Genomic DNA, 144,179 nt, shown 5'->3' with positions numbered 1-144,179 from the left:
CTTTCACTCTTCATCATACTAATGGAAAGACATTATCTTTGGACAAACGGTTTTATTTAAAACTAACAATTGTTATTGAAATAATTGTGGGCTTAAGGTAGACTGTTTCGAAGAAAAAAATCTTAATAAGCCACTTTAGAACCTGAACGTTTTTATCTATATACGATGCACGCAAGAGCATAGTAAGAGAACATCGAACCGATAATTACAATCATCATCACCGCACATGAAAATGGCGCGAAAAGCACAATAAATCATTACCTTCACAAAAAACACTGACACACAACACTGAAAAAACACCAGTCTAGCCTACGAACGAGATGAATACACCCATCACATTATTATCGTTAAAGAAAAAATGCACACACACACAAAAAAGTGCCGGTATTTTTTTGCGTCGCTTTTTGCAACGTTAGGAGCGACAACCCCGCGCGCTGTCTTTACAACAACTAAAAACTCTGCACTGAAAACGCGTAGGCGTTGTGCATTAAAATGAGACGCAGATATGCGTTGCAACGCGTGGGAGGGAGTCGGCAGATCGAGGTATGGGCGTGTCGAAGTGGGAGGGGCCTAAGTTTGCATAAGGCTATAATGGTATAGGTTATATTTTATGCGTCGTTTTTGCGGCGGGTGCATTGTCTTATGGGTTTTTTCAAGGGGTTCGGAATTGTAAGGATCCGCGAGTCTGTGATTGCAACAATGTTACCCATGCTAAATGCGATCTATAATTATTGTAATTATATCGATGGTCGAGGAATGCATGAGATCTTAATACACGTGAGAAGTATTAATCCGAAATACTTGCGCATACGCCATAACCCAATGCGTAAACATCTTAAAACGTGAAAAAATAGTTACGACGTTTCTGCTAACAACCTGAAGATTTGTTTACATTTTTTCATCAAGGCCTTTATAAGGCCTAATAAATATGCCTTGTTCTTGATTCTCAAATTTAATTTACCTCCATTTCACAGTTAACCTGGCGTGTGCCTGGTAGAAAAAGAATGAACAACAATTGCATGTTGGGTCATAATTACCCGAATTTGAATACGTTGTTAATTTTTACCATTTCAACGATATTTAAAACAAATTTATTTTTAACTTAAAGAATAGGTCTTAGTTTTATAATATTTTGAAGAGACACAATTAAAATAAGTAATATAATTATTGTTTTTCCTATTTAAAAAGACAGTGTAAAATTTACCACTAAAAGAATTAACATCTCGAAATTGACTAATAAATGAACAAAAAGTGACTAATCCACACTTTGTATTTTACTTTTTAGAATGACAAACGCATAATAGACATAACTACGTTACGTACATAAAAATGATAAAGGTTTAGTCACTATGAGCGCTGTCATCCACGCAACTGCGACAGAAAAAAAATGCCATGTTTAGGGCAGATGAAATTTTTGCATCTTGAGAGGTATGGGTAGAATTTCTATCTATTTTAGTGGGAATTATTATCTGGCATCGTTTACAAAAACCAAAAACTTTGACCAGGTGCTCTTCTGATGTTTCTTCTGTAAAGAACCTTATTCCTTTGCAAATATCGCTTATAGATGAACTACATCCATGTACGAGCCCCCAAGTGGTTATTTATAAGAAAGCTTTTTTAAGCCCTTTTGTATGTTTGGCCACGTTTATCTTCCAGTCTAGACGCACACCGTTTAAGTTGACATAAGAAACAAGGGGGGCAGGGCTCTAACTCCAGCTACTGAGAAGCGTGGCAATGTTCCACTATTATTTTCTTAAATACACGCATTTAAAAATATCACAGGTCATTATGACCCAACCTGGCAGTTGCCGGGTTAAATTCCTCGACCTCAATATAAATTATGTACGTTATTTAGCTAACTCTACGAAAGCAACCGATATAAATTTCTAAGCGACTACAGGTCAATGACCGAAGAATTATCCGTAAATAAAGTAAGCCGAAGTTTAAAGAATAAAATAATTGCAAATTTTACAAAGTATGTATTTAAAAAAACACAGATAAGAAAAGTTCACCGCATCTCTCGCAAAAAATTCTTGAAGCTCTCCAACGCGATCTCTAGGAAATTTTTGTACAGTTGGAATTTGGAATTTATCATTTTTTTCATGGAGAACTAAAATGGCCACCTTGAAAGTTTCATTAATGTTTCAGAATCTTTTTCATTTCAGGTCGTAACACAACCACCATGTCATGATGAAATATAATACATTAAATTGAGCAGTTTATCTGCTGTAATGACAAAAATCTTCGTGTAATGTTAGAAGTTACTGCAAAAGAACTTCTACATAAGTATAAAACACCCAAAGTAATCATTTGCGACCAGCCCAATATTTGACATAAATAACAAAAATCTACCTTTTTGTTTGAAAAACTTTTCTATCTTTACACTTGAGTTTTGTAGGTCTTGATATTCATCACAGGACGTCGACAACAAAACTTTATAATAAAATATAATCATTTTTTAATGAATTTTGTAAATGTAAATTTGTAGAATGTGGTTACGGTCATCGTAGCAAATAAAACAATTTGAAAACCATCTGGATTCAGGGCCTAACTTTCTCCCTGATCAATTCTTAAATCTGGTTTGTTAAAAGATGCAATTTCTAGCCTTTAGGTTCTATTTATGCATGTATAAGAGTGAGTCATTCGTCCATTGACGTACTGTTACAAGGAAAATGCAGTCATGAAACTATTATTTAAGTCGAATATTAGTTTTCGCACGGGAACCGTATATTTTTTCAGGATAAAAGTATCCTATGTCCTTTACCGGGACTCAAAGTATCTCCATACCAAATTTCAGCAAAATCTGTTGAGCGGCCTGGGCGTAAAGAATGCACCTGACCCTAACTTGACTACATACTTAACCTAGATCTCAAAATCTGTAAAGTTTAGAAAACTGTTTTTTTACACAAGTAACTTCAGTTCATGAATATTATAATATGCTTAAGACGAAAACATGATTACTGAAAAAATGCTCGATAGTTTCTTTTTTACAAAAAAACTTGTTTTAGACACATTTTTGCTTGGATCTCCGAAGTTTGCTGTCTTTAATATTTTTTAATATCTAATAAGGTATTGATAAAACCTAAATTTGCTCAAAATCCTTTTTTCATAATCATTATTATAGTTCGTCTTTTATTCATAGTAAAACTAACTTGGCGATGATTCCGCGTCGTCCTTTTTCACCTGGCTTATGAAAGACGGGCGTGAGTGTGAAGAGAGAAGGACGATGTTTGATTTTTTTTTGGGTCAGTAGCCCTCTTAAGGTGACAGACAGAAGGAGAGGCACATTTTTGCATTTATAATATTAGTATGGAAGTATTCAGAAAATGCCTATTGCCTAGTTCCAGTGGGTTAGATCTAAACTCTTGATTGAAGGATTCTATTCCTGCGCTGGTACAACAGAAATGATAACTTGGAGAATACTGTGCTATCTTAAGGTTTCTCTTCATTAAAACTCAGCTCCTATCTACGATGGTCAGATCCATAGCACACCACCACTAATAAGCACCCTATGGGAACACTGTATTATTTATATTTTTTTATTCCAGTCGGGAAATCAACAGGTTCAAAAATATTTAAAAGTAACAATGAAACCAATGATAGGCTTATATTTTTTATCGACATTTTTCGCAAAATTAAAGCAAGTACCACATGAAGAGTCGAATACATTCAGAATGAAAAGTAACCAAAGTCCTCGTGAGTCGTGTTCATTACTGAATGAAATTTTGTTACTTATTTATATAAAAGTTACTGAACTTTGATTTGAATACCTAAGTATCAAAAATTCTCATTTATTATAAGCAGGACTAGCATGCGACATCTATAAGATGGTACGTCAATGTATAAAGTTAATGTAGAGCTAGTTTTAGTATAAATTAAAAGTAATTAGTGTGACTCATACTGTATTAGAATAACGCAAGCTACACATTTAACCAACTCTAACGGCCGTACTTACTAACATATATAATCAATACTTAACTTATACTTAATGATGAGGAGTTTGACAGAAAATGTCAAAATCTTCATTAAATTAAATTAGTTTAAATCTTTGCGGCGGTGAATATCAGCTTGCTTCGGCATGTCGATATTTACTGGATTATCGAATTAGGCAAGAATAGTCCGTCCCAAGTCCCGACACGATCAATTCCACAGCCTTATAAAAAATCGGTGCAAAACAATTCTAAAATAAAATTAGAAAATGCGCGCCGCGTCTCCACTCGCGTAACAACACTGTCTCGCGGTTATCGTATTTTTCTTATTTCATGTCCTTCCCCGTGGTCTACTCTATTTTGGAGGGTTGTATGGGAGCCCCCCATACAATAAACGTTATTGGGGTGTAAATAAGGTCTCCCACAATTAATATCCTCTAAAAAATCTATGTCCACTAAGGTCCGTATAAATAGTCAGTACTCAAGATGCATATCGGTCTCAAGACGCGGTTCGGCTCTATGATTGGTCCAAATTTTGACAGCCTGAACCGTGTCTTGAGAGCGAGATACATCTTGAGTACCTACTGACTATTTATACCGACCTAAGTAAGGCAGTTAATACTCCACGCTTGATTCGTTTTGGCCGTTAACTACCACGACCGGGCCTCACAAAATACTGGCATAAAACGTTTGATGATGGTTAGCAGATTCTGTGAGGTATCTCAATTATAAGGCCTTTAAACGCTCCTCTATTTTACTAACAATTTGGGCTATAGTAGCTCTCAAAAAAGAATTTATATGTCAGGGGCCAGGGCGAACGAAGCGATCCCTAGTATGTCCCATAACCTGAGCACTTTTGTGGTACACTTCACGTAAAAACTATCACGCCTATTGACTTTGCTTTAACATAGTAATTTTTATTTATTCTGTTGAACTCCAATAAACAAATAATTTGCAATAAGCGTATGTTTTATTATTAATGTGATATAATATGTTATTATTTTTTCCGTACAATAAAGGTCTACATTGCTATAAAATCGTTATTTTAAGTCAAAAAAAAAATCCAAAAAATTTACATAGGTGTAACATAGCCCATGAAACGAAAAATCAAAAAAAATTTTTTTTTGGGTAAGAGCTCTTGCACGTTTATTCGTTGGGGCCATCGATATAACCTCCTCCTTTTTTGAAGTCGATTAATAACCCCATCACATTGCGAATATGTAAGTTTAAGGAAAATATTTTTTTTTATATCTGCCTATACCTTCCCATCAGGAGATCTATCTGCTCGTTCACTGGTTACTTTCTTGAAAAAACTCTTCACTATGTTTTCAATGATTATTTATTTATTATATTTTCTTATTTATTTTAATAAAATATATTATGTGCAACTTGATGCTTGTTGTCTTAAACGAGAACAAAATCAAAATTACATAGAGGCTTTTTAAATTTTTGTGTAAAATTAAATTATTAAATATCTATTAAATTTTGAAGCATTTTTAACTACCCACTGAAAGAATATTATGAACTTTCATGAGCCTGCTCCGTAAACTAAAGATGTAGGTTTTTGATGATGTTGATGCTGATTATGATTGTCAAATAATGATAATAAAAATATAAGCAATTCACCAGGTATACTAAAGTATACTCGGCGAATCGAGACGGTAGCAGTCATTGCCCTTTTCAGTCTAGGCGCTAAATAAAAAATGATCGCACTGTTTTTAGAAAATTTAAGAATAAAATTGACCTCTTATAAAGACACAGTTTTTTTTTGTAAAATACTAAGGGGGCAAACGAGCAAACGGGTCCCCTGATGGAAAGCAACTACCGTCGCCCATGGACACTCGCAACATCAGAAGAGCTGCAGGTGCGTTGCCGGCCTTTTAAGAGGGAATACGCTCTCTTCTTGAAGGTTTGCAGGTCGTTTAGGTCCGGAAAAACTGCTGGTGACAGTTCGTTCCAGAGTTTTACAGTGTGCGGCAGAAAGGTACGCGAGAGACGCACCGTGGAAGACTGCCACTCATCAAGGTGATGAGGATGGTATATTTTTTGCGTAGGACGATGGCGAAAAATTGCAGGTGGTATGATTCCGAACAATTTCTCAGAGCACTCCCCGTGATACAACCGATAGAGGATGCAGAGTGAAGCTACATCTCGGCGTAATTCCAGGGGGGCCAAGCTGTCTGAAACACTATGGCAGTCAACAATTCGTGCGGCCCTTCGTTGGATACGATCCAGAGGGATCAGTTGGTATTTTGGTGCCCCTGCCCAGAGATGAGAACAATATTCCATATGAATATTGTTCTGCAGGCAGCTGCCCCCCCCTGGATCATGTTGACGTCCCTACTAAGTATATTATCTAGTATTTTCATCTATAAAAATTAAAAATAATAAAACGATTTTTTGCCATTTCTTTGCAATACAATATTTTTACAAGTAAAAATTATTAATTTTTTATTCTTTATAAACACCTAGCTTATAAAAAATGTGTTTCCCCCCCCCCCCCCTGGCCCAGAATCTGCGTATTTGCCCCCCCCCTGGCCCAGAAACTGGGTAATTTGCCCCCCCTTGGCCCAGAACCTGAGGACGCCCATGGTTGTAGGCGTTGGTCCGGACTGAAGTACTGTTTCGCTTGATTTGAGATTGTTATAGATTCAACGGAAAACCTCTTGATAACTATAATTAGAATGATAATCTCCTACTTTTTATGAGTTCGAAGTGATATGCTTCATATTCATTTCACATTGAGTATGCAAAGTAAGATTTCATAATAAAACACTCTAGGTGGTCCTACTCTTTGCTTATTATTATTTTAATTAAATGCAAACAATTGACAATTTATATGAAAAAGGGATTAATTTATTATGGTAAAATACCTGTCATTAGAATTTTTCAGTAGTGGAACACTTTATACTTTGATCGGAAAAATAAAAGTTTGTGGTTTTTATACGACGTTAATAATAATGGAATTAATATTGAGGCGCATTCACGTTACAATAAAAATTGAGTATTTTTTATCAGGTTGCGGCGTAACCAAAATAATATAACATCTTTTTGTCGCCATGACCATCGCGTGCGCCTTGGTTTTGCAAATGAAAAGAAAAATTAAGAAACATGCAAAAGTTTTTAATATTATTTTTTATGATACACATTGTGTATGTTATTATAAACTTGTTATTGTATAAATAACAATTTATTACGTATGTTTTGTACATTTTTAATAACATTTTATCTCATTTAAAAGTTTTTTAGCCTGTCCAATAACTGGTGTGTAAAAATGCTGAAAAACAGTTATTGGACAAGTTTTTAGATTAAATAATAATTACCTATTTGACAATTATATTCGAAAGATGACAGTATTCATTACAAAAGTTAATTTGCAGCTGACTTGTATCTTCTGAATACTTACTTCAAGAACCTACTTGTTGCTGTTAGTTGTATGGAATGAACAAGGGAACGTAACGCTATTTGGGGGTCTTGTAAAATGCTACGGTGCGTTGCACAAGGGCTGATATTTAAACAACTCGTTAAGTTTTCATAAAGGCATTAGAATTTTCAAAATCAGCTACCCTTTTCACGTTTTATAAGGAAATCTAGGTTACTATTATTTTTGTTTCCGAAGTAGGCAAAAGGCAAGCCTTTAGTCCGTCGACTTTCTGTATAATGATTTAAATTAAACAAATGCCATACAATTTTTCTACCCATCAGTATAACTCAAGAAAATGTGCAACATGTGAGATCTATTTCACATCCTAAAAGATATTGTTAGCGCACAATAGTTACGTGCATGGCAATTGGCAAGACAAGCCCAACTCCCTCCTGAAAGTAGAGTATGGCCACAGTGATAGGCAAATGAGCGGCTCTTCATTGTGCCCAACATGAAATATTGTCTGAGTATGCCGATTGGCTCGATGAAGACAATCTGAAATCTCGAAATATTTGAGTTACGTTATACCTGAACAAGGTAATATACAGACATACAGATAAAGAAACAGACGGACTCCCTTTCACATCTATAATAATAGCTCCCACACCAGTTTCGGTGACGGTGGCCGGTTTCATTGAAACCAGGCCAGCTACGCAGGAGTAATTTTATAGTGCCCAAGTGTGTGCGAAGTACACAAGAGCACTCTCTATTCCTTTACTCTCATAACCCAGTGGGACGGAAGACCGACACGACCGGTGAGAGATCAGGCGCAGGACCGACTTTTTACATGCCCATCCGACGCATGGATCATCTTACTTGTCAGACAATCAGGTGATCAGCCTGCATTGTCCTAACCAAACTTGGAAATAACATGTTTCCAACGCGGGAATCGAACCCACGACCTCCGAGTCAAGAGCCGCGCTCTATACCACTAGACCACGGAGGCGAATTTTTTTTCACATCTATAATATTAATAGATGACAGCTGTAACGCCATTGCGTCAGAGACCGTTTATCGAGTGGATACCGTACATTTTCCCGAGATAAAAAGTACTATTTTTCCTTTAACAGGACTCAAAGTGTCTCGGATGTCCAACTACTGAAATTCTGTCCCATGACTGTGCTTTACCTACCATTCAGTTTTTACCAAAAAATCTATATAAACTGAAAAACCATCGTATTTTTATGTTTGCTTATTAATCTTAATGACTAGTGCTTTTACGGTATAATAGTTATATGATAAATTATTAGCAGCCTTATAAATATTCTTATTAAAAAACATAAACGTTGAAATTTTAAAAGGAATTTTATGCTAAATTTAAAATTTCAAAGATCGAACGTTTCAAGTTCCAATTTTCAAATTTGAACTTGGAACGTCCAGTTTGGATGACGAACAAAAACTGACCACGCGATGCCAGCCGTCATCTGCGCGGCACAGATAATGAGGTGGAGTAGACTAATAGTTGTTTTTTCTTTTTTTGGTAAATTATACTAAAAGTACTTACTATTTTGGAGTCGCAGCCTAGCTAGGGAACCATTTTCGTATATGGCAATTTAAAAAAAGTCATAATATAATTAGTATTATACTTTGGCAAGTGTTAAGCTTCATAATTCATATTGCAACGTATACCAGACGATACGAATTACGATGCGTTCCATGCTTAGATGAGTCACTCGAAATTGAAAATATATTAGCCGCTCGAAATTGAAATAAGCAGACGAATACGACAGGCGGAAAGTTTGTCAATTGACAATCTTCTTGTGTCGTAGAAGTTCAGTTTTGAATTGCTCATTTATAAAAATTCGTTGCATCACAATATTATCATGACGTTGAAATGTTACAGATTAATGTGGATGGAAGGTGAATTATTACAAATTTTAGTTGTGTAATAGTTGGGACTGCTTGGTGATGGTGACTAACAATTACATGCGTCTTGAGAAACGAACGATTCTACAAGCAGTCTCCACATGTTTTCCTGTCCCGGAGAAATATGCCGCCTAGCCGCGCAGACTATGCGCAAAAAGGGCGTCCTCACCATCACATACGTTCCGAGAGCGAGCGGGATGGCGACACCGGCCAAGGCTGACCCCCCACCGCCCCGGGCGCGGGAAAATCAATGACTGACCAGTGTTACCAGGTAATGGAGCTTCAGCCGTTTGGTGGGCAGTTTGTGGATTGAAAAGGGAAAATGTAACTTTTAAAAGATATAATCGAACCATATGAGTTTTGGTTGAAGCCAAAGTCGAGGCTGAAAAGCTTAGGCTATAATATTATATAATCCTAAAAATAAAAACCCGGAAATGTGGCCGTGGCCAGTGAGCGAGCTAATGATAAATTAAAGCTAAAACACTATTGATCATGTCAGCTTTCAAACGAAAAATTCAATTAAAATCCACCCACCCGTTTTTTTAGTACGTCAATACTACAAAAACCACAGATATAGATCAAGATAGATACCGCATGTCGCTCCATTTGTATGAAAACGAGCGTGCCACTTTTTCATAGCTACTGTGTCGTACCGATGATAAGAAAAAAGAAATCTAGGCCAACGTTTCTATTTGAATTTCTACAGCTCAATACGGCACTTTTAGGCATTTAGGCATTTTTAAAATTCCGATTGACGTCCGATTCCGATAGCAGACTAAAGAACAGACTTTCGAAAGACGAGCATTGCTCGTCGTTTGGGAGCGCGATGTGGCACGCGATATGATAGACAGACTGTCAAGCAGACTGAAATTTATAACAACCTTCTGTTCTTGCGGAACTTTCGGCTAACCGTCGTTCCGAATTCGGGCACTGAAACTGATGTTTTTAGCCAAAGCTTAAGCCAAAATTAACCCATCAATCCCTAAGCGGCACCCGGCTGTCGCATAGCAATTGAAAATCTATAGTGTCTGCGATTCCCACGATCGAGGTATTAACACTTATTTCGTTTACCATGGTCATTATTAAAAACATTATAATAACAGTCAATTAAAATCTTGTCATAGCTTAAAGCAATACGGTGTAACAAACATAGTTATCAGAGTTATCAGACTTTGCCCAATGTCCATTTTTTTTTAATTTTGCTCATTACAAAAACATTTCCAGGAATAAGGTCAGTGATCGTTTTTCTGAAAAGAAAAAAATACCCATTAGTTACTTATATTTTTGAACAAATATGTTTAACCTTAGTTTGACCTTTAATGGCGTTAAATTAGCAATAAATTCGACTAACATTATGTTTCGAACTTTTGGTAAGCTTCTCGTATTAGCTTTCACATAATGAGAACATGCATTTGACGAACCAGCCATTATAAATAAGAATGAAAGGAAATTTAAAACACTACAGAGGTCAATTAGCCGCCGATGATGACGTCAGAGCGAAACTTTAAAAATTTATTGAGAAAAAACTAGCCAATGAATTTCAAAATTATTTAATTTGTATTCTTAAAATACCCTATTTTAACGAAAAAAAATATAAAAAGTACATGTGATTTTTTTTGGACAATGCCCATTGCTAAAAAGAACTGGCAACTCCGCCTGGAAATTGAAACCATCGAGCTCAATTTATATTGGTACAGGTATAAAGGATTGAAAACTGTTTTTGTCTTTGTTTATTACCACGGGGTGCGAAAGAGACAGCATATGGCTAATGACAATTTTATGCACAGCGTTTCTGGACGGTCGCGATTGCTGATAGCTCCTCTCGTGTTTTGAATTTCGAATCGCAAATATCAATGGAATTATTTAAGTAGATAATAAAAATAATTATAATGGATGGGAAATGTACGGCTCTGCTTTCAAAGGACAGCGAAAATTGTAGTAATTTTAAATTTAGTATAGTGTCTCGAAATAACATTTTTTTAAAGCGGACATTGGCCCACTATGCATTTCCACTACTGCAACTCCTGCATCTTATCTTGCTACAGGTAATCAACAGCCGCATGACAGAACATACTGCGCAATACCTCTGTGGCTCAGTTGATGGGCTGTTGGTAGCTCAAGCCGGGGGTCACGGGTTTGAATCCCCCGACGGAACAAAAAGTTTTCTAAGTTCCTGGGTCATGGATGTGTATTAAATATGTGTATCATATAATTAAAATCTTAAATATATGTATAGTATATAAGTATTAAATATATTTCCGTTGTCTGGTACCCGTAACACAAGTCCTTCAGGTACTTAGCTCGGGGCCAGACTGGCGTGGTGTGAAGCGTCCATAGATATCTTATATCTTTAAACGAGCAATTCTTATATATATAATCGGCTCCAACGATTTTCATGAAATTTAGTATATAGGGGGTTTCGGGGGCGATAAATCGATCTAGCTAGGAATCATTTTTAGAAAATGTCATTTTATTTGTGTTTTATCGAATACCGAGCAAAGCTCGGTCAAATAGCTAGTTATTATTATATTACTAGCTGTCCTGGCAAACTTCGCTTTGCCATTATATTATAAAGAATTTCGTCCATATTATTTTATTGAAGTGACTAAATAAGTGTATTACCATGACAACGTCCATCGCTATCCCGTCGCACATCGCTATCCGATCGCCGTCAGTCTCGAGTTGTAATAATTTACTATTATTTATTCAACAAATGTACTAATCAATATAAAAAGTACCCAGTAGCCGATTCTCAGACCCACTGAATATGCATATAAAATTTGGTTAAAATCAGTAAAGCCGTTTCGGAGGAGTACGCGGCCTAACATTGTGACACGAGAATTTTATATAAGTATAAGATAATAATTATTAAGTATATTATATCTGGTGTCTCTCAAAAATGTTGTTATATACTTACCTGTTTGTTATGTTGTGCTATATCTGATATGATGCTAAACGTTAAAAAGGGTAAATTAACATGATTGAAACTAATACATAACTGTCTCGTTTCTGACAAGCTAGTTCTGCAAGTTTTAACAGAAGTGTACAGGACATAATAATATTATGATTGGTAACGTGATACTTCCTGTATTATTCTTTGACTTTTTCATCATTACAGTTCTTTCTCCCGCCTTTGCTTTTTCTCCTGAAAGTATTATGGTAAGGTCGTTGTTGGTAACCATCTGCTGTTGCTCCTTGCTTGTGGCTTGTGAGCCAGGATCAACAGAAGAATTACTGGAGTTGCAGATTTAATGTGGTGGACTGAATAAAAAATCGTACCTAGATAATAGACATGCGCAGATTGGGCCTTTCAGTTTGTAGTGATAATGATGATGAATGTTAATTATCAGAAATCTATTATATAAAGTCCTAGGCGATTGTGTCGGCGAAAGTCTGTGAATCGATGGTTTTTGCCTGGGCATTGTGCTCGTGCGAAATAGGCCGGTTGCGTATCGGCTTTCCCAATAGATGTTCGAACACCTGATGGTAAGTGATGACTGAAAAAAAACAAATCTAAGGCGTTTTGCAGGTTACTAAAAACGACACTAAGTTATTTCTAACTTGTGCCCTGTAACCTTGGTCTATGTCTGTGCCTGTAACTGTGTTATATAAAAATGTACAGTACTCGCACAATAAACTATTAAATATTATATTTCCGTTGTCTGGTACCCGTAACAAAAGTCCTTCAGGTACTTAGCACGGGGCCAGACTGACGTGGTGTGAAGCGTCCATAGATATTATAATTATATTAGGCCTCGTTCAGACGTGCGCGTGTTCTGCGCGTGTTCTACTATAGCGTATGGGAAAACACGCGCGCGGCACGCGCTGAGCCCGCGCAGAACCTGCGCGCAGGCCGCGCGCGTGTTTTTCTATACGCTATAGTAGAACACGCGCACGTTTAAACGCGCCCTTTTATTAAAAGTACGAAAGGACACCCTTTCAATAATTACTTCCATACTAATCTATACTTACTAATATTATAAATGCGAATGTGTGCCTCTCTGTCTGTCTGTTACCTCTTCACGCTCAAACCTCAGAACCAATTTTGCTGGGTGTGGAGACTTTGAGTCCCGGGAAACGACGTAGGATATTTTTATATCCCGAAAAAGTCACACAGTTTCCGCGTGATACACGAATTTTTGCCGCAACTCCATTGCGGGCGACGATATCTAGTTTTATATAAATACTTTATGGTTAAATAGTTTTTAATAAAATGAAAATTAAAAATCAAAATGGCAGTTGTATTTTGAAACTCGGACGCTCGTCTTGCTTTGCAAAAAAAATTGCAAAGTCTTCTATTAATCCCATATTTTTCTTGGTCTTGCAACTTCAGCTTCCAAAAGAGTTCCCGTATCAAACAGCACCGCCTTTAATTCTTCTTTGAGTACTTCTTGCAATTGCAAGCTCGTTTGTTGATGTTCCGCCGTACTCGCTGGTTGACAAAAAAACAATCGCTGGTTGACAGCTACTACTGAATTTACTAAATAGAGCCACTAAGTAGGCCACTAAATAAGAATTGGACACTACTTGCACTACATACCTGCGCTCCACTGCCTCAATTACTAGTCACTTGCACTTGCACTAATGAAAGTGAATACAGGCCATAACCCTGAATACAAATTGTGCTTGACATAACCCGACCGAATAACGTAAGTCTGCAAGTGTCACCCTAGAAATTAATTTCTCTAATTTTTTTAAACTATTAACGACACTAATGCCCGTTGCACCAACCGCCTCCTAACGCTAAGTATTTCCATTGGCCATTATGGGCACAAATTCTTTTTTACTAATTTACTATTTTTATTTGTGTGTCACCTACGTCCTTCTGGGGCCTAACAAGTAATGAACCTTCAAGCCCCAAGCGGCCACATCCGGCCGCGATAACAATAGATAAGCTATTGTGTCCCGTTTTTCCACGATCGAAGGGAAGTGAAACATAAGACGTGTTGTCAAAAACTTGTATGTTTTAAGAGATATATGACCCTTAGGAGACCGCTAGGGGGTAGTTAGCAGTAGGAGGATGGTTAGTGAAAACAGGGATTAGTGTCCTTACTACTTTTAAAATGTACTATTAGAGAAATGGATTCGTAAGATGATGCGGGACCGACATAACCGACCGGAGGCCCAATCCCCTACCCTTTTCCCTTCCCTACCCTCCCATATTCTCTCTTAAAAGGCCGGCAACGCCCCTGCAGCTCTGATGCTGCGAGTGTCCATGGGCGACGGAAGTTGCTTTCCATCAGGTGACCCGTTTGCTCGTTTGCCCCCTTATTTTAAAAAAATCGCTCGCGTTAAATGTGGAGTAAAATCTGTCTGCTGTGTTACTGTGTTTGGGCAGTTATAAATAAAAGAATTAGCGAAAACGGTTAAGCCGTTCTCGAGATTTGCGCTTAAACACATCTAGGTATAAGTATGTTATTTATAAGCGATCCTTGTCAAATTAAATATGTACTTATCTTGTCAAATTTCGCACTAAATTAGCAGTGACAACTTATAGACTCAGCTAAAAACCAACAAGTAATAGGTAATAAATACTTTTATAATCTAAGTTATCTTAATCAGTTACATAAACATAACTTTCATATCGGTTTAGGAATGTCGCCCGCCATGTTAGAGCTCTATGCTAAGTTGGCGGTTTCCGGCAATATCGCCATATCCAATTGAGATGTCCGCTTTACATTTTAGTACAACATTACGTTAAGGTATTTGCGTTAGTGTCGTTTTTAGTTTATATCGCCTGCTGCGGAAAAAAGCTGTAAATTTTATTGCAATAAAATTTACTAGTTTTTTCTAAGCTAGTTAATATTATGATCAATAAAAAAAAAATCGATTTCGCATTGAAAGAGTTTATGGAAGTTACATAGTAGCTATTTAGTATTTAGTAATCTGTGGAAGAAAAGAATTAGGTACCCATTTTTGCATATTTTCAACCACCATTTAAAAACAAAAGAAGAGGGAGGTATAAAGAGTTTATGGAAGTTACATAGTAGCTATTTAGTATTTAGTAATCTGTGGAAGAAAAGAATTAGGTACCCATTTTTGCATATTTTCAACCACCATTTAAAAACAAAAGAAGAGGGAAGTATCACTGTAAAAACTTAATAAGTGAAGAGCAAAGGACTGGTTTCCAGCTCCCAATAAAAAAAAAATAAGTGAAATACTATATTAATTAAAAGGACAGGACTGGGCACCAAATCACACAAATTATATTTTTATCTTTTAAGGAAGATTGGGCCCTTTTTGTCGTTTGAGCTTTAGTCTTATTTGAACTATAATATTATGTAAATAGTCAGGTCTTGCGCCGTATCAGTCAGCCCCGTATGATACCAAGAGTACCCCTGTATTGCACACACATTTCGACACTATAAAAACTCTACGCCTGCACGATCATCGAAATCGGTGTTAGGCATTCCCTAGGGACTAGATAACGCTAGATTCTAGTCTATCGAAGGAGTATAATAGCCAGGGCCAGTGCATGGCTCAGGTCGTCAGCTTCTGACCTTTAAAGGCACCTGTTTTTTTCACCACAACGGCACTAACTGCATGCTTCTTACACAAATGTCAAAGTTTCCGTTCGCGAGCGCGCGATAACAGCGGTGGCGTGGAGCTGTGACTATTCTTAGCCGCCATATTATTTAATTAATGTTTCATGATTATAAAAATAAAATATGATATTTTTATTTAAAACTAGCTGTCCCGGTGAACTTCGTGTCACTTTAAAACCTTCCCTGGACTTTTACGAATATTTTAAGACTAAAATTAGCCAAATCCGTTCAGCCGTTTTCAAGTTTTAGCATTATTAATGCAATTGAAAATCCATTTTTGTATAATATCTACATTCATAAAATAATACAGTGTTATATATACAATGGAATGGAATGGATATATCATAAGTGAGAGACTGGTATAGAAAATATCGGTGATCTAACTAAATCAGTCCGTTTCGGAAAGACACTAGGTTAAATTAATCTATATATTTATATACAGAAACTGTTGGACTAATGTAAAATTCTACATCGAATTTCCTATTTACACGATAATGTATTGCATGTAGCTTGCTAAAAATAAGTTTAATTATAATCAAAACTTAGCTCCTACTATGTACGTTTGGTTCAAGAGCCATTAAAATATTTAAATAGCACTGAATTCACATGAAAAAAAGACAGATAAATTTTTTTAAGTCTAAGCTAGATGAGTAAAAAAAAAATACAAAAGATCTACCCAATGCGAGCAAAAAATAGAGCAAAATAAAACTCAGCTCTACGCCTTCTCCTGTGCTGGTATGATCTAGTGGTGCTCACGGTTCACAGCGCGTTACGTCGCGCTGCGCACGCCAGCGATAATTAAATCTACTGGGGTAGGTTATAGAACTAGCAACACCTAGGTAAGCCTAGAACTAGCTTTACCTAGGTAAGCCCGGCCGCACATTGTCCGAATTCTGATCAGAAACATTTGAATTTCGCCGGACCGCCACCCCGCACACTATCCGAAATATCCTTCCGGCGAGTCCGTGCTCACTCGGCTCAGTACAAAATGTAAGAGACAGCGCGGACGTTCAACTGTTTCGTATCAGAAATTTCGTACAATGTGCGGCCGGGCTAAACCTAGAACTAACTTTACCTAGGTAAGCTAAATACCAACCCAAGTACTCGTTAGACTCTATATGAAAACATAATTTGACTTAACTTATTTTTAACAGAGTAGACAGAATGATAGAGTATACCGACTTAGAACTGATGTTGAGATTTTTAAATTTGACGTATTATGACGAAAATCGTCGCTAGGGTTGTTAACACACATCATGGTGTCACCTACGAATTTAAAACTATGACATATTCGATGGACGTGTTCCTCTTTGGTCGTATTGTTGTTTGTGTTTTGGCACATGCGATTAAAATTGTCAGAATCCAATTTTGAAATCTTTATTTTAAATATTTAAAAATAAATTATGTCAGCCAGCAAGAGGCACATTCCGTTCATAATCCTAGTGAAACCCGACGAATTTGACAGATATTGAAACCTGTCCGTCTCTTTGCAGTCGAACTACTGGTCGTTATGTCTATTGTGTTTTTAACGTTTCCAGAAATGACGTTTTGTGTTCGCTCCGATTTTATAAAATCTTGAAAAGTTGAGAAGATAATGTAGTATTTAAAGAATAAAATAGCTAAATAAAATATATATTTATTTATTTAATAAAATTACATTAGACTACGTACAAAAGCGTTTAATTAATAAAACGATACAAGAAATCCAAAAATGTAGAGATCCTACAAGTTCATGTATTTATGGTAGAGCTATAGTATTATTAATAATTAATAATAATAATATCTATAGACGCTTCACACCACTTCAGTCTGGCCCCGTGGTAAGTACCTGAAGGACTTGTGTTACGGGTACCAGACAACGGAAATATATTTAATACTTTTATATATACATAATATATAATATTTAAGATTTTTATTTTATACACATATTTAATAGACATCCATGACCCAGGAACTTTGGAAACTTTTTGTTTCGTCAGCGGGATTCGAACCCGCGACCCCCGGCTTGAGCTACCAACTCGCCCACCATCTGAGCCACAGAGGTCGTCAATAGTTCCACTAGTTTGTAATTGAGAAATGCAACAAATGAATATAGGAGGATTTGACATCTACTATCCAAAACGGTTTACGATAAGGACTAACGGACCAATACGACCAGCAAACCTTTAAAAAGAGAGCGTTTATTCCCTCCCAAGGGCCGCGCTACATCGGAATGGCATAGGTGAGGTGATCACTTTTAGTGTCATATGATTTTAAACTTTATCTTCATTATTGTAATACATAGTATCGCTTGAGAAATCGCGGCCACGAGCGGCCACGAGCGGCCACGGGCGGCCGTAGATTTTCAAACGATATTATGTATTACAATAATGAAGATAAAGTTTAAAATCATATGACACTAAAAGTGCTCGCCTCACCTCTGCCATTCCGGTGTAGCACGGCCCTAAAACGCACCTGTAACTCTGTTGATGTAGCGAATGCCCATGGGCGACGGTAGCTGCTTTTCAACAGGTTACTTCTGTGGATGACGACCTCTGTGGCTCAGTGGTGAGCGCGTCGGTAGCTCAAGCCGAGGGTCGCGGGTTCGAATCCCGCCGACGGAACAAAAAGTTTTCAATGTTCCCGGGTCTGGATGTGTATTAAATATGTGTACGATATAATAAAAATCTTAAATATATGTATAGTATAAAAGTATTAAATATATTTCCGTTGTCTGGCACCTGTAACTCAAGTCTTTCAGGTACTTAGCACGGGGCCAGACTGACGTGGTGTGAAGCGTCCATAGATATTATTATTATGTCCATAGATATTACTTCTTTGCTGGTTTGCCCCCACAGAACACATTAATGTATTCTGTGTTTGCCCCCATATTTTATAAAAAAAAGAAATGTTTTATGAAAGATGTAAATTAAATGAACCCGAAAAGATCAAAAAAGAAAATATGGTTGTGACACGGACAAAAAAAAATATTAAGTAAGTTTTCTTTTCTAACGAATTTTTGCTGTATTGTTTTAAAAGCTTTTATTTAGCTCTATGTAAATATTTTCCCTCAAACAATTACCTATACATGGAGGTACAATAGTATAGCATTATAGAGAAAATGTATGGGAATATTGCTTTCTAAGAAATAATAATATAATTACTGGCGTTAGTCGTTTTTCATTAGTCGTTAAGTGTATGTGGTATGTACCTCTTTAGTAGAGATATTGCGTATTTATATTTCTATCTGATATATTTTAAACGACTACGGAGGAACCAAAAAAAAGTAATTTTTCGGCGATTTATGCATTTTTATTTCTTATTTAGCCTAAGCTTCTGACGTGTGTGACTGTCAATTGACTCATAATCTATACATCTATATATATCTATTCATCAGTGTTTTCATCTGAATTCAACACTGGATTTCTACTTAAACAGTCTGCCTCTAAATTATTTTTTCCAGGAGTGTGTTAAAAAATATGTGGGATAATGACGTGGCGGCCAAAGGAAGATCTTCCGTCCGAGCGAGGTGGTATGCCCGGTCAGGCCGAAGCCTACGTGATACATCGCAGCTGTCGTGTATATACCGACGCGCTCAGAAAACTTCGATAGCGCGATGCAGGAATGTTAGGCGAATTGTGGGTACCGCCACATCACTCCCCCCCGAAGACCGGAGGTCGAATCTTGAAGTCTTGTCGCTTGAGTTGCCAGTGCCAGTGAGTTCCAGTGAGTCGGAACTGTTGCAGTGAGTCCCATTGAGTCGGAACTGTAAGCTGCCGCACGGGATCCAGTGAGTCGGATAGCTGCCGTGCGGGGCCGATGCTACGTGCTGACCAGGAGAGATTAGCTCTGCTTCGGCTGGTCGGTGTAGTGAGAAAGCGCAATGATGCCGATGCGGAGTCGCCCAGGCCGCGGTACGTTGCGGCTAGTGGACGAAGTACCCCATGAGGCGATATGCTGGCTGGCGCGGTGCGGAGGGGCGGGGAGTGATGATGATGAAGGAGGCGTGTTCTGTCGAGGGTCACCAATGTGGGATACGCGTGGCCACCACAAAGGAAGATTTCCGACCGAGCGAGGTGTTATGCTCGGTCAGGCCGGATGGATAAATGACAAAAAAATTGCTTTGGATAATTCAAAAAAATCTCATGATTACAACAAGAAATTATTTGACAAGAATCGGAAGCATTGTAATTTTAATGTGGGAGATCTAGTTTATGTGGAGAATGGAAATAGACTTAATAGATGTAAGTTATATGAAGTTTATATTGGACCATTTAGGATTGTAGAGAAAGTGTCGAGTTCTATATATGAAATAGATACAGGTCATAGAAAAGCTGAGTTTTCTATGACCTGTATCTATTTAGTCACATGAAACCTATTTCATGTGACTAAAATGATTCCTGTACCTATGTTAGACTTAAATTAGACTTGTGTAGGCCTTTAGATTTAGTGATGTAAAAAAATGGATTTTTTTTTCTCCTTAAGGGGGGAGATGTAAGTTTACCTCTTAGGTGTTTCTTGTTATAGAGTAGGCTGGTATAAGTTCCAAAGAGAAAGTATGGTTTATTTGATTTTGAAGTAAGTTAACAATTTTATTTAATGAAAAAAATGTTTTAAGAGAAACGATCTGTGTTAAAAATATTTTAATATTCTATCGGAGGAATAACAATAAACGTAATTGTCGTTTCTTTTATGTTACAGGTATGATATTTTTATATTATTGTTGTATTTAGTTTGTTTATAATTTTACTTTTAGTGATTAAACTTTTATTTTACAGAGAAACAAAATTGTTTACTTGTTTTCCTCCATACATCAAAATAATCTTATATATATATAATATTTATAAAATAAAGTCGCTTTTTTCCCTCATGTCTTTTGTTCCCTTTAATCTTTAAAACTACGCAACGGATTTTGATGATTCTTTCAGTTTTAGAATAAAGCTCATTTATCGAGGAAGGCTATAGGCTATATTTTATCACGCTAAAACTAATAAGAGAATGTGGAAAAAATGGGGGAAATTATTTGAAAGGGCTTATCTCGCGAACTACTGGAGCAATTTTTATGTTATTTGGCTCAGATAAGAAGTAGACCACGTGAAGGATCATAGGCTATCGATTTTAATATTTTTTTCAGTAGCTATATATTTTATACACGTGCGATGCCGGGGCGGGTCGCTAGTACTAAATATTTTGTTGTTTCTACAGTGACATTATTTTATAGTTGATCTTAAAATGGTTTAATTATTATTGATGAACACAAATTCTTTTAATATTAACCACCTTTACTAATAAAAATATTTGAACAATTTAGCTTTAATGTCTTGTCCTTGTATGTTACACAAAAGGCGCTTGAATACTCATAAAGAACAAGGTCAAAACAAAATTAAAACATGATTCTTGCAAAAAACATTTTTTTTTATCTTATTAAAAACTTTCTTATCTTGAAACTTCACAGCAAAGTAACATGATATCAGCCAACAAATCTATAAAACTTATTCCCACACACACACACTCACACAATAATATTCAGTTCATTTATTATACTCAGCCAAGCGACAGGTAAATTATAAATAAACCAATTTATAGCGCACAGTCACGTAAACAATGAACTTCCATACTGATATTATAAATGCGATAGTTTGTCTGTTTGTCTCTTCTCGCTCAACTTTCCAACAGATTTGTATAAAATTTGGTGTAGAGGTACTTTGGGTCTTGGGCAAGGAGTAAGGACATTGGATAGATTTTTGTTCAGAAGAATTACGCAGTTCCCGCCGATAAACGGATTTGGGGGCAACGTATTTGCGGGCAACGTCTAGTTTATAATTATAATCCTGTGTTCAAATCCTCAACCTCTTTTAGCGCTGCCACTTTCATAGTGTTATAGCGGCAAGGAACTCTCTCTCTACAAGGAACACGTACACGCCCTAAAGTACTATCAATTAGTTTGGTTACGTTTAGTGCATTAATAAGGAGCTTTCTAGCGTTATTCTCACTAGCTATTTGACCGAGCTTAGCTCGGTATTCGATAAAACACGAATAAAATGACATTTTCCTAAAAATGATTCCTAGCTAGATCGATTTATCGCTGTATAATCGTTGGAGCCGATTCCGAGATTCCAATTATTTATATATATACAAGAATTCCTCGTTTTAAGATATAAGATAGCATATAATATTATGCCCTGGTAGGTCAAGCGCAGGATCACCTTCATAAATTCCAATCAGAATCAATTTTTGTAAGACAATCAAGTAATTTTCTTTGTCCTGACCAAATAAAAGCTCGTAACCAATTTTAACCAAAGCTTTAACAAGATATTTGAATAAAGCTCGAACACCGGACCGCTAGTTCTAGTTAAAATTATAAACACTAGGTGAACAACACGATACCTCACGAGATTTACTTTAGGTTAATGTTTAAAAATATATTTTCAGAACACATTTACATAAACTCTAGTCTAAGCTAAAACAATTCGTCTCTCTTAAGAGTCCAGGTGCCATCGAAATTCTCGTACAAATGTAATAGGTACCAAGATCATTTCCCACGAGAATATTTACCATATTTGAGTTATGATTCAGGCTTAAGATAGTAATTACCTAGGTTCCTGTACAAATATTCACTGCAAAATATTAACATACCAAAAAATATGAACGATTACAATTTTACATACCAAATTTAATACAATACCAAATTTAATAAAGAATAGTCTCAAAAACCAGGCAAAGTAATTTACGACTGTGCCAAACTTCTTTTGGTGACTCATTTTGGTTTGTTTAAAGAGAGTATGTTACATATACAAGAATATTGTATATTTTGCAATTGTTTGGCTCACCCTGCAGCCAGAACGGCTTGATGGATTTCAGCTTGAGAGGTGTTTTTAGATATACGTGTTTACTATGTAAAAGCGAGAGCAGCCATGAGCTCTTATATCAGTTATATTACTTTAATTAATATAACTTTCAGAATTGGCGCAAACAAAAAACATGGTTTTGTTGTATTTGTAAATAGAGATCATGTTTGCTTATACCGAAATCCAAAAGTAATATTAAAGTAAGACTGCTATAAAAGCTCAATGGCTGGTGTAACAAAATGTTTTTTTAGCCGACTTCCAAAAAGGAGGAGGTTATATTATGTTCGGATGTGGATATATTTTTTTAGTTTTTTAATACTAAGGGCGGATTCGACCAAACTGGAGTAAATTTTTACTCGAGTATAACTGTTTCCTAATCTAAGAGTAAGCTGGTTTTGCGTTTTTTCAACTTGTAATCCAAGAATAAGGTTATTACACGGGAGTAAATATTTACACGGACTATTTTGGTGGAGTAAATATTAAACTGAGAATAGTTGCACAACAGGGTGTCAACTGTCACGGACGGTGTCATTGTGAACTATAATTGACATTTTATTTCATACTCTTCGAGTCAAATTGGAAGTTTACGGTAGCAACGCGTTGCCACTTCGAAGATGCCTGCAGGCATATCTCACATACATAATGACATAACGAATATATGACTTGACATTGTCTTTTGAACAAAAAAGTGGTTACGCATTTCTGAGCATCTTTTGTAAGACATTGCTACTCTAGTATTTTAGAAACTCATTGCTTCGAGTAACTTGGTAAAACGAAGTCAAGTTTGGTCGAATCGGGCCTAAGTATATTATAATTTACGAAAAGGTAGTTTCTTCTTGTTTTCCTGCATAATGAATACATCAAAAAGGGCATGATTTAATGAGAGAAGGAAATGTGTCAGGCAGCGCGTAAAATGTACAATTAAGTCAAGTACCGTGTAAGTTAAGAATTAAACGGCTCGGTGTGCAGTTATTGTGATGATAACTGAAGTTTCTGTTATTGTTATGTATGCGGCGAATGGGTGTGAAGTTTTGTTGAAACGTAAACGTCTACTTTAAAGGCGATTGTACTTTTGAGATGAGTAGAAGATTGATGCGTCAGTAGCCCTAGCACGGCCACCAGTAGAAATGCGGAAGTATGGACAAACTGTGGACATAAACTTAAGGTAGCGTTCCGATCTTTTTTCGTTTACAAAAATTAAATTAAAATGCCACTTCATGACAGACTATAGTCCTAAAAATTCAAATAATATCCTACTCTATGATATATACTATAGTCTGTCATAAAGTGACATTTTGTCGGTCGCGATTGGCCGCGCTAAATATTGGAACGGCACCTTTAGTTTATGTCCACAGTTTGTCTATACTTTCGCATTTCTACTGGTGGCCGTGCTAGGGCTACAGGTCACGTGATCTTATGAAAAATCCGTAAGATGTAGGAGAATAGACAGCCGGCGCGGCGTAGGAGATAGAGCTGATATCCTATCTTTCCACCATCCAACGAAAATGTATGCTTTGCTGTTTCGTGTTTAGTTCTGCGGTCACTCTCGGTGTCATGAGTACCGGGATTTCATTTTTATGAGACAAGGGCAAACGAGTAAACGGATCACCTGATGGAAAACGACTTTCGCCCAGGGGGCAGGGACATCCATAACATCAAAGAAGTTTAAAAACGAAATCTTATTACTCAATGATTATTTTTTATGATCACAAAATCTCCAAAACTTTAAAACCTACAAACTTGAAATTTGACAGGTTGGTTCTTAATAGGATATAGACTTGATTTAAAATAAGGACGTAAAATTCCTATTAGCAAATTTTGAAAAATGAGACTTTTAATTTCGCGGACCTTTAGGAATCAAAATTTGTACTCCAAGAATAATTTTTAACGTTTTTTTTTTATGAAATAAGGGAGCAAACGAGCAAACGGGTCACCTGATGGAAAGCAACTTCCGTCGCCCATGGACACTCGCAGCATCAGAAGAGCTACAGGTGCGTTGCCGGCCTTTTAAGAGGGAATAGGGTAATAGGGGAGGGTAGGGATGGGAAGGGAATAGGGGAGGGAAGGGAAGGGAATAGGGTAGGTGATTGGGCCTCCGGTAAACTCACTCACTCGGCGAAACGCCAGTTTTCTGTGAGAACGTGGTATATCTCCGAGCCGGCCCATTCGTGCCGAAGCATGGCTCTCCCACGTCTAAAATAGAGACGTCTAAAACGTCGACAAAGCTACAAGATAAAGCCAATATATTATTTTATTATAGCTTAGGATTTTCACTACGACACTGTTATAATATGTACGAGCTTATGCTCGCGGCTTCGCTCGCGTTAAGAAGTATTATTATATACAAACTTTCATCCTCTATTTTAACCCCTTGGGGTTGGAATTTATCAAAATCCTTTTTTAGCGGATGCCTTCGTCATAACATCTACCTGCATGCAATATTGCAGCCCGATCCGTCCAGTGGTTTGGGCTGTGCGTGGATAGATCACCATGTCAGTCAGTCACCTTTGAGTTTTATATATATAGATATGTATAATACGTACACACACATACTAGGATCTTTACGAAATAATAAATATACTTACCACGTTAGTTTATAATAACCCTGACCATCACTAGGAAGATGTAATTACCGGCAACAATCAGCGAGCGGTGATCCGTGCTGACCACGGTCCATTTAGTTTTTATATCGTACTGTAAACGTGGTCACTGAGGCGTGGATGTTACCCTGGACTAGGACCGTATTTACCGCTCTATACTCCTACTTACCACAATGATATCAATAGACAATGATACCATTATTAAGAGCATAATATTAATATACTCGTAGGTATGATCTTAATATAGTATATAAAATATTAAAGACTTAGTTTGATATGATGATATTAAGAATGCAACAGGGCTTGTACCACGAAACCGTTTTGAGACTCAAACAATCGAATGAGAATGCCGCATCCTACTCCAACAAACGTGAAATGACGTTGTTAGAGCTGCTAAAATGGTCACATTTAGAAATTCCTCTCAATCAATTCAGCAAATGAATTGTCAAAACTGTCAAACTGACAAATGTCAAATCAGTACAAATTACGAGACATGAATTGCAAGCAGAGTTGCATTTTGCTATTTAAAAAAAATGAATCATAATATTATGACTCAAATCATGATTCTCCAAACCGACCATTTTAGCCCTGCGGAATACGGCATTCTCGTCCGATTGTTTGAGTCTCAAAACGGTTTCGTGGTAGGCCTACTGACCCTAACTTGACTACGTACTTAAATCTAGATCTCAAAATCTGTAAGGTCTAGAAAACAGTTTTTTAAACAAATAGTAACTTCAGCTCATGAAGATTAAATGGTCAAGGTGAAAACACGATTAAGTACTGAAAAAATGCTCGATAGTTTCTTTTTTACAAAAATCTCGTTTAAGACACATTTTTGCTTGGATCTTCGAAGTTTGCTGTCTTTTCCTTAATATTTTTTAATATTAAGGAAAAAAAAGGCATTGATAAAACCTAAATTTGCTCAAAATACTTTTTTCATAATCATTATAGTTCGACTTTTATTCAAGTAAAACTAACTTGGCGATGTTTCCGCTTCGTCCTTTTTCACCTAGCATATGAAAGACAGTGTGTGAGTGTGTAGTAGTGTATGTAATGAAGTGAGTGTGAAGAGAGAAAGACGATGTTTGATTTTTTGGGTCAATAGCCCTCTTAACTCAAGTTTGACCACACCAATACATGCCCGTTTTTCTTGCAATTCATTAAAAACCGCTCTAACAGGCGCGGTCCGAAGGGGAAGGAAATTTCTAGCTATCACCTCACCACCACTGCGTCCGACCTTAGACAGCTGTCAACCCAGAACCGTCCGAGAGCGCAGATAAAAAAATATATGCGCCTGCGCTCTAATAATATTCTTACTCAATACAATAGTCTTAAGTGAAAACAGAACGTCAGGAGATGATGTGGTTTATTTTTTTAATGAAAATAAGGGGGCAAACGAGCTAACGGGTCACCTGATGCAAAGCAACTTTCGTCGCCCATGGACACTCGCAGCATCAGAAGAGCTGCAGGTGCGTTGCCGGACTTTTAAGAGGAATTAGGGTAATAGGGGAGGGTAAGGAAGAGAAGGGAATAGCAAAAGATAGGGAAGGGAATAGGGTATGGTATTGGGCCTCCGGTAAACTCACTCATTCGGCGAAACACAGCGCAAGCGCTGTTTCACGCCGGTTTTCTGTGAGAACGTGGTATTTCTCCGGTCGAGCCGGCCCATTCGTGCCGAAGCATGGCTCTCCCATAAGCAGGTAACTTAGTCTTTATTAATTATTAGCTTGGTATCAAGAGTATGTAACAATTAAGTCAATATTTAATGACTCTTTAGGCCTATGTATGAACTTCGTCTCTTACTAAATATTTAATACTAGCATCGCTCTCCTATCTTGGCTTTTAATATCAAGAGTGTGCACTCAAGTCGAGGTTTCACCACAACTTGTTTGCTATCCTTTTATGTTGAATTGTATTTGCAATATTTTAAAGTTTAATGATATAATTTAGACGCACCGTACACGGTCGCACACACTACACATTCAAACTCATTCACAGATACGACAACCATCTGATAGTACTGATACGCATAATACTCTTACGCACGCAAACCGCTCCAAATATCAACCTTTTTTGTAAGAGTTTTTACTTTTTTATTGATTTTTTTATTATAAAATAAGGGGCAAACGAACAAAAGGGTCACCTGATGGTAAGCAACTGCCGTCGCCCATGGACACTCGCAACATTAGAAGAGCTGCAGGTGCGTTGACGGCCTTAGAGGGAATACGCTCTCTTCTTGAAGGTTTGCAAGTGTTTTTTTTAATTATTGAATCTACTCAGAAAGAACTTATCTGTATAATATTATTATGGAATATGGTAGGCATAGGTATTTATGCATAATACAGGGTGTAACAAAAATAAATGATAATACTTTAGAGTGTGTACGTGTTCCTTGTAGAGAGTTCACTGTAAAAGTAGCAGAGCTGAAATACCAATTTTTTTTTTACTTTTGTATGGGGAAACTCGTGACGCTCGGGCCCTTGCCCATACAAAAGTGAAAAAAATCATCTTTCAGCGCTGCTACTTTCACAGTGAACTCTCTACAAGGAACACGTACACACTCTAAAGTATTATCCCTTATTTTTGTTACACACTGTAATGGTTTTAGAGAGATAAGGAGTAGTAAATAAAGAGTGAGGTACTTAAGGAAAAAATCACACGTGAAAACTAAAATGGCATGACCAGCAGGTCTAAAATGGCTACTCTTTTGGTTTATTTTGAAAAAATATATCCACACTTAACTAACAATTTTGATCTATTTTACGTTTCAGCAGAATTACATTATAATAATATAGAAAGCTGTGCAATTTGAGTTTCCTAATATTATTACTTCATCTAACATAAATACTAGGTATGTAATATGTAGCTATTGACGACTGAAAATATATGATACAGATTATGAAAAGACCCGCTGAATCGTTTAATATCATCAACAACACTTTCGAAAATTGTGAAAGTTTGTATGTATTTATGTTACTTCTTTACACCACAACCGCTGATTCGATTTCTCTGAAATTTGGTATGGACATGCTTTAAGTTCAGAGGGGCTAAAATGGTCGCTTTGGAATGAATCATAATATGATTCTTTTTTTTTTTAATCGCAAAATGCAAGTCTGCTTTCAATTTATGTTAAGTAATTCGTACTAATTTGACATTTGTCAGTTTGACAGTTTTGACAATTTACTTGCTGAATTTGATTGAGAGGAATTGCTAAATGTGACCATTTTAGCCCCGCTGGAAAAAGTACGGTTCCGATAAAAAAGTACGACAAACCAATTTTGGCGAAGTGCCGGGCGTCTGCTAGTTAATAAATGAACGTTAATTTCTTACCTTAATTACAAAATCTACAAAACTAAAGATTTTCAAGCAAATGTATGGTAGGTTCTTATCCGAATTCTGAACTAGGAGATTAATTCTGTGCCCTCTCCAACCTACCACGCTCCACCACATCACTACTGTTTATGCTTATTCACTTACAAGTTATAAGTTACGACATTATGTAATTTACAATGGTTTTTTTAATGAAATAAGGGGGCAAACGAGCAAACGGGTCACCTGATGGAAAGCAACTTCCGTCGCCCATGGACTCTAGCTGCAGCCTGTCGGATTTGGTCGGATCATAAAGTCAATATACGTAGCGGAATAGAGCAACAATCTCGAGCTGTCAAACGATACCAAAACTAGTTTCATCTGTGTGAAAAATATGTGTACGTATACACTTACACAAGTATGATTGAACATGAATTCTATGAGATTAAACTGTCAACGTGCGGCACGTGCCGACTGGACGTCAAAAAAAGAGTGCTGTTGTCATGTATCACACGTCTCTTGTTACCACGCAGTATTACTGATAGTGACATCTCTCTTGCTCAGGCCTTTGTTTCTCTATTCCGCTAGGTATATTAACTTTATGGGTCGGATTGTTTAGTGGCGCCATCTACTCTGACCTTTGAGTAATATTCCTTATTTTATTTTAGTTGGACTAATAAATTGTATTAAGGTGACGCCGCGTTAAAGTAAAAAACCGTTGTCGCGTAATTTAAAAACCATTAATACATTTCATATAAGCTATGGGCAAATTAAAGTGTATGCTTGAAACAATCTATGTACAAATTTTGGAAGCTTAAATCACTCTCCTCTGTTGGCAAAATTAGAATCCCGTTTTTTACCGAGGTCTTTTTGATTGATTATTCTGTGTTATAAAAGTTGACCAATCGTGTTATGCTATGGGTAATTCAAAGACAAAGACATGATGAATACTGACAATGAACTTTAATTTCTTAGCTTTAGTCATTGCTGAGAAAAATCGATGTCGCTGCAGAAAAATTAATATTTCTTGCAAAAAAATTGATAACTTGATGTACATTGTCTATTTATTATTCTAACGATTAAGGATTAAACTCATACATAATATAAAAATAAATAATTTCATTAGTATACGAGTCATGTCTACTACAAATTGATTTCGAACTCTATTTTCCAATCTTAGGGTTTATTTTTGTACATCAAGAGATAGTGTGGGGTTAGTCTTTTCATTTAATAATCGTTTGGAGCTAATAATAGACGGCAATAGACTTATTTGTTAGAAAACCATCAACCGTGGACGTCTGGACATCCACAAAAAGCAGAAGTAGACAACATTTTGTATTAAGTACCTACTATCCCACTGTCGTGTAGGACATTGACAGACAGATTGATAATTAATATTGTCAAAATATTTTGTCACTATACTATCGAACTATGAATTTTTTAAGAAAAAACCTTATTAGCGGTGTCGTAATTTTTTTTGGGACAGGTAAATGTTAAACTCGCGTCAGGAAACGTGATAGAAAATTCGTCAGACATAAGACGAGCGTAGACCACCATGAGTGCGGCGTAGCGAAGAAAGTAATATCTCTTTTTGGGAAGATTATTGCAATGAAAAATATTTGTATTTGTGTAGGCTGGTATCATTTGCATATTATTGTGTTCAGTGTTTTACAGCAACAATCTGTCTTAGACTGTCGTGTAAAGTGAGCGGAAGCCCTAAATCATAAAAACAGCCGAAAACAAAAAGAGCCAACGGTTGACGAGCGCTGCGTGGTGAAAAAGCGGCGAATCGGAATGAAAATTGCAAATGGCGATGTGAAAAAACGCAAAAAGTTGAGTAAATTATGATAAGACGCACGCGATACTTCCCGCGCTGATAGCGGGGTCACTCACCTGCGCCGCCGCGGAAATACCGCGGTTAACGAGTGACAAGACCCTACTATCTGTAGTAGACACTATCCTGTAAAACTCACAGTATCTTTACTACGTGTAGAAGCTAAAGAAGACTCTACACCATAGCGGGTTAAATTGTTGTAAGCTGCCCCCTAGACAAGTGGCAAAACGCTAACGCTAACGCTAGCGATAACGCTACAAAATGTAGATATGCGATTTGACATAAGTCATCGCTTCGCTAGCGAATACTAATGTGAAATCCACACATTTTGTAGCTTTAGCGTTAGCGTTTTGCCACTTGTCTAGGGGGGCAGCCTCCGTAGACAAGTGGCAAGTGGGTGACGTAATCATGCGGAATTTCCGCCGCGGAAATTCGGCATAGTGTGTTTAGACAAACGACATAGTGTGCTCGGGGGGCAGGCAGGCAAAATTTTCGACCGGGATTAGTCCCGCAAAATGCATGTGGGATCCCGGTATTCAATTACCTAGTATGTATGTAATTGTATACAATATAATATTTTGTATGTTTTTATGTTTGTGTTCGCATATCCCTGGAACTACCATTCTAATGCAAGTATGTCTGGTCTCTGGTATGTAACAACACATGTTTACAATACTTTTATAATTATTGTTGTGATTACTGATTATGAATAATCACAATTATATTTTACACCTCCAGTGACATCTATCTTTCAAAATAATAATAATATAACAAATACGCTGAACACGGAACACCATCGGGGCTAAAATGGTCGCTTTGAAGAATCATGATATGATTCATTTTTCTAAAATCGCAAAATGCAACTCTGCTTGCAATTCATTTCTGTACTTTTGTACTGATTTGACATTTGTCACTTTGACAGTTTTGACAATTCATTTGCTGAATTGATTGAGAGGAATTGCTAAATGTGACCATTTTAGCCCCGCATCTCAGGTATGAAAATTTAAAACTAATTTTTGGTAGAGCGCCATCTATTGCAAGCTAATGTAACTTCTTGGAGTGATGACGAAGAGAGACAAGTCTCTGTAGTGTTACTAAAATACAAGAGATGGTGCTGCGTCAGAAAATCAATACAAAAATATTAAGCGCGATCTTTTGACCCAAAGGGCCGCGCCAAACCGCCATTCGGCAGCGGCGAGGCGAGCACTTTCAGTGTCATAATAATATTATGATTTTAAACTTTATCTTCATTATTGTTACATCGCTTAAGAGGAGTCCACACCGCCCTTTTTTCCATACAAACGTTGTCCCCTGTTTCCTCCCTGGATAATGCTAGTAGAGTTATAATTTTTTTCCTGAATATCTAAGGCCACTAATACAATGTCCCTATGTTTTCTTTTTTTTCATAATTTAATTATTAAATAAGATATGAACGTTCTAAAACCCAAAAAAATGGCCAGATTTTCCGCTGTGTTCAAACGTCCAGAAAACAGATTTGGCTAGATTTTACAAAAAAAGCAAAACATAGGAACACAGCTCAAGCCTTTTTTTAATCTTTAATGAAAAAAGTACTTAAATCAGTTAAGTTTTGGAGAAGGAATCAGGGGACAACGAATCGTTGATTTTCTGGATTTTCTGCAGTTGTCTCTATCGCGTTCTGCGGTATAGGCTTGAGGTAAAGGAGACAGCTATAGATATTACACGTGCTTTTTTTTCATTTCTCTAGCCCCTGGTGTATCCTCTTAAGAAGTCTACCGCGGCCGCCCGTGGCCGCTCGTGGCCACTCGTGGCCCCTGGCGGCCGCCGGCGGCCGCGATTTCTCAAGCGATACTATCATATAGGTCTTACGTATATTATAATATGATTTTAAACTTTATCTTCATTTTTGTAATACATAGTATCGCTTGAGAAACCGCGGCCGCCGGCGCCCGCGCTACACCGGAATGGCAGCGGCGAGGCGAGCATTTTCAGCGTCATATTATGATTTTAAACTTTATCTTCATTATTGTAATGCATGTATATCGCTTGAGAAGTCTACGGCCGCCCGTGGCCGTCGCTAGTGGCCGCCGGCGGCCGCGATTTCTCAAGCGATACCAAAGAGCAGGGGTTCCCAAACTGTGCGCCGCGGCGACCTGGTGCGCCGTGGAAAGGCAAGAGGGGTGCCGCGCCGTGAGTCGATTCTGATGGCCGAGTGAGTCGATAATGATGGACATTATCCAAAACCACAGTTATAAAAAAACTAGCTGTTACCCGCAACTTCGTCCGCGTGGACATTGTTCCCGTAGATCGATTGAGTCGTTTACGCGCAAATCAGAAAAGTATATTGTGTGGGAACTGCACATTTTTCCGGGACAAAAAACATTCCTTGTCAGTTGTCCCAGATTCAACTTAGTATTTCCAATCTCCATGCCAAATTTCATCAAAATAGATTAAATAGTTTAGACGAGAATCATAAAAGTTTATTGTGCGGGAACCGTACATTTTCCGGGACAAAATTAGTATCCCTTGTCCTTTGCCGAGACTCAAAGTAAGTCTCCATACCAAATTCCATCAAAATAGATTGAATAGTTTACGCGCAAATCATAAAAGTATATTGTGCAGTAGCCGTACATTTTTCCCAGGACAAAATGTATACAAGCCCTTTCAAATAATTTCCTCTATTTTTTCCACATTTTCCTCTATTTCATCGCTTCCATTAGTCTGAGCGTAATAAAATATAGCCTATAGCCTTTTTCAATTAATGGGCTATCTAACACTGAAGGAATTTTTCAAATCGGACCAGTGGTTCCTGAGATTAGTGCGTTCAAATAAGCCATTTCAAATAATTTCTCCCGTTTTTTCCACACTTTCCTCTATTTCTTCGCTCCCATTAGTCTTAGCGCGATAAAATATAGCCTATAGCCTTTCTCGATAAATAGTTTATCTAACACTAAAAGAGTTTTTCAAATCGGACCAGTAGTTCCTGAGATTAGCGCGTTCAAACAAACAAACTAACAAACTCTTCCACTTTATAATATTATAGTATATTAGCGCGTTCAAACAAACAAACTAACAAACTCTTCCGCTTTATAATATTAGTATATAGATTGTAAATTGCAATACGTCATATTTCTCAAGCGATACTATCATAATATACTTATTTATGATTTTAAACTTTATCTTCATTTTTGTAATACATATCTTCATTTTTGTATCGCTTGAGAAACCGCGACCACCGGCGGCGGCGCTACACCGGAATGGCAGCGGCGAAGCAAGCACTTTCAGCGTCATATTATGGTTTTAAACTTTATCTTCACCATTGTAATGCATAGTATCGCTTGAGAAGTCTACGGAGTACGGCCGCCCGTGGCCGCTCGTGGCCGCTCGTGGCCGTTCGTGGCCGCTCGTGGCCGCCGGCGGCCGCGATTTCTCAAGCGATACCATAGAGTAATAAATATACGCGATACTATGTATCAATAAGTAATGAAGAGAAAGTTTAGATTCATTTATTATCATGACACTGAAAGTCTCGCCTCGCCGCTGCCATTCCGGTGTGCGTGGCCCTAACACTAAGGCCCAATTCACACCGGATCGGCAGCGGCCGGCAGCGGCGCGAAGAGCACTTTTAGTGTGAAATAATTTTAAACTTTATTTACATACTTATAACTACTAGTATCGCTTGAAAACTTCAAAGTGCTCGAGGCGCCGCGCGACCGTGGGCGGAAAGTGCTCGCGGCTTCCCGCGACCGCGCGCGTCGACGCGAGGCGCCTCGAGGCGTCGCGAGGTACCGCGAACACTTTCCGCCGACGGACGCGCGGTGCACAGTGGGTCGAAAATCGAGTATCATAGACATAAGAACTTGAATTTCCAGATGTCATTTTTTTGGGCTGAAATATGGTCTCCTAGTTGTTATTACATAATAAAATGTAAAAAGACGCAGCTACGTGTAATAATAAGGGAGTTACAATTTTTTTATGAAAGTAAAGAACACGGATCATTTAACAAAAAAAACAATAGAATATGTCAAATAGTTCCAGACAATTTAATTTAATTCAGTTGGAAGTTTTAAATTGTTACTGGGGACACTGGAAAAAGAGAGGGTTGATACATTATATCGCCATAATAATTTCTTTCTTCTTTCTATTTGAATTAAGTTTTTAATTAACCAAAATGAAGTACAAATGGTGCCGTAATACAAAATATGCCAAAATGTGAGTAATAATTAGTACTATAATAGTGTGTGAGGATATAACGGCCAACCATGCGATTCCAGAGATATTATGCTCATTTTTCATGTCGGCTCCATACTTAAATTTCTTTAAAAAAATGTTACTCCCTTATTATTACACGTAGATGAGTCTTTTTACATTTTATTATGTAATAACAACTAGGAAAACATATTTCAGCCCAAAAAAATTACATCTGGAAATTCGAGTTCCTATGTCTATGAAACTCGATTTTCGATCCACTGTGCGGCGCTCTGAAGGTAGCGCGCGGCCGCGAGCGTCCACAAGCGGCCGCGAGCGTCCACAAGTGACCGCCCGCGGCGACGCGAGCCGCCTCTGCCGGCCTCGCGCCGCGCCTCTTCGCGCCGCTGCCGGCCTCGCTGCGCCTCTCCGCACCGCTGCCAGTGCCGATCCGGTGTGAATTGGCCCTAAAATTACCTTGATACGCTAGTGTAGCGAAATCTTTTGATTAAAAAAATATGATATTACTGCTTACCAATCTCAAATAACTCAATAAATAAATTAAAAATATCATCTTTAGTGACATCTATCATTCAATATAGAAAAACGCGATGTAATTGGCGCCATCTATTTTCAAGTTAAAACTAATTGTTGTGAAAGCGCCATCTATTACAATCTAAGTTAACTAAATGTAAAGGCGTACTAGACGTTACGCCTCTGTAGTGTCATTAAAATACAAGAGCTGGCGCTGTTCCAAATTCCAATATTATAATATATTATACAGTGTGTAACAAAAATAAGTGATAATACTTTAGGGTGTGTACGTGTTCCTTGTAGAGAGTTCACTGTGATAGTAGCAGTGCTGAAAGACCAAAACTTTTTTTTACTTTTGTGAAAAAAAAAATCCTCTTTCTGTCAAACTGGACGCAGCTTCGAGACTCGGTATAAAGAACATATCGCGGCTTATAGAAATGGTCATCCTGATAAGTCACATTTTGCTAAACATCTTTTAGATAGTAATCATACCGTGCCCGATGGCCATTCCTATAAAGTTTTACATAAATGCGATAAAGGCTTTCGGCTGAGCGTGTTGGAACAATTAGAGATCATAAAAGAAAAGAAAAATAACAGATTTGCATTGTTGAATGACCAAACTTGTTTGACGACGTCACCGCTTATTAATATGTTCGGGGGTACTAGTGAGGGTAGTGGGGATAGTGTATAAAAGGCGGTGTTTTGGCCGGTGGCGGTCTACAATAAATGGAGATAATAATATACATATAAAACTGATGTTTTATTTGAATTATTCAAGAAAATATATTTTACAAATCTTTCTAAGCTTATTCTCATTATTTATGTACAAATAAACTTACATAATATTATAACGAACGAGATAAATAAAAGATATTAAATTAAGAGTACTATGATGACGTCACATTCAAATCGGAAGTATCGCAAAAGCGTTTTCGTCAGTACAATTCATATTTTCATAAAATCATATTTTCAAATCGACTTTATTTATCAATCATAAGCTTTTATTTGATGATAAGGGTGAAATACGGTTTCCTAGGTCAAGTTCTACTAGAAATATGCATTTGTTCAATGAAATTGAATATAGGTCAAGTAGCCTATAATTATTAGCTTTATTTCCGTGGTGCTCCCCCTTAAGTTCTTTGACTTTCGGTCATTGCAACTTTGTGCTGTCTCCCGCTTTGTATGGGGAGGGAAATTGGAATTCTTCCTACTTTTCCTATTTTCTTCTGATTAATTTCGTTGCGGGTCCCAAGACAGCTTTAGCATGTCTCTCGGGCTTCCTGAGAGCATATCAAAGGGTTTTCGTGGTTAGATACCGCTGTCGATCCTGGCCACATAGGAGATACAGTGGTAGGAATGTGTGGTGGGCCAAAGCCCGTTTAAAAAAACCATAATAATTATAGCATGCGTATCATCACATTAGGATCTAGGACTCATTACTCAATTACTGGTACTTTTCATAATATTCTGCATCGTAATTCGTAACAGATGTTTTTGGTGATTATTTCGCTGTTTGTGGACCGATTTTGAAAATTCTTGTACGCTCATTTTGGGTAACTTTGACTTGCGGTTTAACTTTGAACAATACATTATTGTATTGTTCAAAGTTATACCGCGGTTTAAAGTTACCCAAAATGACTGTATTGTTGTATAGGATATATTTTTAATTTCGTATAAAGATTACGTGTGGTGATCTGATGTTGGGATCTATGAGCAATCGAGGGAAATCTTTGAAATTTATTAAATCACTGCATTACACGGGCGTAGGTATACAGTGTGTAACAAAAATAAGTGATAATACTTTAGGGTGTGTACGTGTTCCTTGTAGAGAGTTCACTGTGAAAGTAGCAGCGCTGAAAGTCGAAAAAATTTTTTCACTTTTGTATGGGGAAGGGCCCGAGCGTCACGAGTTTCCCCATACAAAAGTGAAAAAATTTTTTGGTCTTTCAGAGCTGCTACTTTCACAGTGAACTCTCTAAGAGGAAGACGTACACACCCTAAAGTATTATCACTTATTTTTGTTACACCCTGTATATAGCTTTGATAAGGTGGGGTGGGGGGTCCCAAAAAAGCGGCCAAGTGCGAGTTGAACTCGCCCATGAAGGGTTTTGCAGCAGCCTAAATACGCATAAAGCCTTGTAGTCTTGTAGATAACTAAAAAGAGTGAAATTATTATTTTTAACAAAAAAATTAACCTGACTTCCGAGGTAAAACAATATTCTTTGAGATCTAAAAAGTATGAAATAACTCTTATTCGTCATTAGTGCCTTTTTCAATATTTAACTAAACCTCAACTTATTCTGTACTCAATTTATATTCTTTTGAAGTCGGTACTGGGCACTGGCTAAGTTCTATGTCAAGTATCTCAGTTCTAAGCCGCCCGCGCCGGCCGGTACCAGAGTAGACAGAATTATAGTCTACTAGCTGTTGCCCGCCACTTCGTCCGCGTGGACTTTAGTTTATAGTTGTTCCCGTACATCGATTGAGTCGTTTACGCACAAATCAGAAGAGTTTTGCGTGGGAACCGCACAGATTCAAACTAGTATCTACAATCTCCATGCCAAATTTCATCAAAATAGATTAAAAGTCTAGGCGAGATTCATAGAAGTTTATTGTGCGGGAACCGTATATTTTCTGGGATAAAAAGTATCCCTTGTCCTTTCCCGAGACTGAAAGTATTGCCATACCAAATTTCATCAAAATAGATAGAATAGTTTAGGTGATAATCATAAAAGTTTATTGTGCGGGAACCGTACATTTTCCGGGACATAATTAGTATTCCTTGTCCTTTCCCGAGACTCGAAGTATCTCCATACCAAATTCCATCAAAATAGATTGAATAGTTTACGCGCAAATCATAAAAGTATATTGTGCAGTAACCGTACATTTCCCGGGACAAAATGTATCCTATGTTCTTTTTCGGGACACGAAATATCTTTATACCAAATTTCATCAAAATGGGTCCAGCCGTATACGCGTGATGTCGTGACCACGCGAAATATAACGTTCCGCGCAGCTTCGCCCGCGTAAATTAGATATTTTACAGACAAATTAGTCCACAAAAAAAATCCTATGATCCTTCACGTGGTCTACTTCTTATTTGTGACAAATAACAGAAAAATTGCTCCAGTAGTTCGTGAGATTAGCCCTTTCAAATTTCCCCCATTTTTTCCACATTTTCCTCTATTTCTTCGCTCTCATTAGCCTAAGCCCCAATTTCACCAACGACTGTTAAAGTTAACGCTCGAATTAGTATCACGTTACCTCTTTCGTTTTTCTTATGAATGAAAGAGAAGACTTGACATTTTAACAAGCTGTTAGCACTAACAGACTTTGGTGAAATTGGGGCTTAGCGTGATAAAACATAGCCTTATAACCTTTCTCGATAAATGGGCTATCTAAGACTGAAAGAATTTTTTAAATCGGACCAGTAGTTCCTGAGATTAGCGCGTTCAAACAAACAAACAAAATCTTCCCAATTATAATATAAAAAAAATAGAATAGATAGAAGATAGATTATAGAATATAATATTAGTATAGATTGTGCCAGTACCGACTTTAAACGAATGAAAATTGAGTACAGAATAAGTTGAGGGTAAGTCGAATTTTAAAAAAGGCACTAATGAAGAATAAGAGTTAATTAATTTATAATAATTATTTTCGAAATACCCGCGTCCCGCAATATAAAATCATAAATCATAATACTTATTACTTACTTACGTCAAAAAGATAAAATTAAAAATTCATAAATTATTATGACGTTTCCAGACGTGTGAAAGTTTGTCTGTCTATCTCTTCATGCTTAAACTGCTGAATAGATTTTGATGAACCTTGGTATGCGGATACTATTGAGTTTCGGGAACGGCCACATAGATTAATTTTTATCGTTGGAAAATGTACGGTTTCCGCGCGATAAAGGAATTTTTGTTAAGCGGAGTTGTCGGCGTTACCTAGTAGGTGAAAGGTAAGGGCGAGGTCCCATTAGAGCGTTGCGCTGTCGCAGCGTTTACGCAACACAGGTGTGGCATACAATGTGTTGTTCCGTTGCGACAACGCAACGCTGTAATAGTGCCCTGCTCTAAGTTTTTACATAACAAGGACAATAAAACAATACTTATGAATCATTGTTTTTATTTTTTAAAATAATTATAGCTAACTGTTCGGCAATGATTACTATCTCATTGTAATGACGATAAGCATTCCGTTGTTAAAATATTAAGGGTTAAATTCAGTAAAATTAAAAAATAATATCCTTTAACATAATTCAACACTAAAACTTAACTATAAATAGCAGTTAATGACTACCGAATCGAATACAAAAAATAACCTCTATAAAAATATATTCGTAAACATCAGCTTACACAAACATGGCATCGATTAAAGTAAATCTTACGTAAATAACTCTTAACGTAAAACGATAGGCATATTCAGACCTAAACACCAAAGACCACCACGATCTAAATTATATACAATTTTGTTACATTAATACGCCAAACGATTTTGACATCTAACCGTATTACACTAGAGCCTAAAGTTCAATTTTACAATTTCATACGCCGAAATATAGTATAGCTTAAATTTGGAATTTTTACAATCAGTTTCCAACTACGCCGCACTAACAATGTTCCGAAAAGTGTTCCAACATTTCAAATTTGGAATTTCTAATTTTGAATTTCGACTCCCATCGGAAAGTAAAGACTAGAACACACCGATGACATAGAGTATCTGACAATAAATAATGAATTTGAAATATCAACAAATTATATTAATTTGTAAAAATTGAAAATCAAAAACAACGTTAATGCCCATCAGACATTATGAGGCTAGATTTAATGTGTGTAGACAAAAAAATGCGCTGCTGGCTAATTTTGGTTTTGTTCCTCATCATTTAAGTTTCGTTTACTCATCAACATTTTAAATACGTATAAAACTTTTAATTTTCTCCATTTCCCATGGATGCTATAAAAGTGGTCTCATTTCAAAATGGATGCGGTAGTTGTAAACACCAATAAACCATTATCTATTACATTAAGTACGCTTAGGTACACGTATTTTTTTGTATTTTCTTTTTATTCGTTGTTCACTACACTTAGTCATGGGCAGGGCTTCGGTATTGTCGTCGAAGCCTGGGCTACCCTGGACCCGCCCATAACGTAAACGTTACAGTTACAGACGAGTCCCTAAATTACATTACATTAATTACTAGCTTACAATATAAGATACATGAAGTTACTACTATGTGAGATAAATTGAAACCTGGCTATCCTGTCTATCTTAAATTACGAATAAATGTATATTTGGCTAAATATCATAAAACAAGCGAACAACGAAACGATGAAGCGTTCAAAATGAAACTTTAACGTTCAATAAGGATGTCGTAAGATAAATCAACAGCAATTCATTTGTAAAAACTTAACAACATCGTCGCAAGATGGTCGCGACGCTCGAAATAAAAAATGTAATGTAATCTTAAAGTAATTTTCGAAATCATTCGTTCCGGTCACAAACGGTTAAGGATCTAGAAACATCAACAATTTATCGAAACGAATGATCTCGAAAACCGTCAGTTTTCACAATTCGTCCGCATTTTAGCGAACAAGAATGCTCAGTAACGAACATTTTGAGGAATATCAGTGAGAATTTGTTTGAATTTTTAAAAGTTTGAGCATATCGTAAATTTTCGGAAAATCATCGAATAGTTTCTCACAAAATTGGAGATGAGCACGTAACTTATTCCCCTAGTAACAAAACTCGTAACACAATCGTTAATTCGTAAACATTAAAAGCCAATTAAACTACAACATAGTCGAGTACCGCATCCATTCCTATTTGAGGACCGACCAGCAGCGCATCGGTAGAAAACACGGTCCGTAAGAGGGACCGTCGGAGTAACAGAATCCTGTTCTATTGATACTAAATCACGAAACTTCGAGAAATGCGATCGGAAAAAAGTCGATCGCATTCGCCGTCAGTTTCGTCGCAAGCGGCGTCGGGCGCCAGTGTAAATTAGGCTTTATATTAATCGTAATGTACACGGCTTACCTATGGAATTTTTTTTTCATCGTAAAATAAATGTAGAAAAAATTTCTTTATCCCTTTTTAACATATCAAAAATGTCAACCTTCGAAAACTTAAAGATAACCTCTGATAATTCGCTCGATCGTTTATTATAACTATTCCATTTCGATGATCACAGAAAAAGTCGGGCCGGGCCGGTCGCGGGGCGCGCTAACTTACTTTTGTCCACAAAATTATGTTACAGTAAAATTTATTATCTCGAAAATACTCTGTATCCGCCCCGCGACCACCACGGCCGTCTGAACACTTTCTTGGAAACGTACCGTGCGCTAACATCTAACGTAGGATTCACGATCCGTGCTTTTGTACGACTCGACGTCGAGTCTAGTTCCTTAATACGATGAATTTTATTATAACTTTAAAAATACCAAACGTCCATAAATTTTTTCCTTCCTACGACCTAAATTTAAAACAATACCATTTATACAATATTCATAGGAACTTTTTCTGTTGTTATATTAATTTATTTATATATTAAATTTATGAGGATATTTTTTTACATAAATAGCGATCCGTTCACTTAATTTTTGCTGCGTTTTTGTAATTTCGCGCGTCTCAGTCGAAATGTCTATCTGTAACGTTTCCCGGAGTAAATCATCGTCGGTCCATCGCTCGATACCTGCGCTCCAAAATATCTTAAAAATCGGCCGAAAAGTTTGTATTTCAAAAATAAATTAACCTTAATGTAAATCAAACAATTATACGTTCATAACCAAGGGTTTACGACGTAAATGAAAAACGATTTTTGGGCTATTGCATTGTGGTTTTTTTCTATTTACATTGATACCCCGGGGAGCCTGGGATCCCTCGAGCTGACTGGGTACGGAACCCGCTCGAGGTGTTCCCGCCGGCCCCGCGGTGGGGGATACCAATATTAATTCAAGAATGAAACAATTACGTACATTAAAATCAGCTTACGATACCTTACCTATTTTACGGTTACAAGTAACGCCGGCGCATACGCACCCGCACATGCGCGTGCGTATGCGGCGGCCCGGACTTAATAATATGATAATATTAAAAGAATATTCGGCAACACTTGACATTCTTTACAAAACGCCGAACCGGGCTTCGGCGGCGGTTCGGCTCCTCGAGTATATCTATTGGCAACTGTATCTGAGTACTGCGTGTAGAAATTATTTACTGGGCTATTTATTTACTGTACTGTGTGATGTGTGAAATAAAAATATTGGGCTGTGTCAATCCGTGGTGAGAATGTCTCGTGCGGTCCGCCCGCGCGGCGCCGTCGGCCGCGCGCGGCGGACGCGCGTCGTCCGTTCAGTGAATAATCGCTATTATATCCGACCGTGAACACTCGTCGTAAAATTATTTACAAAAAAAAAGTAACGGCAGTCTTCTGAAAAACATAAAATATTATTTACAACTATACAATAAAATATCGTGTAAATAATTTTTTTTTCGTTAAAAATAATAACCGTAATAATAAAAATAAATCGTTATTTTAAGCATCGACGTCGCCTAGGTGCGTATTTACAATATTACCGCTAGTATGGCATTAAAATAAATCGTAAGCTAAGAATAAAAATTAAAAATATAAAAAGAAAGTAATTTTGACAGCTATTCGAAAATCGAACGCGCGCGCTCGGAAACTTGACTAGCATGAGATGTGTTATTGCGTGAAAAAGATAAAGATAAAATAAAAAAACAAATAATAAACATTTGTATCTATACAATAAAAATATTTGAAACTTAATGCAACTAGTTATTGCAGATTCGCTAAATGCGATAAAACGTGCGTAAAATAGTTTGGCACATCCAAAAGTTTGTACTAAGCTAAGAAATACATTGTTCTGTAGTAAAGCTAATAAAAATAAATATTCGTAAAACGATACGAAATCAACCAAACAAATATTCAATTGCACGGGCTTGAACGATTACTCTACGCGTTATTATTTGTTCGGGCGAGTTTCTGTTCCATTTTGTTCATTCAACTAGTTTTAGGTACTTTTATATATTTACACAAAGTTTTTTCTCTAAACCTTCCGTATGTACAACAGTTAGATCTATCTAATATTAAATATCTCCCGTTGCGCTTCAGTTGACACAATTTCGTTCAAATAAACATTATAACGTTACGTCTAGTAAACAAAATCAATTACCAATCAGAGGCGATTTCACGCTCCATACAAAATTATTTTTTTTCGATTACACGTAATATTTTTTTGAAAATTCTTATAACAAATAGGTACTTTTTTCGTAAACAGATTCATTTTGTTGAAATCGCGTCGGATTAGTAATAGCTGAATTTTCATGGTTGCGGATTTTGTTGGAGATGAACAGCTTGCTGAGCGGCCTGCTGGGCGGCCTGCTGCGCGGCCTGGGCGGCCTGAGCCGCCTGTGCTGCCTGGGCCGCCTGCGCGGCTTGCTGCATATGCTGTTGTTGAGCCTGCTGGGCGGCCTGCTGGGCAGCCTGAGCGGCTTGGGCAGCCTGAGCAGCCTGAGCTGCTTGTGCGGCCTGGGCGGCCTGAGCCGCCTGAGCGGCTTGTACGGCCTGAGCGGCTTGCGCAGCCTGCGCCGCTTGAGCGGCTTGTGCGGCTTGGGCTGCTTGCGCGGCCTGAGCGGCCTGGGCCGCCTGGGCGGCTACGGCCTGCTGCGCCGCCTGCTGCACCGGTGACGGCAGGTTGAAGCCCAGCATCCTCGGGTCGTGCATCCGCAGCGCCTGCTCGAGTCTCTGTTCCTGGGCGATCCGGAACGCCTCGACGATCTCCGGCGACAGCTGGCCGCCGGCCTCGTTGGCGGGCGGGAACCCGCCGTTGTGTCGGAGCGGGCTCGGCGCCTCGGTGTTGTGGGCGGCGGCCGCCTGCGACACGGCCAGCCGCAGCGCCTCGGCCTGGCTCCGGAGCAGCGCCTCCGCCTGCTGGATGCGCAGGGCGGCCTCCGTCGGTGCCGGCGGGGTCTCCGGGGGTGGCTGCGGCGGGGGCTCCCGGGCGAGCTGCTGGCGCATGGCCGACACCAGGTTGGCGGCGGCGACCTGCACGGCGTTGGCGCCCTCGCCGGGCTGGGCCATCATGTTCGCGGCGGCGGCGGCGATGGCGGCGACCCTCTCGTCGCCGTACGCCTGGTGTCCGTTGTTGGCGGATCTCAGAAGGTCTGAGAGTTTGTTGACTGCTGCACCGGCTTCGGATCCGGCCGACGACGATAGGCGGCCGTTGGAGGAGGAGTCGGAGTGGGCGGGCGAGGGCGGGGCCAGGTTGAGCAGGCCGGAGCCCCCGGCGGACACCGCGGCGAGGATGTCTCGCTCGCGTCTCTCGGCGGCGGCTCGGGACAGCACGTACTGAGCCGCGAACTGGTGCTTCGGTTCCATCCTCATGTGCTCCATGTGCGACAATAGTCCTGAAATTGACAATAGTTTCGTTAGTAACGGTTGGTCTAAATGATAAAGCATAAAGTGCATAATAACACTTATGAACGTCGATTTTGTGTTCACAGAATGTAAATGATTATTTTGAACGAGATGCAATATTTCAAACTTGTAACCATGCTTTCACAAGCTAACGGCGAAAACACAAAACAAGGAGACATGAAAAACAGGACATTAGGATCACGGAATGTAACGAGAAGCTGCAACGAAAAGACTAACACAGGAAGGGAAGTAAATAATAAGGGGACGAGGATGGTAGCGTCTTCTACTCATGCATTTGTGGTAGCACTAGCTAGCTATGTTGAGTTGTGGAGTGAAAGAATCAATAATTGAATTAGGGTAATGTAAATTTTAAATCTGATGTTCTTGCTTCAATTGGATCTTCTTGGAACATGAAACCTACCGCTTTCATGTGTAAAGACGGCCTGGCAAACGGAACAGGGCCACATCCTCAGTCCGCCGGTCAGTTGGGTCTCGGGGTGGCATGCCAGGTGCTTCCTCAATGACCCTTCGTTGACGTAATGCTTGCCACACACGGGACACGGGTGGTTTGCCGTCCGCCGCTTCGCTATATAAGGATCAATAGGTTTAGCTTGCGCCGGATACGGTGATGTGGCGGGAGGACCTACCAGCATCACCAGGATGGGAGTTAGTGAATTAGGGGGGAGGAGAAAAAAAAAGAAAACCGGTTAGTCTCGTTGTTAGAGCAAACTAACTGACCGCGACTTTCCTAATCGCCGAAGACCTTTTAAAAAAACGGTACGGCTTTTTAAAAAAGTCGCCATCTAACTTAACGATAGAGAGGATACGCGTAGCTTCAATCGTCGAGGGGGTAGCTAAATAGCTATATCTAATTATAAACAAAACATGTTATCATAATAAAACGCCATCGGAAGAATCGTCGGAACGATGTTTGTAAAACAGTCTACCCTTCCATAAAGTGGAAACAATAGCAGACGATTCTTCAAATGCCGACATCTCTATAGCTAGCTTAGACTAATGGAAACGATACTCTCATGATTTACCAATATCGGTAAACCAACACCCCTGTGGCTTTGAGCAAATGGAAGCTTTTAATACTCGATAATATTTTGTTAATTCTAATCCAATTTATTATTATAATACAATTTCGAAACAACATTTATAAACTTCCATTAACTGAACTTACAGACTAAAAATCCCTTCTGTAAAAATGTCTTTCTCTTGTTTTACTATTTCTAAAACATCTGCAAATAGACATTTTACAAATGGAATACCTTAACTAAACCTTACGCCTAATCCTTGTCCTGGTAAAAAACCTAATCTATACCATAGATGAGGTTCTTTCGAAATTCAAAAACCGAACTCATCCGTTCGGAAACTTACTCGCAACACCCGACGCGTTCGGGTCCTTGTGGGTGTTCTTCATGTGTTCCACAAGGGCTTCGCCCCCGAATACCACTTTGTGGCAAATCGGGCATGGCGTGGCGGTGGCGCCACCTATCATGAGCGCCGCGTGTTGCTGCAAAACACCAAGGTGCAGCTGAAGCTCCTATCCCGGGGTGATGCGGGCATAGCAAAAGTTAGAAACATCGAAAACACAAATACACAGTCAAAAATGGAATTTCGAAACAATCATAACAGTTCAACCAATAAATAACGGCCAAAGGGAATTTTGAGAAATAAAATTTTACTGCCTGACAGTGATCATAAAAATGTTCGTAAAAATATAAAATATGATGATAATAATGAAACGAAACTAAATAAAAATGTAATACAGAATCTTTTCAAATTCAATAATTACGTAACTTATTTTATGATAAACATTACAAAATAGCTGTTTCTTAAATACATTAACTAAACTCTTATTCAAATCATTCTTTCATACATCCCACACACCAACACACAATCAACAATAGTAAAAGTATATTTGGAAAAATTTACTTCTATTTAAGAAAACAAGTAAATATTATTAATTATTTAATTATTATTAACTTTTTTATAATTTCGGATAACTAGATGGATTCTGCATCTACTTATCATATTTTGTGAGTGATTTTTTTAATGTTATTTTTATATTAACATTTTAACGAATTAAATGCCAATAAATTAATTATTATCTAATAAAAATTATGGCAAAAATTCAAATTCACGCGTATTCAAAAAGAAGAAGAAGATTTGTTGCAATCTCCAATTAAATAAACACTTTCCTTCAGGTGTACTGCAGGTGATGATGATGATTTTTTCGAAACCGGTCGTGTATTTAACAATTTTGTAATAAATATATCAAAATAAAGTGGAATAAGTGCAAGGAAAGTGTATTATTTAATTGAAGATGAATTTCCACCGAGAAGTGACAGTACATTCAATATCATATCTTGTTGCAATCTGCTTCCAAGCTCACCTTTGCCGTGTGCGTTCGCAGGCTACTCTCTGTAGCGAAACCCTTGCCACAGATGTTACAGTGGAAGGGCCTGTTCTTCGCCCTCTCGACCTGCGCGTCGTGGTTCCGCAGGTGCTGCTGCAGGTTGGACAGCTGGATGAAGGCGCGCCCGCAGTCCGGCAAATGGCATTTGTAGGGGCGCTCGCCTGAAAAAAAAAAAAAAAGTCAGATTCAAATTTAATGATTTGAATTTAGAACGCGTCGAAATAAATTTCATGAGGTAGAATAGATTTGTCTACACTGTGCCTTTTTCTGTTCGTCAAGGGCATGCGTTATAGCGCAGTCAACAGCGAACGTGAGGCATATTGCCCACGACGCATGCCCTTTGACCGTATCCAAAACTTCAAAAGTGACAATATTGGCGTTGCGTTCCTTGACGCATTCAATTATTGAATGCGCCAATATGAAAGTAGATGACGAAAATTGAAGATGAAAGTGCACAGTGTGGACATAGCTAAAATGTTCAATCATCGTTGTCTTATGAAACCTAATCGCTAGATCACCAACATTGGTTTTGCTATCCTGTTAGTTATAAAAATAGCTGACATGGACAAAACTTGATCAATTTTATAACGTCTCTACTCAGTTTAACTCTGTGTAAATTATTATGATATTCTTTTTTTACGACAATATTTAAATATAATTATAATATTATTTAATTCCTAATATCAGAATGTTGATTCATACAATTAAGCAATAGCTTCAGACGACAACTTTAAATGCACAATTTAAAATTAATTTCCAGCCTTTTCCTCATTTAAATATTAAATTGATTGGTCTAAATACTAGTTAACCCTTGGTTTAACAATTTCTACCCTTGGTTTTCTTTATATTGTGTTTTTTGTATAAAATATTATAATAATATTTTGTGGTAGAGTTTCTGCAGTCAGTGTTTGGTCAAGAGAATCCAGAAACTTCTTAAAGTTTTGGATCATTTTAATGTGCTACTTATTCTTATTTGACTCGTATTTGAAGCATAATATATTCGTTGATATAGACAACAATTTCGTTTATTAAATTACAATATTTTTAGATATTATGTATTTCAAGTTACTTTTTAGAACGCTGAGAAACAAACCCTAATGTGTAATTTACTCTACTCAACGACAGATGGCGCTAGCATGTACTCTGAGAAAATATTATGGTTTCAGAAATAATTTTGTTGGATGAATATTGAATAGGCTTTAACATTTTACTCCACAATAATTATAAAACTTTTAGGATGTAAACTTTTGACCCATTTATACTATAAAAATAATTCGAATAATATTAATTTTTACTTACTTATTTCAACCGAATTTTTTCTATAATAGCGTTTTAAAATAAATAGATATTTTGTGTGAATAATAATAACGTTGCGCTGTTTAATCAATTTAAATAGATATTAGTAAATTACAAATCTGGAAAGTTTGCTAATCACACGGACTACGAGACCAATTTTAATGTCATCTAGCACAGATATAAAGTAGACCATGATGCACTTAGGAGAAGAACGTAGGCTTTTTTGTGTGAAGATGTACGGTTCACACGATTCTTTATTCACGCGGCACGTCTAGTATCAAATAAATACGAATAAAATTAGCCCTACTGTTTATTTCTACCAAAAAAGTGGCTCTACGGACGGACAGATAGACTTGACGAAACTAAAGGCTGTAACAAATCTAAGTGATAATATTTTAGAGTGTGTATGTATCCCTTAAATAGAGTTCACTGTGAAAGTAGCAGCGTTGAAAGAGCAAACATTTTTCGTGATTTGTTTGGGCAAGCGCCCCGGCGTTATGAATTTTTCCATACAAAAGTTTAAAAAAAAATCTCTTTCAGCGCAGTTCACAGTGAACTCTTTATAGGGAAACCCATAAAGTAAATATACCTAGCGGAATAGAGAAACAAAGGCCTGAGCAAGAGAGATGTCACTATCAGTAACATTGCGTAGTAAAAAGAGACGTGTGATACATGACAGCAGCACTCTGTTTTTGACGTCCAGTCGGCACGTGCCGCACGTTGACAATTTAATCTTAAAGAAATCATGTTCAATCATGCTTGTGTAAGTGTATACGTACACATATTTTTACACACAGATGTAAACCAATTTCGGTTTCGTTTGACAGCTCGAGATTGTTGCTAGGTATATTAAATTTATGGGGAAGCCATACACACCCTAAGGTATTATCACTTAGTTTTGTTACACCCTGTATAAGGTTTCCATTTTTTGGTTACGTCACCAAAAAAAACAACAGCAAGGTCAAACCTTGGACTGAATTTTTATCCCAAATCCCGTCAGGTCAGCCCGCGACCTAGCCCAACAGATTTTTAAAATAAGAACGACCGACGCACACTGCCGGCGCGGGGTCGACGCCCTCACGCACACACACACTTGCGTTTTGCATGTTGTGAAGAATGCGCCTGCGCACTTATGATATTGTAGAATTATTTCCTAGATGCCAAGATATATGACATGCGTAACGGTATCGTATTTTTATGCAACTTACCGACTGCGCGGAGGGAGGTTATGCTGTTTGAGTACATCTTTCAAGTTCTACCCTAATAAATTGGGTTGTTCTACATTTTGTGTTGTAAGGTTACATTATGTAGGAAGTACAAATTTACAGTTTCATAATCGATGAGTGGTATGAGTATTGCTAGGATTCCGTTCGCGTCGTGTCACCACGACGGTCAGTTGCAGCATTATATGTATTATGATAATATTTTTTCTTTCTGTAACAGCAACAAGTAAAAAAAAACAAAAAAGAAGTACAAAGAATAATATTTTAGCCATCCTTACATTTTCAGCTGTATTTTGTCCAGTCTAATGTAACTACAATTTTATTCTCTACTAATCTACATTATTGGTTACACTATTTTATAGAAATATAGAGTATGATATTCATTGTCAATAAATGATCATTGTATCGCATTTTTTTTTAAATTAAAGTTTTAAATATCACAAAATTTTTGTCTATAGGTAAGTAATCGTAAACTTCTTTCAATATTTTTCACATAATTTAGGACATTCTCAAAATTTTCCCAAAACCTCCTAAAACCTAAGTCTAAACCTATGCCTAGATTATCTAAACTTTCCACGATTAAATCTTGTCCAGCCATTTCTTCCGGGTTCACCGTTCTCTATACTATTGTAGCCGGCAACCATTTTTCAACCCATACAACCTACGCTCGGGCCCTGACCAGTATAGCTAGACCTCCGGGATCTAGAACACCGCGTTCGGCTGCCGTGCGCGCGGAGGAGGTGACGGGGCTCAGGCTACGCTGGTGGGTTGTTCTATGGTTATTTTTGTTATTTCTCTATGAATAAGAGGAGAATAGAAAGGCGTTTGCCTTAGCACAGTTCGGCCGATGCTCGCCGAGGATGGTATGGTCGATAATTTGCAATTTAATTGCGAAATTTTGCAATTTGCATGTTTTTAGTTAATATTATAACGACACTTTTGCCTGATATTTTGATATTTTTAAGGTTTTGGTTCTTTTATATTTTGGGCTTTGAGGAAAACTTTGTAACCAATTTCAGTATCAAAATGTGAATACTTAATTTTCAAACTACTATTTTTTTAAATTCAAAGATCACATAATCGAGTTATTAGTATTGTCTAAATATTAAAAGATTGTTGAAAAAAATTACGTAAAAAAACTAAAGGTAAAAAACTATTATTCGTAGGGTAAAAACGGCATAAGAAAAATTAAAGGCATAATTAGGTACTTAGAAGAAATTTACTAATATTACAATTTATTCTCTCTACTTTTTCTCTTAAGAGTTATAACTTATAATACATGAGGACACTAAAGTGCACGTGAGTCTAGACTTGCCTTAGCACCTAGGTCCCAGAGTAAAGCCTACGCATAGCATTTACATACAAAAGTACTTCCCTGCAAGCGGTACCTCAGCGTAGGACTGGTACTCATAACTATTCTGTACCTATAGCTCAAACTTTAAAATGTTTTGTCATTTGTTCGAGAAAAATCTCTCTTTGGTATAGTCAATAATATTATGTTTATTTAATTAGATTGAGTGAAAGAAAGTAATAAAAAGATATATCGAAAATGATTCTCTACATTCCACTTGCAGACTGGAGCTCTACCTACCTACCTATAATAAAAAAAGTATGTTATATTCTTGGCCTTTTAAAATTCTCAACATTTTAAAAAGAAAATCCTGAAATAATGTTGGCAGCATTGGAAATTTTAAAACGTACCGTCGGCGCGCGCGCGTAGCGAATTTATTTTTGAATTTGGAACGCATCTTACGCGCCATTTTGACTTGTATACGAATTATTCCGAATGTTTTCGTGTTTAATTTCAACAAACTGTCAACGGACGAGTTATGGTTCTGTCAATTAAAGCTGAAATTAATTAATAAATAGAGCATCTCCACACTCTACAGTCTAACACGCTATAATATTTCTCTATGGTCACTCTATCTGTCTCTTTATTAACTCTTTACACCCAATTTCAAACCATGAAATGAACCGATTTTGCTGAAATTTAGTATGGAAATACTTTGAGTCGCGGGAAGAGACAAAAAATTTTTTATCGCGGAAAAATTTACGGTCCCCGTGCGATAATTGAATCTTGTACCTAGAATTATATTTTCAGTGTTTTTTAAACCATTAGAATAAATTCATCTGTAACTTTCAGTATCTATCTTAATCTATACTCTATATAGATAGAGTACACCTAGTTTTCTATTCATAAGTTTGCAGTAAGTCATCTAAACTTGTATTTATAATAACCTACTAGCCCCTATTCCTATATTTTTATGATTACTTAGTACCAGTTCAGTACTGAATGAATCAATAGTGGACATCCAAACCTACATAACATTATAATTCTATATAGCCCTGTCGGAAAAGCTCGCGAATATTGCAAGTAAAATTCGCAATTTAAAGCATTATTAATGTAAACTGCCAGCAATATTTCTACTTAATCTCACAAAAACATGGCCGTATGTACCTTATGTATCGGGCGGGACGTACATATAACATTAATTTTGTATTAAACATGGATACATATCGAAAATTTAAATTATTGGGCATGAATTTGCGTGCATACACGGTAAATGCATTCCCCCGCGGGGGTGCCTCCTCAGCCCGGTGGGGTGGGGGTGGCGTGGGGTGGGGTCACGCACTACCCCAACTATCCCCTCGCCCCCGATCGGGGTGGCCGGCGAAAAAATATAATAGTATTACCACCTGCGTCGAGCGAAATTCGCCTCGTAATATATGCGGCCGCCATTTTGTTGAATTCAATACAGACAATAAATTCGCGGCCATTTTGAGATGTTATTTTTGAAGCGATAAAAGTTTCATTGGAATCCCCTTTGCTGAAGTTTCGCCCGCAATTCCTTTTTTAAATGCTTTTTTTTTAATTTTCACCACGGCGCTATCTCGCGAATGCTTCAGTGGTCAAATAAAAACTTAAGGAGTTTTCAAGGAGCAGAGAAAACCGTAGAGTTGACTAAACTATTTTTTTATCTTTTTAAATGCTTTTATTTAACTTGCTCTGTGTGTAAGTTTGTTAGTTCAGGTGAAATCCTTGAACTCAATTTTGTAGATATATTTTCTATTTAAATTGTGTGAGCACGAATTAGTAACATTTTGTTTCAAATAAAGAACTCTACAAGTAGGTAGCCGGTAACGTGATACTTACAAATGTTAATGAAACCTTAATCTACTAAGTTGCAGTTACTGGATACAATAATATTATAAATATCAAAGAATAAGAAAGTGTGTCTGTATGTCTATTACCTCTTCATGTTTAAACCGTTACAAGAACATTGTAATTTGTAGGTCTAGTAATAGAAACGATAGATTTAAAACTATTTAATAAAACTTATCAAACAGTACTTCATTTGATAAATTTCAAACATAATATTGAACATTTTTTTCAAACAAAATTAATACACACCTTACATTATCAACTTAAACCTCGAATAACAAGAACAACGACGCAAAAGAAATAAAAAAATAACAAGCTCGACTCAACAACACCTCTGTTCTAAAGAGTCAAGTAAGAAAGATAGCCAACTCCTGAAAAGGGTACACGTTTTAAAAGATTCCGAGCGCGAGGAAAACGAATAAAAAAAATAAAGCGCTGGGAAAAATGCAACAAGAACAAAAGTTGCGAGTTTTCGTTGGAGTTTCGACGAGGGATGTGCAAGTTCTCAAACTATTTCTTATGTGATTAAATTTTATCTTTGAAGTTTCCAGGTGTGTGTTTGCTATTTCAACGGTAAAAACTTATAACAAGTACGTAATGACGCTCGCAAATCCGTTGCGCAAAAATAGTTTAACGCGTACATTTTTTCGGGATACAAAGTATTCTATGTCCTTTCCACTCATCCATATCAAATTTCATCAAAATCGGTTTAGTGGTTTATGCGCGGAGAGGTAATAGACAGTAGATAGATAGGTACACTTTCGCATTTATAATATTAGAATGGATTCTGTACATGTAGAGAGGTGAAGCAACGCGGCTCAAAATTTTCAAAATTGATTTGAAGTTAAAGTAAAGAAGAAAATTACACAATTTACAACACGCTACGCAGCGCGGCTTGAAATTCAGGCCTGGATAATATATCGTGTTCTATGTATTTAATTGCTTTGTTAATAAGGTTTAATTTCGAATCGCTTTCTTTAGAATACTGCGTCTCAACGTGACTAACCTTAAGTAAAGAACAGTAAAAATTTTAGGTTGGGTTGCACCAACTAACTTTAACTATAACATTTAACTTTAACTACAATGCAAAATGTCAAATCTTTGGTTAAAGTTAAAAATGGACGCCATCAAGATGCCATATTTAACCATAACCATAAAGCTCGACAAGGTTTTAAATGCACGTGGCAAAAAAAGGAACTAACGCTGTCATCATACAAAAACGCCATTGTTGACAGTTCTCCTTTACCAGCAGCGCCCCCACCCACGTTCATTTATAACCTTGTTGGACCAGCTGTCATCTGTCAATTTCTCCGGTCAAAGTTAAGGTTAAAGTTAAAGTTAAATTTGTCTTAACCTTAACCATAACTTTAACTTTAACCACGCCTCTGGTGCAACCCAACCTAAATGATGCTTCTGATGTATGCTTTAATAATTGCTTCTTAACATCTTAATTTAGAAATAATTAGAAATAATTGGTCATTATCTTAGCTAATTTCTCGGATAGAGAAGTTAATAAAAGATTGATTATGTTATTTTATTATACTACCTAGTGCTAAAGTAATATGTAGGAAACAATATAATTAGCTGTTCATGTTTAATAGTACAGAAATAATATATTCAGTTCTTTTCTCTACACTGATATATTATAATAAAAAAGTATAATTATAAAATATATTTATATTATATTACTTATGTAAGTGATAAAGATATTTTCGTAATAATTTACATCTGAAACTTCTAGTTAAATTATGAAGAACTTGAAATTATTGCTAACAATATATTATTTTGACATGTTTTTCCTGAAAGAACTTTAACTCTTAATTGACTAGTATGGGATAAATATTCAAATTAAGAAAATACATATATTCAAAGTATTAAATTTTTAATATGGGATAAATATTCAAATTAGGAAAATATGTTCAAAGTAAGAAATTTTTAACCCTAGAAAGTCTGGGGTAAATCTAGCCAAGTCTAGCGCCAGCCCTAGTCGAGGCGAGTCTCGAGTCGACAATTATTTTTATTCATCCTCGGACAACTTTGAATTGGATGATGTTACATCTCTATTTTTTGCTACTTTCTTTCTTCTTTTTAATTTTCATCGCGCTATGCAATTTAATCTTTGGTTTGTTTTTAGTTTGGTTGAAATAAATTAATATAATATATATACCTGAGAAAACGTTGTTTATCTTCAATTTAAGACACAGATTTAATTAATTTACTTTTATTTTAATATTTTTACAAAAAAAAAAACTGATGATTACCTACAGGCTACAACCTACACGGATGAAAACGACGACACTACTATTTTATAGAATTAAAAAATGAAACAAATAACTTGACCGTTAGATTCTATTCGATCAACCCTTCACATTCGCTTCCTTTATTACTCTAACCCTTTGATTACCTGTAGTTTTTTACTTGCTCGTAACAATACATTGTTTAATTATGACCCATGTCTGTCATTTCAATGGGACTTTTTGAAATGGACTTTTAATTTGCATAAGCTTTGGGATCATATTTTATTTCGTCTATCCCCGTTTCAAAGAAGTCGTGTGTTGTAATTGTTTTATGTCTTAAAATATTAGCTTTTAGAAAATACCAAATTAATTATGATATTTGGAATAAAAAGCATTATAATTTACCTGTTATTATGCTTAAATGTATCATTTTTCTAGTTGTGTTATAAGAATGACTCTTACGTCGTCGTACTACGTCGATAAAAATCGATAAAGAGGTAATATTAAAGGCAAAATAACCTTAAACGAACTATATAAAGGTTCAGTTATAATTATTATAATAATAAAAATAACCAACGCTTCCAAACAGGATATGGACAGGTGATGTAACATTGAACTATCCATTGTACAGTCCAAAGGGGTGACCTCTAGCATCCCGAATTTGTACAATGACCCCCGGAAAAAATTGCCCGCAGCTGCCCATGGGCATTTGCCAATGCTCAAATAATAGTGGCAATGCTCAAAATAATAGCACAGACACTATTATTATGCTAATTCACTATTATCCCACAGGTATAACCCGCGTCTTCCGGAACGGTCGACCGGCGCAGGGTTAGTTTTTTGTTGACCAACTGTGTAGATAATTTGATTGATGGCCGCATATGCTCTGTGGACAATATTGTCGCGTGGCGGAATATCAACTTTTAATTATAGAAGAGTGAGTAAGATAGAAGTAGAATTTGTAGTAACGTGAATATAATTCTACCACTTTACTATAATACTAAAGAGAAATGTTATAAACACTGAGGTAGTAAGTACTACGTACTAGAGCAGATATTGCGAACAAAAAACATGTCGCACTTGAGGCATGAGCGGGGTGGGAGGCGGGGCGGTGATTGCTATGGATCAGTACCGCAGAAGTGACACAGTTTAGTGCCTACACTCGAATGAATGCAGAATCTATTTGAGTAAGTGAATAAAATAAAAATAAAAATTCACTTTTTTACAACATTTATAATTAATATGGATCCATAGTCCACTATAGCTATCTACCTTATTTAAATTACACTCTGAATCTACTACTCTATGACAATGCAAAATAGCGCGTCTTCGCCTAGTAATTGAATGTTCGTATTTTAATTGAAAATAATTAAATAAGATTGCTAATACCGATGAAATGTTATTCCGTTGCATTTGGAAGTGTTACTGGAATCATTTTTACAGTATCTTAACCCACAACTAGGCATTTTTGCGACTTTTTTGGTTTCGTTTTTGATTGTGGTACGTCTGGCGCGCAGAAGAGCTCGCGGGCGACTAAGTGCACTGCTGCTAAATAGATTACGTTGAATGTGACCAAGCATTGCGTTGCGTTGTCGAGTCTAGTACGTAGTACATACTATGTCAGTGGTTATAAATATATAAAAAACCGGCCAAGTGCGAGTCGGACTCGCGCACCGAGGGTTCCGTACAAACCTGCAAGGTTTACAAAGTTCGTCAATTAGATCTAAGTATTTGATATGAATTTCAACTTGATAGCTCTACGCGTTCATGAGGAAAAAAGTAATAAGTTTATATTTATTAAAAAATATATATTTTGTAATGTAACTAAAAATTTAAGGTTTTCGGAATTTTTCCTTTATGTGTGCTATAAAACGTTGCTTCATGCCAAATTTCAAGATTCTAGGTCGACTGGAAGTACCCTTTAGGTTTTGATTCCCTTGCGAGTACTTGCGAGTTTCAAAATATGCAGATTAAATTGCTGTTTCTTTTGATTGCGTTGACATAGAAGTTTGATTTTGTTACAGCTTAAAGGTATTATAGACCTGAGTATTTGGTATGAATTTCAATTTAATACCTCTACGCGTTTATGAGGAAATGGGTAGTAAGTTTAAAATTATTAAAAAAAAATATATTATGTGATGTAACTAAAAATTTATGGTTTTCGTAATTTTTCCTTTATCTATGCTATAAGACGTTGCTTCGTACCAAATTTCAAGATTCTGAGTTCACGGGAAGCACCCTGTAGGTTTTAATTCCCTTGCAAGTGTCGAAAATTTGCGGCATAAACGGCTGTATCTTTTGATTGCGTTGGCTTAGAAGTTTGATTTTTTCACAGCTTCAAGGGACAGTAGACCTGAGTAATTGATATAAATTTCAGCTTCATACCTCCACGCGTTCCTGAGAAAAAGGGTCTTGACAGACGGACGGACGGACAGACGGACAACAAAGTGATCCTATAAGGGTTCCGTTTTTTCCTTTTGAGGTACGGAACCCTAAAAAGTAAGTTAACTTTTGATGTTATTAAAATGATGAAAGAAAAGATTTTCTAATATGTTAGTTTAGTACGTCTTTTTCCTTGGTTCGCGCGTCGGTAAAAGAAAGAAAAGTATTATTCCGTTAAACAATATCGTTAAACGATTTATCTCGGCTTTGTATTAATCACTTCCGAATAAAAAAAAACTTAATTATACATCCAATTAGAATGCACCGTCTTATCCCAACATTTGATTGTTCCAAAATTGAATTTTAATCACCGATTCTTTACTCACAATGGCGCCACTAAGAATGCCAAAAAATGGGGAAATGGCGAAAATTGCTTTCTCTGAAATGAGTTCGATTTATCTGGCATCGGGGCGCGAGCAATTATCTCGAGTATCTTTTGAGTTTAAATTAAGTGAAAAAACTTAGGAGCGTTTTTGTAAGGGCAGAGGTTGATTGCGATCGCCGAGAATTTTTGACAACTTTTGACGTTTTGTTTTTTTACGTTTCGGGCGTCCGGCAAAAGGTTTACCTTTGTTATGCCTAATTTTAGGATAAGTGTACTCGGTGTGTAATGTAGAAAATTCCTTTCCTATGCCAGTAAAAAAAAAAACAAGTTTTATATATTTAACAGAAATATTTAACCCGCACAATTTTCTCCAGACTCAGGAAGTACAGATACTATTAATCATATACCAATAGAATAAAGTTAACGTGAGGTCAGTATTGGCTCCATCTACATATCCAAACCAGTTCCGCGGGCTCCGGTCCCGTTACACGCAACATTTTGACGTCTAATAATGGCGGGAATATTTTTAAAATGGCGCGCAATTCTAGCCAAAGACTATATAGCATAGACAAGGATGCTTACTTGTCTACTTAAAAACTTTTTGAGCTGCTGCTCAGAAAAAGTTTTTCTGAGCAGCAGCTCAAAAAGTTTTTAACTGAGGTGTTTCTTTTTATCATTTAAAAAATAAGTAGATAAAAATTTGGATTTTGGGAATCAATTTTGTAAATTGTATTATTTTGTGCTTTTTTGTTAATTTAACAATATTTCTTTCCCTTCGTTCTAAATAAAATCTAAGATAGTAAACTATCACACAAGACATCTCTTAAACGTTAATAATGTGTACATGTGAGCTAACGAGGTGGATAATGGACACAAATGTTGCGACAAGCGCCGTACCGACTGATACGCCAATCCGATCGACTTTCTTGTCAATCCCTGATCAAACTGTGTAGAAAAGAGGTAAAATTTAATTTAACACAAAATCAACAAAGCGACATTTAAATAGATACGCCAAAAAATTTATAAAATAAAAAATAAAGCCGCAATAAGACCGCATTGACTGCAGACGAGGTTGAACTATACATTTAGGTACCTATTAAAAGCGGTGGTTCTATCGACAGCAATTAATATATACAAAATTATCAATATAATATATAAACATAATCCTTAAAATATTATTAGCATAAGGATTCTAGGAATGCTAAACTTATTGTATACCTCTGACACTCAATCAAAAGCTCTAGACTTGCAGTCTATATTTAGGTAACCTAGAATTTACACCTTTTACCAATAACTATGGAGCGAATAATTTATGTTATCGTTTTACTATAGAGGTAAATCTCTTCTTGAACTGTACATTTAATTTACAAAAAAGTTTTTATAATTTCATTCCTGGCACTTATAATTTCATAAAAAAGTAAAAAAAAAACAAATTGTTCGTAACAAGAATTACAAAGTTTGTTTATTTGATCATGAAATTTGTTTAAGCCCAAACAAAAGACCAAAAAATTTGCATGCCATAACAATCAGTAATGGCCGAACACATTATTTCCATTGTCTTTCCACAGACGTAATTAAATTAAAAAAGTAAGGCACGCAATTCGCTTAGCTAATTAAAGAAACGGCTCTAGATGGCAATTTAAGTAGCAAGTTTTGAGAAAAAAACAAAACAACACGGATTACGCAAGATTGCTTTAATTTTAATTTTTCTTTGTCAGTTTTATGAATTTAAAGTAAAAATATGGCTTTACAAAATTTTTGTCAGCGTTTAGGGGGCGTCCAAAAATTACGTGAGGTGTTTTTTGTTATTTTTCTGAACCCAAAATGTGGGTTTCTTACGTAAACGCGTTGGATTGTTTGATAGTAGATGTATGCAGTTACATGATATCAAAGTATGAATTAAATTATTTTCTTTTAAAAATTGTAATAAATTATTGAATGATCTTAATCGTATTACGATTACGCTTAGGATTAAATCTTAAGCATACATACAATCTAGATGAAATGTACCAAAATAGTATAATTTTTTTTGAAACACAGAAAAAAAATACATTAGATTTGCTGACACCCTGGGCTCTCAGCGAATCTAACGTAATTTTTTTCTCTCCCAAGTAAGATTAGATGATATTTGACTCGATAATCTCGTAATTTGTGGACGCCCCCTTAGGGAAACACCAACTAAGTGCGAGTTGGACTTGTGCACACTGTACTCGGTAGTAATTGTTTTTACATAAGTACATAAATAATTTATTAAAAAAATTGTTTTACACAATATTCTAGAGACAGTCTGATAACAGACGAACGGACATACAAGAAAATCACAGTTTCTCCCTTCTAATACGGAACCAAAACTTGAGTTAGTTTGCAAAAAAATCAATACAAATGGCCGAGCTCTTCTTTTACTCTGTGCGTTCAATTTCCGAATTGCATTTTTGTATTCAAAACGATCTTACGCAACGCACCTGTTACTCTCAGATGTTGCTGTGGGATCACAAAAAATCACTACACCGATATTGATGGGGCAGTTCCGGTTTTTTGGTGATTTTATACCATCTGCTACATCTGATAAGACTTGATTTAAATGCGAGTCAAAAACGTTTAACTGAAGCAGGATTTTGATGGTCCATTTAAGGTTTTTGCTTACTTAGAAAATCACGTACTTAAAAAATGCAGAGTTTTTTTTGCATGATTTTATTCTAGATCAGTTTTAAAACTGCTGTAGTTATACTATTGTCTAGTATAAATTATTTAGAAAGAGATATCTATGTTGATTAGATGGTTAAAAATCTTTTTACTTTTATGTAAAAAAACAGCTCTATTTTTAATAATTATAATGCATAATATCTGTATAATAAGCTTATAATATTAAAAATAGAGTAGGTATGTATCTGTATTATTGATTTATTATTGATTTGACTAAGTATAAAAAAGACTCACAAACCTTCTAAGATTATATACGTAAAAACATATCCTCTAAAAATCTTGAGCAACAATAGTCTCATTTTGCATAAGTATCACAAGAACCTGTTTTTCTGTCGCAACGTTTCGCGCGTCCATTATGCCCCGCTAATTGTGATGTAAATCCGCCATCTTTGTTTTACAGATAACATCTAGAACGTTCTATGCCTAAACATGCCTAAAATATGCCTCTACAGCAACTAGAGAAGTAAAGTCGAACACGTCAATTTTTGTGAGTCAGTCTTAGTGACATTAAAACAATAACCACTTTATTGTGTTACGAACAAAAATGATTGCTAATGATTTGAAAAGGGAAATAACATCAAATTAGAATCACCCTAGACATATGGCGTCGGAAAGGGTAAAGCCCTACGAAAAAACAAAAGTACTTTTATAATTAATATCAGTAATTAATTGTATTCTTTTCTTTGTAATAAAAGACGTTTTGTTGTTTCTTATTGACGCATCGCGGATCCTTTGTTTTTTTTTTCTGCTCTGATTAAATTGTATCAAACGTTCGCGGTTCGTTTGACGTTTATACTTTTTTTTTGTTTCGAGTAGTTTATTGTTTTAATGTTGGCCAGTATTTTTGTATTGTGATTTGTGAAGAGGTTATTAATTTTGTAACATTTTGACTTTGTTTTACATCTTAGTTCCTTAGGGCCTGTTTCACCACTTCCTGATAAAGTGCCGGATAGGCTATCCACAACTTTTTTGACAGATTCTCCATACTCTATCTGTCAAGTTAAGTGGTGTTTCTGATAAGTGCCTATCCGGCACTTATCAGGAAGTGGTGAAACAGGCCTTTAGTATATTATTGTTATTTTCATTGTCTTTATAGAAAACTAGATGACGCCCGCATCTCCGTTGCGCCAAAACTCGTTTATAGCGCGGGAACCGTACATTTTTCCGGGATAAAAAGTATTCTATGTCCTTTTCCGGTACTCAAAGTATGTCCATGCTAAATTTCAGCAAAATCGGTTCAGCGGTTTGAGCGTGAAGAGGTAATAGACCGACAGACAGACAGACTGACGGACGGACAGACAGACAGACAAACTTTCCTATTTATAACATGAGTATGGATCTCTGTATGTGAGGCTACATGGAACCAATTTTGGTCTTTACATTTTTACAATATTTTGTTTGAAATTTGTTTGAAAAACACAGACATTATTTATGGAAAAATCATCAGAAATCGGTAACAATTAAAATGGGAAGCGTTATTTAATAACCAATAGAGCCTCCAACACCTCGAGAAAAAAGGACTCCCCAATATAATTTCCTAATCACGGAGGCGTACGTCCGGTGCCAAAAAACTAAGGAGATGTTCGATTTGACAGGATACGTCATACGACCCCTTCGAACTTCGAACGAAACGGACTTTGAATGGAGGCGCATACTATTATAACCCTGGACGATAATAATTTTACTAGGGCGATAATTTTGGTAAATTACTATTATTCAGAATAACAATTATTGTCAGATAAATTAGCTGGTGTTTATGGTAGAGATGATTGGGAATAAACGTAGAAACGTTACATGAGACGTTTCTACGTTACATGAGACGTTTCTATTTCAATGGCGCTAGGAGGACTCTTAAAAACATACATACAAAACCTGCATAAAAATTTAAATTATACTAATTAATATATCACGGAATTTGCATAGGTTCTAAACCTTTAAAACGAAAATGTAGAGCTGCATTACTATTTACTTCTGCACACTAGAACCTAAGTGGTTCTAGTAATTATTGATGGCCATATACATATTATTATATGTTTAAGCAATATATAGTCCGCCAAGAAAGTAAAGAAATCAAAATTTCTTTCTTAGATTGACTTGATGACACTACGATGTGGCCACTTTTTAATTTATTCACTTTCTTGACAGACTATATTAATATTTTATCATGCACCGATTGTATTACAAGACAAATAAAACTTTTTTTTTAAATTCGTGTCGTATCCACACCATCCGACATTCGTCAATATTGACTCAGTAAAAGAAGGCGGCAAAAAATAAATTAGGCAAAAGCTCATTTTGGGCGAAATCTTGCGACATCTGTGGCCCGGGGGCCTTGAGTGCGGCCCTGAGTGCAGGGGCGTACTAACACGTGGGGCGACAGATTTGTACCTAATGTATTGATGAGTGGGTACTAGATACAGGTTCTGTTTGTAGGTGTAGACATTATATTTGTGTAGTATAATTATAACTAGCTATTTGACCGCGCTTTGCTCGATATTCGATGAAAATGACATTTTCTAAAAATGATTCCTACCTAGGTCGATTTATCGCCCCCGAAGCCCTTTATATACTAAATTTCATGAAAATCGTATATATATATATATATATATATATATATATATATATATATATAATTGAAATACAAGAATTGCTCGTTTATAGTTTGCCGTACGTATTTATTATAAATTTGAATTTTATTCTATTTGAAGCTCAAATTATAAATACAAAGTACCGAGTGTTAACTCTTATATTCAAAGTTTTTCGTAATATTAAAATTTAACGCTAAAATAATTTAAAAGATTCAGAAACAACACTAGCCGATAATTGAAAGAAAACTTCTCCGACACTTTTCTAAAAAAGCAAGGGTTTTAGTTTATTTTAAATTAAAGCAGCTCGTAATTTATGTACTTTTAAATTAATTATAATATAACTTCGTTTATTTTTAACACTGAGTATTTACAAACTTGTTCTTTGTTATACCTAGATATTTGTGTGATATGCCTTTTAAAAGATAATTTAGAAAATGAATGTAATTTTCATTTGTCTTTTGCTCAATACTATTATTTTTCAGGTAAGTAGGTTTTTTACGTTCTTTTACATATTTTTTTTGAAATTCATTCATTCTGTTTTTAAATATCTTTGCAGACAAACTAACGTTATTCTATAATATAGGTATATTATACCTATTTACATTATCTAAAGGACGATGTCTGGAGGTAGCGAATCGTGGTAATTTGCGCGCAAACAGTGGCACAATCAAATAAAAACCGATCACGCGGAACAACCTTTTTTCCATCTCAGCTTCAGTAAATACATTTGTGTACTGCGGAGAAAATGTCTTGACACTTGCGATTTTTTTTCCTTGTTTTAAAAGAAAAACGCGCGACGCGACGTTGCAAGACGTTTTAAAAAATAAGGTAATCCTTAATGTTGAAAAAAATGCATCCGTTCTTCCTTTCTTCCCACAATTTTTTATACTCTTCACCTTTGTAAAATCCTTTGTCGAATTGCAAGCAGAAATTGTGCAATTGAAGATCATGATAAAAACGGTATTCCTGAGATACGATCGCCGATCCGAGATATTATTTAGGAAGCTTTAAATCATAAATTTAATAACCACAGTGTTTCGCCATTGAGGCCGTATTTGCACATCCGTACAATTAAGAATTATTATTGTGTGTAGGTAAATATAATGCGGCATACTTTAACGAATTCTTAGGTAAGGTTAGGTTAGTTAGGTTGGATTTTATGTATATTCGTTAAAAATAGCTATTAGGTAACCCTATTGTCATTAGTACTTTGAGAGTTCATGCTACCGAGTACAGAAAGTCCTAATATTAGCTCTATCAAAAATCTAAGGTCACAATAACAGGACAACTGCCAATGTTTTGGTAGTTTGTCCATGCGTTCAACTTATTTACAATTTATAATAAAAGGACAAGAACATAGATTTAAGTGTTGGTTATATCTCAAGTATTAAGACGAGTAGATCGCGGTGGAGCTGCCCTGTTTTCTGGAGGGTGGAAATAAAGAACAAAAAATGACAGAAAAAGATAACGGCAAGGGTCTGAGGACCAATCGTACAAATTACAGCTCCATTTGTTTGACGGCCTTTGTGTATTTTATGTATTGGAAAAGTTTATTTTATATTTTTCAGTCGATCATCATGATCAGCGGCTGATGTTTGTAGACAAATAAGTTTTTGCAGTATTCAATATTTAATAATTAATGATTATTGACTTGAGTAGGTGTTGCCGGCAACTGCGTTGCGACGAATATATTAAATGAGTTAATCGTAAAAACCATACTTATTACATTTTTCCGGAAAAAACTATCGTATGTCCTTTCCCGGGAATTTTTCTCCTAATTTTTCTTATCTTTATAGGCTGTAGAGAATTTGTTCAAATCAGTTTAAAAATATCCACAGCCGAACATATAACCTCTTCCTTTTTGGAAGTCGGTTAAAAATATATAGAACAGAGCCCTATGCCATCACTTTTCGTAGTCGCTTTTTTATAGAATCGCCGATCAAAATGTATGGAATTGATATTAGACGAGTTAAGCGTAAAAAATGTAAGACATTATTTAAAAAACCTTAATTTAAATAGAGATAGGTTAAATAATGTAACCTATTCGGCTTGCCAACATTCTAAAAAGAATTATTTTTTCCCAAATAAAAAAAATTGGTTTGAATTTAGAACTTCAGGTTAAGAACTCCAAATTAACTCTTCGGATCCGAACCTTTTTTCCAGCACATAAACTAAAAAATTCAACTCAATTAAACTGTAGAATAACTTGTTTTTGCGCGGGCAAAGAGTAATTCCCAACTGCTACGGCGTTCCCATGTGTGCAATGTTGCCAACTTTAAATCCTGTTACTATTGTGGGAAATTTTTAAAGTCATTATGACCAGTTTTTCATTTTCCCGAAAACGAGGTAGATTTTTTGTAAAGTTGGTACTCCTAAATTGAACTGTGGTATAGCATGTTCTGTAAATTTAAGCACTAAAAGTCAGTTAAAATTTGTTTGCCGTTTTAATTGGGATTCTAATATTAATGTGATATTTGAAACTGTTGTGATAATTATGACTTTGTAATCAAATATACTATGATATCGTACACAACATACATAGCATACCATACAAAAACTATACATAGGTTCATTGTTATTCACCTACTATCTACACCAGTACCTACTCTAATTTCGGTAAAAAATACACGTTTTGCACTCCAGGAGTGCCGGTAGAAATTAAAACGAAGCAGCAGAAGCAGACACACATTTTTTTTTTATGAAATAAGGGGGCAAACGAACAAACGGGTCACCTGATGGAAAGCAACTTCCGTCGCCCATGGACACCTCGCAGCATCAGAAGAGCTGCAGGTGCGTTGCCGGCCTTCTAAGGGGTAATAGGGGAGGGTAGGGAAGGGAATAGGGGAGGGTACGGAAGGAAATAGGGGAGGGTAGGGAAAGGAAAAGGGTAGGGGATTGGGCCTCCGGTAAACTCACTTACTCGGCGAAACACAGCGGAAGCGCTGTTTCACGCCGGTTTTCTGTGAGGACGTGGTATCTCTCCGGTCGTTTATAGTATTCGTGCCGAAGCATGGCTCTCCCACGTCAACATTTGTGTCATGCAGTAGATAGAGTTATATTACGTCCGCCCTTACTCCGCGCCGGCGGTCTACTAGCTCTTACATCTACTGTGAATTTAACATTTTAGCCATCTCAAAAAAGCACTCCCATAAAGAGGTTTTATTTAAAAAATCCAGAGTATTCTAAACTAGTCCTTATACGTTTTATGATAGGTTTAAAAATCCCTTGCCCTTAACATTAGGTAATATTTAAACCATCTTTTAAACCTCAAGAAGGGGATAATAGGTTAATACCTTAGGGACTTGTAACTGAACACCTAATCCATCTTATCATTTTGGATGCTTTTTTAATGGGAATTGTCCGACTGAAAGAAATCTTGCCCCGTGGGATTTGGGTAGGTATATAATGGGTTGTTGGTGGGAGGAATTTTAAAATGTCAGGTTCAAAATATATATAATAGTGGTAGGCATCATGTAGGAGTAGGACATTCTGAAAATATTTATTTTCCTTAAATTTGTTCAGAAATAAAACAATTTTGATTTGATTTGATTTAGAATACTCAACTACACTGAGATATAAGTACTACGTATAACTACTTATACCTCTGTGCTCAACTATTGAAATTTTATGTATATGATCACTGCATAAAATATAAAGACCTAAGTCTTGAAGTCACCAAAACTGTTTCGAATCCATATATACTAATGTTATAAATGCGAAAGTGTCTGTCTATCTGATTGTAACCATTTCATGTCTAAACGGCTAAACCGATTTTGCTGAAATTTCGTATGGAAATACTTTGAGTCCCGGGAAAGGATATAGAATACTTTTTGTCGCGGAAAAATTTACAGCTTTAGCGCGATATACGAGCGTAACGGAGTTGCAAGCGTTATCTAGTCTTAAATATTTGTCAATGTTGGTAATCTTGTACATAAAATTCTCGTGTCACAAATCACAATGTTAGGCCGCGTACTCCTCCGAAACGGCTTGACTGATTTTAACCAAATTTTTATATGCATACTAGCTGCTAACATTGTTTTGCCATATAAACCGGGGATGAACAATGATTAAATCACTAAAATGGCTATAAAAAAATAGGGGTTGTTGATAAAAAAGTAAAAATTTAATATATAAGATTCAGTGGGTCTGAGAATCGGCTCCTGGGTACTTTTTATATTGATTTAGTGCATTTGTTAAATAAATAATAGTAAATTATTACAACTCGAGACTGACGGCGACCATTGTTTGTGCGACGGGATAGCGATGGATGTTGCCATGATAATATACTTATTTGGTCACTTCAATAAAATAATATGGGTGAAAGATGAAATACTTTATATGGCAAAGAAACGTTTGCCGGGACAGCTAGTTGGTATATACCAATTTTTTTAACATTTTATATACAAATTATTATTAACATTAGACAGAAGTTGAATTTAATATATATTAAATTCAACTTCTGTCTAATGTAAATTATAATAAAGTAATGTTAGAAGTACAGTAATATCTATAATATTTTGTTTAGTACTAATTGGATAACATAAGGAAATGGATTAACCGCAGCGTGCGGTTTCACATCCACCACTATTCATTTTGATGTTTTATAAAATTTCATCAGTTTCTTTATAGCTGGAAGTTGGAACATATTAAGTTAACATTAATATACAAGCCTTAGGTACATCTAAGGCCTAATATTCTAATGTTAAAAAAGTGTTCTCAATATTGTTATTACTTATTCATGACTTGTACAGTTCTACGAGGATTTGGTCAAAATTAAAACTGACGCTTTTAAAATTGGAAAGTGACATTTTTCTTATTTAAAATGGAGTCCATTGGGAAATAGTGTCAGTGTAGTTGTAAAGTACTTACCTATCGTCTGAAAACGAACTGATTCAAATTTACGCTCTGAGATGTAACGTTATAATCATAAATAGTTTAATTTTTTAAATGAAATAAGGGGGCAAACGAGCAAATGGGTCACCTGATGGAAAGCAACTTCCGTCGCCCATGGACACTCGCAGCATCAGAAGAGCTACAGGTGCGTTGCCGGCCTTTTAGAGGGAATAGGGTAATAGGGGAGGGTAGGGAAGGGAATAGAGTAGGGAATGGGCCTCCGGTAAACTCACTCACTTGGCGAAACACAGCGCAAGCGCTGTTTCACGCCGGTTTTCTGTGAGAACGTGGTATTTCTGCGGTCGAGCCGGCCCATTCGTGCCGAAGCATGGTTCTCCCACGTATATAAAATTGTGTCATCCAAGTAACATGAATAGATACTAGTAGGTACATTTCTCTTCAGAACTTCAGATGCTATTCGCCTAGGACTTATGAGGTTTAGATAGTGTCACTCATCGCGGTTTAGATTAAAATTGGGTCATTTGTGACTGAATTTGGAGTTTTGGACTGCCACAGTAAAAACTTGCTTGCTTTCATATTAAAAGCTGCACTGCATACGTCATGTACCATCGAGGAAGTTGATTCCTATGCAATTGACAGACCAACGTTATTTGGTCGAATATGTCAATTCAATGTTAATTGTGATCTGTCAGATGGGTTTGACGTAACGCAACCAAACTACTTAGGTCCCCGATTTGCATAGGAATCAACTTCTCTGATAGTACAACTTGTACAACATATGAAGCTAAACAGTATATCCAAGCATTTAAAATTTAACTTGTCCATAAAGCCTTTTCAGTATGCTCATTACCGTAATGCTGATAAGATGAACAAATTACGTTGATTTTTGTGCATGCGCGTTAACAAGTATGCTGCAGGCGAAAATGAGCTGTAACTGCATTTTGTTAAATGTGAAAATGGCTTGGTGTAACGCAGTCATCGGGTCCAGCTTCGCGACGCAATGATTTTATCGATCTGCCACCCCTGGGGGGGTTCCCCCTATGTACAGTGCGTAGTTGACATAGCTGTGTGCGATATTTAATAGTTAAGTAGTGTGCATTTATTACGCGATATTGGAATTTCACGAGCCAAAGAATGGGCGGAATTAAGCGCACAAAGGTTTTCCGAAAAGTAATCAGCATCAGCAAACCATGAATACGCTTTTTTGATGAAAAGCGCCTATAAAAGGGTGTTCTTAAAAAAAAACACCTGATGATAAGTTAAAGCCGCTGCCTAAATCTACCTTAATGCTATGTAGAAAACTAGAAACTTTCAAAAACAGTTTTTTGATGAAATGGTTCAGAAAATAAGCACATCATCTGATGATGAGCCTATAGCCTGTGGACAGTGACAAACTACACTAAACTTTAAACTTACACTGTATACTATAACCGGCCATTTGTGGCAAAATTTGGTTCGCTCACAAAAAAAAAGTTAAGTCAAAACAGAGACTAGCGTCATCTTTATTTGTCCCAGTTACCACTGCCGGTCAAAATGTGCTATGATAGAGCTAGATAATGCTACCAGGAGAAGATAATATAGGTAGAGCATAAAATGACCTACTCTACGTTACAAGGTAAACCTTAAAGAGAAAACATAGAAAAAGTTATCTCTTTCTAACGATTTTAAAAGTACACAGAAACATTAATTAAATCAAGAATTAATTAAATATTAAATATAAAAGTCGTGGAAGTGATATCAAAAAATGTTAATAAAAAAACTTCGCAACAGTTCCAAAAGGGAGCGCGCTTGCTAAATTAGTAAAATACTTTCGACTCCAGTCTTTGTTCTTCGTATTTTTGGGGTTCCTCGGGACTTTTCATTGTTATTTTTTATAAATGGTCAGGTTTTTTGTTACTTGTCATCATCACTTTTGGATTTAAAAATAAAAACCTTCACGATAAACTAAAGATTATTCTATTTCTAAAATCTAATGCGATTTTTTTCACAATTATTCCATTCATCAACGCTTCGATTGGCTTACATCAATGACACATGTCAAAACATTAACCAATCAGCAACGCTATTAAAAAGAAAAACTTCTTTAAGCCTTTGCACAAGAATTAACTTCTCCGAGATTAAAAATCAGTTTATCTAGAATGTGCTAGACTCTAGAGATACTATTCTATTACCTGTAAGCTCGAATAAATCACTATTAGAGGTATTTTTCTGCAGGATTAGCCATAATACTTCCTGCATAACAGGTTCAGACGCGGAAAAATCGTCTGGCACATTTATAAATAACTTTTATCGGTGTAACCCGGCTCACGCCTGGCCGCTTTGCAACTTTACGTTAGTTCACTTACAGACACCTCGGAGTTTCAATTGTGATCCTTATGCTAGTAGAAAAAGGGTTCTAGCAAAGGTAAAATTAATCTGAACAGTACTTCGACTTTACGGACACCTGCGTTTATTTTTAATTTTATATTAACGGTGAATTTTATTCAAAGACAATTTGAATTAGATTTTGGTTTGATTCTATATAACTGCCGGCAGCCGGATAGAAGAAAAATGAGATTTTAGGTCAAGGTCTATACAGAAAAGGGTAGAGAAATTTCTACATTGATAGAGCTAGTGTTAAATCTTCATTTTCATCGCTAAACACATTTTCTTTTATGGCAACACTGGTTATAAAATTCAAACCTTGAATGGAGAGCACGGAGAGTAAGTTATATTTATCTGCTTATAAATTATCATTAATTAATAATATTATTAATACTGATATCATTAATGCAGAAGTCTGTTTGCTACTTTTTCACTAAGGGTGAAGCCAGACGAGCGTAATTTTCTGAGTCATGAGTCGCAGAATTTATTCCGCGTAAATATTTTTTCATACAAATCATGACTCACAAAATTACGCTCGTCTGAATCAAACAGGAATTTTGTATGAAACTGAATGCAGCAGAAATTCTGCGACTCACAACTCACAAATTACGCTCGTTTGGCTTCACCCTAAATCGATTTGGATAAAATATCGCAGATACTGCAGGTGCCGGAATAGGACTTATAATTTTTTATCCCAGAAAATTTTACGGTTTCCGAATTATTCACGAAGTTGCCGAGAACTATAACTAGTTTTATAAACTATCAGATTAGGTTGATGTTCTGTTTCCTACTGTGGTCTATGTACACATAGCCCTAGCTATTACCTAGTTATAGCCTCAAACCACAGGGCTGCAGTCAGGAATCTGTAGGTAGGTAGCAAGATGGATGCTTAGAATTTAGACGTTTACACTGCTCCTTACAAATAGAATTTGTACTTTTATATAGTCTACATTTGAATGGTGGAAACGGAAGTAACACCTGTACAAGATATATTATTAAAAAAAATTGCAGAATTCGACCCCTTTCACACCTAGGCCTTTTGGCGCTAATACCCGTCCATAGACAAGTCAATATGTCAAACTTCAAACTCGCACGATAATGTCATGTGGTAATTATATCAATTAAAAAAGTCATTACGCACTGGCAGCTTACAATCATGTCGGCGTGAATATTTAATTACACCTGGCAACACTAGAAAAAGCGTGGGAATTGACAGTGTGTTCGAGGTTTGAATTTTAAATTTTCTCATTGTTTTTTAAATGAAAACAAAAAATATTTAAAGCATTTGAATTTAATTATCTTGAGATGGCTACGGAATATAATTACATAATAAGAAACTTTTGATTTTGAATTTCGATGTTTTGTTTTGTTATCTTATTCTAAGATAGCCTTTATAATCCGTTACACAGAAATCATATTATTATCTCAAAATAATAAAAACTTGACGTGTAATAATAAAACATGGCAAACTACAATGCGTTGGCACATCGGAATTTAAAAACAATAAAGTATACAACTATGCTAATTAATATTATGTCACGGACGAGAAACTATAAATATTTAAAACGCGACACTAACTACCGCATAATTTATTCGTAACGAGAAAAAAATTCCCGCCGAACGAAGAATCACAATGCATATGGCGCCGCCCACCGGCTAGTTCGACCGTGGAAAAACACGTGAATTTTTTTCTAAGCCACGTAGAATGTACGTTGCGTACGGCGCTCCGATTGGCCGCCGGGCCGCCCGGAGTTCACTATTGGATAATTTTTTTCCGCTTTTCACGTATACGGCCAGCGTCTATTTTTTTCGCGGAAACTCCGACCAATGGAACGAACGTAGTTTTAATTATAAAAGTTGTTCTAGTGTTTTTGTTGGATTGCAATGTAGAACCGGTCAATATGTTAGGCATTGAATAACTAGTTTTTAGCTTTAATTGTTTTTATGAACGAGACAGCTATATAGCGTTTAATTTAATTGTCTGTTATATAAACGCCTTCTATTTGTTTAAACACATTTTACGATGTAAAGTCTTTGCGTTTAAAAATATCACGAATTAAAAAATACTGGCATTAAAAAATAAGCGTTCCATTTTTGAATTTTCGAACGCAATTCGGCTGGCGCTGCAATCTGTTTTATAATGGGCGCGCAGGTTAAATTTGGAATTCTGTAGATACATCTCGTATGTTCTGATGAATGTGCACGTTCTTATGCAGTTTGTTGCAGCTTGTTATTTTAAAACTGAAATACTGGTTATTACATTCGAGTTTTCACGGAAAAAACGTACTCTCAGTTCGTAACTGAAACTGTTAATGAAAGCCTTACTCTATGTAGAGTTTATCTATACTTATAAAATTACATTCTGACTGACTGAGTGACTGATTCATCATCGCTGAGCAAAAACTGTAAAAGTTACAGCCATGAAATTTGGTGAGTAGGATTGTTTAATTAAGTAGACACCCACTAAGAAAGGAATTTTGAAAATTTTACCCCGAAGGGGGTGAAATAAGGGTTGAAAGTTTTAATGAAAGTCCGTCATTTCTTGAGTTAGAAACATGAAACTTTATTTTTGGGTTACTGATTAAAAATGAATGGATACGTATTAAGCGTTTTTGGAAATTCTACCCCCAAGGGGGTGAAATTGGGGTTGAAAGTTTGAATGAAATTCCCTTATTTCTTGAGTTAGAAACATGAAATTTTATGCTTGGGTTACTGATTAAAAATGATTGGATACGTGTTTAAGCGTTTCTGAAAATTCTACCCCCAAGGGGGTGAAATAGGGGTTGAAAGTTTAAATGAAAGTCCGTCATTTCTTAAGTTAGAAACATGAAAGTTTATTTTTGGACTGCTGATTAAAAATGAATGGATAGGTATTTAAGCGTATTTAGAAATTCTACCTCCAAGAGGGTGAAATTGGAGTTGAAAGTTTGAATGAAAGTCTGTCATTTCTTGAGTTAGAAACATGAAACTTTATTTTTGTGCTACTGATTAAAAATGAATGGATACGTATTTAAGTGTTTCTGGTAGGTAATTCTACCCCCAAGGGGGTCAAATTGGGGTAGAAAGTTTCAATGAAAGTCAGTCCGTCATTTCTTGAGTTAGAAACATGAAAGTTTATTGACGTTTGCGTTTGACGTTTGCTTAAATAGCTTAGTTTACGTTTTTACCATTTGTATAAGGAACCACAAAAACAAAAAGGAGAAAACTATCCATCTTTGTTATTATACTATGTTAACGCGGATGAAGTCGCGGGCAACAGCTAGAATTAAATAATTCAGGAATTGTCCTGTTTGTGAAGAAAGTATAATAGGTACTGTATTATTGAAGCCGCTTTTGGAAAACATATTTCTACCACGTAGCTTAGTTAAAATATAGAGTGAAATAATTATACAAAAGATTCAATAAAAATATTGCGTTTGTATGACGAATGTGAGAAGAAAATGTTTTCCTCTGATCAATTGATTCCCTAGAAACTATTTCTGTGGCTGTCTCATTTTCTATTCTACAAGTCTTCAGGTAAAGATTCCTTTAGAAGATAGGCTTCCCGGTGAACTTTGTGTCACTTTAAAGCCTTCCCTAGACTTCTACGAATATTTTAAGATTAAAATCAGCCCAATCCGTTTAGCCGTTTTCGAGTTTTGGCGCGACTTACACATTTGAAAATCCATTTTTATATATAAGAAGAAAACTAGCTGTCCCGCTGAACTTTGTGCCACTTTAAAACCCTCCCTGGACTTCTACGAATATTTTAAGACTAAAATCAGCTCAATCCGTTCAGCCATTTTCGAGTTTTGGCGTGACTAACACATTTGAAAATCCATTTTTATACATAAGATTTCCCTTATCAATCACCTGAGTAGAAACAGTTTCTACTAAGCTATCACTCACCAGTATGTAGTCTCGTATGCTGCTGTACGTGGCTAAGCTGCTTGAACCGGCGGTCGCAGTACGAGCACTTATAAGGCTTCTCGCCCGTATGCACTCGGATATGCTGGACGAGCTGGTGGTTCGAGCTGAACGACTTCAAGCACTGCTGGCACTGGTGCGGCTTGACTTCGCCCCCGAGCCCCCGCTGCAGGTCTCTCGCGTGCATCTGCATTGCGTTCTTGTGCATGAAGATCTGGAAGATGAGGTCGGTTAATAGCTCTGTACATGCAGGTTGGTGGAAGTTAAAGGTTAGGCTTTGCTGGGATTGAAGGCTATTTCGCTCTGAAGATAAAGGCTATTTTTGCTATGAAAAGGAAATTTTTGCTATGAAAAGGAAATTTTTTGCATTGATGTTAAATGTTCTCTGAACTATGCCAGTTTTTGCTTTTGGAAGGATATTCTTCCTTTGAAGTTATAGGCTATTTTTCTCCAAGGGGAATTTAGCCTGAAGTTGCAGGCTATTTTCTTTGAATTTCAAACTCATTCCACTCTGAAGTTAAAGGCTATATGTTGCTCAGGAAGTGTATTATATTTTGTTTTAATTATTATTAGATAGTCGCACTGAAGTAGATTTGTTTCTGCTATGAAAATATAAAGATGGAGTTAAAGTTGATAATTTTTTTTTGGGATACCCTTCCTCTATATTCATTAAAAAATACGCTAATTTTTAACTAGATGACTAACAACTAACAGTGAAGTGTGATAAATTTTACGCCCGTCGAAAATTTTCCGCCACTGACTTGTAATCAAGTGTTTGTCATCAACTCATCACCTTAAAAATTCAAATTTTATTTGCCTGGTTTAGAATATCTGAAATGAATAATTAATTTTTAAAATTATCTAATTTATCATTTTTCTGTTTCGTTTATTTTAACACTGCAAACTCGGCCAAATCAATGCATTACTTTTTGTTAATAAAATAATACGCTATTTAAATCGCATGAGTTATAAGGCGCGTATGTTTCATCCATAAAGTTAATATACATAGCGGAATAGAGAAACAAAGGCCTGAGCAAGAGAGATGTCACTATCAGTAACCCTGCGTGGTAAAAAGAGACGTGTGCGGTGTGATACATGACAGGCGCCAATCTTTTTTTGACATCCAGTCGGCACGTGTCACACGTTGACAATTTAATCTCATAGAAGTCATGTTTAATCATGCTTGTGTAAGTGTATACGAACACATATTTTTACACACAGATGAAACCAATTTCGGTTTCGTTTGACAGCTCGAGATTGTTGCTCTATTCCGCTAGGTATATTAACTTTATGGTTTCATCAAAATTGAAACAGTTTAAAAAACACGTGTACACCTCATTGCAAATAAAACCATACCGTGAGTATCGGACATTATGTGTAGCGACGGTGTTAAGTTTCACGCCGCTCCTATAATTTCAGCATGGCAAAGAAATTGCCTTCCACCCGTGAGTCAGATAAGGCGGAATTATAGGGACTTAAAATTATTTATTGCTGCTTAGTACGTTTCATACTCGCTTTATGTGGATCTTGTTGTTTTTGGTGAATGTAATTGAAAGTTCTTAACTATTATTGAGTTTAGATCCTACTTGGATGATATTTTACCGTTATTATCACTATTACCTACTTGATGACTATAAAAAAAGGTTTCTATCGATTGAAATGCCCACTTAAATTTCAACCGATTAGAATTTACACCTAAATTGAGTAGAACCATAATTATAGACATTCCTTCTGTTTTCTACATTCCATTTGCTTTCTTCTAAACATATTTCACAACGTTAAAGTTTTTTCCTTCATCAAAAGATGCCTCGAATAGATTCATAAATAAGGAGACGGGTTGTCATTAACAAAATAATATAATCGCAAAATCTATACTGTATGTATACCTTTGTATATTTATTGAAAACCCTTAGCTCCGCGATTGCAAAGAAACGACTTTAGACACGCAACCGTACAATGTAGGCCAACGAAATCTATACGTATAAATTTTATTACCATTAGAACCAGATATATCTTACCTCGATGCCGTGATATACACTATTTTAAGTATAATAAACTTTTAAAGCTATCAAGATTTTGTACAACTTTAATAGTCACCTGCTGCGTAATTATTTATCACTTTTTTATTAATAACACAAATATATTATTATGTTCATAAACAAATTAATCAACGAAATTAACGTTAAATTAATTTAAAACATACAAATAAATAAAAAATCCTACCTGTGGAAATAACGCATTGTGGAAAAAACTGTAACTCCACAAATCAATCGACATTGTAACAAACTATCGCGTTCCGTTGTTTCACTAAGACTAATGAAATATTAAGGAAAACATTTAATAAACATTGAAAAATATTTAAACCATTATCATCTTCCTGTAAACGTTTATTTTTCAGTGGAACAACAGGAAAACTGTATGATCTATTATTGGTAATGTCTGTGTTGAAAATAATATTTACTGCTATAATTAACGTTATAAAATATATTTTTTCCTTTGTTAAAACAACAGCTCAAACCTTTTTGTAAATGTTAACTAAATAAAAATAATTTAAAATCATAAAAAATATTTAAAATGAAATGGCACCACTTTATTTGCAACGCAGTGTAACTTTTCCACGCGTGTTAGAAAGTGGAACTAGACGTTTTGATCACGCAACGAAGAAATTGTAAAGAATTTATGCTTTTGATACGCCGGGGTCTAAGGTTCTAATCCCGGAAAATACAAACTGGATTTATTATGCAATCTAAGATACTGTTATTCGTTTTATCTTAAAATAAGTGTAAATGTTTCACCATGGCTAGTGGTAAGTGGTAACCGAGTACTGTGTTCTGTTAGTTTCAGTTTATAGTATTTTTGTTGGCTTTGAATAGGTGATCAGATCGTCGCGTCGCGCGTCTTTAGTATCATGGTACTTGATTCTTTAATGAACTATATTTTTTTACTATTTTTTATATTTTATAAACTTCAATGGAAATGCATTTATCCTTTCAAGTTTTAAATTTACATTCAAATTAAATCTTAAAATAACAATATAACAGAACATTTATGTTTTGTTTTCTGACTATATGTTTTGAACATATTAAATATAATGTACTTAACTAAAATTAATCCTGGGAAAATCCATTCACTAAACAGGATGTAAATTAAAACGGAAATCATCGCTAAACCGATTTAGATGAATTTCGGTACGGAGATACTTTAAGGGCGCGTATTATATCAAATTGCTTCTCTCTTCACACTCACGCCCGTCTTTCATAATAATATGAAAAAGGACGACGCGGAATCATTGCCAAGTAAGTGGGCAGTTACAGGTAGGGTATTCTTTTTTTTAAAGGATATCTATTAAGTTATTAAAAAAATATGTAACGTAATCGGTAATCCCTGCCTTATCTATAATGTAATTATACTAATAAGTTTCAAGCTTTATTTTAATGTATTACTCGAATACTAGCAGTTTAACGTGTTAATTATAGGTGATTTGGAAGCAACTTCGCAATTTTTTTCCATCGAGAAAATTGTATGCTATCGTGGTTTTGAGTAACATAGTCACTTGTGCTAGTCCTGAAATTTGCTGCATCTTAATTTAACATTCAGTTTTTCATTAATATTGATATTACAGACGATCAATGTAAAGCAATTTGATATAATACGCAAAAACTAATATTTTTGTAGTGGCTTTGAATGGGTTTCGATTACAAAAAAAGTAAATAACTATTTTGATGGCATAGAACAGAGAAAGATAGAGCCTAAATTTCAGCGCCATTAAAAAACAAGGTCGTTATTTCAAGGATGACAAGTTTTTTTTTAATTATTAGGCCGTGCTTTTAATAGTAACGACTGAAAAAGTATCAAAATGAATTATAAAAAGGTGGCCAATACATAACTTGCCCTCATTTTTATTTGAAGAGATCGATCGCTAAAAAAAAATGAATGAGCATTCCATTTTTAAATTGTTGCAGATAATGTTACTAGTAGTTATAATAATATATTATAGTTATTCTCTGATATATTTTAAGGGCGATATAACTGTGCTAAATACTAGATTTTCCTCATTACACATGTATAATGGTTCCATTATTTTATCTCCAATGTGGTTATTCTTTTTTTACCTAAATAGTACAACCGTGTGGTCCAATTTCTATAATGTACGTATTATTCTATTTTATTTGATTTTCAATTTATATCAAACCTTAAAAAAATAACTACTCACAAAAAAATCACATGCCACAAGACTGAAAGATGTGAACAAAACAGGCAATGTTTTTTTCTTCGTCTTACTTTTTACTTTCGTGTTTATAATAATTATAGATAGGAATCAATGTCTTTCAATACGTGATACCCCCATGGGACGTGCTTGAACAACCCTTCTAGTAATTAGCGACATAAAAAATTGAGCGCTTAGGCGTAAAAAAGCTATGAAATATGCACGGAACATAATTTTTGCTTTAATCGTTCCTCTGTTGCCGCCATTACGGATGTATTAAGAAAAACGACGGCCCATTACTTTTTAAATACAATATTTTTAAAACGGTGGCGATTTTTTTGTTTGTTTTTTTTTCTTATTAAGTAAGTATTTAATATTTTAGGTAAATAAGGATATTTTTAAATTTTAAATATTTTAAGTAAGAAACATTTGTCTTCAAATTTTCGTGTAGCGTGTCTGTTGCCAAGCTCCTACGAAACGGCTGGACCGATTTTGTTGAAACTTTATGTGGTTTTTGGGTAGGTCTGATAATAATCAGCAAATGTCTATTTTTCATGCCCGTAATAATGTCAACACCGGGTCATCTAGTTTACTTATTTATTTACCCCCGTAATACTACAAGATTGACCCAAATTCGGTCAATGTTAAAAATCTGACACAAAAACCCTCTTCCTTTATGCACGTAACGAAAATAAACACAAAAGAAATGAGTCAAGTTCACAAAAATGCGCCCAGTGTCAGCAGAGTGGGCCGGGTAAAAATACCGCGATACATCATCATCATCACCAACAACAACACTCTGGGAGTACCGGCAGAAATTAAAAAGAATCAGCAGAGAAGGAAGAAAGAATATAATATGTCTTGGGGGAAAGTCTACGTAGTTTTTTCGCGTTACGTCAAACCCAGCGGACATATCACAATTAACATTGAATTGACATAAACTGACCAAATGACGTTAATCTGCCTAGGAATCAATTTCCTTGATGGTAGGGTGGATAGGTGGCTCGTGGTGTAGGCCTCTCCTATGCCACGTTGGCGAACTACTCTTATCGTCTTACGAATGAAGATCAGAGGCAATGACGATACTAATATTGCTAATATAGTTTAAAAAAGCCCAAAAGGTTATTTGACTTATTTCTTTAAATTCTAATGAATCCAACGTTTCTATCGCTGATGGTCCCATAATTAATTAAACCTATTAAAGAACATATTGCACATATAAATATATTTGTTATTGTATTCTTTGTATGCATATTCATTATGTAAATGTATTTTTGAGTATATTTTAGTGTCATTGTTTAAGTTCGTAAGTCCAAGGCTCATCGTAAAGGAACTGATATACATGAGTAATGCTCACCTTGAACCGATAAAATAAAAATTGCCGCCCTCGGTATCAGTAATATAATATAAAAATATATTGTTATGACGCAAAACATACGTAGGAAGAACTTGAGGTAGGTTTTTAAAGTTTATACAAGTGATATTTTAAATAATTTATATCCAGACTACGTAAAAATACAAAAATAAAAATAAAAATATATCCAGTCACCCGGTCCGTGACATCATGAATAATAAAATATTGAAACTTCATTTTCTCAAAAGGCTTAGCAGCTACGGCGTAGTCGAGTAAAACACGTCAACCACCACTTAACTTGTGTCATTGAAACATTACCAAACCTTTAATTTCACCAAAATCGGTCTATCCCCCAAATTACGGTTTACACGGGAAGTGCTAACTTGCTAATTGTCACCACGACACCTGTTCGTGGGGATGTAATTGTATGGTATCACCACTATGCTACCCTAATACAAAGTCACCAGGGTAAAAATCAAACAAATCTTAGCTATTCCAGTTATCTGGCCTTTGTAAAAGCTATAATAGACATGTTCAACTTTCTTCGTTATAAAAGCCATCCTTTCCCAGGGCTTAAAGTATGTAAGTAAAAATAACTATTAAAATAGATTCAATAGTTTATATCATCAATCCCCAAGCGGCAGACGGCTGTCGCATAACAATTGAAAATCTATTGTGTCTGCGATTCCCACGATCGAGGTATATCTCGTAAAGAATCAACAGACAGCTGATAGACAAACCTTCTGTTAATTATTGTGTAGGCATATCACATGTTTAGTGGATAGTCCCTTCAAAATGAGTGTAGCAATAAAGGCTCTTTATTGTTCTGATTCGTATGTAGGCTAGATCGTGCGACTGAGACGACATGAGATCTCTGATCTGTTAAGATACGCCTACACTGTATTATTGTTTGACGCGACTGTCGCAAGTCGCGGCGATCCGCGACAAATCCCGTTAATTCTCAATATATTGTTTTCAGATGCAATCCATACTTCCATACTAATATTATAAATGCGAAAGTGTGTCTGTCTGTATGTTACCACTTCACGCGCGAACCGCTGAACCGATTTTGCTGAAATACTAATATTATAAATGCGAAAGTGTGTCTGTCTGTCTGTCCGTCTGTCTGTCTGTCTGTTACTTCATCACGCTCAAACCGCTGAACCGATTTTGCTGAAATTTGGTATGGAGATACTTTGAGTCCCGGGAAAGGACATAGGATACTTTTTATCCCGAAAAAATGTACGGTTCCCGCGCGATTAACAAGTTTTGGCGCAACGGAGTTGCGGGCGTCATCTAGTAAAAAATATATAAAAATTAAACTACCTACGTCACAACTCATAAGTCACAAGTTCGATATTTAAAATAGTAGAGGTCAAAGCATAAATAAATCCGAATTCAAATGATGAGCACAACTGGGGCATTCAATTTTTAAATATACTTTGTGAGTTTATTTTTATTTTTTTAAAGTTTGTTCTTTTTAATTTTCAGGCTATGTTTTTTTTTTTTTTATAAAGAGATAGCAAAATGTCTCGTTTTTAAAGTAAAGAAACTGGAGAGAAAACTCTACTTTAATTCTATTTCGTGCTTTAGATTAAACTTGAGTTAGTATTTTTAGATGCAGGAGTGTACCGTAATAATATCATGTCAATAAAAAATATTAATTTTCAAGTACCTCATATTTAGTTCTTCGAGACATAATTAAAGTTACACAAGTATAATATTATATAGTCAGATTTTTGAACGCGCGACTATGACAACGATACTTAGATACTATCTTACGAGTACTCTGACTGATTAGACTCAGTTGGTGAAATGAAGTCGAAAATTAAATATTTCCTTCCAGCGGGGCTAAAATGGTCACATTTAGCAATTCCTCTCAATCAATTCAACAAATGAATTGTCAAAACTGTCAAACTGACAAAATATGTCAAATTAGTACAAATTACTACAGTGCGACAAGGTTAAATATGAACGTGGGCGGTGGCGCTGCTCGTAAAGGAGAACTGTCAAAAATGACGTTTTTGTATGGTGGCAGCGTTAGTTCCTTTTTTCCCCACGTTCATTTAAAGACTTGTCGAGATGTAGACATGAATTGCAAGCAGACTTGCATTTTGCGATTTAAAAAAATGAATCATATTATGATTCTCAGTGTGATTCTCCAAAGCGACCATTTTAGTCCCGCTGATTTTCATCGATTTATCTTCGTTCCTGACACATTTACCTTCTGAACTATTCTTTCCTTCCATTTCCATGAAAAAAGTCCCGTTGTACGAAAACATGCTATGACTGCGTGATGTCATACATGTATAAAAAGCGCTCCGACACTGACCTATGTCAACACTGCGCGCGTGTGCGTGTTTCTGTGTGTGTGTACAGAGAAATGAACCGGGAATTTGCATTTAAAATGTATCAGACGTGTTTTTCTTTGAATTATGTAAAAAAATCTGAATTCCAACACTGACCTATGTCAAGATTAAATCTATGGATAATATTTTCGTGACGAATTATGCATACAAAAGTGTATTTTGTTTTAGGTTGTTGAACCGTTTTAGAATACGGCTTGAAAAACCTCTAGGTTTCACCTTTGTTGCCTTTAATTACCTAGTATTAGACTTTCACTCCATTTACTAAAGCAGGTTTGGGATTGGCGAAGTATTGACGATAATGCTTTTAGCATTTTTGTGTATAAGAGTCAATTTACAATGCAACGTGACGTTGCAATGCGATGCATTTTCAAAGGAAAATCCTTTGAAAATGCATCGCATTGCCAACTTTATTTATTACTCGAGAAGATACCCATTGAATTGACAGACTTATAAAGTCGCACTGCGTATTCTAAATTTGAATGGCTCATTTAAATGCATTGGCTAGCCACGTTGTAATGTGAGCTGACCCTTACTCGCATTACGTAGTGTGTACTAGTGACAGTACATTTAGATAACCTCATTTCTTTCACGATAGTAAACACACACACACACATACACACGGATATAAAAGTTAACATACACTGTAATGGTATGGTCACCATGTTTCATTTGAAATTTGGGACGTAACTAATAATAGATAAAAATGTAACTTTTAGACACTAAAGTTTAGATATTAGGGGATCAATAAGAAATATATAATTAATATAACGCAAGATTCTTATTACTTCTTGTTACTTCTTATGTTTAAACTAATAAACATACAACAAATTATCATGACAAATAAATATGGACTTTAATTTTAAAAAGTTAATTTTTTCTTGTATTTTTGACAGATATGACTAAAATTATTATTATTTTGTAAATACTACTAAATATAGAGCAGAACTATGTGATAAATAAAGTTTTATTAAGTTAGTCCTGTTTGTCCACGATAAGACAGTGACGATGGTCACTACAATTGCACTAACTCAATGAAAATGTGCTTCAAATGCAATCTTGAAAACTTGCGCTAAAGTAAAATACGTTCACAGCAATTTATCTTCTATCACGACGCACGTAAGTCTATAATTGTGTCATATATTTATGAATAGAGAAAGAATTGGCAATATCCGCGAACGTGAAATGCTTGTGACACAAGTTTTGATGTGGCGAGTTATTGTGTGATGCGATATCGTGCCTTATTCTATTGCTGTTGGGGGTGAGAACGGCGTGCATTGTTTGCAGGGGACTGGTAAATAATAAAGTGGCATAGGGAGCGATGATGCAACTGTTTACTGGGGAAATGACGGCCGCATAAGAATTTTTATTAAATTATGCAATAGACCTATTTTAGATCAGGAAATTGACTCTTCATATTGAATAATAAACAGCATAAGCAAAATAAATATTTTGTTAACAAAACTGCATGAATAATATTTAGATTATTCGCTATTTTTATTAAAGTAGAATTACGGAAGTTTTCATTATTATCTCCTATGGAGTGTAGATGAAGGAGAACTATCTCTGTATGTAAAGTGTCCGCTGAAATGCGTTAAATTAGGGTGGTGCTACAGTAGCAACAGGGTAAATTTTAAATCATTTAGCAGCTTTTATTTCAGCTATTTTAGGTTATATTTTTCAAAATATATTGGTATTTGGTATTAACCCAGTAATTCTGTGATTCGGCTATTCGGCTAACTTCAATTTATATTTTGTCACCAACGGCTACATTCATTCCATACCCTTTGCTGCAGCTAGCGCCACTCTTGGAGGATTTTTCAACTGTTATTTACTGCGTACAGCTGGACACTTTTTCAAATATCCCCCATATAAGATAGTTCTCCTCCATCTACCCTCCATATTATCTCCTAAGCCTTTAGTAAATAGCGTTAAGAAGAATATTATTATAGAATTATAATCACCATATGCAATCGAGATGCATACATCTTTAGATCTTAAAAAAAATATAACTCAAAATTTAACCTCTACCTAAATCCAAAAACCCAACCCCTAAAAAGTTACATAATATTAAACATCCTCAATAGTAATTAAAATAAAAACATTTTGGGTGAAAAAAATATTTTTTAAAATTGAACCCCCAACAAGCTCTACAAATTAGGCACGTATAACGGTATTTTTTGTACGAAACAACAGGCAAACTCTGTAAAAATATCTGGCTTAACGAAATAAGATCGAACCGACCAGTTCTATAGCTAATTGGTCGGTTTATCCTATATGGATCAGGTAATAGACCAATTATAGGCGGAACTTTCATCTTTGTTGTCGCTATCCCGCTGAGATGACTGACATTTTTGATATTTGCTCATGACTGTTAACCACTATAATAATTTAGTAACTTTTCTATAGAATTACTATAGTAGTAGAGAGAAGAAATTAGTAATATAGTAGAGGGTAGAAAAATATATTTTTAAATTCCCCCCCAAAACTTTCCAAAATAGGTACGTAAAACGGTATTTTCTGTAAAAATCAAAGAGTAAATATTATTATATTAATTTAAGTTACTGGGTAGTTAAAGAATAAAGTATATATAACAATACAATAATATAGTAAATAATTAAGCATAAGTCATTTGAAGAAAAAAAGCTAACTCTGCTCTTGCTGCTTCGTGATTTTTTTTTTGTTTTAATATAAAAAAAAAATTATATTAAAACTAACTAACTAAAATTATTCTTTTACTAAGCATGTATACAAGTACTTGTTAATACGGCCAACATTTCTGTCATCCCGATAAAATTTTATTATTTTTAAGAAAATTTTGTGATAGAGGTTGAATTTTCAAAGCAGTACAACATCTAAATATAATGAAGAAGGAGCAAATAATATTATTCTGGTAAGTGTCAATAGGTACAACAAATTGAATAAACATAAGAATTATAAATATTTAATTAAAAGTAGTGGACAGGTCATCGACCGAGCCCTATCGCCCTTTGTCGTCTTATCAGTAGCCCTGAAGGTGCATAGCCCCTCAAGACAGACATAGAGCCTATAAATAGTTTGGCAATAAAAATATAAATAAGTCAAACAAAGTAAGAAAGAAAAAAAGAAAAAAAATTGGGCACTGCGGTTTGGTATGTAAAAAAGAAAAAAATACATTTTTTGGGTATAATTTTTTATCTCGATGCCAATTCAGTTGTCACAACATCGTACTAAAAAGAAAAAATAAAGTTTTTAATCGTACAAAATATGGATGAGATTTTTAGAATAAATATCAAAGAGTGTTTATCTCAAAATATGGTAATAATATTGTCCATGGTCAGTTCTTTCTTCGGCGCATTTTAATTTCAAAACGGGTAACGTTCATACAGTATTCATGCGCGTGCGCAGGTCACGATCAAACCGGCGCATTTTTACATCCATTACCTCACAATCACCGATTTTACTCGAAATCAATAATTAACGATTGTATGCTAATGATCGACGAAAGAAAATTATATTTGGAATAATTTTACGCGTCAAAGCAAAGGAATTATTTGTTCCTATCGGTCTTTATATAGAAGGTAGCGCTATAAAAGAGCAGTGTTGCACGGCGGTCCACGTGTTGGGCCATAATAAAAATAAATGGGAGTCTGCGCGAAACGAGAGAGGTCGCTCACCTCCCTAACCTAAGACAAGAGTTGGTACGCATCACACACACAACCGCACACACACACCCATACGCACGCGCACATGCAAAACCAGCGCGTGCGCCGAACAAGTTTAGACAAACGGAAGAAATATTATTTCTCTTTTGCGCGGTGCTTGCGAAATATGAGCGCATTTCTTTATTTTTAGCATTTTTTTAAGTTACAAAAATATTTGTTTTACAAATACTATTGTAATTGTAATGTAAATCGATAACGCTTACGTGTGTAATGTAATCGCCGAGTCACGTATGTAATATTGTAAAAATGCGATACCGTTCGCGAGCGTTGCACTCTATTTTTTTAGTGTGCGTGCGGAGACTTGACCTACCACAAGAATGTGTTACGTAATTTTTTTTCTTTATATCTTTATAGTGTTAATGGTCACTTTTAATTCTTACGTACGGGCATTCCTCGTTTTATCTTGCATTGAAGATGTTTTTTTGTAGAAAGACCGCGTTTTTTGCACTTAACTTCTCGAGTTTTTTTCTTTGTGGGCTTTTGACGCTTTTAAGTCTTACTTTTCAATGCTATTCTTGGCTATAGATGATTTATTTAAAAGAAAACATATTTAAACATAGTTTAGTTGCATTAAAAAAATACAAAATAGACTAAAACTTACCAAAAATTGTGATGTCCATTAATTACCGGGTATTTATCACATTATTTAAAATAGCTTTTAAAATTTTTTATTTATTATCAGCTAAAAAAATCAAACTGTCAAAAACAAATTGAAAGTTGCTTACTTTAGGCTCTAGATATCGTGAGACACTGTTCCTAATAAGCGCCGAAGACTTTATGAATCGGTTCCTTAAAATTTAGCCTGAATTAGACAGATATAAAAAGCTATAGCCTGTTGTCTAATTTAGCCTGACCTTTCATGACCTCGCTGACCTTTGTCACCCTCTAGGGCTCATCACAGATATTATATTTTTATTTCCTCACAGACTTCCCCAACCTTGAAAATGATATTATATTTAGTGCACCTATTTTAGGCTAATATATTCTAAAAGTAGCAGGGTAAATTATTTTTAGGCATTTATATTTTAGTATTTAAGGAGACAGTTTTAGGTACATACCTATTTGTGGGATTATCCTAAAAGTAGTCATCAGATAAAATTATTTTAGGGACAAATTATTTTAGGGCTAAATTATGAATTTCACCCCTTCTTTCTAAAAACATCTTCAACAAAAAATCGACTTTAGCTCCAGGGATATAATTATAATATTTTAATTTATTTGCCTTACTTGTTTTGACTACGCTTATTTTTAATTACCTACTATATTCTTCAGCTATATTTTGTCGAAAGTCACCGACTCAATATTATTAAATATGTAAAAAATAAGATTTTCTGAGAAAGTTTTTATTTTATACTTCATGAAGTCAAGAGCTGTGTTTTTACTTGACTTGACTTGATTATGACAAAAATACAGCCAATATAAATCATAAAGTTAATATACCTAGCGGAATAGAGCAACAATCTCAAGCTGTCAAACGAAACCAAAATTGGTTTTCATCTGTGTGAAAAATATGTGTACGTATACACTTACACAAGTATGATTGAACATGAATTCTATGATATTAAATTGTCAACGTGAGGCACGTGCCGACTGGACGTCAAAAAAGAGTGCCGCTGTCATGTATCACACGTCTCTTTTTACCACGCAGTGTTACTGATAGTGACATCTCTCTTGCTCAGGCCTTTGTTTCTCTATTCTGCTAGGTATATTAACTTTATGGACAGTACTACCTAGATAAGTAATATGGAGTTTACTTACGTCAAAATATTAATTAAATTAAACATTTTCATTAGTTTCATCACATTCGTTTCAGAGTGTTAATGATTGATATAGTTCAACAACACATATGTTTTCAAATACATATTGCAATACAATATGTAAATAAATATGTAATTTGAAACGCGACTCTGGAGGTCTAGCTCTGAGTTAGATAAACTACACCTAGACATTCTTTCTAAGATAAGACACAGAATACATATTATTAGTAGGTACGATAAGATAGAGGTTAGGCTGAAAATAGATATAAAAAGATAGAATGGAATTGAAAAAAAGAATAATGATGGGGATCTCTATCATAAGCTCTATGTAAGTAGAATAAACCAGTTTTTAATGTTCGATATATTTTTTACCATTGGAAATTATTGCAAGTTAATATACGTAGGTTTTACGTTTATGTACGTAGGTACTATAATTCTATTTATCGCGCAAAATCGTAGCTCTTCTGAGAAAAAAAATCTTATTCTTTGCCTAGACTCGCAGAATCTTCACACCTGTATAGTTCAAATATGTAGAGTTAAAAATAGTGAAATATGCTAAAATACAAAGGTTTAATAATAATAAATAGGAGAATGTGGAAAAAACGGGGGAAATTATTTGAAAGGGCTTATCTCGTAAACTACTGGAGCAATTTTTATGTTATTTGGCACAGACTTATCTGTAGACCACGTCACAGAATATATACGAGTATTAGTAGTACCAAACCACGTGAAGGATCACAGGCTATCGATTTTAATCATTTTTTCAGTGGCTATATATTTTATGCCCGTGCGACGCTGGGGCGGGTCGCTAGTAAAATATATATAAAATATATTTATGAATGGCTTTAGCCCATAAAAATATTAGTAAATGTGTTACTGTAATAAAATATGTATACTAAAGTATTCAATATCTAAAGATGAAAATATAAGACGTCCTAGTTTGAAAACATAATATATTATGGTCACAAAAAAAACAGTAATTTTACGAATTACAATTTTATGAAAAATTAAAAGCCTGATATTATCTTAAGTATAAAGTAACTAAATACTAAATAGACAATCATTGCATGTTTTTCATGTCAAAGTCTTCATTAAATTAAAGTTAAGTAATCGTTAAGAGTGCAGCCGTTAGTATCTAGGTAGGCGCTAAATAGGAAATGGTTCTCAGACTATCATTTTGTCGGCCTTTGTTATCTCTGTCTCATTTTAAAATAAATTATTACACAACAAAACAGTTTTTCTGTGCCAAAACTCTATTTTCACTCGACTAAAACAAGGAATTGAAATTCAAGTTCCAAATTTGAAAAATTAAAAAAGCACTACGTGGTAAGTTATTAAAAGAAGCAATACCGTACCTATATAAGTCAATTTTGTGCTTTTATGTATTCTACCAGAATCTGATGGCAAAAAGTGAGAAAATAAATTAACTCTAGCAAAACCAGGGTAATCGGAATAAAACATTTTGATCCTTTTTTTCTACAGCGGCTTATTCTGTATGCTAAACATGCAAATGTAAGAATTTATCCAATGATAAAGGATATTTTTTTGAAAATCTGCTGTCAAAAATTGCTATCAGAGTCTGGTAGACCTAATAGAATATCAATACACTAATGCCGGTTCTATATTTTCATAGAAAATTAAAAAAATGATAAATCAAATAATTAAAAAAAAACTTGTGAAGTTATTTATCTAACCGCACAACTTTTAACTGCATAAGTTAACATAACTTCTTACGACGTTGACTGAAGAAAAAACACTTAGGCGAGGCAAAAAAGTTAAAATGTCACTGTCTGACATTTTCTTCTGCCCTTATGACCTACATTCACTGTCTTAGTACTTGTATCAAAGGTATATCTACAAAGTATAATATCTATGGTCAAAGTAGGAGAATGAATTAAAAAATCAAATTTAGGTTATTCCGCTAATCTTGATACTTTAAAAAATCTGCATTATTATTTTTTTAGCGCCAAATAGAAAATATATAACAATAACCTGCATGGAGTCTCGTCCGCCTCGCGCATCGCAAATCACAACACAGCACAACACAAAAAGTATGTCTGTTATCTTCAAAATGTATTTTTCAAATGTCGGTGTGCAGCAAAAAAGTGCAGTCGCCACTCTCCGCGCTCGTAGGCGTTCTGTTTTAAGTACTATAGTTGTAGAAGTCCGTAATGCACTTATGTGTACGTTTTTTATTATATCCGAGGTTCCGCGAGGTCTTGATACTCGCTTACGTAACTGCTGATGTGATTTCTTCGTAAGCGCAAGTTCGGAGAAGCGTTGTTTATGCCAAATTGTATTTTAATACGGTTTCGATACACTTTTTTGTATCTTAACTCGAAATATTACTTTGAAAGTTTTACATTTACGTTTATTTCTAAATCGATGAAAATTCATAATCTGTAAAGTGATTCCTAGCGAATTCGAGCTGTGAATAAACGATTACTATCTACAAGCTACATCTAATATGCAAATTTAAAACACTTAACATACGAAAAATGTAAGAATTGCAAAGCTTTAAACTTACGGAGCTTAAAACGTATTTTAAGCTTAATTTCACAGGGAACCCTAATATAGCGAAATATGTCAAAAGATAAAAACTGCACGTATCAAGACTAATGTAGTCGCGGCTGATAGTGCGACAAGGACGGAACATCGTCTGTCTTACTCACTTTTTTCCTGAGGTTTTTATACGGCTCCTTATACGAAGAGCTCTTTCAGAATTTTTTTACTACTAGGTGGTCTTAGCAATTTATGCCGAGTACCAACAATCTGAAAATATTACGGTTTTAGCTAGTAAGCATACTATCTACTGATATCAAAATGCGAAAATGTGGCTTCCTGAGAAAACTGCTAAACCAAATTTTGTGAAATTCGGCACTTTGAGTCCTGAAAATGGACATATGATAGATAGTACATTGCCCTAAAACAGCGGCACAATATGAATTTTGGCAACGTCTGCTTTTTAGATCATTACGTATTTTAAGATTTTTGAGGCTGATTTTGGTTATATTTATAAGTGACAGTACCTATCAGCCACCCAGCTGTTGCTGTTTGACAGCCGAATCATCAGTCATTTAACTAAATGCCCGCTATCAGTGCAGGAGTCAGGAATTACCTAGTTACTATCATTTATCTGCAGGCTGTCATTACTTGACCCCGTTATTTCAGTGTTTTAACGCTCGGCTGGTCTAAGTACTAAACTTAAGACCTAAGAACTGTTTTTTTAGAGTCCGTGTGGACATACACACGTGGTTATTAAATTGTTACACGGTCGGTGGTTCGATAAATTAATTTGTTTTCTTTTTTTACTTTTTATAACCAAAGACATGATTAATAATTGCAGGATGTTTATTTAGTTGTGGTTGACAAAGTTGCCACCGTAAAATTTGAGCTTTTGAAAAGTGTAGCAAAAGGCTTTATGCGTACAGCAGCCTTATCTAATGTACTTTTAATTTGTAATACTTTGAGTCCCGGAAAAGGAGAAAGTAGCAGAAGGTCCTATCTATGTTTTTAATGTGGCAAAATGTACAGTTACGCGCGATAAGCAATTTGGTCACAACAAAAAAGTGGCAATAGTGTCAAATAATATAAAAAAAAAAAATTAAGTAAAAGAAAATATACGCCACTTAAAAAATACCGAAAAAATAAAAATGTAACATCAAAATTGCTTCTGATTTTGAAATATTTTATTTTCCTCAAATGACATTTATGAAAACGAGAGAATTAGGCGAACGCGAGCAAGGAGGTAAGAATGGCGTTCGTTAGTCAGTTTTAATTTCGGCTAATTTTTATCTCTCGACGTCGCCTTTTTTACACGGACCATTTGCTACTTCATAGTGCGATTTAATCTTGATACTTTAATTTTTATATTTTTTGCTGATAATTTAGTTGACAGAAAAAATCTACATAACATAGTATAATGAACAAAAAGGTTACGCAATCGTAAATTAAAAACCCCTTAATAATGTAAACGAATTATAATTTGTTTAGTCGACGTTTTGTGTGAAATAAAATATGCTATTTAAATTAGTCGAAATGTTACATTTCTTGGAACTTTTATTCCTATAAAGTTAAAAGTTTCAATTACCTAAGGTAAGTAGGTACATTTCCAAAGCCTTATATCACGAATATAATAATTACATAATATTTTAAAATCATCAAGAAATCAAAGTATTCCTACTTAATCCCTTTATTTGGTCACAAAAAAATGTTTCATCCAGTATCAAAACCACTCGACCCCGGCTGCTGTATAAATCTAATTTTTGCGAGTTTTTCTCTTATTGCCCACTCCTGGGGGTGATGTTTTCCCGCCAATTTGCTCGTGAAAAAACCTTAAACGCCTGTCATGTCCGTTTTTAATATAATTTTTATTTAACTAGTTTTGTTCTTTTAAACCCCAGAGAGTGATTAGTATTTTTTTATTAGGATATTTTAGCAACATAATATTTTTGTTCTATTATAACCTCATTTTTTATGAATTTAGCATATTTTTGCTTAAGCTTATTCCACAAATAGATAGTATTCAACGCAGACGGAGTCGCGGGTAAAATATACTATAATATCTGACTATATCACTATATTATGTCAAGCGCTGACATATTCTATGTCTAGTCAATAAATAAAGTTGTTCTGTGACAAATTTGGTAACAGTGAACATACAATAATAAATATCGATTTGAAAGAACTAAAATTGACTGTTGCGATCATAAACTAAAATTCTCGTTTCTAAATCATGAAAACTTGACCGAATCCGTCCATACAAATATTATAAATCCGAAAATGTGTCTATCTGTGACCTCTTTATTTCCAAACCGCTGAACCGATTTTGCTGCAATTTGGTATGAAGACACTTTGAGTCCCGATAAAGGACATAGGATACTTTTTATCCCGGAAAATCTGGTTTCCGCGCAATAAACGTTTTTTAGCGTAACGGAATTACGGGCGGCATCTACTATGAGTTATGACATATCTTAGTACTATAGGACAACATAATATCTTGATACTTGACGTAAGTAATGTCAGTAGACACATATAACCATTACTAACTCGGCGACTAATATGTTAAGTCGTCGTAAATACCGTTTATGCGATAATTATAAGAGAAACTTTATTTTCTAGCAGTTATTTCCTTACTGTGATTTTTATAATGTATTTGGAAGTAAGGATTTTTCGTAAAAAGTAGAAATTTGTTTATCTTGGCTCTTTTATATTAAAATAGCTTTATGCTAATATTGTAGAAGTAGGTATGAAATAATACATGCTTATTAATAATTGACGAAATTGGCAAAAAATATATCAAAAACCAAATTTAACTTAAAAAGAGGTTTCCGAAAAGAGGTTTTCGCTAAAAGTGTTACGTTAATAAAAACAAACTCCAGAATCCACAAAGAGGTTTGCATTAAGTTTATAGTCGAAGTCTTTTTCGCCATAACTCAACTTTTTTGGGACGAAACTTGCAAAATTTATTTCGTAATTAGCGGTAGACACTTTAACTCGGGACATTATTAGAAAACTTTCTTATCGCCCGTAAAAATTACGCTTTTTTACACCTGATACTCGCCTTTTAACGAGTAATTTTCATCGAAATTATTAATATTTACTTAATGTTATAAAGCTGAAGTGACGGTTTTGAACGCAACTCTTGCTTGCGATTTTTATGTAATTTGGCGCAGATGTCGGCCACGGGAAGGGACAAAAGCTACTTTTTTTAAAGGAAAATGAACGATATCCGTGGAATTCCTAATATACGCGGACGGAGCCGCGCGAAACGTGTATCCGTAAAAATGTTAGAGTATATATATTAAATAAACGCTCTGATTCATGAAAAAAGTTTTCAATAATGAATTTTTATCGAAAGAGGGCAATTGAAACAGGTTAAAAAGGTTTATATGTCAAGGCTACTTAAACTTTTCTGTAGGTACGTCATCTTTATGATTGATAATATTATAAGTTATTTTAATTTTATTATAATTCATTTAACATAACGTTATTTAAAAGCTACATTTTGAAGCAATCACACTTTTCTTCGATGTTGCAAAATATTATAAGTATATTATAATATATTATTTCTTGAAGAACGATTTCTAACAAATTAATAATTAGACTTCGAATAATAAAAACTAAGTAAACGTGTCTCCCATACTTTAACCTTTTTGAATTTGGTTCCTTTTCGCACACTAAAATATGAAAAAAGCTACAAAACACTAACACTCACACTAGCGAAATAAAGCCGTTGACATTAATAATTGTCATTTCTATAAATACACAAAATTGTGTACGGAATACATGCATAAAGTCAACGATATCAAAATACTCATAAAGTATGCAGTAGGCATGTATTCGGGTCTCATTTTGTAGATTCGCGGACCAAATTTTTGACACAGTTGTTTTTCCTTAGTTTTTATTATTCGTAGTATTTAGATGGGTTTTAGTGAAACCATAATATGCACCATATAAGTGAATTTTAATTTGTGGTAAAAAAATTAACGGTCAAATGTACAAGCTAGTTAACCCGGCTACATTTTTTTGCCAAACATGTTATTTTTTGGGTATGAAAAATAGACATTGGTCGATTTTCAGCACCCACTGAATAATCATATAAAATTTCAACACAACCGGTCCAGCCTTTCTTGGCAAGTGGCAACAAACATCCACAACCAGTCCAGTCATTTTTGGCAACAAACACCTCGCGAATTTTATATATATTAGAAGAATGAAAGAAAACCTTATTATAAAATGTGAACGGGTTGAATCCAGGCAAGAAAATACCAGTTACGGTCAGAACGTCCCGAACCTATTAAGTTTAAAAGCCTCTCGGTCATAAAACAACTTTTTTTAAAACGTCCCTCCATTTTTCCCCGCCCGGACACTTTTCATAATTACCGGCACCCTTACAAGATGTTGCAGTCAAACCTGGTTAAAACACAATTACCGTCTAGTCATTTCTAAGCGATATTTTATGTCGGAACATTAATTAGTTGGCTGCCGATATTCTTTGAAGTTTTTCTATTAGTTTCAACTTATTGTAAACGTTTGATTTATACGTTACACTAGCTATGGTGATATGTTCTACATCTTTACTTTATAAACAAGAAAAGGTAGTTTGTTTGTAGCTGAAACTACTGTGCTGATTTTGATGAATTTTGCCATAGAGATAAATAAACGTAGATAACGAAGAGAATATAATTATAATAGTTTTTATTCCGAAAAAATTGTTGAATTATAAACGAAATGGTAACACCTTATAGTGGGTTAACCTAGCAATGACATTTTGCGTTTCTTTCAAAACTTTAATACATAAAACACGGTTGTATTGCATTGTATCTCTTTGTTCCTTACAACCGATATGGGTCGATACATTAAATCAGTGTATTTAGAGCGTACATCATTAAAAACATTTTTAAAACGATATTACAACGACGCCGCAAAAAGAACGAATGATTTAGTGCGGCGTACACGCGGTAAAAGAGTCGGCAAAAAAGAGAGCTGGCAAAAAAACTCGGTAAAAACACACGAGAGTCGAAAAAAAACACACGTCAAAATCGTCTCATCGCGAACAGAAAAACAATTGAGATTTGAATTTTAAATTCGGAATTTTTTGGCAACGCTAATAAATCTTTTCGCAATAACGATAAATTCATTGACCGACATGCAAATGGCGACTTTTTGTATCGAACAGGAGTGAGTCGAGCTTCTGTCATATTGCTGTCAATTTGATGAATATAATGCAAAATGCAGATCTGATTTATGATACTTCCGGTATGAAAAACCTACTTTTTTTACCCGAGCAGGCAAATTTTTAGGTACTTATAACAATGTGTTAGGTAGGTAAATGGAATAACTAAAAAAATAACATCCCCTATTTCTATTCCAATCTTACAGCAGTTTAGTGACTTACAGTATTTTTATTATTTTGGAACTACTGGTACTCTTTTTGCTTAAAATTTTTACTTAAATATGTATATCGACTTCATACATTTATTGTCCATTCAAAGATCAAGTGTTTTTATTCCGTGGCGTAGAACATTCAGTTTTATTTTACCTCGGTGTTTCTACATTATCATCCTTATAACTTTGATATAAGAGTCCTGATAGGGGTAAAATATTTCCGAACACATACATCCGACGGCTCACCTGGGCCGTAACAGCTATATTTATACTTTATTAAATTGTTTCTTCCATTTCATATTATTTACGACTATCACGTGCTAAATATATGGAGGGGTTCCGTCGAATAGAGTATTGAGAAGTAGCATTTGACGGTTGGAGGGTTGAGCCAAAAATATTATGATATCACATCCATTTAAACATAATCCATGAATATACTTATATTTAAAACTCAAAGGTGACTGACTGACATGGTGATCTTTCAACGCACAGCCCAAACCACTGGACCGATCGGGCTGAAATTTGGCATGCAGGTAGATGTTATGACGTAGGCATCCGCTAAGAAAAGATTTTGATCAATTCCAATCCCAAGGGGTTCAAATAGGGGATGAAAGTTTGTATATAATATTGCTTCTTAACGCGAGCGAAGCCGGGGGCAAAAGCTCGTAATCCATAAAAATATTATGAACGCGAAAGTTAGTTAGTCTGTTCCTTCTTCACGACTAAGCCGATGAAATGATTAAGAAAAAAATTGGTGGACATAATATTTTGGGTCATGGAAATTTAGGACATTATCTAGCATTAAGTAGATATATTTTTAAAGAGATTATATCAATTGTATGGCTTGCCTCAAATAGGTATTTATTTACTTACGCTAATGTTTTTCGATAACACATTTTTTTCTAAACATTTTTTCCCCAATTTTATAAGCCGTTTAACTACACGATTGCTTCAAATTTCCTAAAACAATAATTTAAAGTACTTACTTAATCTTATTAAAGGTAACAAGCGTGCAGATGTTGCACTTCCTACACAGCACCTTTCACACACATGGCGTGGGGAAAAAAGAAAAAAATGGCGAATCGAGATTCGAATAAATTTTTAGCGCGCCTACAGCTATCTTTTTTTAACGTATCTATGGTCTAGAACTCCTCGTTGCCACCCATAGAGTTATCTAATCGAGGCATCTTATACACGCTTTTGACCCCACGTAAAAATACATTAATTAAAATATAAAGGAAAAGATAGTAAGTATTGTGGGCAAAAATATGGTTTTTACTTCATACTTCATTGTTTTAAGTGTTTTTATTAAGTGTCTCCCTAAAACCCATATTATAATAAATAAAACCCTAAAACCTGTAAATATTATCCGCATAATATCCGTATAATTAATTTAAAGCATGCTTATCAAGGTAAAATATCTTAAATTATAACTTAAATAATTATGAGTATGGTTTTGAGCCAATACCCCGGAGCTGTATTGCGCGATTATGTTTGACAAATAACCAAATGCATAACTTTATTGCTTCATTAAAAATACCGTAACTTGGTAACTTGTTTTCAAATTATTTGAAATTCGAAAATAACACAATGTCCAAATTATGTGAAAACAAAAAACTGTCAATAAAATAATTTTAAAAACGAAATCAATTTCAAAACCCAACCACAAAATGATTGGCCATGGCCATAAAATATGAAACATAAAAAATTAATAAGTCATATTTTGAAAAACGAACGTAGAACTGGCCATCGATAAAATAGTTCAAACACAACCCCTACAATACAGCTCCTTCTTTGGAAGATAACAATACGCATTGAAACAGGTGCCAACTCACTCGCTGTAGTGTGGACCAGCATTCTTCTAGAGTTCTCTCGCTGATGCTTTGCCCAGATCTCGCTTGCTGCTGTATAAAAGAAAAATAAGAAATTGTATTTTTTATTGGTAATAATTAATGAAAAACTCTATGTTTCTTTTAAAATTTTTTGTTTAGGCAAAAACTTATTTTAGAACTTTTATAATATGGCCATTATAATTAGTTGGTCAAATGGCCAAATCTTAACATAACCAATAATATATCATATAATTTTCTTATATAAGTATAAAATTAATCTATGTTAGAGAAATTGAAAGGAAATAAAATGATAGTGAAATGAAAGCAAGAGTGATAAAATATGATTTAGAAACAAGTAATTCCTTAATTGATGTTAATATCAAAGCATGATTGTTACAGGAAAATGCGTTTTGTGGGTATGCGCGGATATCCATTATCCTTTTTTTTTTTGAGAAAAATAATTTTTGATTATTGTCTCTATAATTATATTATAACTTTCAGAAAAATACATTCTTATTCTTATATTTTGACATGACTCATTCAAAAACGTTGGCAATTAGATCTATACTTCAGCCAAAAAACCCTACAAACCAGTCGGATATATATTGCCACAGACTTAATAGAATTAATATTATATTGTTGAAATGCCATAATATGATTGCGTACTAAAATCCTTTCAAGAGTATTAATAGTGTGTAAAATCTACACTCAACATTACATTACCATAATGACGTGTTACCTATTATTGTCTACGGCTTTGTAATCGATTTAAATATGTAATGCATTTTTTGTAAAAGCCGTAATAGCTGTTATTCATAGTAACATTTTTATTATACACATTATGTAATAACTTATAATATTATGAAGAAAGTACCTATTCAATGTATATTTTGAAGTACAAATGGATGGAACGATGAAGGTTAAAGCGATTGCCATCAAACACATACCTACACACCGAAGACGGGGAGCAGACATCAACGCAAAATTAAAAAAAAAATAATGCCATAACTCGGGCTCATTATCTCGAGGTCGTAGAACCTCACTTAATTGTAATTAAAAAAAACATTTTTTATGTGAATGCCATGTGTGAAGTCTACAACTTTAATTAAAAAAAAACATTTTTTATTAAAGTTGTAGACTTCACACATGGCCTAGTGAACTATTAACATATTAATTCAATATGAGAATGGATTTCCGCACATCGCCGTGAAGGCACTTCTGTGAACTGAGACGCAGTAGCTCGGACATAATATATTATATTATGTTGTATAATATATGTAATGTAAGAGGAGATTATAGCTAACACAATATAATTGATATACGACAAAAGAAAACAATTTCCTCCATGGGTTCCCAGTTCCCATTTTGGTCAATATTGGTTCTGACTTGGGTCAAAATTTGGTTCTCATTTATATATTTTTGTTATATTTCTCATTTATTCTGTTTCTTTATTTTTATATATGATATACCGTTCTCAATTCACGCGATAGTGAGTGAAAGAAAGAAAAAATAATTACATCAATATTGAGGCTATTCAGGAAATTTACCAGTGCGAAGGGCAACATGGCGTTGCGGTCCGGGCCGCCCTCGCCGGACGGGGACTGCTGCTGGGGCTGCCGGACAAAATACACGTTAGAACCGCCTGATATACACGTTGGAACCGCTACTGATATACAAGTTAGAACCATCTCTGATATACAAGCAAGAACTGTTACTGGTATACAGGTTAGAACCGATGCCGAATACAAGTTAAAAATTACACTGGTATACAAGTTAGAAACATTGATATATACAATAATTTAAAACCTCCAGTAATATATTATAAGTTAGAACCGCGACTGAATAGATTAGAACAGTGGTTCTTATCCTTTTAGTCATGAAGGACCATTTTACCAAATGTTTGTCTAGCCGGGGACCACCCGGTTGGCTTACCTAAACTAAGGGTTTTTTTATAAAGAGACAGAGAGAGAGAACAAGGACAACTTTATAATAACAACTCATTTTCTTTTATTTGCCAAATATCTGAAAGTTACAGATTTTAATTAAAAATGTGATTTTTGTGACTGCATAGTCCATACTCTTTACTTACTTCTGAATTCATATTATTAGGATGGGTTCGCGGACCACTTGGAATGCCTCCAGGGACAACCGGTTATGAACCACTGGATTAGAACTACCAGTGATAATATGACAAGTGAGAACTTAGAAGTTGAGGACATGAAAAAATGTGATATACGTGTAACGTTTTGTGGTAGTTATTCTGTAGAGCCTAAAGTAATGGTCGCCGTATTTGTCTACTAAAAGTTACAACAACAATAATGCGATGCTCCTGTCTTTACTATTCTATCGCAGTAACAATATAATGAAATCTCAAAAAAATGTTATTAATTAAATGTATATATAACAACTTACCAGAGCAAAAGGTACGAGGGATCTCTCGCTCATGGTAGAGTCTGCTGATGGTGATTGCTGTTGCTGCTGTTTCCCGAACGCGTGAAAGAGATAACAATATATTAGAAAAATAATTTGCGATACAAAAATTATAAAGAAGAATGAAGAGATACGTTGAAAAAGAAACGAAGATCCAAAAAAAAGAGCGCGTGGCCTTATGCGTTACTGAGGCCAAAAATGCTTACGCACACATAAAAAAACTATTTCGCATTATCTTTCGTACGTTAGTGTGTAGTTTGACACACACAAGAAATATAATTAAGTCTCACTTTCCTTCAACTAGTCAGGATCTAATAAAAAACTATAATGAAAAACTTAAAAGAAAATCAAGAAGATTATCTCAAAACCTACTTAAAATTAAGACAATTTAAATTTTAAATGAAGTACGTACAACATGTACTCCGCAAATAGTAGAGAAAAAGCATGATTAGACTAGACTTGGGCTTAGAGAAGACTATAATGCTTTATAAATAGAAAATGTTTCTTTATTTGCATGGAATAGGCACCAAAATTCTAGACAAAGATGTATGGTTCTATGTACTTTGCGCGCATGGAGTCGCAGAAACCATGTAGTTTTTATAGTAGCCAAAACATAGTCATATTTTTTTTCGTTTAAATCACATATAATAAGTTGGTATATTTATTTTTTCGGTTTCCATAAACGAATATTTTAATAAGTTTATATTTGTCACTAAATGCTAACAAATGCTAACGAATGCTAAATGCTAACAAATTTTTCTTTTCCTCTATATTGTTTAAGGAAACCCTCTGTATAATATATTTTATAGTAATTTTCTGTGGTTTTTATACTCTATGTGTATTTATATATTCAAAATACCTAAGCCTTTAAATCTTCAAAATATTTATCACTTTCCTTACTATTCACAATACATCAGAGCGTCAAAATTTTATCTGAAAATGAGGAACACACTAAGCTCATAGCGGGATTTAGAAACAGAAAGTCGAATTTAGCTTTATAATTTTTGAATCTGCTGAGGTGCATACTTAAAAGTAAGTAAGAATTCAACATAATATAATATATTTTAATTATTTTTAATAATTCAAATAAATATCTATTACAAATCTACAATTTTTTAGAGAACTACTAAAAGCACTTTTATTTTGTATCTGCCAACTATTGTAACTATTGTTAATTACTTTTAGGAATTTAAATAATGTACACTAAAAATGTAATTTTATAATTTTTATGTAAGTAAAGACTTTTGAAAACAAAAACATTAAAACTACTGTTTGCTTAGCTACAAAAAGAGTTTTTACAGCGCCAAGATAAACCCTTCAAATATTTGGCAACCACTTCAAACTGTTATAATAAATCAAAAATTTAATTAAGCGTCGTCTAAAAAAACCGCAAGTTGAAGCGTCGAACCGTTAAATCTATCGAAAAAAACCGATGAATGCGAAATCGGAGAGGCATATCGTAAACCGGTTCTCGCACAAACAATGTTTAAAAACAAAAAAAATTGAAATGAGAACAGATTCGCAGTAACAAATAACTGTCAACACCCCTCCGTGAAACAATCGCGGCGAAAAAATTAAAAAAATAAAATTACAAAGAGCCCCTAATCCGCCGTGCCGTGGGAAACCGACAAATGCGCGAATACCGAACTAATTTAAAAAGTAATATACTTTTGTCTTTGGGTACGATTTTAATTTTGAAAAAACATGCCAAGGTATAATCACGGAATCGGGCCATATGGCCCGAACAAACATCGCCGACAGGTCGCGACTTAATGTCCAAATAATAGAATTATCTGTGATTATTGTAATTTACATATCCATTGTGAAACCGGATGCGAGGACAAAAACGATTTAATAGTAAGTTCGACGCGGCCCTTAACCCTTCCGTTTACAAAGTCGCGGCATCTTGTATCTTTTTTTTCTTCGAGGAAGTAGGGGAAGTTGGGTCGTTTGAATTTGGAACGGGTTTTGTGGCCTGAGACCTCATGAGGCCAGTCTACGGCCAGACTTGAGAGGAGCTACTCGTTGATCTAAATTGAATTAATTTAACTTAAAATATTTTAGTTGAAATTTTTCACAAGTGTACATTTCAGGTGAGATTTTCTCAAGTTAATCTTTCAGTGCACTTTTCAGTTAATCTTATCAAAACTTAATTTTTGTTTAATTCATTCATTTTTCAGTAATTTAAAATTAATTTTGTTCTAACGCGCTTCGAGTTACCGGCGGAGAAATATTTTCTATTCACAAGTTTGTTCTAAAATAATTTTTGTTAACTTATTTTACATTGCTGTTTTCTCAAATTTCTTTGATTTTAACTTGTCTACTCTAGCCCAACTCTACTCCTACTCAATCTCTTTCCCTAGCCAGGTCGCGGGAAGTAGGAGGCGGGGACTCACCTGGATCTCGCTGACCAGCTTGTCGGTGAGCATCTTGTGGTCGGGCGTGGGCGGCGGCTGTGGCGTGGGCGGCGCCGGCGGGTCGGGTTCCGGCGCCGGCGACTCGGGCCGGCTGCGGCTCCAGAAGTCCGCCATCTTGAAGCGCTGGGGGTCCTGCAGCGCCGGGATCTGCAGGGACAGCGGCGCGGCGCGGAGGTCCAGCGCGCTGCCGGCGCCCGCCTCGCCGCCGGCACCCTCCGCCGCCGTCATCTTGAACGAGTTGTGCAGCCAGCTGGCCACAAAGCTGTCCTCCTCCTTGGGCTGCTCCAGGAGCCTGGGGAACGGCGGCGCGGCGCCCGGCTCGAACGCGCCCTCGCCGCCGCCCGTCTCGCCCTCCTCGGCTATTTTCGGTACCTTCGCCTCCCGCGGTGAGTCCTCTACCTCCGCCTTCCGATACTCATGGAGGTCCCTGTACCTCTCCTGGAGCGCGAGGGATATGTTCTCGTTGAAGTACTTCAACATTAATTCCAGTTTCGGGCGAATCGTCACGAGAAACGCATGCGATGGTGCGCGCCGCTACGGGAATCTGCAACAACGGGCGGCTTAGTTCCGCGACCTTCCGAGTTATCTTTAACTTCGCGAGGTTCACTCGCGCGGGGGGGCCGGAGGGGAAGCGGAAGCGAGACCTCCTCGGGGCGCGGGCGGACGACGACTAACTTCTTGGTGGAAAACTTGAGCGCCGCGACGCTTTCTTGCGGGGTGGGGCGGACGCGCGCGCCAGCCGAAGACGCCGCTCCGACTAGCAAGACGCGGCGCCGCCCCCGCCGCCTTAGACGCCGCGAAGAACATCCCCACCGAGCGGGGCGCACGCGCCCGGCGTTTTTTCCGCGGAAAAATGTGTCCGGTCAAGGAAAAGACGGCCGAGACGGCGGCGGGCGGCCGGCTCGCGGGTCGGTCGGGGCCGAAACCGCCGGACCGCTCGGACCACAGCCGAAATAAGAACTATTAAAAAGGGCGCCGAGCTCGGGTCGCCCCTCTCGCTCGCCCGACCCGGCGGCCGCCACCCTTGCGTTAGAACGGGACGGGTATCGTGCGGGATTTTTTCTAAGCACCTATTATTGAGGGAGGAAATAGAAAAGAATGCGTTCTTTCTGATTTTTTCTTAGTTCCCCGTCTCGCTCGCACTCGAGGGGTGCACGTGTGGTTGTCTCGCGAAAACTTTTTAAGTATCACTTCCTGCTACGCCTCCTTCACTATTGAATTTTTTTCTTGTCCAGGCGGAGCTTAGCCTATGGGGTTAGCCAACGGACTTTATCGCCGTGATTATTCTTTTTCTACCTAAACTTCAATTTTTATGCCCGAGTTTTTCCTGTATCTCGTTCGCATACCTACTTCCTTCGTACTGTTTTCTTTTTGAAAAAGTAAAATGTTACTAAATAGCTTTTATTTTAAATCCACACCACTTTTTACACCTACTTACGAAAATAAGCAACAAACTTTAAATCGGCGAAGTACTAAGTCAATCTTAGAAAACTGTCTGAGGTTCTAATCTATACGTAGTTGAACTAACCCGAACCATGACTTTTACCCGCCCTGTAAAGTTGTCCGCTACCCCACGGAAGATGGCGCAACCGGTTATGCTAATGCAAAGATTTAAATTAGCATTTCTTAAGAAATTCATGTATTATTAGTTGGTCGGTGCAGATGACATTGAGTATGACTGATAATGATGATGATTGTTTGCAAGGTAACTTTTCCAGGTATTTTTTTATGAAATAGGTAACTTTCTGTGTCAACCATTTATGGTTCTTATCTTTACATGTTTTCTTTGAACCAAACAAGATGCTACAGAAATACAAATACATAGTTCTAAAACACACCTATAATAATACAAATATCCATTTAGTTAAGATATACTTAAAGCACAAAATAATGTTGTAAAGTTACAATTTTTTTACTATTTCATACCATCTATGGTTCTTATCTTTAGATGTTTTCTTTGAACCAAGCAAGATGCTACAGACATAGTTCTTAAACACATCCAAATAATATAAATCTACATTTATTAAAGATACACCAGCACAGAATAATGTTATAAAGACAAAGACACATACTTTCTTAATTATTTTATAACATCTAAGAAACGAACCTCCAAACTTAGGAACGAACCATACCTTACCCGCCCGCCCTAGATGTTCGCGTCGGCGCCCGGCGTCGCTACGACGCTACATCTCAAGCCTACGAGATCACGTGGTTTCGCTACAACTTTAACTGACTGCGGAAGGAGGGTTTTATTTTTTCAATGTTAATAATGACGTGGGTGATACTTTTATGTGAAGAATATTATTATTAACTTTAATAATATTTATTTACATTAAATAGAAATGTTATAATCAAATGTTTGTTATTAATATTGTTTTGTATACTTAGCTCTTTATTCTATGCAGTGTGTTAGTGTAAACACCGTCATCCTTGAAATCATCAAATGAGCCCGTCAAAATGAACAACTTTTTCTATAAGAACAATGCTGGGAATTTAAAAAAAATGCCGTCTTCTTACCCATACAAATTTCCCGGATCGGCAATTTGTATGGGTATGAAGACGGATTTTTTTCATCATTTTGAAGGGCTCATTTGATTTAAGGATAACGGTGTTTACACTAACACACTGTATATCCTAGATATTTTTCATATTGACGTGGAAGAGCCATGCTTCGGCATGAATGGGTCGGCTCGACTGCAGATATTTCTGCAGTCGAGCCGACCACGGGCTCACAGAAAACCGGCGTGAAACAGCGTTTGCGCTATGTTTCGCTGAGTGAGTGAATTTACCGGAGACCCAATCCCCTACCCTTTTCCCTTCCCTACGCTACCCTTTTCCCTTCCCTACCCTCCCTATTACTCTATTCCCTCTTAAAAGGCCGGCAACGCACCTGCAGCTCTTCTGATGCTGCGAGTGTCCATGGGCGAAGTTGCTTTCCATCAGGTGACCCGTTTGCTCGTTTGCCCCCTTATTTCATTAAAAAAAAAAGATAAATAAAGATTGCCGTGGGCAGTCAGCTACTTAGTATTAGATAATTAGGTAAGTCTAATGATTCATCAAAGTATAACTGGATTTAACAAAGTCTATATTTATATACTTTCCTTAATTTTGAAATAAATTGGTAAAATTCGGTTGCGGTATGAAAATCCCTTGACTTGTTGTTAATAGCATAATGTTGTGTTATTTTGCGTTCTACATAACATAAAATAGAAAAACTCAACCTAGTAAAAGTATTTCCTAGTTAATAGAAAATACTTTTACTGTGTTTATGTAGGTACATACAATGTTAATGCGTATAAAAACGCCAATTTAGATAGGTATCGGACCAACCCAGGTCTTTATCTAGGCTAGGCATTGTTGGGCGGTGGGAGTGGAGCTACGGTGCGTGACCACGTGAGGCGGTAACGTAGTCACTAGTTACGTCAACGTATAAACGTAAAACATTATTTTTTTTATGAAATAAGGGGGCAAACGAGCAAACGGGTCACCTGATGGAAAGCAACTTCCGTCACTCGCAGCATCAGAAGAGCTGCAGGTGCGTTGCCGGCCTTTTAAGAGGGAATAGGGTAATAGGGGAGGGTAGGGATGGGAAGGGAAGGGAATAGGGAGGGTAGGGAAGGGAATAGGTTAGGGGATTGGGCCTCCGGTAAACTCACTCACTCGGCGAAACACAGCGCTAGCGCTGTTTTTCGCCGAGTGAGTGAGTTTACCGGAGGTAACGTGGTATTTCTCCGGTCGAGCCGGCCCATTCGTGCAGAAGCATGACTCTCCCACGTATAATTTTTTATGAGTTTTATGAGTATACTAGCTGATCCGGCAACGTAGTTACGCCATATAAATTATTTTCAATATAAAAAGTAGATAAAGACCTATTCTCAGGCCTAACGAGTGTACACACAAAAATTCATTAAAATATTTTCGTTTTGGAGGAGTTCGCGCACAAACACTGTGACACGAGAATTTTATAAATTGGAAGAGTTTGTCTTCTTGTGTACGAAATGACTGTATGTTTAATGTGTTTTAGATATTAATATTATAATGAAAGCGAATTGACGTGAAATTTATGTTTTTTTAAGTAAGTAGAATTTCTAAGAAAAGTTGCGAAAATCTAATAAAATGAAAAATTCTATAAATCTCGAACTAGAACCCTAAAACATAGAAACTCACCCGTTTAAAATTTTAACATAAGATTCAAACCTAGTTGTAAATTGTAATGTGAAAATTTATGTGATGTTAAAATATATAAGTATTTTTTTTATTTTATTATACTTACAGAGATAGTAGAAAATGTAATTGTTTTATGTTTTTTAGGATATCTATAATATACATTAAGAACCTAACTTAGAAATGAACCAGTTACGTCAATGGGTTCTACAAGAAAGGTTCAAGTTTTAGATTTAACTATTTTAGAAACTAACCGCGTTATCAAAGTTATGAAAAAAAGACAAACACTTTAAAGGTCTGAAACCAGCACTTAAAAAATTTCATAATAATATTTTAGTTCATTAGAGTCAATGTAGGTACTTAAATGTAATAATGGTAAAATGGCCCCAAACAGTACCTACTGAAGCGGCCCCATTTTTTGCAGCTTTGCTTCAAAAATCAAAATACAATGTCTATACCTATAATTTTCAATTTAAAAACTCTACTATGATCCATACTAATATTTTAAATGCGAAAAGTGTCTCTGTCTGTCCGTTACCTCTTCACGCCCACACCGCTGAACCGATTTTGCAAAAATTTGGCTTGGAGATACTTTGAGTCCCGGGAAAGGACATAGGATACTTTTATCCCGGAAAATGTACGGTTCCCGCGCGATAAACAAATTTTGGTACATCGGAGTTGTGAACTTTATCTAGTCTTATTAAAAAAAAATGTACAAAGTTCCGTTCGGGCTGACCCCAGTCAGCTGCCCATCCGTTGCTTTGTGCAAAAAAAAACAAATTTATAACTTGATAACGTACAGTGTCCGACGTCTTTAGTATTTTACACTAGAATTCTAATACTTAAGTACTTATTAGAAGTCTAGTGTAACATTAACTTACAACATTCTTAGAGTGTAGGGGTTTATAAAAGATGCATAAATACTGGTGTTGCTGAGAAATCGTACTTTTTACAGTTACATAAAGAGTGGGTGCAAAAGAGGCATGGTTAATGTTATGGTTATAGTTAAGGCTAAATTTAGCTTTAACTTTAACCTTAACTTTGACCGGAGAAATTGGCAGATGACAGCTGGTCCAACAAGGTTGTAAATGAACGTGGGCAAGGGCGCTGTTGGTAAAGGAGAACTGTCAAAAATGGCGTTTTTGTATGATGACAGCGTTAGTTCCTTTTTTCGCCACGTGCGTTTAAAACCTTGTCGAGCTCTATGGTTATGTTTGAATATGGCATCTTGATGGCGTCCATTTTAACCGGTACAACATTAAAGAAACACAGCTTTCTTGCACTAATTTATAATTCCTAATATTCTAAAATATATATCATATTTAGCAAATTACACACCCGATTTATTTTCCTGGTACTCGTAGTATCTCTATACAAAATTTCATCAAATACGGTATAGCGAACCAAGCACAAAACACACATTCGCTTTATAATATTATTAGGTATGGATTTAAATAAGTTTAATACTGACAGTGCTACAAATTCATAAACTTACTAGGAGTCAAATGCTAGGGGTCTTATAAAATTAATCCCAAAGTATGAAAGTATCAGATTTAAGTGCAAAAAAATTGCATTATCTAAGATCAGTTCCGGTAACACTACAACTTTGACCCCTGCATGCATATGCAAAGGTGCATGCATATGCAAATTCCGCTACAATAGAGTTTTTTTGTCTTAACAACCGGTTCGTCTATTTGTATGAAAACGAGATAAGTTTTTGTCGCTGTGAGAATATTTTATTTGAATTTAATTCCCATAGTTAGTTTAATCTTAAATAAAAATAGTTTAAATCGACACCGGTATATTATGCTTCTCAACTAGCTTGATAACTTTTAACTTAAATTTTAAGTAACTTATTAAATTTTAAAAGTTATCAAGCTTTCGATTTAAAAATTATTTTCTGTAAATTAGGAACGCATTTTTGAGTTAGTGTATAAATTGCTAGTGTTGAAATATAATCGAATAGATTTGAAAATATAAAATTTCGTGATGCACGAAAGTTTTATTTTCAAAGAATCTTTTTCGAATTGATTTTTTTTTTCTGGCTGTAATACTTGCTATAGATACGATATAGAGGTACAAGAATCTTTTGGCACTACACCGGCATGGCCGGCGTGGCGGTGGATAAAAAGCTGGTGTAAAAATGACATCAGTGTAAATTATCATTTCATTTCGATGACAAGCAAATCTATATTATATAAATAAAAATGAATCCATATTTCCCTTGATCACGACATCACGCGTAAACGGCTGAACCGGTTTTGCTGAAATTTGGTATAGAGATCCTTTGAGTCCCGGAAAAGGACAAGGGATACTTTTGTCCCGAAAAATGTACGGCTCCTGCAGAATAAAATTTTATGATTTTCTCCTAAACTATTGAATCGATGTACGGGAACAACTATAAACTAAAGTCCACGTGGACGAAGTCGCGAGCAACAGCTAGTTGATAATAATATTGACAAACATAAGTGTGTGACAAAGCTGTCATTCAAGTGACACTTAGCTAATACATTGGCGTCGTTAGTTTTATTTTAGGCACACGAAAATGAGCTGTAAAGGCCTGGCACTAGCTATAAGCAAAAAGTTAGATGGTATTGTACTGAACATATTATACAAAAAAATATTGTTTGCTTAGAAGTAAGATAAAATATTACATTTCCTACAAGTACTTAATATTACCGAAAGGGTGAAGGCCCTGTCTATTCATAAGTTACAACAAAATATAACTAGTTTTCCTAATAAGTTAACCCATCAACTGGAAATCAATGAAAAATGTTCCACTATTATTGCCGGAACGACCCCGAGCTCACGCAGCGACCTATTTTTAATGATTTTAAGTCGAAAGGGTTACCTGGCCGAAAGTGTGGAGGAGGCTTCTTATATTAATGCCGCTAGACGCTGCAAAGGCGGAATTAAAAGTTGCTGAGGGAAGTACTTTTGCACATTTCGAAATGTTTGTACGATATGTTGCGTCTCTATTCTATCCCTTTTTAGCAAATTTTCAGCGATTCGTTGTGTCGGTGTTTTAAGGGCATAAGCCAGTTTTTTACTCAAATTGTTCGTTCTTATGCTTACTCAAATGTATACCGTCTTATTTCATTTTGGACAAAATATTAACTTTTTATTTTTTAGTTTCATTAGGTGCAAGAAGCGCTGACCTAACACAGTGGATATCAATTACGTGTTAATAGACAGATGATGATGATGTTTTCTACGAAGATGAATAATCTATCACATATTATAGGTATATTAAAGTAAAACCTACATTAAGTACTTGCATAAGGATAATTTTATTAATTGTAAACGGAAATCGCGAATAGCAATTTTTTCTTTACGTAATAGTTAATACCAAGTAAAGTATATATTTATATTTGCTTATTACTCGATAATGGAATAGCTTCAAAACTAGCTAGACAAATTCGTTACCATGGCATATTCCTGGCATATTTTCACAAAAAAGTCCGTCTCCACACCTCGCCAACAATAAACGCAACATTATTGATGGTAGTTTTTCGTGACAAGTGATACAGAAACAAAATGGCTGCGTGTTCACGTCGATCGATACACATTTTTTATTCACGATACGACAATTCAATTAATTATCCTCGTGATACCCCCAAAGAAATCATTTTTGTCATTATGTCATATACCGTACGTACTTTCCGTTGTTTAGGAATACCAAATTGAGTATTTCCTGTTGGGTCTGTTGGGCAAGCTACTCGAATTTTTTACTAAAATAAAAAATATGTGTGGCACACGGATACTGCCGCGTTAAAACTATTGCATAGCATTTAGTCTATTCGTACGCACACAAACACCGTGCCGAAAATTTCCGTACTTAAACGACGTTAGACAACGATGTGTTAGGTTTATTTTCGTTACGGATTTTTTTAATTATAAAGCTATGCAATAGCTTAACTAGGTTCTTATAAAATTAAAATATCCACAGCCGATTTTTCGCGAAAAATTGGAGCGGAATCACGCTAGATAACTTACGCTCATAATATTATGGCTGTATATGGCCAACCCAATTCAACTTATTCAAGCAATAGATTTTATTAGAGCACTTACTCCGAAAAGTTAAGAAAAAATTTAACACACTCTCACCTCTGTATCAAATAACTGACTAAAGCATTAGAAACGGGGAATGCGCAAACCCCAGCACAAAACAAAAAATGACAAAAAGTTCCCTTCATCAAATCGACCGTTAAACAGAAGCAAAGTATCAATTAACAAAACGTTTACCGAAAAAAAAAGAAAAAAAGTTCAAACATTGCGTGTCAAAACCCACACCGTGATCACTAAAAAAAAACAGTTAATCCTCGTACAAAAAGTGCTGGCAGAAAAAACCGCCCCTGCCATTAGGTCGGACCAATAGAAAAAAGAAAAAAATATGCTCCGCGCCGTTTGAAAAAGAACATGATAATTGGTGGTGCGCGTGCCGCCCCAGTTTTTTTTAGCCATTCACGAGTTTTTTTCCCTTTTTTACTGCCCCGTGGGGTGCGTTTTTTGTGACAATTACGGGCCCGCTCGGCCGACAAATTATTTAAGATTATAACGTTTAAAAAGCTGTTAACACTGCATAATTTTATCACAAATTATATTTGTCATGCAACAACTTTTTTGTGGACGTTTTTTTACATTTTTACGAGGTAATGAATATGGGATGGAATGTTTTAGCATAATATTATTAGATATAATGTGTATTGAAAATATTATGTATATGTATTTAGTTAAGTAAAGCCTTTGAGTTGAAATCTAAAATCAAAATTGTATCTATGCTCAAAAGTTTGTTCTCTACTTACTTTTTTGTGCACAGGCCCGAAAAGACTTAAGAAAATCTATCTATATAAAAAAAAAAAAATTAAATTTAGTTAGTCTCGCTAAAACTATTTTGTTGAAATATTCGTGGAAAACCAGGCAAGGTTTAAAATATTAGTGCAATACGAATTTCACCGGGTCATCAGTTATGTATAAATCTACTTTTTATGTAAACATCATTGTAATATTATAATCCATACGAATATTATAAATCTGTCTGTCTGTTTGTTACCTCTTCACGCCCAAATCGCTGAAATATGGTATGATACCTATACTTTGAGTCCGAGAAAAATGTACGGTTTCGACATAATAAACCAATTTTGGCTTATTTTGGCGCAACGGGGTTGCGGGCGTGAGTATTACTTCGGAAAAAACATACTTACTTATCAATAAACTCTCTGTAGCAGTTATTTTTTTAGGTCTTTATAATTAGGTCAAGATATTGCTATAATACTTAATATTATTTTGTAGTTCGGTTACCTGAGTTAAAAATATTCTTAGCTACCAAAAGTACCTCATGAAAAATGCTACTCAATACTTAGCCCATGTTTACGATCGAGGTTCTAGGTAGATCTTTTAAAGTATTATTAAAGTGGCAAAAAAGTTAAATATACGAAAAATTATAAAATTTATTTAAAATTGTTATTCTAATTAGAATTTTATGTAGTGTCATCTGGTGGCGAAAAGACAAAGCATTCTTATTGGTTTTTGCACCGCTGCATGAAAACACTGATAAGGAAACACAAGCAAAATCTGTTTTTCTTCTTGTTTTATTTTATTTCCATAACTGTTTTATTTTCATTTAATTATCTTAAGGTACTTGAATTTGGACACGCAAATTTGTAAAATATAAAAGAGAAAAAAAACTGCAAAATAAAAATTTGCAAGAATAACAGCTATCGGCTGTAACTTCTACCTGATTTTTTTTGTTTTCAAGGTCATAATATAATTATATTTTTAATAACAAAGTATCATAAACTTACGTAGCTTATTACCTAATTGACGCTCGTTACTTTTAAAGTTTTTTTTAATAATAATGCAAAAAGAAGTATTGCGTTTTAAAAAGAAAATTTTCCGCTGTATTTTGGACGTCCCTATCTTATGAAAACAAGTAATAAGTCAGCACACTAAAGATAACAATCGTAAACAAAACACAAGTTTCGAAAAAAAAGAAAAGAAAAAGGTATTACGTAACAAAAAAAAAATACCTCGGAAAAGCAACCGGCTCGCGCTGCGCCACACATAAAATTTCCATTTAAAACAGACTTCATTATCTTTTTTCTAACAAAAAAATTCACCTCCTCGCCGTACCACCCGTAAGAACTATTTCCCATGCAGATTATTCTAAACTTTACCACTAATTAGATAGAATTGATTATTATTTGAAATAAATCCCTAGATACGTCTTTCCGGATCGCGGGACAGACATCTTGGTCTACTTTATTAGCTCGTAGTGATGGGACCCTAGGTTCAACACATAATCTAGATTTTGCATTTACGTATAGCGTTGAAACTGTTACTAACAAAATTACTAAGATACTTACCTTAAACCTTAAGGTTTAAGTACCAAGGCAAGGTACTTTTTAATCGATTTATAAATTGACGCTGTTATGCATTTGTGTATCATTCATCCCACAAAAAACTACGATTGATACCAACGATACGAACTTTTTCAGATCATTTTAAACAAGACTGCATTCATAACTCAATTAATTTTTTTTTGTGGGTGAAAAAAAATGCTTCAACAGAGACCAACCAACCAACCAACAGAGGTTGTAATGTTCGCCGGTATAATAATAATTATTATTTCTTTGACTTGCGCGAGTATAAATGATTTATTTATATAACTAAGTGGGCGCCTAGACCTACAATAATATTGAACAATATCACGTAGGTATTGCGAAATATTATTGACAGTCTAGGGCATGAAGCTATTATAGTAGCTTCATGGTCTAGGGTTGATATTGAACATCGCGCGCAGAGCCTTCATACACCAGTCAAGTTAGGCATTTGAGGTTGCATAAATTCGCACCAAGCTAGCAAGGGGTAGCTTTTGCCTGCGGCTTCGCTCGCGTTAAGAAGTATTATTTTATACAAACTTTCATCCCCTATTATAACCCCTTGGAGGTAGAATTGATCAAAATCCTTTCTTAGCGGATGCCTACGTCATAACTCATAACATCTACCTGCATGCCAAATTTCAGCCCGATCGGTCCAGTGGTTTGGGCTGTGCGTTGATAGATCACCATGTAAGTCAGTCACCTTTGAGTTTTATATTATAGAGATATAGACATTAAAAAGCAATTTTATTGCCGAAATATTGTCGAGTGCTTTCTAAAGCAATTCTAATAATAAGAATTCTAATTATTAGAATAACAAATATTGTACAGAGCTAGTAATGATCAAAATATTATGTTTTCCAGCACTTTTTAAACAAATTCTTACTGGAATGACAAAAGTTGGATAGGACCAGTCAAGTTGCTGAAATTAAGTAATTACTAATTACCTAAATGATTTAATAGCTAAGATGAAAAAAAGGTTCGAGAGGGTAAAGATTATCACTAGAAGTCAATAAGCGGCTTGGACTATTCTGACGATTTCCATCCATTACAGTGGCCGAGGTTGCGAAAAATGTTTCATTTTTGGGTTTTGAAAGCACTAGAGAGAAAGAAGAACTAATTTATTACATATTTACTTTGAATCAATCGATAGCTTCAAAACTCTTGACGAATAACAAAAAATAACTAGTACCTACTCAACGTTGACTTTTGCAGTAAAACTAGTTTTTCATGACTACGCCCTGCCCCTAGTCATGAAGACTGAACGTAGTCATGTCGTGGGACATCACTAGCGCGTTATCGGCAACTACGTAGGTACGTAGATAAAATTTTGAAAAATCCTTAACTTTTCCACGATAACCCCGCCCGGCGCGGGGGAAAAAAAGCTTCGTCGACGAATCTATAGTCAAGAGTTTAGGTAAAGAAAAAAATTATGAGAAGGATGTGATGATGATGTTAGGTTTTGTTTTAATAAAATTAGCATTTATGAGTTTCTTGTTTTTTTTTTTTTTTAATTTAGTTTTAATAGATATAATGCTGATCGATCTGAATTATAGATGAGTCATCTTTGTTGATAAAGGCCGGCAACGCACCTGCGGCTTTTCTGATGTTGCAAGTGTCCATGGGCGACGATCCCCATGACATCAGGTGACCCGTTGGCTCGCTCGCTATATTTTGTAAAAAAAAACCACATAGCCGTGTGATTAATAAAGACGGATGAATGAAGGATGTAAAATAAAGAAGATAACCTAGATTCAAATGGATTCGCGAATTTTCAGACTCAGCTGTGGTAGAAAATACTTATCCTCCAAACCCCAAAAACCCCGAAAAGTTCTTTGACATTTTTTAAATTCTAGTTTATCATATTTTCTAAGAACGAAATCTGAAAACTTTTCTATAATGTCTACAAAATTCATCCCATTTTACAAAATATTGGCTTCACTTTTCGCGAAAGTTAGGTAGTTAATTTTTTGTAACACAAAAATTCAAAAAGAAAAAAATCACATCATGTAGGACTAGACTATAAATACAGCAGCTCTTATAAATAAACTGTATGACCGACGCGTATTTATTATACTGTTATCATCAACTGTATGTATGTATATTGTATGTATGTGTACGAGTCTAGATAAAGACGGTCTAAGTCTAGGAACAGATGTACTGCGATATAACCTAGATAACTACAAGTACTGTGTTGCCTTTCACAGTCTAAAATGTAGTTCGATATTAATTAAAAATGTGACGCCATCTTGTTTTTTTAGTATTTTAAATTGAATTTTCTGTTGTAAAATTAAAATGGTAAGTTTTGCTTTTCAATGAATTAATGACCTTTTCTTAACATTTATCATTTATAAATTAAAATTGCATGGACGTGCCACTTAATAATTTCTTCTTTTAACTATTATATAGGATCGCCGTTATTGACAAAATTATATTGCCTACCAAGTTTTAAGCTTTATATTAGTAGTCTATAGTTTTTCCCGCGCTTATAAAAAAATACTAGGTGATGCCCGCAACTCTGTTGCGCTAAAATTCGTTTATCGCGCGGGAACCGTACATTTTCCGGGATAAAAAGTATCCTTTGCCCTTTCCCGGGACTCAAAGTATCTCCATGCCAAATTTCAGCAAAATCGGTTCAGCGGTTTGAGCGTGAAGAGGTAACAGACAGACAGTCAGACAGACGGAGAGACACACTTTCGCATTTATAATATTAGTATGGATTTTTAAACAGCCGCTGCTTGTTATACTTAACCACAAATTACTATACATACTAATATAATTGCGAAGTTTATTTTTGTCTGTCTGGTACCTCTTCACCCCCAAAACCAAAGAGTTCCAGGAAAGGACTTGGAATACTTTTTATACCGGAAGAATCCCCTAATTCAAGGGAAGCCCGTAGCCTACTAGACATATATTTAGATGTCGTTGTAAGTAATATTTAGGTATAGATAGTATATAATATTATGTTGTGGTTGATTTGTTTATAAGCTTTATGGGGGTGGCATTGTCGGTCACCGACAAAACCCCTTAAATAAATGGATAAAAAAAAATACCGGAAGAATGTACGGTTCCCGCGCGAAACGAATTTTGGCGCAATGAAGTTGCAGGCGTCATCAAGTATATTATGGCAAAAAAGTCAGTTTAATTTTAACTTGACGTTACTTTTTAAGTTAAAATCCACAACCTTAGCTAAATCCCTGCATCCTCTACCATATCAGGTCCAGTTCATCATGTTAATGAAGCATCATAAGACTCTTAATTAAAGAAAGGCAATTAATATAGGAATTTGTAATCAAGGGTAGATTTATCATGATGGGCGCGCACGACCAGCGACCTCCAGTAATTGGCTTAACGGAAGCCCTGATAGGCTACTAGTTCTATTGTACTACTAGTTACTACTTTTCGTTATAGGGAACGTGCAGGAACTATAAATGGAAGGACACGCCATGGAATCTGTAAGAACTATAGGTGGCGCATATCTTGTAATTATGATGGAATAGTTTTAGGATCAACATAGCGCGTAGCTACGCGTTACATTACTCTAAGGGCCTGTTTCACCACTTTCTGATAAAGTGCCTAAAAGGCTATTCACAACTTTTTTGACAGATTCTCCATGTTTGATCTGTCAAGTTAATTGGTGGATAGCCTTATCAGGAAGTGGTGAACCAGGCCCTAAACATACAAATGTTATTAATGAGAAAGTGTCTTCTGACTTCTATTACTTCCTACGCTTAAACCGCTGAACTGATTCCGATAAAGTAATTATCGAAAGAAAATATACGGTCCCAGCTCGAAAAAAGTTTCTGCTGGACCAAAATTAGGAGCAATGTGATGTAATATTATTATTACTAGCTATTTGACCGAGCTTTGCTCAGTATTCGATAAAAAAAATAAAATTACATTTTCTAAAAATGATTCCTAGCTAGATCGATTTATCGCCCTGTAACCCCGTATATACTAAATTTCATGAAAATCGTTGGAGCCGATTCCGAGATTCCAATTATATAGGTATATACAACAAGAATAATTGCTCGTTTAAAGATATAAGATATCTGAAATATGAAAGTAAGTCTGTCTGTCTGATTGTTACCTCTTCAAACCTAAGCTGCTAGTTTTATTGAAAGGCTAGGAAATACTCTGAGTACCGTATTAAAAATATACTTAGTATATATTTAGATACTTACGTATTTCTGAGCGTACAAAGTGTCAGACAATATCTAGTAAAATATTCTAGTTCCTACATTAATCCTACGTAAATTATAATACTATATAGAAATAAACGAATTCTGATTGTATCATTCAGCTAGGCGGCTATCGCAAAATATCTTAACCGATCAAAAGCAGTCAGTTTGGCTGTCAAAAAGCGCAGTTCTAAATTATGTTTTGGAATTTAAATTGCTATTTGGTAAATTCTCAACGTGTTAATCACCATAGGAATTGAATTTAGTAGGAGCTATTTTAAGACCATTTATTATGTGTGATAAAATATTATCAGGATTGCAATCACAGAAATGATATTATAAAAAAAATTCATCATCTAAGTACGTCAATTTCTGTTATCACGACGTCCCTAAAAATATCCCCAAATACCTTGAAGGCACACGATAAGCTTCCTTTGACATGCCGCGACATAATATTATGTGTGTATTGTGACGTGATGATGAACATATAATTATTATGGGTGGTACAAATAGGTGGGTCAAAATGAGGACTATAATGACAGATTTGACTAATTTGCAATAATACAATTGAGATTGTTTGTTGGGGATTGTTATGCATTTAAAATGCCTCAATATTTTATTAGAGTGAAAGAGGTATTCGAAAACAATTTCTGTAAAGATAAATCCATATATAAAGCGAATAAATAAGTGGGCAGCAATAATAGAGCCTGTTTTACATTCCAGGAATATCTCGAGCCGCGTTAGCTCTACAAAGAGCACTATAAAATAAAACAGCATTAGAAAAGCAGATTGGAGCGAAAAATAAATCAGCGGCCTACGCACGCGACCTAGCCCAACGGACACACACAGAGAAAGGGACAAAAAAGTCGGTGAAAGAAAAAAAACGGCGAAGAGAACGCGAATAAACCCGGGGGGAACGACCTGCGAAAAATAAGACGAAAACGATCGCCCGCGCACATGTGCGTTCGGCCATTTTTTTCTCCCCGTCCCGTTCTAGCGCCAAAAATGGGCACCGATTGTGCGCGTGCGAGCGAGACGGCGGAAAAGAAAGCGCGGAAAGAGTTGGCGGTCGTTCCTGCGATAGTTCGGTGCGTTGCCGCTCGGTGCGCTGCCGTGCGGGAAATTTCTTCCTGTTTTGACTTTATGTGTTTCCATTTTTGTCCACAGTGTCCATTATGTTCGAGATTATTTGTTTACCAGATAAGCAACTAGAACTGTATTTATTACTTGGAAATGTAACTGCTTCGTGCCATTGAAATAGAAATGCTGATACATTTGTTTTAGAAGTACTTTTGAATGATTTTTAATTTTTTCAAGCAGATTTGACAATATTATGGCTAAAGTTAAATTTAACATTAAGTTTGACATAAGCCTTTTTGGTGCATAATTCACTGACAAATCCAATAATTAACCTTCTTTCGTTTCAGGTAAAGAAACAGTAAAAACAGTAGAAGAAAGAGCATCAATGGAAATCAACAATAGCATAACTTGGACATCCAAATAATAGATACAGAACCAATTCCACGCAATCAATCAATCAATGAATAACTAGTTACGTATTCAGTATATAATTACAAGTGCTAACGCCACAACATGAAAGTAAATAATCTAGAAGGTCGGCCGTTGCCCGAAGTAAGTTAAATAAACTTGCTTTTGAAATTGTTGAAATTAAAAATAGTTAAACAAAAGAAGAGACATCACAAAAAATATCAAATTAATATTCAGCTGAAAAGAAGTAAATGTAAAAGTCTACCACTACTTTAAGGCAAAGGATTAATATAGGATTAATATTAATATTAATCCACATAGTAAGCCAAAGATTTATATAATTCTGTTTACTCTGTTTATAGTTTGTAAAAATTTGAATTTAGATATTTGTCGATATAGAGACATGGTCACCGCTAATAGCAAGGCGTAGAAAATATTATAGATTACTAGCTGTCCCGCAAACGTTTCTTTGCCATATAAAGTACTTCGCCCGTATTATTTTATTGAAGTGACTAAATAAGTATGTCACCATGGCAACGTGCATCGCTATCCCGTCGCACAAACAATGGTCGCCGTCAGTCTCGAGTTATAATAATTTACTATTATTTATTCAACAAATGCACTTATCAATATAAAAAGTACGCAGGAGCCGATTCTCAGACCCACTGAATATGCATATAAAATTTGGTAAAAATCAGTAAAACCGTTTCGGAGGAGTACGGTCACTAATATTGTGACACGAGAATTTTATATATAAGATTATTTATCAATGAGATGGCGACTGGCGATGTCTACGTAATTCGGTACGGTTATGCAGATCCTAGCTGACAGATCAAAGACTTTCCAAAGAACGTAGACCTGTCATCTGCCTACGAATATTTTTTTCAGAATTTGATCCATTGTTCCAAAACCCTAATCTTTCTATTAGATACGTCTACGATTCTACCTTAAGAATTTTTCTACCTACACATTTCTAGATTCTGCAAGAACCGTTGTAACTCTGTGTGGCCAGGATATAAAAAGTCGACGTAGTAAAAGGTTTTACAGATGCAAATCCGAGGCTTCCTACATCATAGGCGAGAGTTTCTCCAGGCCCTTACTTAGAGAATTGGTTCTTAACGACAAGGCAATAAAGCCTAGATTATGTTTGAGTGCCCTAATGAATCTGTCGAAACCTGATTTACTGTTGTGTTTTAATTAAAGTCTTTTTCTATGTTTATAAAGCGGTATTTTAATGTAGTGTTTCATATTAGAGTTAGTTTTTTTCTTCCCTACCGGCCTAAAAGTTTTTTATTATCTACTTACCTATTTTTTCCAGGCAGGCTGAATTAGTTAATTCATGTTTTAACCGACTTCCAAAAAGGAAGAAGTTTCTCAATTCGACCGTATATAATATTATGTTTTATTTTTTAATATTAAATTACCGTCCTCAATATTAATTAATACGAATACTAATGTTGTCTTTGCATTTGTTGAGTTTATGATTAGGTTTTTTAATTTATTATTATTTTGCGAAGTCACTTGACCACAATAGTACAAGCTAGAAAGTCCTAAGGGCCCTAGACTAGGTACAAAATAACTTGGCACAAATTCTAGGGACTCCAAAATGTATGTCGATGATGCTTTAGTACTTAATGACTTGCAAGAAAGATTTCCAAGAAAAGACATTGTGGCGACTGGCGAACCATGAGTGTGTATTTTATATTTTGTACTGCAAGCAAATTTAAAAATCAATCTAAATACATATTTAGATAATTGATCCAATCCATTGCCTTTGTGACAATTTTTAAGTTTTTTACATAATGTATGCTGGTAAAATTTTTTAACTATTTCATAATTCTGATGATTAGCTTGTTTTTTGCCCGATAATTTTAATTTCCTTAGCAGATATAACAACAGATGTAACCAGGTCTATAATAATAATAATCAATTGGAAATAAAGTTACGTAAATTTTTTGACTATTGAAAAGCTAAAACAATGTGATTTTAGACACGCTGTGCGGTTGTTTCCACTATTATTGAATTGATGACTTACTCCAAACTGATTATGAAATAAAATCAGGTACTAAAACTAGTCTACCATTGCTTATAATAATTTAGAACTTAATAAATATGTTTATGCTTTAATTAGTGCCTTGGAGTACTCCAGCCGCGTTTTTACGGTACTTATAAAACTATACTTCCTTATTCGATGTTTATGGGACGAATATAAAATAGTAGTCCTGATTCTATTTATTGGTCCGCCGCCAATTCGTTGTGATCGTCGAAATAATCATCATCAATATCAGTATTATCATCATCACGTTCACTTATTTCATCATCATCGTTATCATAGTCATTCTTCAATATAATATCCCTCCTTATTATCCTCCCAGATCACTTAAATCTTTTTTTTACTATACAACTGGGGGCCAAACTATCAAAAGATTTAATTGATGGAAAGCATTACTTACTTTTAAACATGGGACACACATATCATCAGAATCGCAATCGCGTGTTTTGACGGCCCTTTAAGAGGATTTAAGATGAATGATGATGCTTTTAATACACTTATTTTTAAGTTTTCATGTCATGGTTTGGATTTTCCGCTGGTAGCAATTAAAGACGCTATCACAAAAATTATTACGAAAATTAGCAGGTCAGTACGAATATCGACGTTAAGGACATTAAAATAACATTCAATATCAGCGCGCCTTGTACAGTGGCGGTTACGACGCTCGCCGCATTCTTGATAGGGCGAAAATGTAACTATAAAGGAGAGCGTTTCTTATTTTTCTTATAAATGGAAATATTATGTATTTTATATAAAATATTTAGCTATTCGTACAGGGGACTAAATAAGCAACATTTTTTTTATATTTATTTTCCTTAGTTCAGTGTATTTAGCTATAATGGTACCTAATCAAACCCCATTTTTTAATCTTTTGCGATTATTGTGATGGTTAAAACATATGTATGTGAAAATTTTGTATGCGGCTATAAAAAATTTATGGCGTGGAGATGAACATATTATCTTTCATTTGAAACCAAAATATCCTCGCAGTGTGACTCCTAATTCTTTAAAATGGTACCTGAAAATCGCTGATATTTGTGAAAAAATGTGAAAGCGTCCTTAATTGTGAAGTTGTGAAGTTACCGTAGATGGAGCAGGGCCTCTATCATGAGCTCTTAAATCTATTCTTTTTACGTCCTTATGAGGGCCTGTAGACAAGTGGCAAAGCGCTAACGCTAACGCTAACGCAAGCGCTACAAAATGTATGCGATTTGACATAAGTCATCGCTTCGCTAGCGAATACTAATGTCAAATCCTTACATTTTGTAGCGCTAGCGTTAGCGTTAGCTTAAGCGTTTTGCCACTTGTCTACGGGGGCTGACTGTATAACGACGTAAAGTGAATGGATTTAAGAGCTCATGATAGAGGCCCAGAACTATAAACTCATGAAGGTGATGAGAATGATAAGTATTTTGCTCGTAAAATGGCGAAAAATACTGGTATTGTGAGAATCGTACCACTCCAGCCTACTTTGGCATATAATTTTAACATGAAAATGGAACATTGCGTAATGATCTAAGTGTTTCAGTTTTTAGTTCAAGTGTTCTGCGCAAATCCTTGTATAAATAGGAAGATTAATTAATGATCTAAATTTGATCGCAATATTATACTTAGGTATTGGATGATTGTGAATAAGGCAGAAAATTATATAGAGTATCTACGTCTAGTTTAGCTATACTTAAAGATTCGTAGCTTAAAATCAGGTGTATTTGGTGTTATAAATGTTCAAAAGTTTTTTATTCTAAATTAAATTAATTTTAAATCTAAATCCCTAAAAGTGTACGTCACATACGCAATAGCTTTGTCCACACTGTGCCTTTTTCTGTTCGTCAAGGGCATGCGTTATAGCGCAGTCAACAGCGAACGTGAGGCATGCCCGCGACGCATGCCCTCTGACCGTATCCAAAACTTCAAAAATGACAATATTGGCGTTGCGTTCCTTGACGCATTCAATAATTGAATGCGCCAATATGAAAGTTGATGATGAAAATTGAAGATGAAAGTGCACAGTGTGGACATAGCTAATGCGACGTACTCTTTTAGGGATTCTCGTTTCTTACTAAACTGATACTGAATATCCATCTAATAACTCAAAAACTTACAAATCTAGTAACCCTCATACCTCTAAAAACCATTTTTCCCTTCAAAATTAGATGAAAAGATCCTTTTTGATCGAGCTAGTGACCTGTAAGAACATAATTACATAGTGGTACCTTTTGATATAAAAACCCTAGTGCGCCTACGTGTTAATTCTTCCGATTCACTAGATATTACCACAGGGCACAAGCTTTTTCATAACGTCGTATTTTAAGGAACACCTACGTAGTAAATGTTGAAAAGGTGACAATTTATAGTGATACTAGCTGTCTCGGCAACGTTCTGTTGCCATATAAAGTATTTCGCCCATATTATTATTTTATTCAAGTGAGTAAATAAGTATCTCACCATGGTAACGTCCATCGCTATCCCGTCGCACAAACAATGGTCACCGTCAGTCTCGAGTTGTAATAATTTTCTATTATTTATTCAACAAATGCACTTATCAATATAAAAAGTAGCCAGCAGCCAATTCTCAGATCTACTGAATCTGCATATAAAATATGGTAAAAATTAGTAAAGCCGTTTCGGAGGAGTACGCTAACTAACATTGTGATACGAGAATTTTATATGTAAGAGGATTATTAACGTAAAAGTGTGTGCCTGTGTGTGGTAAGGGTATAAGATAATTTTAATTGCAAAAAATGTGCGGTCTAATTATTAACGTACTTCTATCTATAATATAAAAATGAGTCGCTGAATGTGTTGCTAAGCGCAAAACTCGAGAACGGCTGAACGGATTGGGCTAATTTTAGTCTTAAAATATTCGTAGAAGTCCAGGGAAGGTTTTTAAGTGACACGAAGTTCACCGGGACAGCTAGTCCATATATAATATTAATATCCATGCCTAATTATTTTATTACATCTACTTCAAATAAATCGTCAATTTCAAAATTGGGTCCCAAAGAGATTTTTGCCTCGATATTTATTATATAGTTTTAATCTAGAATTCCTGGATTAAATAATAAACGTTACCAAATAGAAATAGATGTCTTCGTCAAAGGTGTTCGTCGACACGCTCTGGAGTCACGAAGAGCTTGTTCGATTGAGGTGTTGTAAATTTGATACTAAAAACTATTAGACTAGCAAAGTAAACCCAAATTGAATAATATGCATTTTTCAAAGAAAATTGGTTTGATGTGAAATTTACTTGGGTGGCGTTGTGTACTGCCCTCCCAATACTCAATAGGGTTAAAAACATAAACTAATGTAAGGACCTAAGACACACGAGCTCCTGGTCAACACGTCTTCTTTATCGCTTCTTTACCTCTACAGAATCACAGATCAAAATGTATGGAATTGACATGACATGAGTCGAATGGCGACTTCATCTTATCGGACGCTGATGTCAATTCCATACATTTTTGATCGCCGTTTATATAAAGAAGCGAAAAAAAAGTTGTCTACAGGCTCCGATTAAAAATTTGTCTGAAGAAGTAATAGTCGTTGTTACTCATTCGACGTCTACGAAAATATCATTTTTGTGTTTGAAAAAAAAAATCATCTGGATCGAACTAGAAAAGAAGCTGCATTAATGTTGCATACAACAGTAGAATAGGAGTAAAGGTTATTAGCATGCTACGTATAGTAAGACGATATATAAAAACAGGTTGCCCGCCGTGCTCTGCTGACTCCATCTTGTGTTTCGTCACTCTCCAAACTGAACTCTAAAAGCCTTGAGGGATCAACATTGAAGGATTTCCAGGACCTATTAAATTAAGAAAAAATTACAACAGGCTGCATTCCCAGAGTGTCAGCAAAAGTGAATCGAGGAAAGATCCTCGATTCCTAGACCAAAAGGTCTAGCGGTTGAGAGAGGGGAATATTATTTGCCCTTCCTATGACAAGTCGAACGGTATCTTCTTCCTCCATCTTACGATTTTTCCGTCGAATCACTTGTTCTGTAGCTAGTTAATCAATTTTTAACCCATCCCAAAAAGTAACAACTCCGCTAAAGCAGTATTTAATTCATAAATTCTGTCAACGCTGTCGCTCCGAGTCAGCGTGCATCAGCTCGCCAAAAACAGCCTAACCAAAACGCGCTAACAAGAGCCATTCCAAAACTATCAGATGCTCGATAGCCGTAGGTCTCTGAAGGACGATCAAACCTATCGCTTGCGCAACTGAAAAACACGAACACTCTAATTAAAACGAGCCTGAGAAATCCTTAAATTATTCCTCTCACATCCAATATCTGGTAAAACGAAAACTCATGTTAAGATTTCGTAAACTCGTTAGCAAGCAATAATAGCTCTTTTTGCGTTAAGTTAAGGTTGGGTTTGTCGCAAAAATGTACCTAGATGTCCCCACTCTACATAGCTGTATGAGTCAAGCCTGCGCGGGCGCAGTGTTGCAACCGAAATTCTACCAGTTCGAGACAATGGCATTATTAGGCGTTAGAAGCCATTTTGCAGATAACTCGACGATCTTAGTACATCTATAACGGGTATTTTGTACCTAGTTAGGTACATTTATTTGGACCTTAGAACTTAGAAGTTTTGTAACTTTTAGAGTGGAAAGCTATTATTTTTTAAATTCAAAAATATTTTCCCGAAGTTAGCCGCAAGTTTTCTTTGCCAAATTTCCTTTATACCGTTGAAATCGTATTATTTTTTGGATTAAAACCATTCTAGGTCCTTTCCAGCGATTTAAAGCTTTAAGTCTATGCATGACGAAGTATCGGATAGACAAATATACATGGGCATTTAAAATATTAGTAAGTATTTTGTAACTATAGTCAAACATTTGGAATACAGTTCACTAGTCTTCGAGACGTTATGTTACCAAAATGAAAAGGACTCTGAACCTAACTGAAAATTAAAAATTGGCCAAAATAATGTGGGTAATATATAGGTACTAAGTAATAACTAACATAGAAGCGGGAGTGAACCAGCTTTATAGTCTAAATTGTATGCTTCCTGGCCATAGCCCTATCTAATCTAGGAATACTTTTACAAGAATGAAACGAGCGACAGACATTAAGATAAAATAAATTAATTTTGTCCTATTGTATAACGCTAAAGGTCCCTTCACGTTGGTCGTGATGGATCACCAAGATTGCCTGCAAAGCTGTCTATAGCTTGTAGAATCGACATGAATCATGGGCGACCATAGATGAATATGCACCTCTATAGTCATTATAGAAAACCTGCACAAAATGCTTGTCAGACTGCAGCTGTTTTCACATTTCTTCATTGCACAATTTCTGCAGCAGAAATGATTGTGTAATATCTGCTGTCAAACGCCTGTCCCATGGCTGTCACAAGATATCTGCCTCCCCGAAGTACGGGGAGGCAGATACGCATGTATCTTACATCGGGTATATCAGGATCTTAAAGAAGTTTCACTTCAAAAACAATAAACTATTTAAATACATAACAATAAAATCAGCCGCACCTAAACGATCTATCTTTTAAATATCACCTTATAGAGCTGTTTGCGATTAAGATAACGTTACCAACAAAATGTTAATTCATTTATAACATTTAAAGATATTGTTTGTACATAAATAATATCAATATTATTTAATGTTTCTTGAAATTTATTAATTTGCGATTAGAGTATGTTATTCGAATATTCGAATACTCGTTTTATTCGAATATTCGTCGATTTTATTATTCGAATATTCGGCAAATTATTTTTCGAATAATTCGAATAGTAAAAATATTTTTTATTTTAGTTTAAAATGCTATCAAACATAAAATTAACATGGAATAAGAACAGAATTGAGTTTATTTCAGAAAAATAATATTATTTATGAATATTCTACATCTTTAATAATATAATAATATATAAATCTGTCTGTGTAGTCTAACTAATGAGTATACGACCATTCATCGTCGCCGTTGACTGTGTGTCAGACGTTTTTTTGTCTAAAGCCATGCAAATAAAGATATAAACTCCTTTCAGTCATGGATTTCGATATCGTCAGTAATGGTCGCTCACGATCTGTATCCATTGACTTCTTTCAAGCTTTCTCAAATTTTTTTGTCTACCGTGATAACGGGCTTTAACCCATCAATCCCTAAGCGGCACCTGGCTGTCGCATAACGTTTGAACTGCGATTCCCATTACGCCAGAAGGGTGTATAAAGGATGTAATAAAAAAAGTGATAATACTTTAGGGTGTGTACGTGTTCCTTGTAGAGAGTTCACTGTAAAAGTAGCAGCACTGAAAGACCATTTTTTTTTTCACTTTTGTATGGGGAAACTCGTGACGCTCGGGCCCTTGCCCATACAAAGGTGAAAATTTTTTTTCGTCTTTCAGCACTGCTACTTTCACAGTGAACTCTCTACAAGGAAGACGTACACACCCTAAAGTTTTATCACTTATTTTTGTTACACACTGTATAGAACAAACTCGATTTTTAAGAAGGGAATAGATGTAAGTGCAATATTGAGAGTTATAAAATGCAAAATATAATTTTTTATACGCCCTTCTGGCTTGAAGCTCGCGATATGTGATCTATGATTCGACAAGTTGATGAAAATTTGCTATTCAATAGCTTTACCACGGCAGTCCTCGACTGATAATTGAAACATTTAGTACAGTATCAAAAAAATGTCGATGGCTCCTTAATATCATGTTATTGGCGTTATCAAACTTCAAGTTAATTAAGTCACCAGCTCTACGATTGTTTCACCCTCCCCCTGGGCTTTGTTGCAATTTTTTTCTTTGTTGTGGTGTTTGTTTTCTAGTGGCCCTTTTTTATAATTTCGAGCCACGTTGACACAGGTGAAGCCGACCAGGTAAACATGGATCGAAAATATCAAAAAGACGGGTGAGCTTGCTTAGTAATACTTAGTATTGATCAACAGATATCATTACGTCTATATATCATAATTCATATTATTATTTAATTTCAACTGCTGCCTAGCAAGACTAAGCATGAGAATATTAAAAGGTGCTACGAGCGAAAACGGTTTACACTTTACAGCCTTTCTTTTATTATCTAGCTGTAACCTTAAAATATACATTTTTAAAGTGTTTAGTTCCCAGTTTCATCAAGCAATGTTAAATAAAGAATGGCTTGTTAAATCAGTTAATGACCTGTTAGAGCTATCGAGCGTTCCACCATGCCCTAATGTCATGTTAAATCACCTAACACGGTGTTAAATTTAATTCCTGCTATGGAGGTCCGATAAATATTTAACAGGCTGTCAAATAATAAATATATGAGTCAAAATTACAACTTTCAAAGACTAAAAATAATATGCAATATCAATAAAAGAATCTGTTTTGACTTTTGAGTCTTTCCGCCATGTTTCCGCTACGTCCTTATTATTAATTATTTTCATAGTTATGAATAATTATTTATTTTCACTTTGTCAAAAATTCAGCCTTCGGATTTTCCTTGACATTGCAAACATACTAACTTGTATAAAAATTACCAAACCGAAATATGTAAATAAAAGTTTGTATATGATTCATGTTTTCAGCTTTGACAGATAACAATTATTAACCTGTTAAATTAAGAAGAACTATTATAGCGTAACAAATGTATGCGATCAGTGATATTTTAATTTGGTCGCATTATCTACTATTATACTACTATGGAAGAAAGTGACACATTGCAGCAAACATGTCGTATTAATCTTGTACATTGCAATTTCGTCGCCACAAGAATGAACGAATTGATAGTTGTTCACTCGTTGTTCACTTAACATTGCATTTACTAATCCGCTGTTAAATTTTTACTGTGGGACATAAGTATTTTAACAGTCTGTTTAATTTTCTAAGCTCTGTTTAGTAATGCCTCGTTATTATTTAACAAACATAGGTTGGTGAAATTGGGTCTTAACAATAAAAATTAACTATGTCATTTACAAAGATTTATGTTGATAAAACTAAAAATAAGAATTTCTTACTTCATAGTATTAACAAAATAGGTTGTACATCGTTGTACGGAGCTTTTGTTACTTTTATTCAAAATTTTCAGCATTTTTAATTTTTTTTTAATTATTCGAATAATATTCGAATTATTCGAAAACTTTTGTAAAATATTCGAATTATTCGAATAGTAAATTTGTCGAATAATAACATTCCCTATTTGCGATAGATGAAAAGCGTTCGCTTAGTAGTATGAGTATTCCACCGCTTCTTCTAACAAAGGACTCTCTTTTTCCAATGATACTTCTGAAATTTTGGGTATAAGCAGATTCATGTTTATTCACATTCCATTCACTCGTTTCGACAATGAATTTCCATGTCAAAAACGTATGGGGTTTGACGTAACGCTTCGCTAAATGACATGGCGCTTGCGATGCGTAATGTCAAAATATCCCATACATTTTTGACATCTATTGACGACCTCTGTGGCCGGGGGTCGCGGGTACGAATCCCGCCGACGGAACAAAAAGTTTTTCAAAAGTTCCTGGGTCTTGGATGTGTATTAAATATGTGTATCATAAAATAAAAATTTTAAATATCTGTATAGTATATAAGTATTAAATATATTTCCGTTGTCTGGTACCTGTAACACAAGTCCTTCAGGTACTTAGCACGGGGCCAGACTGACGTGGTGTGAAGCGTCCATAGATATTATGATATTATTATCTAACTTCGCAGTTCACTATCCAAAGTAGCGAATTACGAGCAAGGGGATCACGATTAGGTTAGGTACTTTACGTATCCAAAACACGAGATTAATTTTTAGTTCCCATTAAAAAAACAAAAAAAATATTTACTTCAAATTCAAATTACTAACTGTTTCGGTTCTTTACTGGTCGTTATAGCAAACTGTAAGTGGCAGTAGCAGGAGAAAAACGGTAATAATATGACTGACCGACAGAACGGTAGCCAGTTAACACAATGCCGCGAGTTTCACAGGTTAGAGGGTGAAAACTTACAATGTACCATCGAGGAAGTTGAGTCCTATGCAATTGACAGACCAACGTTATTTGGTCGAATATGTCAATTCAATGTTAATTGTGATCTGTCAGCTGGGTTTGACGTAACGCAACCAAACTACTTAGGTCCCCGATTTGCATAGGAATCAACTTCTCTGATAGTACCTAAGTCTTCATTTTTAACACGCAATTTTCTTGTAGTAGTCAATTTGGCTGATGGTTGGGAAACTAACGCCATATATATATTTTTTTTATGAAATAAGGGGGCAATCGAGCAAACGGGTCACCTGATGGAAAACAACTTCCGTCGCCCATGGACACTCGCAGCATCAGAAGAGCTGCAGGTGCGTTGCCGGCCTTTTAAAAGGGAGTAGGGTAATAGGGGAGGGTAGGGAAGGGAAGGGAATAGGGGAGGGTAGGGAAGGGAATAGGGTAGGGGATTGGGCCTCCGGTAAACTCACTCACTCGGCGAAACACAGCGCAAACGCTGTTTGACGCCGGTTTTTTGTGAGAACGTGGTATTTCTCTGGTCGAACCGGCCCATTCGTGCCGAAGCATGGCTCTCCCACGTATAAATATCGCAATGTGCAACTTGTGAGACTGTTAATTTACACCAGTTATCACAAAAAATTGAAATGTGATTAAAGGGGTATGGAGATTTTTATATGGAGCCTGGCCACCTACTGTCCGCCATTGTGTTTTTCCGCGTTCACGAATATTTTTTTCAAAAATGGATAGCTAACATCAATACAAACAAAAAATAAAGTTCATACCCCAAAGGGTGACGGTTATTTCGCATCCCATCCGCATGGCAATATGTATTCTTTCCGACTTCCAAAAACTCCTTTCTTAAGTGAAAATTTTCATTTACTCCTCCAACATCATAAAAAAGCGCATCACTTATCTCCACAAAAAAGTAATATGGTTGGCAGTCAACATTTTTAGTTATTTATTTAATATTTTCAATTACCTGATTATGTTATGCAGTGTGTTATTAGCCTTACAGTACATTTTCTAATCGCACTTTTTAATTTCAGCGATTTGGCATTACGCCTGAAGCATTAAACCTTTATAGTTTATTCTATTATCCGAAGGTTACCACGTGAGCTAGAATTAGGATGCAGTGGAAAGACCTGGGTTTTATCTCAGATGTTTATTTAAACTGGTTGAAAGAAGGCAATCTGGCGTTGTAAGGCGCGATACAGACTGTTGGATTGCGTCATTGTTAAAGCTCTTTTTGGTGAGATAGCCAACTCTGGCGGAGCTCTGCTTTGGGTACGAAATAATTATGTCTTAAACAAGTGTGGAGTTTATATTATGACCAAGATTTTGGGACCATCTAATATATTTGAAAATTCCATAGAGCTTCTACATAATAATGTATTATGTTATTGTTTATGCCTTAAGATCATGTTTTACTGATTCACCATACAGGTAAATAAGATTATTGTACTTTACACGAAAAACTGAAATTCACCGGAAAATAATAAGAAATAGGTAAAAAAATAACGGGTTGCACTCCGGGAGTGGAGGTATAAAAGGAAACGAAAAAACCGGGCAGACTTTTTCGCTGCGCATTAGAAAGAGAGAGGCACATATTTTCCTCTCTAACGCTGAGCCACTCTACTCTTCCTCCATCTTACCTGGTCTTACTTAGAATTTATTCCGTGGCCGAGTGGGTAGAGATTTGGTTCGCACTCGCAAGTTCGATCCCTGGTGGAGGCATGTACCAATGAGATATTTTCTGATCTCGAGTAGTTACATAGTACGGAAGTTCCTACGGTGAAGGAAAACATCGTGAGGAGACCCGCACATAGTTGGTCCCAGACATATAATTGACCTGCTCATTAGTTTGGACTTGGCTGATTATTTTGCGAGAATGCCCTATGTTCTTGGGCAAACATAATATTATAGACTTTTAAATCATATCATTTTACTAGTACCTACGCTCTACAGTATATTTAATGAGTGGTTACTTCGCTAAAAAGATTCTGCATCAAACTTCCATACATAAGTGTTACCGGATGCAAAGGCCTGGCACGCGCTGACTACATGATAATAATTTTTACTCGTTCCAAAAAAGTGCACAACGCCTCTAAAGAGTAAAAAGAGCTATAATATTTTTCCGGATGTGTGCACCCGGCTGAAAGCTAGCGCGTTCTATTTTTGATGTTTAGATCGGTAATGCGCTATGCAATTTTATGCACAAATTTGCTGCCGCCGCCGGATGGAACGCCCGCCATTTTTAAATTTAATTTTAGAACCGAATCGCAGGAAGCGAGTTCTATTTTCAAATTTTATTTATTCGTCTAGGCGGGGCCAACTACTGGACTATTTTTGTGAAAAAACATGGCGGCGAATAAGTTGATCTAGCGATAAATATGAGCGGTGCAATTAATTTTGATTATGACGAATGACTTGGTATAAATTAAACGGGAAATGCTGTTTTCTGTTTTTCGCAATCGTTGCTTGGCTTAGGTCCGCCTTTAAAACGATGAGCTTAAGAGTATAAGTATCTAAATTTCTAGGTCTTTTCCAGTTTTTTCTACTGACGCGGATGCATGAAAGAATTTCCATTAAGTAAAATGATTATAAAAATATATATATATCATACCTTTATTTACCACAATAAATTATATAATATTATTAATTATTAAACGTCATGTTACCTATTATATTATTATGATAGAGTTAGCTATTTCGTATCAATAGTTTTCGTTCTTTAACGGAAACGTCGCTTACGTCTTTAGTTATTTCGCGATGTTTTTATAATCGAATAAGACGGGAGCCAAGTGCAGTGGGTGCATTACAAAAATATCCACTAAAATTCAAGGTTGATATGCAAAAATAACGCCAGCGCATGCTCACGCGCAGCGCATCTTTTCTGCGCGAAAAAATACGGATGATTTTCTTGTAAATTTTCAAAGGAAACGGTGATTATGAAACACAATTTTGCTTAACCTTGACAGATTTACTAATTAAAAGATACCACATTGTATACAGATGTTATAATTAACGATGTTCTTGTCTGATATGCCAGAAAAGTCTCATAACAGACAAGGACAAGTATAAATAAGTATCTTGAACGTTTTTTTTTTCTCAAGACTGAGGACAGCCCAAGCAACTAATCAGAAAATATTATATTTGTACGTACATATTTGTATTTTGTACGTTTGGTGTATAAAATTTGGTGGTTATACAGTGTGTATCAAAAATAAGTGATAATACTTTAGGGTGTGTACGTGTTCCTTGTAGAGAGTTCACTGTGAAAGTAGCAGCGCTGAAAGACCATTTTTTTCACTTTTGTATGGGCAAGAGCCCCAACGCCACGAATTTCCCGAAAAGGAACACGTACACACCCTAAAGTATTACCACTTATTTTTGTTACACTCTGTATAGTATCGCAAAATTATAAGTGGTTAGGCTGACTGTGATGATGATGAATGTTACGCGCAAACCTAATAGAATACCTACGAGTTATGCTAATATAGAATGTAACCAATGGTAATACTGTAAAAATGTGGAGGCCACACACACACCCACACATGTCATACACACACAGTGTAAGGAAATAGCTGATTGGTTAACATTTTTCGACAATCTATTTTTGTGGTAAAGTTTTTGTTAGAGTAGTCAAAATAGTTTTGATAGTTGAAATACTTTTTAAGACTGTCATAAATCCAAGGAGATTTTATTTTGACGCTTTATTTTTTTGGAACAGAATAAATAAAAAATATATACAACTTTAGGTATCGTTGATTGTACTAAAAGGCATTTCTAATAGAATATACATCTAAGATAAGTCGAAGTAACTTAATAAAGTACAGATATCCGTACAACTTAACAGATTTAAAATCGTGGCCTTTCATATTTGTGATCTATCACGAACTGTGTTGTCAATAACTTAAACGATTGTAGTTCGAAAGGACTGATTATAAGGGTGTCATAGTTATCTGAGTATTTTATTTCAGATAAACCTTTCCAGTAAGTATAATTAATATTTTGTATTTTTTTAATTTAAACTTTTTTATTTTAATAAAATAATTCATAGTCATAGATATAGATTATAACACCTAAAATACATAATTTATATTAACCTGTTATCATCTTAATAAATGCGTGAACTAGAAAACTTATTGAAAAATAGATAAGCACTACTTAGTAAAGTTTTTTGAATAAAAAAACCAAGGTGAAAGCCAAAAGAATTTTGGCTCCAGTGTAATCTAAATCTGTTTCTCTATAAATAGTTATAGTAAATGGCAAAGTCCTAACAATGGTTGATAAATGTAAAACAATAACCAATATTAAGAGTGTTTATGATGCTCTTCACTCCTTTGTGATTTTTGGCAGGACTGCCAACTGATTTTAGCGTGATCGGCAGAACACACACGTACAGTTAAAAACTATTATCCTTTTATATAAAAAAACAATATCCAAGTGTAAAAAAATTACCTAGGTACTCCAATTTTGATAAAAATGCTGTAACGTTTTTGCCTAAAATTGTAGCAAAAAAGTAAACATGATAGTCTGATAGGGAACTGAGTGAAATGCGTAAAGAAAAGTTTGAATTGCAAAAAATGTTAGTAGGTAAGTATAGAACATTTTTTCTCAAAATTATTTTAGATAATCTATATTTCTTTTAGAACAAATATCTCGAACAACAAAATTGTACCTATGTTGTGAATAAAAGTCTTATTTTTTTATTGCATATTTGGTACAAACAAACATTGGCGTTTTGCCATGGCAAAATACTGGGCGATATTTTTACTCGTCGGTCAGTTTTATTTTATGCAACTGCCTTAGTCACTTTGTTCAAAGTTTATAGACGTAGCTTTTGCCTGCGGCTTCGCCCGCGTTAGAAGTATTTTTGGCATATAAACTTGCGATCTAACTCCCCCAGGGGAAAAATCCTTCATAATAAAAAAGATAAAATAGTAAAAACGAATAAAATTTGTTTTATTTCTGAATAGATTTTAAGAAAATACTTTCAGAACGTTGATCTACATAAAATACCACCGGTTCGGGAACTAACCCGGCGAGAAGAACCGGCGTAAGAAACTCGAAAATATGATTACGATGTTCTTTTGTTTCTTTATTTACATTTTAATTTATGGCCGGCTTACATTATTCCAAACCAGGGATTATTCCAGAAGAAATCCAGCGCTTGGATCACTGGATAAGGATAATGTAAACACGCTCTTATAGCAGCATACAATTTGCTTAGTTAACTTTATATTTTACTAGCTGCCCCGGCAAACGTTGTTTTGCCGTATAAATTATTTTGATTTTCGCCCAATGTCACCATGGCAACGTCCATCGCTATCCCGTCACACAAACAATGATCGCCGTCAATCTCGAGTTGTAATAATTTTCTATTATTAATTCAACAAATTGACTTATCAATATAAAAAGTATATTTTGTCCGAATCTCAACCCTTACGATATGCTCGCTAAGGTTCACGAAAATCGGTCGAGCCGTTTCAGAAGAGTTCAATTACGCACCCCGTGACACGAGAATTTTATATACACATTAGATTTAGGTACATATAATAAAATTTTGTAATAGATTCTCGTAAGGTAATTGGAATCTTGTACAAAAAACACATTAAGCAACGTATAGGTGTATTAAAAGTCAAGGCACAAAACCTTTACAGAACTTTAAATTCTGGTTAACATTTGACCTGTGTAAGTGATTGTAAACCAGTGGCGTTTGACAATCAAAGGCGTCTGAAAATAAAGAAAGATAGTGTAGAAATGTAGCTATATTATAATGTTTTATCTGTAAACATTTAAAATAGCGGTGACAAAAAAAACTGGAGTTTCAAAGTAGATAATTAGTATTGTGCAACATAATTTTTAATTAAAATAATAAGTTTGAAAATAATTTATTTATTTATTTTATTTACTATTTATTGCACACATACATTTTTAACACGAAATATACACAGAAGAAAAACGACACAACAGGAACTGCTTATCTCTAACAGAAATTTCTTCCAGCAGTCCTACGGAGAGAAATGTGATGGGAAATATCAGATAGGACGTGCACAGAATAAATTTTAGAAATCTACATAGTAATACACATACAATAAAAAATTATAATAATATAATTATATAATACAAATACATGACATAAATACATATATTATAATATACAAAATAATAAATATATTATATAATATAAAAAAAAATATATAAAAATAGTCGCAATAACCTTATAAATCTTATTTCAAAAAAAGTAAGTATAATATTATTATTTATTTCATGCTTTAGGAACAAAAATATTAAAAAAAAGCTACGCAATATTTTCAGTACTTAATAAAAACTTAATGCTAAAACGTTGAATTCGACCCATTTTTCGTACCGTTTCCCCCCTTATATAAGCTTTAGAAAATTAAAAATATTATTTTTATTTATATTGATGAAATTGGAATTGTAAGAGTTAAAATACCTAACAACATAATATTGAGAGGGTATTCAAAAGGTTGGTGACATCTGCCTTGTGTGTCATATTGTCGTGTATCGCAATGTATATTTTGCGGGATTATGTTCGTAGAAATATCTAACAAGAAAACATTTATTATAAATAAATACCTACGAATAAAAAGTTGAATTTTCGAGTAGTTAATTTATGGTTTAGTACATAATAATAAAAAGTTGAATTTTCAAGTACATAGTTAATTTATGGTTTAGTAAACAATGCTTCCTATTATTCGATTCTATCAATTATCTCTCCGTTGGGCTGCTGGAAGGAATCAGCAGTACCTGCTGTGTCTTATTTCTTTCTATGTATTTTTATATAATTTGTACAAGCAACAAATAGCAAATACATTAAAAATTAATCCTTACGCGGATTTGCTAGCAGTTAGACAAATAAAAATGAAATAAAAAAGTATAAATTTTTTATTTCATTTTTATTTTTTAATTTTTTATTCCAAAAGTGGAATTTGGAAGTTTTGCGTCGTACAAATTCACTTGACAGCAACTATTATATGCATAGCATTAGTTTACAAACTAGAGTGTCCATTGTAACGTTTTTACTAAGAATTAGAAAAGTTTGAAATATCTATTGTTCTATGAGTAGTTCTTTAAACCTCTCTACTTTTAAAAGTTTAGTTCAGTCTCAGAAACTCTATCGTCTAAATATCGGTTTACGTTACGGTTTACGGTATATATTCCTATCCAGTTATCCAATCCAGCGCTGGATTGCTACTGGTATAATTTAAACGGGCACCGGTATATACTGGAATGCATTTCAGTGCATTCAACTTTACATTATTCCAGTAGTAATCCTGCACTGGATTAGATCACTGGATTGGAATAATGTAAATCCGCTATAAAGTCTTTATGGATGATTATAACTAGATAACGCCCGCAACTCTGTTGCGCCAAAATTTGTTTATTTCGCGAGAACCGTACATTATTCCGGGATAAAAAGTATCCTATGTCCTTTCCCGGGACTCAAAGTATCTCCATGCCAAATTTCAGCAAAATCGGTTCAGCGGTTTGGGCGTGAAGAGGTAACAGACAGACAGACAGACACACTTTCGCATTTATAATATTAGTATAGAAGTATGGAATATGGATGCTATGATGTGTCTTAATTTGGACAGCTTTTTTCAACGGCTATCACATACAACGAAAACTCTTTGACATGGCAATTGGCAAGTCAAGGAAAGAAAGCGTGGTCAAAGTCAGATAAATGATCCCACGTTAGAGTTGTGTTGATTTTGAATAAAAAATCAATCTAAAATGGCGTTACTTTTTCTTAAGTTCGATAATATTTACCTGAGTTTTCTTTGTATAGAGCTAAATTTGACAGCGATGATAATATATAATATATTATAATTATTATGTTCAAAACAGATTTAAGAAGACATCTTAAACATAAATGATGTCTCTGTTACCTATGTAGGTAATATATTATATGTAATATGTATGGATCACTGGTATTGGTAAAGAATGCCCTAAGGCCTAGGGCATTCAGTCTGTACTTGTACTTTGTGCAAAAAGTGTAAAATAAAACCAAAATATCATCGGTATTATATAAAATAAATAATGCATATTATTTCATATTCGATTTCCATTTCAAATGTATTCTGTGTCACAAAATATTTCAACTAATAATATTATTTTCAATTCAACCGACATAATTGTTTTATGCACACGTCAATCATTTTGTTTGTTTTAGAAATAGTTATTTTAGCATTTTCAACTGCAAATATCTATTAAATTGTCATTCCTTAATATACAACTGAAATGTAAGCAAAAATAGAGTTTAAAACCCGAATCTGAACCTGCATATTCTAATAATTAATTGATCCTATAGGGTCAATTAATAATAATAATATAGTTTGAGCTAAATAATCTAGCAAAAAGGTTTTGTTATGAATTAATTGATGAAGTTTCCAAAAAAAACGACAAGTGCTTATTTGAAATATCATGTTATTTAAAACTTTGTGTTCTATTGAGTGGACGAAAAAATCAGTTTAAAATATCAAGAAAATTTTAATTCAATTTTAAAATTAGTGTATAGAGCAACTAACATTTTATTGTAATTGTATTGTAAAGCATTTTCCCCTTAGGGGGTAAATACTATTTTAACAATATTACTCGACAGCTTTTATAATAGTACGTCAGACTAAGAAGGCGCCATATATAATAACAAATACACACTCAAGACGTAGTTTTTCCATTTACTACTTTATAATGGAAAACATTTAAATACAAGTTTCATAATTGTGCAATTTATTTGTATGTCATTATGTTAGTTGTGTACTAGCATTAAAAATTGTATACATTATCGACTGAGAAAATGAATGTTATTATTCTGTTATCCATACACAGAAATATAATGATATAATTACTTACTTAGATATTATTTAAAATAGCAAAACTGTGCAACTGGCGTACTACCAAAACCACTTTCCAATCGCCTAAAATATGCACAAAATAGTTTGACTAAAATAATGTAAAAAATAAACTAAAATCCTATTTTTTTACTACAGTACTGGCTACAAATAAAATGGCGATACGAGGCACAAAATTTCATACAATTTTTGCCCCCTAAATGAAGTTTTGTGACATTATATGAACTATTGCCTTTTCACTACCAGGGTTGCGATTGTATAGGTCCGGGAATACTACTGGCGACAGTTCGTTGTAGAGTTTTACAGTGCGTGGCAGATACGTTACGTGAAAAACGCACGCTGGAACACTGCCACTCATCAAGGTGATGAGGATGGTATCTTTTTCGCGTGGCACGATGGCGAAAAGTTGCAGGAGAAGTTCCTCAGAGCACTCGTGATAAGGATGGTTTATTTCTTATGGATGTATTTTAATATCGTATTTTATACTAAAGTACATCCTTAAGAAGGTGTGAAACAAAAACCCGTCGGCATGTGTTCAATGCTCTTAAAGCATCATTAGATGCCGCTCGTTAAGCATCTCTTACTGATGTAATTGAGTTAGAGAAAACGACAATTATTATGCTCCTATTCATTTCTTATATTAAACTATATTATATATTTATACCGCATTTTTTCCGCAATAAAAACTATCCTTAAGAGGGCTAGTGACCCAAAAAATCAAACATCGTCCTTCTCTCTTCACACTCACTCACTCACTTCATATGCCAGGTGAAAAAAGACGACGCGGAATCATCGCCAAGTTAGTTATACTATGAATAAAAGACGAACTATAATGATTACGAAAAAAGTATTTTGAGCAAATTTAGATTTTATCAATGCCTTTTTAGATATTAAAAAATATTAAATAAAAGACAGTAAAGTTCGAAGATCCAAGCAAAAATGTGTCTAAAACAAGGTTTTTTGTAAAAAAGAAACTATCGAGCATTTTTTCAGTAATCGTGTTTTCGTCCTGAGCATTTAAACTTCATAAACTGAAGCTTGTGTGAAAAATCAGTTTTCTTACAGATTTTGAGTATGTAGTTTAAGTATGTAGTCAAGTTAGGGTCAGGTGCATTCTTAATCCTTTCCCGTCTCTCAAAAGTAACACCAAATTTTAGTAAAATCGATTCAGCGCTTATAGCGCGAAGATGTTACAGATAGATAGAAGTACCTTCGAATTTGTAATATAAGTATGGCCTTATGTCCATAAAAAATCTGGAATTACAATTACTACATATGACACCTTATTCTGATATGAAGCCATAGAAATTTCATTATAAAGGAACAATAAATATAAAGGCACAAAGATACACACTTGAGGTACACCCAAATGCTTCTGAAGAAATTGTTTCGGATTATGTTATTTGACTGGAATAGTAGTATCTTTTGATAGTTTTTTTCAGTTTAATTGGCATAAAAGACATTGTACATTGAATTCCACGCCATGAGCGATGACCTATATAAAGCTATTGAGCAAACTAGTCACAGAAGACTCAAATGAGACAATCTATTATTTAGTATGATCTAATCGCAATTATATATACTATACTTCCGCGCTATATTTTTATGCTGAGGATAACATAAGAAAAGAGAGACATAAGTATAACATAAGAAAAGAGGGACAAAACATCTAAGAATAAACATTAGTAAAATGAAAGCTGCTTTCAGGCATAAGCGACTATGTAATGACTTATTTATCAACTACTTATGCAGAATTCGTCATACTTCATGCATATTGTGTTATAGTTTTCATTTTAATATATCATAATGTGAAACGGAAAAATCTACAACGTTTTTATAATAATACCTATTTTAAATAAATGTATTTTGATGCGGAGCGAAAATACCGTGAATTATATTTTCATTTCGTTTGAATTTTCATTCTTTATATATATTAGCTACGCTTTCAATTGATATTATAAACACTTAGTTGTAATAAAAAACCTTTCAAATAATATTATAGACTATCGTAACATTTCTTCCCAAATTCTGGCTAATTCTAATTCTATAACTACTACTTTAATGTGACCTAGAACATCAAACCTCAATGCAATGAAATAAATGACAATTGTAAATACATAAACCGATAGATAATTAGAATGGGACCTACATTCGGAAAAGCAATTGAACTTTTGTTATTATCTGGCTAGTCTAAGATCTAACTAATAAATGGCAAATGCCGATTGACACCGTTCCAAGTTGATGGTAGATAACTGAATGAGAAAATACTGTTTAACAACGAGAAGAATACGAACGCAATAGAATTAGGAGAACAGAGGAATAGAAAATCAAGTAAAGTTACATTAAATGTATCCATATACTTCAATACCAATATTATAAATGCGAAACTGTATCTGTCTGTAACCTCTTGACGCCCAAACTATCTAAAATAAAATAAATAAATAAATCCCGGAAAATTTGTGGTTCCCGCTTAATTAACGGATTTACGGGCGTCATTTAGTACTATTTAAATCATTAAGTAGAAGTTTTTTTTATCAATATAATTTGTTAATATAGAGTAGTTTTATATTTTAAAATAGGATATTATCAGCAAAAATCCTAGAACATTTTTTTTACTTTTATCTATCCGTGACCACGGCCGCTGGAAAGAAAAGTAAGTTAATATAAAATACTTACTTTTTTATTGAATGTTCTTATTTTTTTAATCGCAGCATTTTCTTGTCCAAGTTTTGCAGTCATACATTTTTATCTATCCATGGTTTATAATCAAGCAATAATGTCTTTTGTTTAATGTGATACATACTGTGAGTCACCTTTAGTATAATTATTTTTTACATTCATCATTATCATCTACATTATTCTACATCTAGCCATTTATTGATTTCGCTATTATTCTACTTTTTTTATTCTCATTAATTAACTAAGCCGTATTTTAAGTATACATTTAACCAAAGGAGAATCGTTAGAAACCCGGATTTTATAATTACCTACCTCCGGAGTAGAATTAAGTCTAGTATAGTAATTATTTTGACAAACTTTATAGCGTAACTTAGTTTTTTTATCGAATACCTAATGTCTATCAGTGAGTCAACATTTTAATAAAAAATATATCATATAAAGAGCACTAGCTATTTGACCGAACTTTGCTCGGTACTCGATAAAACACGAATAAAATGACATTAATTTCTAAAAATGATTCCTAGCTAGATCGATTTATCGCCTCCGAAACCCCCTTTATACTTAATTTCATGAAAATTGTTGGAGCCGATTCCGAGATTCCAATTATATATATAGATAATATACAAGAATTACTTTACAAGATATTAGATTAAGTGCCAGAATTATTCTACGATTTCTCTTACTTACCGTATATTTATTTTAGTTTTAAATTATAGACTTTTAAACTTAATCTTAAATAATAGTTACTATATTTTAAAAATCTGAATTCACTAGAATTGAATTGAATCATGTAAAAATTTTCACAGGTAAGTTTTCTTAATCAAATAAAAAGCACGCAACTAGAAGTTTAAATTAAAATGTCTGCTTTGGAAATTTAAATACAATTTTAAATATTCTATAACAAAAAAAAGGTCAAATAAATCATAATAATATAAAGATAAATCCTAGAGAAGAAAGTGTAAAGCTAAAGAAAATGTAATTTACGTTTTATTACTTGCTGGAACTATAAAATGGACGCGAGAGTTCGTAAAATTTTGTTCTTTTTATTATTTTTAATATCATTGGTAGCTTACAAATAAAATTTTAGAAAATAAACTAACTGTAGTTTAAAACGTATTTAACAAAAAAGTATGTAATATTTTTTACACAAAAAGTATTTAGTACATAATATTTAAAACAAACCTTTATTGTTTAACTTCCACCTTTAGTCACAGTAAACTTTGTCCATAAACATTTTCTACGAACACGAAAAAACGCGGTAAAGAATGCGCGCCAAAATCGTTATCGTCAATTTACGCCCACAATTTTTATTTCTTCGTTGCGTAACTCGCTTATTACATTTTTCCAATTTCACGCGCCGGCGATCGCGAATTTTTTTTAATTAACCCGAAACGGCCACGTCAGTTCTAATTCTGCACTTTAAAAAGTAACCGGTTCAAAAATAGGTTGATTGTCACATTTTCGAAAATCGAACACAATTCACGGCACAGCTAGTAATTCGGCGATATCTGGCGCGGTCTCAATAGCTTAAGCGTTCCCCGATCTCAATTTGAAATTTTCGAAAATTGCCGGTGCGTTTTCATTGTTTAGCGAGGTAGTGTTGCGCGCATGCACTTTCAACACATTATGATCTAACACTGGCCGACTCTCGATTGCAGAACATACTTATTCTAAGTCAACTTACATTCGTTCATATTTGCCTGCGGGGCGTAGGGCTGTGCTAGGACTGGTCTAAGCTGAGCCTAGATCTAATGCATGCGAGCCATGCGCACGCGCATCTTTGAATTTCATTTCGTACTGAGTGATTTCTTTAAAGGTTTATAAAAAATATATAATTCTTGTTAAATTAGGGGGTATCTTTTAGTCAAATATTAATAAAAATAGTTTAAAATTGCTGTTTTAAGTATGTTAATTGAAACGTTTAAGGAATTATTGAGAAGTAGACGCCACGAAAACTTATCTAGGATGTAAAAGGTTGCCTAAACAGTTTAACACACTGGCTCGCCTTTCAATTCGAAGCGGTTTTTGCAAAACCAGCTCGAGTAATATTAGATTTGCCCGCCGTACTTTATTGCGTCTTTCATCACTTAGTGCAAATTATACGATTTGAGTCGTTAAAAATAGTGACGCAGCTGTACAACCCTACTTTTCGCGTAGTACAAGAAACGTCTTGCATATAATAATATGTTTTAGCCTATATCGGGCGCTTACAGTCTTTGGTGAAGTAACTGCATCGACGAAATCATTTTATCATTTTTATTATATATGTATTAAGTTTGCACCTTTTTGTTTCTACGTCACCAGCGCGAGAGTTAATGGGTTCATCTTAATCTGTATTGTTTTTATGGACATTTTCTTTGTTTTTGACACAATTTTATAAAATCAATGCAGTTTGGTCAATGTACGAATATTGCTTTTGCAAAACTTTTTTTTTCTATTTCAAATAATTCGTTTACACCGAGGACAGGCATCTGTATAAAATGAATTATTTAAATTCCATTTTTTCAATAAATACTCCAATTACCTTAATTTAAATTTCATAACGTTAAAACTAACGGACATCACTATAGTATTCCGATGCAAGACGCAACACTATTAGTTGTATGCATCGTGCATTGGCCTGCACTGCCGCGTTTGGCTTCAGATACAAAATCGTCTATGTGCAGATTCGGATCACGTAAGTTTCAACTCTATTCAATAACACCAGAGTCCTGATTCCTTTGTGGTGTTCATGGAGATAGGCTAGAAACAGCAAACAGATTTTTAGAAGCTAGTTCTTATACTTATTTCACTATGAATTTTAGCTATAGTATTAGGTATAGAAAGAAATGGTCGATGTCTGTGGGCGTAGGTTCGTTTCTAGGACGCGGCTGGTAGAAATCTTCGTAATATAGCGGTATAATTGTGAAAGGAATATATTATTTTTCGTCTGTAATAGGACTATTGAAGGGCTTGCGTACTGAATTTCTATTTACGTATTCCATTTGAATTTTATTTGTATTTGTAGTCGTAGATCTGGTTTTATGGATTTTCTAACAGTTATCATTGTCACTTTTCTATTCTTCCGCATTCTTATTTTTTTCTAATGCGGGTGTAATATTATTATGTGTTGTAATGGAGATTGAGATATTATTTTGATCTTATGATGATGTATGATTTTCAGTGTAAATTCAAAACTTTTAAATTGCCTTTTTTGTACCTTACGCAAAAACCATATTTTTTTTACAGATATTTTTTATACTCAATTTTTTATTTTAGTATTAGGGTTACTTTCTACTATATGCAATATTATGTACGGTTATATAGAACCGAAGCATTCGTATATCGATTTACATTTTAAATCCATGTAACTGTTTGGCCAAAAATGGTTAAACTGTACTAATTGAACACTTTTCGAGACAAATTCGCAATTAATTAGCCACTAAGAATGCAGCTTTCCTCGCCACCTTAGCCGTTAGC

The 144,179-nt window shown here is 35.2% G+C and overlaps 1 protein-coding gene and 2 long non-coding RNA genes across 7 annotated transcripts; 2 read left to right on the top strand and 1 right to left on the bottom strand.

Moving 5' to 3' along the window:
- Positions 1–42,535: 42,535 nt before the first annotated feature.
- On the bottom strand, positions 42,536–142,360 carry LOC121736415 (zinc finger protein 628-like). Of its 5 annotated transcripts, none has more exons than XM_042127591.1 (10): positions 141,903–142,360; positions 101,940–102,504; positions 99,526–99,594; positions 98,661–98,726; positions 97,117–97,185; positions 73,986–74,217; positions 46,879–47,063; positions 45,861–46,026; positions 44,899–45,120; positions 42,536–44,467 (listed from the first exon to the last, which is right to left on the bottom strand). In XM_042127591.1, exons 2-10 carry the CDS (start codon positions 102,438–102,440, stop codon positions 43,383–43,385), a joined length of 2,595 nt encoding a protein of 864 aa, XP_041983525.1. In that variant the 5' UTR covers positions 102,441–102,504; positions 141,903–142,360; the 3' UTR covers positions 42,536–43,382. The 5 variants fall into 5 exon arrangements, with proteins under 5 accessions (XP_041983525.1, XP_041983523.1, XP_041983524.1 ...); XM_042127589.1 differs by having other exon boundaries at positions 98,631–98,726; positions 99,526–99,591; XM_042127590.1 differs by having other exon boundaries at positions 98,631–98,726; positions 99,526–99,588.
- LOC121736417 lies at positions 72,616–93,580 on the top strand. Its single transcript, XR_006037014.1, has 3 exons — positions 72,616–72,627; positions 75,503–75,505; positions 93,497–93,580. It is a non-coding gene; the product is annotated as an uncharacterized LOC121736417 (long non-coding RNA).
- LOC121736416 lies at positions 114,773–117,775 on the top strand. Its single transcript, XR_006037013.1, has 2 exons — positions 114,773–114,802; positions 117,409–117,775. It is a non-coding gene; the product is annotated as an uncharacterized LOC121736416 (long non-coding RNA).
- Positions 142,361–144,179: the final 1,819 nt, after the last annotated feature.

This window comes from Aricia agestis, chromosome 19 (genome assembly GCF_905147365.1).
Source record: "Aricia agestis chromosome 19, ilAriAges1.1, whole genome shotgun sequence".
Lineage (NCBI taxonomy): Eukaryota > Metazoa > Arthropoda > Insecta > Lepidoptera > Lycaenidae > Aricia > Aricia agestis.
Note: the sequence above shows the minus strand (reverse complement) of the source record. Positions and strands in the feature narration are given on the sequence as shown.

Bases quoted from the DNA above. Each gene is read 5' to 3' on its own strand.
- LOC121736415 (XM_042127589.1), bottom strand. From the start codon at position 102,440: ATGTTGAAGTACTTCAACGAGAACATATCCCTCGCGCTCCAGGAGAGG. The intron at 98,727-99,525 runs GTAAGTTGTTAT...TTTGTCCGGCAG, and splicing joins CCCTCGTACCTTTTGCTCTG to CCCCAGCAGCAGTCCCCGTC. The intron at 44,468-44,898 runs GTAGGTTTCATG...TGTCAATTTCAG, and splicing joins CGTCTTTACACATGAAAGCG to GACTATTGTCGCACATGGAG.